Source organism: Schistocerca cancellata, chromosome 2, assembly GCF_023864275.1.
Source record: "Schistocerca cancellata isolate TAMUIC-IGC-003103 chromosome 2, iqSchCanc2.1, whole genome shotgun sequence".
Taxonomy (NCBI): domain Eukaryota; kingdom Metazoa; phylum Arthropoda; class Insecta; order Orthoptera; family Acrididae; genus Schistocerca; species Schistocerca cancellata.
Genome location: NC_064627.1, coordinates 940,944,140 through 941,066,035, shown reverse-complemented (window position 1 = coordinate 941,066,035; position 121,896 = coordinate 940,944,140). Strand labels below are relative to the sequence as shown.

At 43.8% G+C, this 121,896-nt stretch overlaps 1 protein-coding gene across 1 annotated transcript; it reads left to right on the top strand.

Moving 5' to 3' along the window:
- The first annotated feature begins 7,882 nt into the window (after nucleotides 1-7,882).
- Nucleotides 7,883-92,075, top strand: LOC126159996 (transmembrane protease serine 9-like). Its single transcript, XM_049916806.1, has 4 exons — nucleotides 7,883-8,167; nucleotides 27,144-27,367; nucleotides 64,232-64,397; nucleotides 91,893-92,075. The coding sequence occupies exons 1-4, from the start codon at nucleotides 7,883-7,885 to the stop codon at nucleotides 92,073-92,075; spliced, it is 858 nt and encodes a 285-aa protein (XP_049772763.1).
- Nucleotides 92,076-121,896: the final 29,821 nt, after the last annotated feature.

Below are 121,896 nucleotides of genomic sequence, written 5' to 3'. Positions count from 1 at the left end.
TAGATTTTTGAATATATACAATACAGAGTTAAAGAATAATATTTCTATTATTTACCCCATTCCCTTAAATGGCACAAAATGATTATAATATATTTATAGATTTATTTATTCCTTTTCAAGAATTCATCCTTGGTATAGAAGGAGTTGTCAAGGAGATATGATTTCAGTTTATTTTTGAAGCTGTTACTGCTGTCTGTCAGACATTTTATTTCATCTGGTAATTTGTCGAAAATTTGTATAGCAGTATATTTTACCCCTGTGCCAAAGATAGGTTGAGTAAAAGATAGTGTACGTCTTTATTTTTTCTGGTATTATAATCATGAATGTCACTGTTGTTTTTAAACTGGTCCATGTTGTTGAGAACAAATTTCATTAGTGAGTAAATGTACTGTGAGGCTGTTGTAAGAATCCCCAATCATTTAAAAAGATGCCTATAAGATGTGCGACTATGAACCCCAGTCATTATTGTAACCACTTTCATTTGAGCGGTAAATACTTTCTGCCTACATGCTGAGATACCTGAAAATATAATTCCGTATGACATCAGAGAGTGAAAGCATGCAAAGTATGTTAGCTTCCTAATTTCAATATCGTCAAAATTGGCAATTATTCTGATTGCAAAAGTTTCTATACCTAGTTGCTTTAGAAGATCGAAAATATGACTTTTCCAATTAAGATTCTCATCTATGTGTACACCCAAAAACTTAGTATGCTCTACCCTGTCTACTGACTTCTGTTGATGTGTTATATTTATTGAAGGAACTGTACTTTTTGCAGCAGAAAATTGTATGTACTGTGTTTTTTCAAAGATTAGTGCAAGCCCATTTGCAGAAAACAATTAATGACTTTTCCAAAGACCTTATTTGTATCATTTGCAGTTGGAGTTTCTTTTACTGGATTAATAATGATGCTTGTATCATCAGCAAACAGTTGAAACGTCCCCTTTGAACAATTTATACACGACTGTGCTTAAACTGACACACAATATTTTTAGCGCAACGCGATCTGACTTTCAAAAATCCCTACAAAAGAATGGCCCTGACTAACATTAAACTATACCTTTCACAAATAACTTACCTCACAAAAATCTTCATTACTCGAACTACTGCAATACAGCGAGCGTCACTACTGCCAGCTAAATAAAAGATTCAAACTACTGAAGGCACTAACTACTGATAGGGATAGTTAGCAAATGAAAGATATTAATAGAGAACAAACAATGTATTTACCTTAATAGTCATATATAGCAGTTCATAATAAATTACAAAACTCCGCCATCTCTCTCCCCACATCCACCACTGCTGGCGGCTCACCTCCAACTGCGCAACGCTACGCGCTGTTCACATCCAGCTGCCGCTGCCCAACACTACAATGGCAGACAACAATGCAAGCTAGCTACAGACTGCACACAGCACAGTCAGTGATTTTCATACCGAGTGATTTTCATACCGAGCGCTACGTGGCGTTACCAATAATAAAACCTAAACAGCCTACTTACACAGTGTCAGATCAGCTTCCTGTTTCAGATAGAAAGGGAGCTCGTTCACATATTTCAAGGACAGAAGGGGACACATGATTGAACCCTGTGGAACACCTAAAGTAATTTCACCCCAGTTAGATGAAGTGGCAAACTTATTTAAATCACTTGACCCATACAAGGAAACTTTTTGCTTCCTGTTCTGTAGGTACAACTTAAACCAATCATATGCTTTTCCATTTATACCATAGAACTGTAATTTATGTAACATAATGTCATGCTTCAGACAAGTCACAGAAAATTCCAGTTGGTGACATTTTACTATTTAAAGACTCTGTTATGCGGACAGTGAAATTGTATATTGCTGTCTCGGTGGAACAGTGTTTTTGAAATCCGAACTGTGATTTACTAAGTATCCCATTACTGTTGAGATGGCTAACCACTTTTCAGTATATTACTTTCTCGATGATTTTTGAAAGTGCTGTAAGCAAGGATACTGGCCGATAATTGACATCTGTGGTGTCCCCCTTTTTGTAGAGCTGCCTGACAATGGCATATTTTAACCTGTCTGGGAAAACACCTTGAGATCCACTTGCACAACGAGGTGTTTGATGGTTGTTCCGCCGAACACATCGAATGAGAGTGTACACATATTCCAACACTGCACGAGTCACGTGTGTTATTGCCTGGCCGGCATGTGGGAGATTGGACAGATTTGTGCGACCTTATTGCAATGATCACAGATGTTATGTACTACTTTGTATGCAACAGTGAGGAGAGGTGGGCCACGAAGTGGTGCAGTTGCTGTCTCTTAGGGACGCTCGACAGGAGCTTAAATGATTAGTGAACACATAAATACAGCAAGCGGAAGTTTTACTTAATTTATAGCTTTCTCCGAGCATTGCGAAGAAACTTAACAGACCAACAAGCATCAATAAAGTCCAGCTATTACAAGAAGCAAACTAAAGAGTGTCATGCAGGGTGAGGCTCCCAGTACTAATTCTCAAGCGAACTGTCGAGGTCTGACTAAGACTGAATAGTGTCGAACACTGCGAATGAGACCGGACCATGTAGCTGCCGCTAACCATCCTATTTCGCAAAGGCAGGATGTGCTCATAGTCGGAGCCACTGAAGGTATAGTTCAGGGGGCGCGCATTATTGAATTCCTCGCGTGACCGCTATCGGTGTCTGTCGAAAAAAACGTACTTTTCTGTTGCAAAATGTGAGACGCCACTGAAGGTGGTGTTGCGGCCACATGTAGTAAGCGTTGCTTCACACAATGGAGAGTGGCAAAACAGAGGCACACTGGGGACCGAGGCGTTGCGAAGTAGGCAGGCCCAGATAGCCTTGCTGACAGCAGCAGTCTACCAACAGGCTGACGCAAGGACGCAAACAGACCGAGCGCCGAGCGAAGCCTGGAGAGTGCTGAGTAAGGGAAGTGCAGCCAGCACGCTAAGTTACGCTGCAATATACTGCAGGAGTAATAATAAAACGCTACGACTGAGGGTAAAAAACTTCCTCCTGCCGGATATAAATAGTGGAGCGCAGGCAGCAACAAACAGAAGCCATTACGAAGCAGTTCGGATCTGAGGATGGACGTGGTCCGTGTCCGCATGTTCAGTCTTCGTAGGTGACGATTCCAGAAGTCTGTTCCAGCTCGCAGTAGTCATCTGTTCACCGTCACATGTCAACTTCAGCTCTGGAGGTCGGCCCAAGTTCGGTCGGCACCATGGCTGACTAACTACAGCGAGAACTTCCAGCAGGACCGGCCGCAGTGTGGTCTTGGTCACAGGCACCGCCGGGGACTGACGCCCGGATTTCACGGCAACCCAGCCCCACGGCGCATGGTCCTTTCATACGGGCCTCACGGACATCGCGACTGACGGCTTCCCAGCCGCCGGTGCAGCAGGCGTCGGCAGCTGACCTCACAGCGACGAGGCTCCGTGGGCGTACTGAGGGCGCCAAGCGGCGACGAGTTCATCTCAACCACAGGGCATCCTGGCTTCAGCGGAGCACTGGTGGCCTGAGGCTCACGATTGCGATCAGCGGTGCGTGTTGCTCGCATTGTCGGAGAATCTATACAGCAGCAGCCAGGCGGAGGGATCCCCAGGGCTGGGCAGCGTCGACAAGGGAGAAATTGTAACGAAAGTTCAATATATAATTGTAAAACTCCACGCCATCTCAGCCACTGTGTCTGCTGCTAACAAGTGGTGCAGAAGCTGTAACAAATGGTCAGGCGCACCCTCGCAACGACTTTGACTAGCACCATGCGGAGCAACCGAGGAACACCAAATAGGGTGAGTCCAGTAACTCCCTTCTCTCTGTTTTCTGTGTAGGTACACATGTCGAGGGTAACGTTAAGGGATGTGAGAGTGTCATTTGAAAGGCCTAGCAACCCTGTAGACTTACCGCAGTTTTGTGGGAATGATAGTCACGTTAACTTTGTACAATCTAAATGTGTAGTGTATGGATTAACAGGTCACATTGCTCCTTGCGATAAATTTGTACCAAGCACTTGTGATGTGTGTGGCTTCCATGGTCATGTAGCGGGGCAATGTGGTAAGTCTAGATGGCTTGCCATTAGACGTTCTAGGAATTAACTTGCTTCTGGGTAATACAATTTTATTTTTGTGAGGTGAAGTATACCACACGGAAAATGCCAGAGACACATGCAACCAGGACAAGTGACGCCGTAGTCACATTGACACAGCAAGTTAAGAAAGTGATTGAAGAAAATAAGTTGCAAAAGCAGCACATGCAGAGGATGGAGCAACAATTGTTGCAAAATATTCAATCAGGCTCGGGGAGCGATAGTGTAGAATGCAAGGGTACTATCTTTTCCAGTGCTGGCAGATTGTTCAGCGGCTAATTTGATACTTTCCTTCTCAGGTAAAACATCAGAGGATGTGAATGTTTTCATTGGTGACGTACGTAGTACGGCTGGACTGTGTGGCTCGTCAGATGTGCTTGAAATATCCGCAGAAATCAATGTCGAACGTACGACGAACGTATCCGTCAGGGCAGCACTGCTAAATGTGGCGGTAACGGCCCATGGCAGCAGACGACCGACGTCAGTGACTTTGCTAACAGCACGGCATCAGCTGCAGAGCCTTTTCTGCGCTCGTGGCCGTATCTGTTGGATCCTAGACGACAGGTAAACCGTGGTCTGGTTGACGAGACCCCATTTAAGTTGGTAAGAGCTGATGGCAAGGTTCGAGTGTGACCCAGACCCGACGAAGCCATAGACAAAAGATGTCAACAAGACACTGTGATACGTGGTGAAGCCTCCACAATGATGTTGACTGTGTTGATTTGGAATGGTCCGACTCCTCTGGTCCAACTGAAGCGACCATTGGCTGGAAATGATTACTTTCCGCTACTTGGAGATGATTTGCTACCATTCATGGACTTCATGTTGTCAAACAATGCTAGAATTTTTGTCGATAACAGTGTGCTACGTGACCGGGCCACAGATGTTTGCGATTTATTTGAAGAACATTCTGGACAACGCGAGCCACCCAGCTCACGCGATATGAGCCATCAAACATTTGTGGGACGTAATCTGGCGGTCAGTTCGTGCAAAAAATCCTGCACCGACAAAACGTTCACGAACATGGACGGCTGTAGAGACGGTATGGTTCAAAATTTCTGCATGGGACTTCCAACGGTGTTGAGAGCATTCCACGTACAGTTTTGCACTTCGTCGGACAAATGGAAGCCCGACACGGTATTTGGTGATGATTCAAATGGTCCAAATGGTTCAAATGGCTCCAAGCACTATGGGACTTAACATCTGAGGTTATCAGTCCCCTAGAATGAGAACTACGTAAACCTAACTAACCTAAGGATATCACACACCTCCATGGTGGAGACAGGATTCGAACGTGCGACCGTAGCAGCAGCGCGGTTCCGGACTAAAGCGCCTAGAACCGCTCGGCCACAGCGGCCGGCTATTTGGAGATAACGCATGACTTTAGTCATCTCTGTGTATGTACGAATCAGTAGCATATCAAAAAGTTTAATTCACAAGAACTTTATCTACTTGTTGGAAAGAACACGAATCGGGTACTGATAAACAATGGAAGCTGAGAAATAATTGTCATAAAGAGAAGTGGACTGATAAGTCCATAAATTACTGTAGCTCCCTCTGAAAAAGAAGGAACAGTATTTAGTCCGTCATGCACACCAGAGCTTAAAAATGCAAATTCTCTCGAACCCAACGAATGGACAACAGTAACACTATCAAGAAATGTAATTCGACATGCTGAACAAAAAGTGACGTCACAGCAGCAAATTGCATTTACATGGGTGGCCAAAACTGACTGTTTGTAAAACGAATGCCTCCTGAACCGGTTCTAAATAGCAGACTTATACATAATCCAATTGTTGTTGTTGTTGTTGTTGTGCTCTTCAGTCCTGAGACTGGTTTGATGCAGCTCTCCATGCTACTCCATCCTGTGCAAACTTCTTCATCTCCCAGTACTTACTGCAACCTACATCCTTCTGAATCTGCTTAGTGTACTCATCTCTTGGTCTACCTCTACAATTTTTACCATCCACGCTGCCCTCTAATGCTAAATTTGTGATCCTTTGATGCCTCATAACATGCCCTACCAACCGGTCCCTTCTTCTTGTCAAGTTGTGCCACAAACACCTCTTCTCTCCAATTCTATTCAGTACCTCCTCATTAGTTATGTTATCTACCCATCTAATCTTCAGCATTCTTCTGTAGCACAACATATCAAATGCTTCTACTCTCTTCTTGTCCAAACTATTTATCGTCCACGTTTCACTTCCATACATGGCAACGCTCCATACAAATACTATCAGAAAAGACTTCCTGACACTTAAATCTATACTCGATGTTAACAAATTGCTCTTCTTCAGAAACGCTTTCCTTGCCATTGCCAGTCTACATTATATATCCTCTCTACTTCGACCATCATCAGTTCTTTTGCTCCCCAAATAGCATAACTCCTTTACTACTTTAAGTGTCTCATTTCCTAATCTAATTCCCTCAGCATCACCCGACTTAATACGACTACATTCCAGTATGCTCGTTTTGCTTTTGTTGATGTTCATCTTATACCCTCCTTTCAAGACACTGTCCATTCCGTTCAACTGCTCTTGTAAGTCCTTTGCTGTCTCTGACAGAATTACAATGTCATCTTCGAACCTCAAAGTTTTTATTTCTTCTCCATGGGTTTTAATACCTACTCCGAACTTTACTTTTGTTTCCTTTACTGCTTGCTCAATATACAGATTGAATAGCATAGGGGAGAGGCTACAACCCTGTCTCACTCCCTTCCCAACCACTGCTTCCCTTTCATGTCAAATGACTCTTATAACTGCCATCTGATTTCTGTACAAATTTTAAATAGCCTTTCGCACCCTGTATTTTACCCCTGCCACCTTCAGAATTTGAAAGAGAATATTCCAGTCAACATTGTCAAAAGCTTTCTCGAAGTCTACAAATGCTAGAAACATAGGTTTGCCTTTCCTTAATCTTTCTTCTAAGATAAGTCGTAGGGTCAGTATTCCCTCACGTGTTCCAGCATTTCTTCCGAATCCAAACTGATCTTCCCCGAGTTCGAATTCTACCAGTTTTTCTATTTGTCTGTAAAGAATTCGCGTTAGTATATTGCAGCTGTGACTTATTAAACTGATAGTTCGGTAATTTTCACATCTGTCAACACCTGCTTTCTTTGGGATTGGAATTATTATATTCTTCTTGAAGTCTGAGGGTATTTCACCTGTTTCATACATCTTGCTCACCAGATGGTAGAGTTTTGTCAGGACTGGCTCTCCCAAGGCTGTCAGTAGTTCTAAAGGTATGTTGTCTACTCCCGGGGCCTTGTTTCGACTTAGGTCTTTCAGTGCCCTGTCAAACTCTTCACGCAGTATCGTATCTCCCATTTCATCTTCATCTACATCCTCTATCATTTTTATAATATTGTCCTCAAGAACTTCGCCCCTGTATAGACCGATGTTAACAAATTTCTCCTCTTCAGAAATGCTCTCCTTGCCATTGCCAGTCTACATTTTATATCCTCTCTACTTTCGACCATCATCTGACCCGACTTAATTCGACTACATTCCATTATCCTCGTTTTGATTTTGTTGATGTTCATCTTATATCCTCCTTTCAAGACACTGTATAATCCAATTATAAATAAGTAAACCAAACGAAGCTAACTTTACTCGCAATCGTCACCCGGAGCTCAGGGGCGAACCTCTAAGAGAGCCCGCAAAAAATGTTGAACACTGAGATCTATCTTGTCCGCCTGTAAACCGAAAATAAACACTACGTACACGCACGACCTTTGCCCACACGTCTGTTACATTATTGACCGGTCAAACGCGTTACCACGGAAATCGCGGCGCAGCCGTCTTGACGCAGCGACGATGGGATGGCTGCTGGTGCTGCTCTCGCTCGCACTGCCTCTGGTAGAGGGAGAGCCCGGCGAGGTTGGGGGATGCCAGAGGTTCGTCGAGATTGAAGACCAGCCGTACGTGGCGTCGCTGCAGAAGATCGCGGAGGGACACGTGTGCACGGCGACGCTGATCACGACCCGCTGGCTGCTGACGGCCGCTCAGTGCATCGTCGACAGAGAAGGAAAGCCTCTGCCCGCCGCCGACTACTTCGTGCTCATGGGCTCTTCCAACTTCACTAACCAAATCGCTTTAAAGGTTCGTACTCCTCAGACAGTTTACTTTCCCGTCGTTTGCCTCGTAAGCTCGCCGGAAACATTAGGTTCGTGTGTAAGCATGTAGCGTTTGGTAATTTCCAAGAATGATTGCCTATCGAAGTTGGACGGCTCCAATCGATACATATCGAAGATGCTATAGTAAATCGATTATGGAAGTCTCGTGGCGAGCGTTATGATAAATTATTTGTGGTCATCATTTTTATCAGTTCTGCGTTGTTTCTTCAGTTTGTGTACATTACCTTCCCGCCGTAATTGTTTGTGATACCATTGGGAAATCGACACGGTTTCTCTTGATAGCGAGTGTAATGTCTGCTGCTTCTCACGATTCTTCTGCGGAATGCCTGACATGGAAAACTCTAATTCCATGCCTATCCAGCATAGAAAAATGTTTGACTTTTTGCCGGAAATATGGACTTCTGCCGGACGAGGAAAGGAGGGACTGTGTCGACTGTGGTGCTGCGAAGTCTGTGAAACTTCGTAAGAGGAGTGGGGACACTGAAATTCCGTTGCAGTTTCATTGCCGACTTTGCGGAAAGCAAACCAGCATCAGGAGAAACACGTGGTTCCAGTCCTCCAAATTATCGATTCACACAAGCGTAATTCTTTTATCGTGCTGGATTCGACATTACACGTTGCGAGCCACAGCATCAGAAACTGAGTTGTAGGCAAATACCGTGTGTGACTACTTCGGGTCTGCCGAGAAGTGTGCTACGTGATAGTGACAAATGACAGTGTGCCAATTGGTGGACCGAATAAAATAGTAGGAGACGAGTCTCATACTGCTAGACGAAAGAATCAGTTAGGACGACCTTCTAAAAGTGAAGTAGATCACATTTGGGTTTTTGGTGGAATAGAAAGATAGTCACGCAAATGTTTCACTGTGAGGGTATTGTCTCGAGACAAGGTGACTCTAGTGGGTCTCATAAAACATTTCATACTACCTGGAACAAAAGTCATCACAGACGGGTCTCAGTCGTACCAGACTCTCAAGGCTGAAGGGTTCGAGCACGAATTCGTCAGCCACTCTGTACAGTTTGTCTCTTCAGATGAGGCCATTGTCGATACCCAGGATACAGAACGCCTGTGGAAGTCTGTCAAGTCTACTATAAAAAGAGAAGGGAGTCCAGGACAGAGGGAAGGACTGTATTTGTTCCAGTACCTATACTTTCACAACTTGCGTTTGCAGGGGAAAGTCGACGCGTGCGACACACTGCCGATATTCATGCGCGATATTGGCAGAGTTTACCCTGGGTACGGGAAAAAAGGAAATGTCCCTGCAGCTTATACATCACGCGAACTGTCACAAGATGATAACGCCGACCACGACTAAGGTAAGTCGTCTCCTTTCAGTTTGCAAGTGCTTCTCTAACGCTTTTCTTTTGTCGTTCTGTAGTGACACCTTCAAACATACTCGTAACGCGCGCAACGAGACTTCCATAATCGATTTACTATCGCATCGTCGATATGTATCGTTTGGAACCCTCCAACTTCGATAGGCAGTCATTCTTGGAAATTACCGAGACTTTAGTCAATGAAATACAGAGGGATCCAAAAACTGTATCCACTGTTTAAAAGTCCGTAACTTGTAAACTAATTGACGGAGTTGTCTCTTTTTTGGTGAAAGCGTAGCTTTAAGTCCAACTTAAAGATATCACTGTAGGTGTTCGAAATGGTCACCATTAACATCCACACACAAACGATGCCGGAACTGCAGCACGAACTACTGACTGCAACTTGTTCAGTTGGATATTTGCACATCAATGCAATGTGCGTGGCTTTTGTCGATAAATGACGTCCTTTACAGTTCCCAACAGGTAAAAGTGCAGAAGGAGTTAGGTCTGGTGAACGTGGTGAACACTCCACAGCACCTCTACGGCCTATCCGTCTTCCTGGTAGATTTTCGTCGAGATACGCCCTAACACAATTTTGGTAGTGGGATGGGGCACCATATTGTTGAAAGTAAACTCTTCCGCCTCCATACTTGTCTCGGATGGAGGGTAAAATGGATGTCTGAAGCTTCTGAAGGTACACCTCACCGGTAACTGTGCCGTCAAAAACGAATAGCCCAATCAAGCCCCGGTAAGAAAACCTACACCACACATTTACTCCTGGCAAATTCACGGCTTTGTCTACATGGACGTTCGGATTTTCGGCGGCCCAGTAGATGCAATTGTGGCGATTTACTGTACCATTGAGTTTGAACTGTGCCTCATCAGACCACACAGTCATTTCTGCAAACTCTTCATCGTTGCGCACCTTGTTAGTAAACAACTCGCAGTACTCCATTCTACGATCTGGGTCGTCCTCGTTCATTGCGTGTAGCAATCGTGGGATGTAGCACTTCCACTTTGCTGTCTTCAAAATTCGCCGAACACTTGAGTAACTCACTCCAGTTTCACGGGCACACTGTCTCACAGACTTCTGTGGTGAACGAGTGAATTATTGTAACACACGACGGGAGTTAGCTGGACTTGTTACTGTTACAGGTCGTCCAGATCGTTGTTTGTGTACATCTTTAACACAGCCTTCGGCTTCAAATTTGTCTCTAATGCGACGAATCGTTAAACGTGTCGGTGGCTCTTTTTGATACTCATTTCGCCATTGCCGTTGAACCTCATTAATGTTTTCGTACTTAAAATGCCACTTCAAAACTGACTTCCTTTCATCGAATGTAAGCCTCTCGCCAGCCATGTTTACTCGAGTAACTAGGTGCAACTAAGAACAAAACACTGACTATCTGTCGACTGTCATCTGACAAAACGAAACAACGCAATACAACGCTTGTGTGGCGATTGCCGGAACTACAGACTATTACACTACCAAAGATGAGACAACTCCGTCAATTACTTTGCCAGTTATGGACTTTTAAACAGTGGATACATTTTTTGGACCCCTCTGTATTATCCTCCACTATTTACAACCATCTGTCAACGCTGCGGTAAGTTTCCGATTCCTCGACTGTAGAAATCACGTGACTTTGAGGAGATAAACTCATCCAGCCATGTTCGGAGCGCATTTGCTAATAGAAAGAAGGTTCCTTGAGAGTTTCGTGAGAGAGCGGAGAAGGCGAAAATCTGAGGTCGCAAGATCGGGTGAACAAAGTAGGTGTGGAATGACTTCCAAACGCAGCCCTTAAATTGAGTTCGGGGTAAATTCCGATGTCCGATTCCACTCGTAGGCTATGATCAATGACGTCATGCCTAATGCAAAGACGCTACATATAGGCTATCTATGAAAACAACGGATCATACTCGTAAGCAAACGAATGTAGCATACGATAAAATTACAATCGCGATCACGCAGCTATTTTCTTGTATATGAATTATATCGAAATGAACTGAGGATAACGACAATAATTAAGAACAAGAATTAAAACAAATTTTCATGTCTGATAAGAAATATTCTAGTAATTTATGCTAGTGGAAAATCACAGAGAACCTTGACATTGCGTTATAGTAAAGCGCTTGGTGAAATCATACTGTTATAAAATGCTGTTAAATTTACTGTTAATTACCGAATCTAACGGGAGAAGCGCAGGGAAGTGGGAGTTTTGGGAGAGGAGAAACCAAAATGTATCAGGAAAACGAGAAAATTAAATGAATGACAACGAATACGAAACAGTAGCATAAAATGTGGAGAAACCGACACACTAAATTCTAAAAGAAAAGCCACTACATGACAAACAAATATCTATAAAAGATTAAAAATATTGGAATCGATAACTAGAAGTAATCTATGTAGGTAAATACCTGTTACGAATTACAACCGCTCCATGATCCATATGTAAATTACTTTTGCAGTTGTATGTAGTGAAACGTAACAGCATCACAAAATTTGCAATTGCTTTCTAAAACTGCTGCTGTGTATAATGAAAATAGGAATCGCTAACTAGAACTGGCCTTCTATATAGGTCAATTCTAGTTACCAATTCCATATTAGTAACTTTTTTGCAGTAGTTCAGAGACCAATTACAAGCGCAGAAATCATATTAGCCTACATTTTAGTGCACACACATGCTGAAAAAAGAATCTAACTACTGAATCATCGAATGGCTGGAATCGGTAACTAGAACTTACCTGTATAGGAGTAAATCTGTAAACTAGGTTTCCGTAGGATTTTAAATTTCTTATTGATCTCAGAACTACTACGAAAAACTAACAAATATTGTCGGTACAGCTTGCAAATTTTTCTCTTGTTCATAGTAATGAAGAAAGTAACACCATATGTAGAAACCCTGTAACACTTTACAGCACACACTTGTTGTTAAAACGTTCTAAATAACGAACAGTGGAATGGTTGGAAGCGGTAACTAGAATTAACCTACGTTGGTCAGTTCTGGTTACCGACTTCCGTACTTGTTAGACGCTACTTTTTGTCAGTTTTCGTTACTTCTGTACTCATCCCGTTTCATTTAACAATTAGTATTAAAAGTTAACGCTGATTCATAATATTATGACTTCACCATGCGATAAACTGTATTGGATTTAAAGTTCTCTGTGCTTTTCTTACTTGCAATAAACTGCGATAATAATTTATTTCAGACATATTTACTTCTCTTTTTATGTTTTTATTTATTCAATTCTTGTCGGTGTAATTTATGGCTAAGTAATTAATCACGTGAACAATGTGTGTAATTTTATCGTATGCTACATTCGTTTGTTTACGAATATGATCAGTTGCTTTCAAAGATTGCCTCTACGTAGCGTCTCTGCCTGAGGTATGACGCCATTGCTCAAATCTGAGGAGTGGAATCGGACACTACAATTGACCCGAGTTGTTTGGTCAGTGCCAGAGTGTCCGAGCGGTTCTAGGCGCTAAAGTCTGAAACCGTGCGACCGCTACGGTCGCAGGTTCGAATCCTGCCTCGCGCATGGATGTGTGTGATGTCCTTAGGTTATTTAGGTTTAATTAGTTCTAAGTTCTAGGGCACTATTGACCTCAGAAGTTGAGTCCCATAGTGCTCAGAGCCATTTGAACCATTTTTTATTTTTGTTTGCTCAGTCTAGCAGAATGCGGGCTGCGGTATAGTGGAGCAGCATCACTTCACGCACTCTTGAACTGCGTCTCAAAGACGTCTCAGTTGCTGACAATAAAGGTCAACAGTGATGGTTACACCTCGAGGAAGCAATTCGTAGTACACCTCACTGCCTCTATCCCACTAGATACATAACATTATCCTTGTGGACAGGCGTAGATTGTTGTAAGTGAAGTTGTTGCTCTGTTTGGGCTCAATGATTCCTTTCTTTTCCTTATGTTAGCACAAAGATAGAACTTTTCGTCAAAAGAAACGATGCAGGATAGGAATGGTCGATGTTGTTCACCAGCCAATTTATGAGAAGTAAGCAGAGATGCGCATTTGGCCACCCTCTGATTTTTGTAATTTTGGTTTTGAGCATACGGTACCCACAACACTATTTTTGAACCTTTCCCATTCCATGCAGATGTCGCAATTCGGTGGAATGATCACAGCTCATTACATTTGCCTGTTCTCGAGTACATTGACATGAATCTTTCAAGATCAATGCGTTTAAACTATCTTCCTCAAAGCCCGAATATCCATCTGAACGCCGCACGGGTGGCCGTGCGGTCTTTAGCACCTTGCCACGGTTCGCGAGGAGGTTCGAGTCCTCCCTCGGGCATCTGTGTGTGTGTGTGTGTGCGTGTGTGTGTGTGTGTGTGAGTGTGTGTGTGTTTTTTTCTTAGCGTAAGTTAGTTTAAGTTACATTAAGTAGTGTGTAAGCCTAGGGATCGATGACCTTAACAGTTTGGTCCTATAGACACTTACCATAAATTTCCAAATTTCCTCGGGAACATGTAGAGCCACTAATGTCAAAACGACCCTCCTTAAAACGAAAAAAACATATTCTTGGCGTGCTCTATCCAGTGGTATTCTCCCCTCACAGGGCGCAAATGTTACTTTCTGCCATGGCTGTTGTTGTCCCTCTACTCAACTCAAACAGAAGAATATGTCGGAAATGTTTCTATTTCTGAACTTGGCATTCCATTTTCTAACGTCCACAACTCTGCTCACTATTTCCAGATGACAAAACGACAATATGTTAACTGATATAGCAACAGTTAACTACAAATAAAAATAACAATAGATAAATAAATTCATAGAAATCGTAATACCAAAACGGAAACAAAACCGCTACAAACTTACGCACCAAGGTAATATGTAATATTAGTAATCCCCAAAATGATCTTTTTGGGGACACTGCAGGTGGTGAGTTCTGGTGCCGGTATATTACGTGGGTTTCTACCGATGATATTAAGTCGCGGCAGTGTGTGGGTTGTGTACGTGCCATTGTTTTACATGGAAGGAGCAACGCCGTGGAGACGTGACGGAATGTCAGCAGGGAACTACTATGTTTGCTCGAAACCATTGTCAAACCATGATAAAGACGTTCGATTTTTTGGTGTATCAAGGCAGTACGTTAAACAGACGGCAGTTATATAAGAGGCGAAGGTCATGAAAGGGAAGCAGTGATTGATAAGGGAGTGAAACACTGTTATTAAATCTGTTCACTGAGCAATCAGTAAAGGAAGAGCAGTTGAAGAGAATGGACAGTGTCTTGGAGGGAGGATATAAAATGAACATCAAAAAAAGCTAAACAAGAACCAAGGATTGTAGTCGAATTAACTCAGGTGATGCTCAGGGAGTTAGATTAGGAAACGAGACACTTATAGTAGTAGATGACTTTTGATATTTGGGCAGCAGAATAACTGACGATTTCCGAAGTAGAGAGGATATAAAATGTAGATTGCCAATGGCAAGAAAAGCGTTCCTAAAGAAATGACACTTGTTACCACTGAATATAAATTTAAGTACCAGGAAGTCTTTCCTGAAAGTATTTGTCTCGAGTGTAGCCATGTGTGGCAGTGAAACGTATATGACAAACAGTTTAGACAAGAAGAGAATACAATTTTTTTGCAATGTGGTGCTACAGAAGAATGCTGAATGTTGGGTGGGTAGATCGCGTAACTCATGAGAAGGTACTGAATACAACAGGGGAGAAAAGAAATTTTTGGTCCAAGGTGACTAAAAGAAGGGATCGGCTGATACGACGCATTCTAAAAATGGTTCAAATCCTCTGAGCACTATGGGACTTAACATCTGAGGTCATCAGTCCCCTACAACTTAGAACTACTTAAACCTAACTAACCTTAGGACATCACACACATCCATGCCCGAGGCAGGATCCGAACCTGCGACCGTAGCGGTCGCGCGGTTCCAGACTGAAGCGCCTAGAACTGCTCGGCCACAACGGCCGGCTCGACATCAAGGGTTCACCAGTGTACTGCTGGAGGTAAGTTTGGGGGCAAAAATTATAGAGGGAGTCCAAGAGATGAATAAAGTAAGCGGATTCAGGAAGGCGTAAGTTGCAGTAGCTATTCAAAGATTAACAGGTCTGCATAGGATAGAGTAGCACAGAGAGCTGCATCAGACCAATCGTCGGACTGAGTACTATAACAGCAACAACAAGAACAGGGCGAACTATCCAACGTGTCACCTACGTATGGTGTACCACTCGCAGACATCGGTGTAAGCACAATGGTCGTACGCGATGCTAATATACAATATTAACCGAGAGCGGAAGGAGACGAGTTTAAAGCACTATCAGTGAAAATCGATTTCAAACCGAACAGGAATTGCAACTGTCAGTTCAGGACCACGTCAAGCAGTTTGCGAGTGAAAATATCAAAGAGAGTCGCGTATAGTGGAAATTTGGAGTCGGCTTCTTAACAAAAGTCTGTTGCTCACAGCAACATGAAGACTACATGGCTTCAGTGGACCAAACAAAACAGAAAATAGGCGATGCCCGAATGGGTACGTATAGTGTCGTCCGAAGAGTCATTTCTTACGTTAGTTCAAATGATATAAGGCGGTCTAATGAGGCGATCAACGTGCTGTGTTCATTTTGTAGTTCATGGCCACTGATTGTTCCGTGACGTCTTTGCGGTGTTTCTCGAGCGTTGTCTTCGCCCCAGTAATTCACGTCAACATGAAACGGGAAATTTACTTCAACACGCACGGTAATCTAGTGTTCTATACTTCTAGGTATTCCAAGGTGACAACAGGTGTGAGGTCACTTCTGGCATCCGAATCCACCCGACAGCTCTGACCAATGATGTTTACGAAAGAAGGGATGAAAGCGGCCTCTTATTAGACGTTGGAGTCTAGTGCTAGGACCGATTCCACTAGTCTGCTTTGATCCGTGACGCCCTGTTACACACGTGAGTTCATGCTGCGAAGGGTGTAAGCGTCCTGTTATTAAAAGTTATCTGTTTGTGTTATAGTTGCTGGTGTAATCCATTATCTTTGAAAACTATGCCCTAAATTCCAAATACGTAATTATATTCAAGGGTGGGGTTGCGATGGAGCTGGGAGCACAGCTTCAGTTGTCGATTGAGAAACTAATAGCGATTATATTTTCTTCTCACACACATTCGACTCTTTCTTTCTGTGTTTCCGATGGTAAAGTCAGGCAGTGATTTACGGGCACAAGTTTAATTGTTGCGGGAGAGACTATTATCATGTTGCAGCTTACAATTATTGTTTTTGTTAAGTTGCAAGTTTGTTGAGGGTGGGTTTAGCTAGAAACCTAAATGCATAGCTCAAATGGTCGTGAGTGATACGGGTGGTGATGTTCTTAATTTTGTGTTTTACAAATATCGGGCTGTTTTTTGTTAATGTGACGTCTTTGAGGCGCTACGTCTGTAACATCGATTGTTCTTATAAGGGTGGTGTTGCTGTTAGCGGCGGCTCACTCTTGTGGAGGATGATCCCTTTTGTGATTTTGTTTGTAGTAAGTGGGATCGAATCTTTGATATTCCTTCGTTATTGATCTGCTCTCGGTTTTTGATCTATTGATTTTTGTTCTTAGTGCGATTCCAGCTCATTTTGTGCATATTTTCTTTCCGTTTACTTTGGATGAATTTTTGTGTGCTATTTTTAGATTAAGTCGTTGTTTTGTGGGATATGTTTGTTGGTATCGCTGTTTTCGTGTCAGCTACACTAGGTGAATCACCTACAACTTAAACCGCAAATATTCAGGAAATGGAAAGTGCATTGATGTTCAGTTTTCACGCAATGGATACGCAGTCAGCGGCTCGTATCGTTAGCTAATAAACAGCATCTAATAATACTTAGAAAGTGTATTTTTGTGCAAACTTACACTCTTTTAAATGGAACAAGGCCTGACATCAGCTATGTAAAAGTGGGGTAAATTAGAAAGCCAGTGGCGTTTTTTGCAGGAATCTAGAGCGAGTCATGTATTTTAAAAAGTTTCCACACCAACACTTGTTTGTGTCACTCAACCTGCGCAGTTGCTAAGAACGATGTTGTTATGTTTATTTACAGCGTGCCTGTGTTCCTTGAGTGCATTGCGACTAGCTGCTCAGTCAGAGAGTGACAGTCGAAGCAGTAGCTCGTGAGCGGACTATGCGATTTACCAGTGCAGAACAATCCGACATTCTCATGGTGTATGGAGGGTGTAGGAAGAATGCAGTTCGTGCTTGTACGGTGTATGCTGCGAGATGTCCCGATAGAACTCTACCATCTCGGCAATTATTTATCAGCCTCTTCAACCAGTTACGATGAAGTGGTAGTGTAGTACCTAGACAACGTAACGGAAGGAAGAGTGTCGACAGAAGAGGAGGAAATTAATATTCTTGCTGTTGTTGCAGTTGATCCGCACATCAGCTTCCGCGCGTTCATACGAGGAAGTGGCATAAAGTAGGCAAGTATCCCAACCATTCTCCATCGACATAGGTCCCATCCTTGTCACATCTCCATCAAGAGCTGCGTGGAAACTATTATGAGAATCTTGTTAACTTCCGTACATGGTCGTAAGACAGCATACTCCAGATGTATTATGTTTAGTAATGAAGTCAGATTTATCAATCTTGGCCAGGTAAACCGCCGAAACGTGCATTATTGATCTGTTGACAAGCCCCGCTCGCTTCGTCAGGTGCAACGTCAGCGTTCAAGGTTTGTACACGTTTGCTGTGGAATAGTGAACCATGAGCTCATAGGTCAGTGTTGCGTAGACTCTGCTCTGCTATCGCTCTCTTCGTGTGATCTACATAGGTCAAGCAAATTATTCGATTCCAGTTCTGTGTTCTCTGTAGATTTTGGTTCCATTTATTCTATAGGAATCAGTGTGCGTGATTTTTCAATTTTTTGGTTGCTTTGGAATGACCTTACCTTAATTAACCATTTTTAGAATTAACCATTTTTAGCTTGTCCCTGCGCAAAACCCCCTCACTGCCACTGTCGTCCTGTAATTTCATTTAGTTAAAATTTTGTCAGGCGACTATCAACAGCATCGATATGCGTGGAGAAATGGGTGATAACACGCTGTGCTGTCTTACGATACATTTACTCACTACCGTTTCGATCATAGACCATCTTCACAGTGTAAAAATATCTATTGTATATGACATGTGAAGTTGTCACAATAGTTATTTTTCGACTTTGAAGACGGTCTGTGATCGAAACGGGTAGTGAATACATATATTGTCAGACATCACAGTGTGATATCGTACATTTCTCTTAGTTCATTTTATTATCTGACTGAATTATTTAGCACGTTTTTTTGTTTGTTTTGACCGTAATGGTCTACATAGTGGTTTCCATCTTGAATTATGTAATCGGGCTGTTACTAAATGTTATCTGTGGTTGTCTTAGCAACTCGTGTAAACTATCACCTTTAATCGAAATATGACCTCGTCTTGCTATACTCCCACATGCTGCTGTGGTTGTCTTGGAAACTGATTAAATCATGTTGCTTATTGAAAATGTGTCGCGATTTCTGAGGGTGTATTAGACAGGAATCTAAAACAACATAGGGAGAGGCAATAACACGGAAAATTATAAAAGAAGTCATACATACTAGGTACCTCCTGAAAAAATGCAAAAACTGCAAACCTTGGAATTGGCAATTAGAACTGACCTATATAGGTGAATACTAGTTGTCGATTCCAAGATTTGTTTTAGGCAGCAGTACAAAGAGTGATGTTTAAAAATTAAATCCTTAAGGAAACAGCAGTCTACACGTAATAAAAATCACGAGAAATAACGGAACGCGGAATCGACAATTGGAGCGGTACCAGAAATGGAAGTCCTACAAGAAAAGGCTGTACACACCTACTGCAAAAACGCAAGCAGTAAAAAACCTTGGAATTGGCAACTAGAATTAACCTATATAGGTGAATTCTGGTTGTCGATTCCACATTTCGTTACATTTCTTGAATTTTCTTCATGGGTGAAGTGCGATATCAGTTACGATTATTGTGTCCATTTTCCGCTATTTCCTGTTACTGACGTTTCTGCGTTTTGTATATTTTATTACGTGAATTTGCTGTTGCTCCGTTACATCTTGTTTTTCTCCGCCCAAAGTCCTCACTTTCCAGCAGTAGATTTTTTAAATTTAGTATTTATTAATAAGAATTAACGCGATCCTATCATGTCATGAGTTTCCCCCCTGCGGGTTCGGGGGTTAGAATAGGCCCGCGGTATTCCTGCCTGTCGTAAGAGGCGACTAAAAGGAGTCTCACATGTTTTGGCCTTATGTGATGGTCCCCTCTCGGGTTTGACCTCCATCTTTCTAAATTATTCCGAAGAGCGAGCCAATTGGGGAAGGGCGCCTTACGTGGTGCATTGTATCCGTCGTGCAATTAGACCTTTAGCCGGCTTTCACGTCGTTGCCATGGTGTCCCGCTCGTTTTCGATCTTTAGGGCGGGGATACGTCCCTGGGTGCGATTACCACGCTGCCCTCTGCAGTGTTTCTTTTAACTGCGGCGACGACCTTGGACAGTTTTGCACCTAAGATCCAGCACGGTAGCCAGTCCGTTGTGGTGGGGCCGCCATGTACCCTCTTGGTTGTAGCCCCCTGACAACACAGGGATCGCTCTACTGATGCCTGCGCCGTTAACTCCCCACGTATGCCAAGGAGTAGATGCCTATCCTCCTGGGGTATCAGGACTCCCGGCAACGGCCATCCTGCCAGGTGGCCTTTGCTGTGGCTGGGTGGCGCCCGTGGGGAGGGCCCTTGGTCGGAGTAGGTGGCATCAGGGCGGATGACCCGCAATGAAGCGTGGTACATCATCTCTCGCTGGCGGCCAGCCGCCAGCAGTCTCTAAGCGTTCTCGGGTTCAATTTAATGCTCAGAAGTACGATCCGAAAACGTTCCCCTCCCTGGCCACGCCGTGGGAAGAGCGTAAGTCCCAGGATGGAGGTAACAGTTATTCGCCCCGATTCTTAGTTTGCACGAGAGCTGATGGGGAGTCTTTTCTCTCCACAAAGCCTCAGTTCTTCGTCGAGCATTTAGAGGACAAGTTTGGGGAGGTGGAGGGCTTGTCTAAAATGCGCTCTGGCTCAGTACTGATACAAACGGCATCCTCCGCCCAGTCACGCAGGTTACTTGCTTGTGACAAGTTGGGGGATGTTAACGTTACTATTACTCCACATAAGAGTTTAAATATGGTCCAGGGTGTTATTTTCCATAGGGACCTCCTTTTGCAGTCTGATGACGAGCTGCGCGCCAACTTAGAACGTAGAGGTGTTCATTTCGTCCGGCGCGTTCATCGGGGTCCGAGGGACAATCAGGTTGCTACCGGTGCCTTCATCTTGGCCTTCGAGGGTGATACGTTACCGGAAAAGGTCAAGGTGATGGTCTACCGATGTGACGTCAAGCCCTATATCCCTACCCCGATGCGGTGCTTCAAGTGCTGGAAGTTCGGCCATATGTCTTCCCGCTGCACTTCCAGCCTCACATGTCGAGATTGCGGACGCCCATCTCATCCCGATACTCCATGTGCCCCGCCTCCCATCTGCGTCAACTGCGGGGAGCACCATTCACCTTGCTCGCCAGACTGCAGAATATTCCAGAAAGAGCGCAAAATCATGGAATATAAGACCCTGGACCGACTGACTTATACTGAGGCCAAACGGAAATACGACCGATTACATCCAGTGAGAATGACAACTTCCTACGCCGCTGTTACAACACCTGTGCTAGCCCCATCAGTTTCGCGCCTTTCGGCCGGATCGACGAGTGGTACAACTCCTCCTGCCCCCTTGCCAGTGGGGGGCTCTACCCACCCGATTGCTCCTGTGCCACCTACCTCAGGAGCAACACCATCCCCCCCATCGGGGACGTCGGTCCCCGCTTCTAGGCCGGAGAAGTGTCCAACTTCTTCGGCTTCTCACGCTCGCAAGGGGTCCCTTGGGTCCCTCCCTTCCCAGGTTTCCACCGGCGGGAAGGCTGACGATAGACAGTGGCGTAAGTGCCCACAATCTGCAGGTCGAAGGGCTTCCCGATCCTCCTCAGTCCCGGAGACTGAATCGGTGAAGCCCTCCCAACCAGTTAAACCCAAGGAGCAGCGTGAGAAAACAAAGAAGAGCAGCTCTAAGCCCAAGGAACGCGCGGTGGTAGCCACCCCATCGCAACCTTCTAGCTCTGCGTCTGAGGACGCGGTGGAGATTCTGGCGTCCGCTGAGGACCTCGATCTCGCCGGTCCCTCAGACGCCGTGAATAGCAATAGCACTAGCACGGGTGCTCAATCGGAGGCAGCAGGTGACCCAGCGGCGTAATCTGCCGTCCCAGTCCCGGCACGCCTTTCTCAGCCATGGACAAAACCATCCTCCAGTGGAACTGCAGCGGTTTCTTCCACCATCTAGCTGAGCTCCGCCAACTTATCAGCCTTCACCCTTTCCTCTGCATTGCTCTGCAGGAAACTTGGTTTCCAGCAATGCGCACCCCCGCCCTCCGTGGCTATCGGGGTTATTATAAGAACCGAGCAGCTTATGAAAGGGTGTCTGGTGGCGTCTGCATCTATGTCCTTAACTCACTTCACAGCGAGTCTGTCCCTCTCCAAACAGCTTTAGAGGCTGTCGCTGTTCGGGTGTGGACGCCACAGGCTGTTACCGTCTGCAGTCTTTACCTTCCACCGGATGGTGATGTCGCGCAGCATGTCCTGGCTGCGCTGATAGCCCAATTGCCGCCACCTTTTTTATTACTGGGCGACTTTAACGCCCATAACCCTCTGTGGGGTGGGTCAGTGGCAACAGGTCGAGGCGCCACCGTTGAGCATTTATTGTCGCAGCTTGATCTCTCGATTTTGAATGATGGTGCCTCCACACACTTCAGTGTGGCGCATGGCACCTACTCCGCCATTGACCTTTCAATCTGTAGCCCTAGCCTCTTACCATCTGTCCACTGGAGTGTGCATGACGACCTGTGTGGTAGTGACCACTTTCCGATTTTTCTGTCACTACCACAGCGTCACTCTTCTGGGCGCCCTAGCAGATGGGCTATGAATAAGGCTGACTGGGACTTGTTCTCCTCCACTGCCGCTATTGAGCCTCTCTCAACTGATGCCATTGATGTGGTGGTTACATCGGTCACCGCCGGCATCGTCACTGCCGCCGAGTCTGCCATTCCCCGTTCTTCTGGGTCCCCTCGGCGGAGGGCTGTGCCTTGGTGGTCGCCTGAGATCGCTGAAGCGATTAAGGATCGCCGGCGGGCACTCCAGCGTCACAAGCGACATCCCTCCATGGACCACCTTATCGCCTTTAAACGGCTGCGTGCGCGGGCCAGCCTCCTTATCCGCCAAGGCAAGAAGGAGTGCTGGGAGCGGTATGTGTCCACCATTGGACTCCATGTCACTCCATCGCAGGTCTGGGCCAAGATTCGACGGGTCTTCGGCTATCGGACCCCTGCCAGCGTCCCTGCGCTCTCACTGAATGGAGCAGTTTGTACTGACTCCGACGTCATTGCAAACCGCTTAGCAGAGCATTTTGCTATGAGTTCCGCTTCTGCGAATTACCCCCAGGCCTTCCGCTCCATTAAAGAGCGGATGGAACGTCGGAGCCTTTCTTTTCGCACCAACGCTTCTGAACCCTACAACGCTCCATTCAGTGAGTGGGAATTTCAGAGTGCCCTTGCCGCTTGCCCTGATACCGCTCCCGGGCCAGATCGCATCCACTGTCAGATGCTGAAACACCTTTCAGTGGACTGCAAGCGACGCCTCCTCGACCTTTACAACCGTCTCTGGGTCGAGGGTGAGTTTCCATCGCAATGGCGGGAAAGTATTGTCATCCCCATTTTGAAACCTGGAAAGAACCCTCTGGAGGTGGACAGCTACCGCCCCATTAGCCTCACCAACGTTCTTTGTAAGCTTCTCGAACGGATGGTGAGCCGGCGCTTAAATTGGGTACTGGAGTCTCGGGGCCTTCTGGCTCCGTCTCAGGGTGGGTTCCGGAAAGGCCGCTCCGCCGCCGACAATCTGGTGAGCCTGGAGTCGGCCATCCGTACTGCCTTTGCCCGCCGTCAGCACCTGGTCGCTGTCTTTTTCGACATGCGGAAGGCGTACGATACGACATGGCGTCATCACATCCTTTCTACGCTTCATGGATGGGGTCTTCAGGGCCCTCTGCCGATCTTTATCCGCAATTTCCTGTCGTATCGTACCTTCCGCGTGCAAGTCGCAGCCTCCTATAGTTCCACCCACGTCCAGGAGAACGGTGTGCCACAGGGTTCTGTTTTAAGTGTCTGTCTGTTTTTAATAGCCATTAACGGGCTCGCTGCGGCCGTGGGAAATTCTGTCTCTGCTTCCCTGTATGCTGACGACTTCTGCCTTTATTACAGCTCTACTGGCATTGCAGCTGTTGAACGTCAGCTACAGGGCGCTATCCGTACGGCGCAGTCTTGGGCTGTAGCGCATGGGTTTCAGTTTTCGGCAGCCAAGACCCGCGTTATGCATTTCTGCCGGCGCCGAACAGTCCATCCTGAGCCGCGGCTTTATCTTGCTGACGAACTCCTTGCTGTGGTGGAGACCCACAGGTTTTTGGGGGTGGTTTTCGATGCCCGGTTGACTTGGCTGCCTCATATCCGGCAGCTTAAACAGACGTGTTGGCGGCATCTCAACGCTGTGAGATGCTTGAGCCACACCCGCTGGGGCGCCGACCGCTCTACCCTGTTGCGGCTCTACCAGGCGTTAATCCAGTCCCGTCTGGATTATGGGAGCCTGGCTTATGGCTCAGCATCCCCATCTGCGTTACGGGTGCTGGACCCAATTCTCCACAGCGGGATACGCCTTGCCACTGGTGCTTTCCGCACCAGCCCTGTGGACAGTGTGCTAGTGGAGGCAGGTGTACCCCCACTGCGGTTCCGGCGCCAACGTTTGCTGGCCGCTTATGCTGCCCATGTTCTAAGCTTGCCCGGGCATCCAAATTATCGTGTCCTGTTCCCGCAGTCAGTCGTCCATCTGCCAGACCGTCGGCCCCGGTCGGGTTGTCCGATCGCCGTACGCGTCAAGGAGCTTCTCTGTGGGCTTGGGTTTTTCTCTGCTCCACCTCCTTTCCGGGCGCCTCTGCGTACACCCCCGTGGTGTGTTCCTCGCCCTTGCCTTCGGCTCGACTTGGCACAGGGCTCGAAGGACTCGGTCCCTCCAGAGGCCTTCCGCCGCCGCTTTTATTCCATCCTGGCCACGTATCAGGGCTCTGGAATTGTTTACACAGACGGTTCGATGGTTGCTGGTCGTGTCGGGTATGCGCTAACTCTAGGGGACCATTCCGAACAACGGTCCTTGGCGGCTGGCTGCAGCGTTTACACTGCTGAGCTAGTCGCCATCTTTAGAGCCCTAGAGTATATCCGCTCCTGCTCAGGTGAGTCCTTCGTTATCTGTAGCGATTCCCTGAGCGGTTTACGAGCTCTCGACCAGTGTTTTCCTCGTTCTCGTCTGGTGATGGCTATCCATGAGTCCCTGCATACTCTTGCGCGTTGCGGCCGCTCTGTGGTCTTTGTGTGGACCCCCGGTCATGTCGGTATCCCGGGCAATGAACATGTTGACCGCCTGGCGAAAGAGGCCACGAATAAACCATCTCTGGATGTTGGCCTCCCAGAGGCTGATTTGCGGGCAGTCCTCCGCCGAAAAGTTTTTGCGCTTTGGGACGCTGAATGGCGCGATCGGATTACACCCAATAAACTCCGTGCCATTAAGGAGACGACGACTGTGTGGCGGTCCTCCATGCGAGCCAACCGCAGGGACTCAGTCGTCCTTTGTCGGCTCCGCATTGGCCACTCCCGGCTAACACACAGTTATTTACTGCGCCAGGAGGACCCTCCTGTATGTCGCTGCGGGGCGGCTTTGACGGTGGCCCACATTCTGTTGGCCTGCCCCCTTTTAGCTGTGGTCAGGCAGACATTTGCGCTGCCTGATACGCTCCCTGCCGTTTTATCCGATGACCCTGTTATGGCTGCCTTAGTTTTACGTTTTATTCGGGCAGGGAGTTTTTATTCTTTCCTCTGAGTGTTTCTGTTTTATTTTATTTTTTCTTTTGATTCTGGCCTTTGGCCTATGATTTTACACTGATCTTTTAATGTGTTTCTAAGTGGTTGGCTTTTCCTTTTTTATTTCTATGGTCGGCCAACCACTGTCACACTCTGTGTGGTTTTAGTTCGTTTTGTCTTGTCCTTGTCTCCGTTTCTTTTGTTCTGTATCGTCTGTGTCTATTCTGTTCCTCGTTTTTATTCTCTGTGGATGTTCTTTGTCTTTGGAAAAAGGGACCGATGACCGTAGCAGTCTGGTCCCTTTCATCCCCCAAACCAACCAACCAACCATGTCATGAGTTTACGATGCAAATTATTTTAATCGCGGAAATAAGCAGTGACAGCTGTCGTATCATCACAAACTTGAAGACCACGTCCACAATGTTATTTGCTCTACCCATTTTGCCCGCATCTCGTGGTCGTGCGGTAGCGTTCTCGCTTCCCACGCCCGGGTTCCCGGGTTCGATTCCCGGCGGGGTCAGGGATTTTCTCTGCCTCGTGATGGCTGGGTGTTGTGGACTGTCCCTGTGCAAAAGGAAAAGCCGTTTAGAGTATTTGAAAACAAAATTTTGAGGAAAATTGTCGGAGCAGAAAGGGATGACATTAGCGGAGAGTGACGAAAACTGCATAACGAAGAGGTTTAAGAACTCTATTCAAGCCCTGACATAATAAGTATTATTAAATCACGTAGACTGCGATGGGCGGGTCACGTAGCTCGAATGGATGAGGGCAGGGCAGCGCGCAGAGTACTATTAGGGCACCTAGAGGGAAAACGTCCTTTGGGGAGACCGAGGCGTAGATGGGAGGACAATGTGGAGGCTGATTTGAGGAGCCTAGGTATTGAAGATGAATGGACGGAAATAGCCCAAGACAGGGACAGATGGCGAAAATACGTTGCTGTGGTAACGGACTCTCGAGTCCGGTATGACCAGTGTGTGTATGTGTGTGTGTGTGTGTGTGTGTGTGTGTGAGAGAGAGAGAGAGAGAGAGAGAGAGAGAGAGAGAGAGAGAATGATTTACGAAGTGGAATGTCACATGCGTCTGGCTCCAACTGCTATTCCCTATTCAGTGTCTTTTAATTCTCATCGTGAGGCCATGATCACGACGCGGCAGGCCGGAGTGGCCGAGCGGTTCTAGGCGCTACAGTCTGGAACCGCACGACCGCTACGGTCGCAGGTTCGAATCCTGCCTCGGGCATGGATGTGTGTGATGTCCTTAGGTTAGTTAGGTTTAAGTAGTTCTAAGTTCTAGGGGACTTATGACCACAGCAGTTGAGTCCCATAGTGCTCAGAGCCATTTGAACAATTCTGATCACGACGCAAACCTTTCCACATGAGTCACCCGAGTACAAGTGACACCTCCGTCAATGTATTGCCGCTTTATACCTTGTGCACGCGATACTACCATGATCTGTATATGTGAATATCGCTGTCTCATGTCTATCCCTCAGTGTAAAATGAACGAAGCACTTATGACCACTTTTGCATTAAATTCGTTGCAGCCCTTATACCTGTTTCACAATTCCACGTATGTGAAATAGTTTACAAGTTATACACTGTAATGTGGTTCGAGAGAGCAGAAGTAAGACATGCGACTGCCCACCACTTCATGCGCAGGTGGGGCAGCGGGGGTGGCCCGATCTGTTCGTGGTACACCCCATGTTCAAAACCGAGCAGACCCTAGACTACGACGTGGGGCTGATCCGGCTGCAGTCCAAGCTGGTGATGAGCCGTCGGGTCTCCTACGTGCCGCTGCCCGATGACGTCATCCCCGAGGAGATCTTGCACGGCCTCAACTGCACCGTGGCTGGCTGGGGAAAGATAAAGGAAAAATCGCCCAAGTCAGTTCCACTCCTCTGTCAAATCTCATCGAATAACTGTCTTGATGTTTCTTGTTGATCTCTCGGTAGTTTAGCACCGTTCAAATTCCACGTCTCTCTCGTGTCCGTCCCACGCCTTAGGTCCTAGAACACGGCAAGTGCCACAACCCGATTTCTGAGAAACTTCGCTCAGTGGAAGAGGAGCCAGCTTACCCACAGATACTCGACGCTTTCTGGGAAAACGACGGTCAAAGTTTTCGGAATGATTTATATGACTATTAGGTTGCGATAAGCTGAATTGAACTGTTGCCATTGTCGCTAGCGTCGCAGGATTTCACTTCAGTGACCAGTGTTCTAAACCCCAAGATTGTTTTTATTTATTTTCCTCTTTTCGTTTATCTACCCATCTCTGTAGTTAAATCCTGCGACGCTAGCCACTATGGCAACAGTTCAACTGAGCTTATCGTGACCTAATAGTCATATAAATCATTCCGAAAACTTTGAGAGTCGTTTTCTAAGAAAGTGTCGTGTAGTAACCTTCTACAGAGATGGGCAGATAAGCGAAAAGAGTAAAATAAATAAAAACAATCATGGGGTTTCGAATGTTTGTTATCAAGTTAGGGGATGCAAGGGTGTTACATTAATTGTAGTACTACAGCTGGGTTTCACAATAAGTTTAATACATTTATTACACGATAAATATGTGTATGGCATTCTCAGGGGCTACAATCTGTTTAAATTCCCATTCTCTTATATTTAAGTCTTTTATCAGTTCTTAATGAAGTCAGGTGATATCGAGGGAATTTGATTAGGAGAAGAAACACTTAAAGTAGTAGATGAGTTTTTGCTATTTGGGGAGCAAAATAACTGATGATGGTCGAAGTAGAGAGGAAATAAAATGGAGACTGGCTATGGCAAGGAAAGCGTTTCTGAAGAAGAGAAATTTGTTAACATCGAGTATGGATTTAAGTGTCAGGAATTCATTTCTGAAAGTATTTGTGTGGAGCGTACCCATGTATGGAAGTTAAACATGGACGTTGAATAGTTTCGACAAGAAGAGAATAGAAGATTTAGAAATGTGGTGCTACACAAGGATGTTGAAGATTAGATGGGTAGATCACGTAACTAATGAGGAGGTAATGAATGGAACTGGGGAGAAGAGGAAATTGTGGCAAAACCTGACTAAAAGAAGGGGTAGGTTGGTAAGACACGTTCTGAGGCACAAAGGGATCATCAATTTAGTACTGGAGAGAATCGTGGGGAGTAAAAATCGTAGAGGTAGGCACTAAGCAGATTCAGAAGGATGTCTGTTGAAGTAGTTACTCGGAGATGAGGAAGATAGATATATAGAGTAGCACAGAGAGCTGTATCAAACCAGTCTCTGGACTGACGATAACAACAACAATGTGATTAACGGGTAACAAGGATACTGAAGCAAGCATGTAGTGGAAGGCGACCCCAGACTTCCAGGGTTGGCCTTAGTACCTTTTTCAGGGTGGAGACATAAAGCCCTCGTCGATTGATGGAAATGGCTTACACTATGGAGCAGGGATCGGCATTACGTTATAAAACCAAGAAAAAAATGGATATGTTGTTCTTAACATATTATGAAAATGGATGTCTATGGGTATGTATGTGTGTATGTTCCATATCTCCTGCTAAACTACTGGACCGATGTCAATCAAACTTGCAACACATATCCCTTACAGTCAGGCAACAATCAGTGGGGATTGCTGCTAGCTCTATTCGTAACACGTAACGCAGAGGGTATCATCAGATGCCGCTGCATGTACCTATACAAATATATCGTTGTGCGACAAACAGTTCAAGAGATTTGATTTCATAAATACTGAGATGCGTGAAAAATACGCCGCATCATGCACGTAATTTTGATAACCTTTTTCATTACTACTAAGACATTACTACAGCCGAGTCAACTTAAGGAAATCCGTGACACCTGGCAGCACTTTGACAACTTTCAAGTGCTAAGTTCAAACGGTTGTACGCGAAAGGAATAGCCTTCTGTAGAGCTAGAGGCGTTGCCATAGAGAAGTTTACAAAACCGCGTTGTAGACACGTGAAGCAGCTGTGTCCAGCGTACAAAAACTGGAATTGTGACTGGAAATATTGTTTATAATCTAGTTATATGTTAAATAAACATTACAGGCAACTTATATTTTATATACTATGTTTCTTAATTTGGATACTGTATTTAGACATTTGTATAGCATGCTTCATCCTTTGTATGATTGTTTCATAATTTCAGAGGTGTTTTCACGAATACGTGGTAATGAAATTTTTTTCACTATTACTCTGCAAACACAACTCAGTTTTTGTTTTCGTTTTTAATAGAAAATTGGCAAAATGAACACTCTGGCAATGCCGTGTTTGTCAGCTAGTTTTAGATGGAAATGAATTTGTCATATGCATAAATGAAGAAGATTGTCCATTTCTGCATCCCGCCACTAAAAGCTATTCAGAAACCAAGCAGAGAGACATGGGCAGGTAGTATTGAAACGAAGAGCTATAATGTTGACTTGTTGAAACCTGTATGTGCTTCTATAACCTTCAAGTGAAATTCAAAGATTTTTGATAAAAATAGCGTGCACACCCGCACCAACAAGTGAGCGTGCATGTGCGCACACACGCACACACACACGCACACACACACACACACACACACACACACACACACACACACACACATATATATATATATATATATATATATATATATATATATATATATATATATATATAACGCTCAAAAGTAGCTGAATACTCTGAATTTTTTTTCCTCTATTCTCAAAAGTATATATCCAGAAATAACGTAATGTGTGAATTTTTGGTATTTGAAAGTATTTTATGGGCTGATCTAAAGCATCCAAATGGCCTAAGTATTATTTTTGCGCCATATTTATCCAAAAAGTGACGTAAAGTGTGGAAATTGCAATATTTAAAAGTAGATTATATGCATGTGAACTCTTTGGACTTTTTCAGCATATTGAATCAAAATATTCTAGAAAGTATGTATCAAGAATTTGAAATCCAAGTATATAGATTCCAAACCACAACACTGACGATGAACTTACGACTTTGCAATATAATCTCCATTTCCGCAGTTTTGATTCAGCTTATATTCCAGAGTGGTAAAACACAGGGTCCTGCTTCCGAAGCCATTGACACATGCATATTTTCACGGACTCAGCATCTTCGATCTGAAAGCCACGCCCCGCGATGAGCTTCTCTTAGCGGACACAACAGATGGAAGTCTGATGGTGCCTAATTAGGGCTGTATGGGGAATGAGGCAAGTCTTCCCAACCAGTCCGAACAATGTCTTCAGTGGTGTGCCGATTGGTGTCTGATGTTGCTTTGTCATGCTGAAGAAGAACATCCGCGGTAACTTTTGTTGGGAGAACTCGCTGAAGACATGTTTTATGCTGTTTGAGGCTACTGAGGTACTGAACAGAATTTACTGTGCATCTACGCCGCAAAAAAAGATCATAATTACACCCTCTGCATCACACAATACTGTAGCCATAACTCTCCCTGCCGAACGCATAGTTAGGACTTTCTGTGCTACGATGAGTTCCTGTGATGCTATTCCAGTGACTGTGTCTTTGATCATCTTCACCCGCTTCGTTACAGCGACGAACGCACTGTCTGAAATTGCTGATCTCCACTATTGCACTACCACACACATTTTTCAGTCTCTCATTAATGCGAATGGACGTTTCAAATTCTGCATTCAAGAATTCTATCACACAACACTGTCAAATTCGAACATCCATGTAGTCATTTTGCTAGGGACTGCAGTACTGGCATCTTTTGATACAGGACAGGTGCTGAAGCTTTGCGGAATAACACTGAATTTAAATTTTTCGCTTAAAAATACTTTGTTTTGGGATAAACAATAGTAGACATTAAAACGTAAGTGACCCTCGTATTTACAGGATGCTCAAAAGTATCTGAACGCTCTGAACATCATTTTTTGCGTCACGTTTAACCAAAAAATGGCTTAAGGTGTGGAACTTGCACCATTTTAAAGTACTTTACAGGTGCTCAACAGTATATGAAAGCTATGAATTTTTGTGCCGTATTCAAAATCATTATGTAAATTTACATAAAATAGCTCCTGCGTACGTGCGGATGGTTTACTTCTCAAATCTAATTCTTTTATAATGATCGTAAAGCGTCACAATGCAGGCAGGAAGATACGAGCAAGACAGAACTCTCTGGATGAGCGTTTTGCTTTTTCTCTCAAGTCTTGTGTTGTTGATATCCAATTAATTTGTCTCTTGGCTTGGCGTAATATTATATGGATACCGCACTGCATAACACGCATGGGTACTACTGCTGGTCTAATTTACTGCGTGAAGTGTTCTTGCCGACTAGAGTAAACAATGAAATTACAAAGAAATCCAGGCCATTAGCTGCTTACAGGCGTTGATAAATATCAGCGGGGACAGTTGAAAATGTGTGCCCCGACTGGGACTCGAACCCGGGATCTCCTGCCTGCATGGCTGCCCCTTTTTTCTTTGTGTAATCATTTTGTTCGTTTTCGTTCTGTCTATTTGTTTGGGGCAGATATCCCATGACGCTTATTCAAGTAGATCGTTGAGCGATTAACTCAATTCTTTTTTTATTACAGAGGGCATCTAACCTTCTGATCGAACACGCTGAGCTACCGTGCCGACAACCCATCGAGGACACAGAGGATAGTGCGACTGCAGGGTCTTACCTCTGGCACGCTCCCCGTGAGACCTATATTTCCGACTTACTGTCCACACACTACATTTATAGTGCCCCTACCGACTAAACTCATTACTCGCGGCAGTCAATCTAGCGATTCCCGTAAGAGTTTAAGCAATGTGTGTACATTTGCACTGATGAAGATCATTGGTCGGTAAGCCTTATCTGTATGAAGATGGTATCTGTTCTTTCGGACATTCCTGCAAAGGGGTTCCCCACTGCCAGGCCATCTAGTTGTTGTTGTCCTTGCAAAATACAGCGTCTGCTTCAAAACAAGTACAACTGTAGAGTAGCCTTCCCCAATAATAATTCCTTAAAAAATAACATAATACACTACTGTCCATTAAAATTACTACACCGATAAGAAATGCAGATGATAAATGGCTATTCATTGGACAAATATATTATACTAGAACTGACATGTGATTTCATTTTCACGCAATTTGGGTGCATAGATCCTGAGAAATCAGTACCCAGAACAACCACCACTGCCCGTAATAACGGCCTTGAGACGCCTGAGCATTGAGACAAACAGAGCTTGGATGGCGTGTACAGGTACAGCTGCCCATGCAGCTTCAACACGATACCACAGTTCATCAAGAGTAGTGACTGGCGTGTTGTGATGAGCCAGTTGCTCGGTCACCATTCACCAGACGTTTTCAATTGGTGAGAGATCTGGAGAATGTGCTGGCCAGGGCAGCAGTCGAACATTTTCTGTATCCAGAAAGGCCCGTACAGGACCTGTAACATCATGCGGTTCTGCATTATCCTGCTGTAATGTAGGGTTTCGCAGGGATCGAATGAAGGCTAGAGCCACGGGTCGTAACACATCTGAAATGTAACGCCCACTGTTCAAAGTGCCGTCAGTGCGAACAAGAGGTGACCGAGACGTGTAACCAATGGCACCACATACCATCACGCCGGGTGATACGCCAGTAAGGCGATGACGAATACACGCTTCCAATGTGCGTTCACTGCGATGTCGCCAAACACGGATGCGACCATCGTGATGCTGTAAACAGAACCTGGATTCATCCGAAAAAATTACGTTGTGCCATTCGTGCACCCATGTTCGTCGTTGACTACACCATCGCAAGCGCTCCTGTCTGTGATGCAGCGCCAAGGGTAACCGCAGCCATGGTCTCCGAGCTGATGGTCCATGCTGCTGCAAACGTCGTCGAACTGTTCGTACAGATAGTTGTTGTCTTGCTAACGTCCCCATCTGTTCACTCAGGGATCGAGACGTGGCTGCACGATCCGTTACAGCTATGCGAATATGATACCTGTCATCTCGACTGCTTGTGATACGAGGCCGTTGGGATCCAGCACGGCGTTCCCTATTACCCTCCTGAACCCACCGATTCCATATTCTGCTAACAGTCATTGGATCTCGACCAACGCGAGCAGCAGTGTCGCGATACGATAAATCGCAATCGCGATAGGCTACAATCCGACCTGTATCAAAGTTGGAAACGTGATGGTACGCATTTCTCCTCCTCATTTGAGGCATCACAACAACGTTTCACTCGGCAACGCCGGTCGACTGCTGTTTGTTTATGAGAAATCGGTTGGAAACTTTCCTCATGTCAGCACGTTGTAGGTGTCGTCACCGGCTCCAACCTTGTGTGAATGCTCTGAAAAGTTAATCATTTGCATATCACAGCATCTTCTTCTTGTCGGTTAAATGTCGCGTCTGTAGCACGTCATCTTCGTGGTGTAGCAAGTTTAATGGCCAGTAGTGTAGTTTCCAGTTTACTAACTTCAATTCTAGACAAGCGTTTGAATTTTTTTTTAGAGTTTAGTATTGCCAGACGGGTGTTTCTACAGCACCCTACTTTCTCAAAAACATGTCCGACTTTGATTTAATACACCTAATATAAACATGGGAAGTAAAAGAGGCTTTTCTCCAAAACGTTTTGGGTTAAAACCTGAGAACCTTTAATGTGGTCTGTATTTAATGCTGTTACATCAAACATTACTGCACTATCACAGGGCTGAAAACATCATAAAGCGAGAATATTGTATCCACCTATGCCAGTTCTATTCCACAGTATGCTCCACATGCAAACTATGAGCAAATTTATGGGTATGGTATGAGTGCTGAGAGGCGAGTATTTTACAGGAGAATAACACTGTTTACTGTTATCGACAAGCGGACTTCGAGCTGTAAATTAGTCAAGTAATAGTGCCCATACGTGTTTTGCAATGTGTCATGCGTATCGTATTGCGGCGAGAAGAGAGTTTAATGCACTGGATGTCAGAAAGACGAGACTTGTCGAAGTAATCAGAATGCTCATTCAGCAAGTTCAGTCTTGATGACGTCTTCATGCCTTTCATAAGACGTGACATTGATTGTACAATAAATGAGATGTATAAAATAATTAATTTGAGGGTCCATTGTACCTTAAACCACCTACGGTACAGAACTAGAATTTTCAACGCACACGATTGCGGCTTTGTGAAAATTTGGTTAAATTATTTTCAATATGGTGAAGAAAATCAGAGCATTTGAATACTTTCGAGCATACTGTTAATGTTGTGAAACAACGGCAGTTACACTCTTTACTTAATTATTGTACAATACTTTTGAATATGCGGCATAAACGAAATTTGTAGAGTTCAGAAACTTTTTGCTATGTTGTAAAATGTTTTAACAATATGCTAGTTAAACCTCTCAAGTAGTGTTTGGATAAATACTACTGAATATACTGTAAAAAAATCAAACCATTCACATACTTTTAAGCACTCTGTAGAGAATTTTAAACTACTGTAAGTTACGATCTTTACGTAATTATTTGCATGAATAATTTTGAATATGATACAAAGAATTCGTCCCTACCTGAAGAGGGTACAGAATGAGTAACTAAGAGACAAAGGAGGCGGTCAGATCTTATAACAAGGAAAGGAAAAGGTTATGATTAAAATAGTCATACATTAGCACCAGAATCTTCAACATTGCCAAGAACGACCTTCACAAAATCTGATTGCAGCCAAAAAATCACTGTAGACAACTATAAGTAGAACACACGCATTGAAAGAGAAACAAACATTGTTAGTAAATTACTAAGAATGTAGTGTCTTGAGAGAGGTGGTCAAATTTTCGTTTACGTAGAACTTAAATGGTTCAAATGGCTCTGAGCACTATGGGACTTACCTTCTCAGGTCATCAGTCCCCTAGAACTTAGAACTACTTAAACCTAACAAACCTAAGCACATCACACACATCCATGCCTGAGGCAGGATTCGAACCTGCGACCGTATCGGTCACACGGTTCCAGACTGAAGCGCCTAGAACCGCTCGGCCACACCGGCCGGCTGCCTAGAACCCAAAGTTTTGGAGATAATCCAGAGCTATTACAGACGTCATTGCACTCACGAGTGTTCAGTCGAGGCTACAATGGGGCGGATGGATTTTGAAATGTCTTTCTTACGATATAACGATGTCAAAAGTGGCCTGTAGGACCCAGCAGGCAGCTGCAACACTCTGTCCGAAACAGTTACTCGCGCCGTGTTATGTTGGTGGCGCCTTTTCCCGGGCGTCATTTAGCGTCTCTGTCCAAGGCAATGAAAAGCAGAACTCTAATGAGATTCTAGAGGGCAAGTGCCTGTAGCGAAATGCACAACACTTGATGCCTTCCGGGCAAGCCATTTAACTGCAGCCAGTGATGATGTCCGAACGAGAGAGATGGGACGATACGGCAGCGTTCTTCAGTTTTATGTCCTAGGAGACCATTATTTTAAGCAGACTTCCGACAAACAAATAGGTCTCCTGCCAGCTGCTAAAAACAGCAGTGGGCAAGGTCTACCAACTGGGACACAGAAAGCAGGTATTCCTTTCGTTCCTCCGAGATGTCTCATTCTGCCTATGAACAACCCTTGCCAAGGGAGGCGTTTTCTGTGCTAATCCGCCTCTTTAAAGGTCATGGGGTCGTCCAGAGTTTCAGCGGATTCTAACGGTTGGCGCCATTGTGGAACGTTGCTAAGTTTTCACATGGTCGGATCATACACAGATCAGACCCCGGGACCGGGATACTGGCCTTGGTACGAGAAGAATCTGGCTACGATTATGATTTTTCTGACAGGGGTTATCTGTACGTAAGGTTATATAGCTATCGAAATAACGTTCTGAAAAAAATGTTGTGTCCAGGCAGTATATGTGGTTTACGTGTTCTTCTACTGATAACTGTCGTGACCGACCTCACGCGCTTGTAAAATTTCAACAGTCCCTTTCAATGTTCCCTTATTTGATGCACCACGGACATTTATCGCAGATATAGACATTAAACCTACAAGTACAGCAGCTGGTGCCATTACAGCATAGAGTGCTGCAAAACTTGGCCTACTAAACATAAAAGTGGAAGAAAGTCTCAGCCTACAGACAAACAATAGGTAGATTTGCGAAAGGATTTGTAGAGGATTGATTAATGGTGCATGGACTGATTGCTGACCCTAAGCTATATTGCTTGTACGTAGAAGAAGAAAGCCACTACTGTACAACTACACAGCTGACGAGAAATTGCTAGAAATAGTAGCTACACTAAAATGTTTAACGGTAAGCATCCACCGCGACATTAAGTGGAATGACCACATAAACGAAGTAGTAGGAAAAGCAGATGTCAGGCTAAGATTTATAGGAAGGATCTTAAGGAAATGAAATTCATCCAGTAATTGAGTGCCTTACAAGGCGCTTGTTCGATCGATTCTTGAGTATTGTTCATTAATCTGAGACTCATACCTAGTAGCACTAATAGAAGAAGCAGAGAAGATCCAAAGTACGAGCAATGTGTGTCATCACACGCTCGTTTAGCCTGCGCGAGAGCGTTTCAGAGATGTTCAACAAGCTCCAGCGGCACACGCCACAAGAGAGGCGTCGTGCTTCACGGAGTGGCTTACAATTGAAATTCCGAGGGAGTATGTTCAGGGTTCCGCGAAGACTCATACAGCGTATTATTTCCTCCCACACACAGCACGCGAAAGGACTACAACAACAAAATTTGAGAAACTAGACCTAATATAGGACTTTACCGACATTCGTTCTCCACGCCACTCGCGAATGGAACGGGGGAAGGGGGTATCAAATAGTGGAACCAGAAGTACCCTCCACCACACACCGACAGGTGGTTTCCAGAATGCTGACGTAGATGTTGGTGTAGACGTAAATATAGCTCCCAGTTACGGTAAACATAGTAACGCCTCGTAAGTAAACGCTAATCTTCCTATGGGTCAACAGGAGAAAACCTTAAGAAACTGTGTGGATCTAATACTCATGTAAAAGAATCTCTAGCTAAAGATGTTGTAAACAAGTTTTTTTAATTGTGATCTTCAGTCCGCAGGCTAGTGTGACCTACCTCTCCAAGCAAGTCTGTCCTATTCTTCTTTGCATAACTACTGCGACCTACAACCATTTGAACCAGTTTTCTGAAATCCCTGGACAATCCTTTCCTCACAGTCTTCCCTGATTTCCGAAATTCTCCCTGTTTCGATAGAGTACCTCGATCTACCAATCCAATTTTTGACAACGTTCTTCATTTTTAAAATTTCTGTTCTCTTCTTATGTCAGCTGTTTCTGATCAACGTTTCGCTTTCTTACAAGGGTGGAATCGAGAAATATACCTACACGAAAAGACTACTTAACACTTAAATTCATAGTCGATGTTAACAAATTTGCTTTTTTTTCGAAAACGATTTTCTTGCTCACGCTACTGTGAATTTTATATCCGATTTACCTCGGGCATGGTCAGTTATTATGTTTCCCAAATAGCAGATCATTCTCCTTCTCTCAGTGTCCCATTTCCTGACTTCACTCCATTACCTTTCTTCACCTTTTGTCGATGGTCATCTGCTAGATACCATGCTACTCTTTGGCTCACGACCTAACACAACTGTTACGTCTTAATCTCTGACACGCTGGGTCTTGTGATGCAGGGTCTCCCATTAACTTAGCGTTCACAAAACTGCTACATCTAAGTAAACCCTCTTAAGTTGATGATACGTAAACTGATAATGACAGTGGCCGCAACAACTAAGTTAACATGGCTAGTGGAATGGCTACAGTAATATAAGTGACATAAAATCTGTTAAATGAAAAACCGTAAGCCATATATATGTTTATTTGCATATGATAGAATGCACAGGCCTCACATACATTTGAATGGAAACGGATATTAAATGCGCTAATACCAGGAAACATACTCTGAAGAGCCAAAGAACCTCGTATAGGAAAGCGTATTCAATTACAGAGATATATAAACGGGCAGAATACCGCACTGCGGTCGGCAACGCCTATATATGACAAAAAGAGCCTGGCGCAGTTGTCAGATCGGTTACTGCTGCTACAACGTCCGGTTATCAAGACTGAAGTGAGTCTGATCGTGGCGTTATAGTCGACGCACGAGCGATGGGACATAGCAACTCCGAGGGAGCGATGAAGTGGGGATTTTCCAATACGACCATTTCACGTGTGTACCGTGAATACCTGAAATCCAGTAAAACATCAAATCTCCGACATCACTGCGGCCGGAAAAGGATCCTCCAAGAACGGGACCAACGACGACTGAAGAGAACCGTTCATCGTGACAGAAGTTCAACCTTTCCGTAAATTGCTATAGATTTCAGTGCTGGGCCGTCAGAAAGTGTCACCGTGTGAACGATTCAGCGACACATCATCGATATGGGTTCTGGGAGCCGAAGACCCACTCGTGTACCCTTGATGACTGCAAGACAGAAAGCTTTACGCATCGCCTGCACCAGTCAACACTGACATTGGACTCTTGATGGCTGGAAACATATTGCCTAGTCGGAAGAGTCTCGTTTCAAATTGCATCGAGCGGATGGACGTGTACGGGTATGGAGACATCCTCATGAATCCATGGACCCTGCATGTCATCAGGGGACTGCTCAAACTGGTGGAGGCTCTGTAATGGTGTCAAGTGCGTGCAGATGGAATGATGATATGGGACCCCTGATACGTCTAGATACGACTCTTACAGGTGACACGTGCGTAAGCATCTTGTCTGCTCACCTGCATCCGTTCATGTCCATTACGGACGTGGGCAATTCCAGCAGGACAATGCGACACCCCAGAATTGGTACAGAGTGGCTCCGGAACACTCTTCTGAGCTTAAACACTTCCGCTGGTCACCAAACCCTCCAAACATGAACAGTATTGAACATATTAGGAATGACTTGCAATGTGCTGTTACGTACTCTTACGTATTTATGGACAGTCCTGCAGATTTGTGGTATCAATTCCCTACAGAACTACTTCAGACATAAGATGAGTCCAGCCACATCGTGTTGCGCTACTTCTGCGTGCTATCGGGGGCCATACACGACATTAGGTAGGTGCACCAGTTTCTTTGGCTCTTCACTCTACAAACTTAATAACCAAGAGAAACAAACGCAAAATGGTACTGATTCACAACTTTTGTCTGGGAGACTGTGCTTGGGTTAAAGAAGCAACCAAGTGTAGATACTTGTCTTCTGTCACCTCGGCACATGTTCTCACTAATTTAATAATTTAGCAAATGAGTGACAAATTAGCTCTGAAAGGTTTAGAAGAGAAAGATGCAAGGTCAGCAACATTTGCATAAGCTCGGTTCCCCAGTTTATTCACATTTCTGTTAATTTATCCCACCTTTCTCCGATATGAATCCCTTCCTCTTTCTTCGAACCTGAACTCATTTCTTCGAACTACGCTGTTCTTACTGTGGGCCGCTTGTTGGTTACGGTATCAGCAGACGCAGTGCGGCTGCAGTTCTCTTCCTCGCCTTCTGCACCAGCAGCGGGGGCAAATATGATGCTACCGCGGTCTGTCTCCGTCATCCATCGGTCGCCAATCCAAGTCGGCGATATCACCAATGCGAGCGACAAATGTTTAGCTCTAATCTTGACAACGTACTGCTTACTGAAAACTTTCTAAACTCCAACACATGAGCAGCTACTCCTTGAAATTTGAACACCGAACAGCAGTCGAGGCCCGAACACAGAGTTTGTCTTTTGACAAACCCTACCTCCAAACAGGGAGTACTTAAAGACTATGGCTTTCCACCTAACCGCAAAGCAGTGCGTCCTTGTTTCACTCCCCTCCACTCGCTGGGCAGACGCAAGACACATCTCCCATTCAAAATACTTTGCAATAAAGTTCAATCTCCCATCACTATGCCAAACAGAAAGGAGTCAATCAGATACGCTCTGGCACAAGGCAGAAAGCATGCTCCTCCAGTGGCAAGCTGATGCCAAGTTAACTCTACCACAAGAACATAACCAAATACTCATCTGATCTCAGGAGATCTGAGAAGACGCTATCACGTCCGAAAGAACGCTTCACAGCAGTCAAAGATTTCGCGCACACCAGCTTCCTGAGGCGTTCTTGTTCGGCATCGGCGGCTGATTAGTTTTTTGTTTCTTTTTTTGTTTTTGCGACTTTTCGCGAAAGTGAGTGTGAAAATATCCTTCAGAATAGAGGCATAACTCGAGTAGCACTATTCTAGTGCTTAACTAGTCTCACGTGCTTACAGAATACATTCTTCTTCTGTGTTCTCTATTCGTTAATCCATGGGCGGCCTTAGGCACGTGCAAATGGTGCAACTGGACAGGGTCCCGCCATTCCAGGCGCCCTACTGAATTTTGTTATTACAGATAAATTGAAAGAAAAGTAAGAGGTTTCTGAAACTACTTTTAATGTAATATAATGCAACTACTGTATATACGTACTGTGATGCAGCTGTGGCCACTGAAGTGCGCCTCAGATAATTATACCTGCATCGAAGTCGAGGGAACCACGGGTTATGACCCTGACTATTTATCGTCAACACATGACTATTGCTCACGCATAAATTACGAGGTACGCGATTCATTATTTCTGAGCGCGTCTCCGCACCCTTTCTGTTCATTATTGTGGCTAATATCAAGCATTACAGTCTTCCGTCAGCAGGTGTTTCCCGCATATATGATTTGTTCATTGTCGGCAGTTTAAACGTACGATACTTTTCCAGTTCACGCCGTTTCACGTGTTGTGCGTGCAATCTGTGTGCTCAAAAGATCAAGAAAAAGCTAGAGCATGAGCAGTATTTGAACTGACAGAAAGGCACTATCGAAAAATTTCTTCGACCAACAACTTCAGATAGACTAAAAGTGTGTTGTAAGGACGATGACATTAACAGTAGACTCTCATCATGTGGTGCTTTAGATACAAGTGAACGTGAAGCATTGGAGTGCGGAATCCCTGTTATTCCACATTACGTAGGCCTAGTAATAGCAATTCTGAAATAATAACAAATTCATGCACAGGAATTTGGCCGAATACATTAACATCCTCCATGACAAATGAAGTTGTACGGAAAGGCCCCACTAAAACTGAAAATTTTGAGTATCCCTTAAATGTCAAAAGAAGAAAATTTTCAACTTATTTTTACAGAACAACTTCACCAAATGTAAAAAGAAGGTATCGTTAATGGCTTGTGTATTCGAAATATAAAGGCAGTGTTTTCTGTTTTTGTTGTAAAGTTTTTGCATTTCCTTCGAACAAGCTGTCAACTGACAGACGTTGTGATTGGGTTCATTTAGGAAATCGGCTGCAGGAGCATTAACAATCATTTAACCACATAAACTGTGCAAGAAATGGATACTGATTTCACGCACAAACCTCCTTGTTGAATCAGCAGGAACTGTGCAGTCACATTCCAGAAAACGTCAGTTTGCCATCAATCGTGAGAAAACAGATAAACCTAAGCAAACTGGGAGACTTGTTACTTTTCCGAGAGACAAGAAGACACCTGTTGATATTTGCTAAGGTTTATCACGTTCAGGTTCTTCCCCAGCTGCAAACCTCTGGAGCAGGGCCGGCCAGAAATTCTGCACGCGTGCGGTGCCCCTGCACATGTGCGACTTCCGGGTCACAGCGTGCACGCCGCAGCCGTCAGCGTTCATGCAGTGCATGTTTCTACGCACAGATGTCGCTTTATCCACTTGCTGGGATACTCTGTACCGGCGCATTCTAGTGCTCTTTCCATGGCTTGCAAGCCGACCATGGGAAGGTATTTTGCGTATTAAACATTTAAAATACTGTCACAGTCTACTCTTTAAGACGTCTACTTTTATGTTAACAGTTTAAACCAGTAAGACAAGTTAATGCCATTTTAAAACTTGTTCGCAGTAAAGATTTAGTGTGGTTGTTATTCTGGAAAATTGAAAACAGTACATTGTACAGCGTACAGTAAAACAGACATAAATGTAACGCAAGAAACTAAGAGTTCAAGAAGTATCAGTTACTTTGACGTACAGTAAAATCGAGTTAATGAGTCTCATCCATTTTCTTAAGGACATTTAATTTTGCTTGCTGTTCTTCAATGTTGAGTACACAACACTCGCCTTTATGATATGTATTGTAATGTCTTTCAATTGACAACTTACGCTGGCTTCCTAATATTCGGCGGCACAGCAAACACAGTGAGTTTTCACCAACGGCTACAAAAAAGAACTGCAGTTCCCAGTCATTTTTAAACGATTGAGAACACAGATCTCCCGTCCTTTGCTTTTCCACAGTACCTGCCATTTCTCAATACTTATCTGTTAAGGTTACGGTCACCAGCGGTAAACGAGACTGGATATGTTCCGCTCTTGCTTGTACCACATAGGGAAGTCGAGGCGCCGCCGTTCATTTAGGACACATGTCTAATAACAGATGTCGCTGTCGCTCGCGGTCGCACACGTGCGCACATGTGCAACACTTCCGCACGTCTGCACACTGTGCAGCGTTTGGCCGGCCCTGCTCTAGAGAAACATAGGAGACCTTCTGTGTTGTAAAGAAGACATAATCGTAGAGCAAACCACGTCAGCATTTACTTGTATTATTAAGAGGGGAATTCCCATTAACGCTTACTGTACCTCATGTCCCAAAAACCACAGTAGGCCCACCACACATCTACCATCTTGTAGACTATCATCTGGACCGTGTGTGAATTTTTATTTCACCCAGAGCACTTCGACTAGTGCCAATTACGATATTTTTAATTCTTCTGTAGAAGCCCATAACCCACTGCATGCTATTCGATGAAAATCAAATGAGGAGGTATTGAATAAAATTCGGGAGAAGAGAAATTTGTGGCACAACTTGACTAGAAGAAGGGATCGATTGTTAAGACGTATTCTGAGGCATCAAGGTATCATCAATTTAGTATTGGAGGGCAGCGTGGAGGGTAAAAATCGTAGAGGGAGACGAAGAGATGAATACACCACGCATATTCAGAAGGATGTAGGCTGCAGTAGGTACTGGGAGATGAAGAAGCTTGCACAGGATAGAGTAGCATGGAGAGCTGCATCAAACCAGACTCTGGACTGAAGACCACAACAACAACAACAACATGGAGTGTTTCAGAATTAACATTTTTACAGACGTTTCTCGACTGATAGAATGTCTCCAAATTCATTCTGCTATACATGGCAAACTTTTCGTAAAAATCGAAGCTCCTCTCTTTCAGTAACACCGCTTTCGATTGATTTATGTTGCACCAGCTGTCCTACCGAAGAAAAGTGATACTGTAAAAACGTAAGTTCGAGATGTGGCCATCCTTTGTCTTTATGATACCTTGATTTGTGCTGGGAAGACTTTCGATCAAACATTTCAGTATCTGTGTGAAAATGACAATCAGTTCTTATGCAATAGCCAAAACTATGGATGTCGAACGCTCAGGTCCGGCATGAAGTCAGGATTCTAACTCATTCCAGAAGTCTTCCATCGCGTTCAGATCGACACTCGAGGCAGGCCAATCTACTTCAGGAATGTTATTGTCCGCACACCATTGTTTCACAGGTCCTTCTTTGTGATAGGATGCATTATCAAGCTGATAAAAACATTTACTTTCTCCGAACTGCTGTATTACTGTACGTAATACACAATACCACAAAACGTCTTCGTATCCTTCTGCATTTAGTGTCTTGTTGCGTAAAATACCGGGATCAAGCCCTGACCACAAAAAACATTACCATTCCGTAACACCATCATTTCTGTACTTCACTGATGGCAAGTAGCGTACACCACTCTAAAGCACTCATTTCCAGTCGTCGAGTGTTCAGTGCTATCACTCTATATACCGTTTCAGGCATTGCTCAGCAGGTATGTATCGAACATTACACTCCACTTTCATTTACAGTCGTTTCTGCGTTGTGCTATGATCTGAAACATAAAGAAAATAAGAACAATGCCTTGTGACATTAAACTACTATGTGGTGGAAATCGTAGGCCCCATCTACAATGATCAGCCAGAACTTTATGACCACCTACCTAATCACCAATATGTCGACTTTTGCCACGGAAAACAGCGGCGACGCGCTGTGGCACAGAAGCAATGAGGCCTTGGTCGGCCGCTGGAGGGAAATGGTACCACATCTGAACGCACGAGTCACCTAATTCTCGTAAATTCCGGGGAGTGGCGATGAGGTCTGACGCCACGTTCAATCACACCCCAGATGTGTTAGATCGAATTTAGATCTGACGAGTTGGGGGCCTATTACATCGATTGGAAGTCGCCATTGCATTCGTCGGACCACTCCATCACACCTCTGGCTCTGAGACATGGCGCATTATCTTGCTGAAAAATGTCATTGCCGTCGGGAAATATGATCGTCACGATGGGATGTGCGCGGCCTGCAACCAGTGTACGATCCCCCTTGGCCATCTTGGTGCCTTGCGCCAGCTCCACTGAATCCATGGACGCCAGCGTAAATGTTCCCTGGAGCGTAATGGAGCCGCCGCCAGCTTATATTCGCCCTGCATTACAGGTGTCAAGAAGCTCTTCCCCTGGAAGACGACTGATTCGCACCCTTCCATCAGCATGATGAACAAGGTACCTGGATTCATCAGACCATGCAACGCTCGGCCACTGCTCCAACGCTCAGTGGTGGTGGTCATGTGCCCATTTCAGATGTATTTGCTGATGCAGTGTTAACACTGGCACATGAGTGGGTCGTCTGTTGTGGGAATCTGTTTTACCACTCTGCCCAGCCTACGACGTCCGACGTCTGTAATGAGAGTGGACGCCTAGCCCCACGACGTCTGGACGTGGTTTCGCCATGGTTGCGCCACTTCTTGAAGACACTCACCAAAGCAAGTCGTGCAGTTTCCGAAATGCTCATGTCGAGCATCGTGGCCATCACAATCTGCCCTCCGTCAAACTCAGATAGACCGCGCGTCTTCCCCGTTCTATAGAAGGACAGCACGCTCACTGATACTGCATGATTAGCAGTCATTCCTCTGTAGATGACACTGCTATCGCCTGAACGGATTTATATCGATAGTAGGTCGGTGGTCATAATGGTCTGGCTTATCAGTACAGCTGCTGTGTAATCAATATTACGAGAAGTTAAATGCGATCTCTTACTCGTTCAGTGCCGAAAGAAAAACTGACAAAGGTCGCTCGCACTATCTGTCAAATACAGAAGGCCACCGTGCACTCATCATTGTAAATGACAGGGTGGGCAACATCACATTCAGAAACACGCTAGTAGCTTAACGTTTTTCTTTTTATGATACGTGGTACAATATCTTTATGGAGTCACTGTCTCTCTGGATTTCATGTTGTTTGTATAATGAATGTCTATGTTTTTATCCGGTTTCCTGTGTTTATACACACACCAAAAAAAGTTTTGCATCACCCCGGTTCCCAGAAATCCTGAATATAACAGTTGACTGTGGGTATTGTATCACAAACACAGTCCCTTCGGCTGCTCAGAGATGTCACTAAACCCGCCAAAAAATCTAAACAACCTTGCATGAGCAGCGCCTATTAGACGGAGGGGTCCGACAGCCGATCAGTTCCACTCATCCCACCGGGAAGGAGGTACACGACTCCTGTTGTCCCGTAGTTCAGCCATGCCTAGACGGTCAATACTGCGGTTCGACCGCGTCCGCATTGTTACTCTGTGCCAGGAAGGGCTCTCAACAAGGGAAGTGTCCAGGTGTCTCGGACTGAACCAAAGCGATGTTGTTCAGACATGGAGGAGATACAGAGAGACTGCATCTGTAAATGACATGCCTCGCTCAGGCCGCCCAAGCGCTACTACTGCAGTGGATGATCGCTACCTACGGATTATGGCTCGGAGGAACACTGACAGCAACGCCACCATGTTCAATAATGCTTTTCGTGCAGCCGCAGGACATCGTGTTACGACTCAAACTGTGCGCAACAGGCTGCGTGATGTACTGCTTCACTCTGGACGTCCATGGCGAGGTCCATCTTTGCAACCACGACCCCATGCAGCGCGATGCAAATGGACCCAACATCATGCCGAATGGACCTCTCAGGATTGGCATCACGTTTCCTTCACCGATATGTGTCGCACATGCCTTCAACCAGAGAATCGTTGGAGACTTGTTTGGCGGCAACCCAGTCAGGCTGAACGCCTTAGACACACTGTACAGCGAGTGCAGCAAGTTGGAGGTTTCCTGCTGTTTTGGGGTGGCATTATGTGGGGCCGACGTACGCCGCTGGTGGTCATGGAAGGCACCGTAACGGCTGTACGATACGTGAATGCCATCCTCCGACCAACAGTGCAACCAGATCGCCAGCATATTGGCGAGGCATTCGTCTTCATGGAAGACAATTCGCGCCCCCATCGTGAACATCTTGTGAATGACGTCATTTAGGATGACGACATCGCTCGACTAGAATGACCATCATGTTCTCCAGACATGAACAGTATCAAACATGTCTGGGATAGATTGAAAAGGGCTGTTTATGGTCGACGGGACTCACCAACTACTCTGAGGAATCTACGCCGAATCGCCGTTGAGGAGTGGGATAATCTGGACGAACAGTGCCTTGATTAACTTGTTGATAGTATGCCACAACGAATGGAGGCATGCATCAGTGCAAGAGGACGTGCTACTGGGTATTAGAGGTACCAGTGTGTACAGCAGTGAGGACCACCACCTCTGAAGATCTCGCTGTGTGGTGGTACAACATGCAATGTGTGGTTTTTATGAACAATAAAAAGGGCGAAATTATGTTTATGTGGATCTCTATTCCAATTTTTTGTACAGGTTCCGGAGCTCTCGGAACCGTGGTGATGCAAAACCTTTCTTGATTTTGTATATCACACTTTCAATAGTGATATTCACTTTATTTTCCACCACTTCAAGTGATGAACGATGCTTCCCGACACTTCTCTCCAGTAAACACTATTTCGCTATTTTGTGAATTGCTGCCCACCGCTCTCGAAGCCAATAAGAAAACTAATCACTCCACAAATTTATTCGTGACGAAATGTGCTGTCGCTTTTGTTGGAGATCATCTTTCAGTCTAAATGCCGTCTTCCTCCTCCACCTCCTTCTCCTCCTCCTCCTCCTCCTCCTCCTCCTCCTCCTCCTCCACCACCACATCCTCTCCTTCTTTTTCTCCATTCTAATCTCCATCTTCCGAATCATAATGATCCTCTTGTTGTTATTCTACCTCTTCCTCTTCCTCTTCCTCTTCCTCTTCCTCTTCCTCTTCTTCTTCTTCTTCTTCTTCTTCGTCATCTGCTTCTCCACCCTCTCCTTTCCTAAATACAGGATTGTTGTAATTAAACTTTCGTTACTTGAGCTAGTGTAGACGAAAACCTCTTCACCGCAACGATATCCAACTTTCAATGAGATTACGAAACTGTCAGAGTTGCACAGTGGTGTGTTTTTATTTAAATAGCAACCGGTTTCGGATCTTAATCCATTATCAAGTCATCAACTTAAGGGCTATCATAATTTGTGTACGCTGGCCACATTGCTTCTGTGAGTGGCTAAGTGCAACGTACTATTTGTATGTGACAGTCCTGTGCTCCGTATAGCAAAACAAATACGCTGCACATGGCACAGGATTTTTTAAAAATAATCTTCCCATTTTCAAAAGGTATTTTTGTCCATAATGTAAGGTTTCCACCTGTAGTTCGTTATTGTTATATTGGGTAAGTGCTATTACTAGCTCCGTGTCCGCTCATATTGCATTACCAACCAGTCTTGCGAGACTTTTTCTTCTGACCTCATAAAATTCCAATCTGCTTCGTTATGAATTGGCTAATGGATTCCCCTCATTCTATAAGCTCTCTTGCATCGTCATCTCTGAGGATTGTTTAGCGGTTGCTTGTTTGGGTGTCCTGGCCTAAAACTATTGCCAATTCTTTTAGGCTTTTCCCCTGCATATTTGCATACTGTCAGCTGCTGTTGTAGTAAAATAGTTCCTGATTGTTTTCTGTGTGGATATTAGTTTTTAATTATCCTACCATCGTCTTACTGCATATTGGTTTGTGATTACAAGTCAGCTACCATTATATTTTGAACCTGTAAGTTTTCTGTGGTGCGTACAAGATATGTGCTCTTATCAATAACACTCAGGCCCTCTCTCAACAATATCGCACTACTGCCAACAAGATTTTTACGTTATCGTTTATGACCATTTCCTGATCTGCATCATCAACTTCCCTTGGATGATGTGTACGATATCTGCTTGTAGCAATTCTTCGTCCCAGTAATTGGCGTTGTTTGATTCCTTTTTCAAAGTACGGCCTCAAATTACCATTTTGCATACAGTATTATTTGGGATTTAAAATTACTTCCAGTGGCTTGTCCTGGTTTCCTTGTGACCAATATCTCGCCAATAAAGCTTTTCGGAATTCTTCATAGGGGCAGTAATTGTCAGCTGCTTCAGTAGTCCACGGTGCTGCGTCGCCTTGCTTATCTACATCAACACCTACATCGATTCTTTGAAAACTAATGTGAAGGGCATGGAAGAAGTTGCTTTCCATTCTACCATTTATTACGGCTTCTTCCCAATCCATCTGCTTGTGGAGTGCTGAAGGAATGGTTGGTTAAAAGTTTGAATGCGAAGTTCAGTCAGTCTCAATTTTTCATCACAATCTCCACGGGAGCGACATGTAGTGGGCTGTGCTACATTCATAGATTCATTTCACTCTGGTTTAAGGCATTTTGTAAGATCTGTCAAAGTACAGAGACTGGTGGGTAGTGGAGTATTGGAGATGGACTGCTATTGGTCACGAAGGCCTGTACGTTCACCTCCGTAGGTGTGGTTGCAGTGGTTTCGGCGGTGGTTATCAGGTGGCTGTCTGATGTTACGTCCTGAAAGCAGCAGTATTAAATATTCTTTCTATTTCATAACAAGCTACACCAGTTGCGATGGTACCAGAAGCTGGACAATGTCCGCAACTTGCCAAAGCACGGGCCACACTCAGTCGATGACACGTATTTAAGTTGGGAATGGACTACTGTCAAGAACAGCATGTGGCGTTTAACAGAGCGATGTGGTTAGCTCGGTTGCAGTTGACGTGACTTAGGAGTTGCGCAGGCTGACGAGTGGGCCGGCTGTGTAGCGAGCCTTGGTACACATTGCTTTGTGAGAAACGCACCGTGGCATACATAATCAAATTAGGACCCCCAGAGTGGTCAACGATGGTCCAAAGTGGTGACATATGACCGCACAGGCAATGGTGAACAGTATAGTGTTTCTCCAAGCAGGCTTTGACGGACTGGAACAGCATATACCCGCACAGAAGCTGACAGATAGGAATAGTTAGATGGCCCGTCACAAACAGTAGACATCCAGACTCGGCGGGCAACAGCAGATGGAACTTATCCAGCAGGTGGCCCGCCCACTGCTAGGCACCAAGCTGGCAGTAGTTGGACTTAAGGTGGACAATAGGCATACAGTTAATGGAGGTAGAGTCTGGCAGTGGGAGTTTCCAATCAAGGTCTAGTGTAGACCTCCCCTCCTGCTGGTGACGGCATTTTGGTTGTTTTGAATTGTCGATATGTATGCTAGCCCAGCCTGCTATATTTTCTGAAATGGCAGCAGTTTTGCTCTCTAATTCACATAAGGTCGACAAGCAAGTATGACCATTGAGCAACCATGACATCACCTTCCCCGTCGTGTCAGCTACTTCACAGTCTTGGCGATGCTACAATGGTGTAGTAACTTCTTTCAGAAGCCCTGGCTAGTGACTTCTGCAATGTCAGCTTACTGAATACACCTTGTGCAAAAGCACCTTACGATTAACTAACTAACATTATTTCCAATAATACCTGAATATTGCTCGTTAGTCTGGGATCTGTACCAGATAAGATTGATAGAGGAAATAGAGAAGCTCCAAAGAAGAGTTGCACGTTTCGTTATAGGATCATTTAGTAAGTGCGAAAGCGTCATGGAGATGCTCAATTAATTCTAGTGGCACGCACTGCATGAGTGGCGTTCTGCATGAGGGTGGAATATGGTACCGGTACTGTTGCTGCTAAGAATGGACGGTACGCGACATTCACAGGTCGCAGTATGCACAAAGGCGTCAAAAATGTATACTAAACATGGGCTCTAAAATGCATGCCATAGGAGCTATCAGCCCATGTTCAGCTTGCCTGCTGTGAAACACATCTCTCCTAGTGAACAAGTGCTCATACCTCTTAAGGTATGCATTTTAGAGCCTCTGCTTAAAAGACGTTATTTTCTTGTTTTGGTTCATACTACCACTTCTGAAAGTTGCCTACTCTACACTCTTAGTAACTACGGTACCAGTACATGTATTCCACTATCAGAGGTATCAGAACGCTTTTCCCTTATAACTTTCGACCACAGATCTTAAGTCCCATAGTGCTCAGAGCCAGAGCCTTATAACTTTCGACTCTTTCGCTTCAGGTGCAGAACCCTTACCTCAAATTGTCACATTTATCCTTCTACATCATGATGGAACGTTTGTTACATCATCACGGATTGACCCTGCATATACACACATTAACAGGCGCCAGCACCTGTAACTTTGTCGCTCTGTAGCGTCGTTGGATGGTGTCTGCGGACATCGGTTCGTATGCAAAACCTGATCTACCAAGTCCACTCTGCAACCTCTGAAAGTGCGTAACACGAATTGTGAAACACCTTTTACAATAAACGAATTATATAGTAGATACTAGTATGTTACTAGGTTATGTTTTCTCCTGTCATTCTCTTGTTTTAAGGTTAGAAATAAGTTTAGCAGCACAAGTTTGATGAGGTGAAGTCATCGTCTGGTGTTACATTTGATTTCCAATGTTGCTGTTCCATGTCTATTGTCCTGGAGGCGTGTTCATTTGGTCACCGTAATGAAGATGGGCAATTTTCGACATTTTGCTTTACCCACATTTATTACAACACTTCACTTGCACTTTTCACATGTGTTGAACACGTTTGTCTACAGTGTGTAGTGTTACCAACTCTCACTGTGTGTTTATCTTTCGCCTCTTGTTTGTGCTGTGTATATGTGGTTTGATATTTGTTCATATTTTTATGTTTATGTTTTTGTCTTACAAGGAAACCCTTGAGCGTAAGATTGCAAACGGCCAATGACGATTACGGCATTCGATGCCCCACATAACGTCCACTATGAACCCACAGTATTGGCTGCTAATGGCAACAGGGAGCGGAAGTGTAGGCATCCAATGGTGAACTCAGCAAGATGCTATGGAGCGTAGTTGAAGTACTTAGTCGACGAGTAACAAGCAACACTGTTACAGCGGTAGTAGTGTTGATACCAAATTGAGCAATGGCAACTGAAGGTGACATTTCGTCAGAAAGGAACACAAGGAATTTCATAGAGTGAGAAAGAAGTGCCAGATAAAAAAATTACTGTGTAGTGTATAACAAAAACTGCGGATATTCAAGCGAGGACAAAGCGCACTTGTTACAAAAATTGGTGTTTGCGCTTTTCCAGGATGCTCGATGCAATTTACAGGATGTGCAAAGTAGTGACCTACTACTTTATGCACATCAAATTGAGTGCGGCTTACATTACAGTGGTTTCAAGCGAACAGTAAATGGTTGGATAACTTCAAGCAGAGCTATAGAATTTGAAGACGTAACATAACGAAATTTCAAACAAACCTCAACTTGACGACGCGCAGCAAGTTGTGGAATCGCACGAAAATTTGTAGATGAGATAAACAAACTTATCCCATCGTTCAGTAATGAATTTGTTTTCATCTCCGACAAATCGAGATGTGAAGGGGAAATTATCTACACATTCACAATTGGAACAAGATGTATCTGAAAATGTTAAGCATAATAATAGTCAAGAAAAAAAATAAACAGTAAATTTACTACAACAAAATATCAGAGGTTTAAAAAAAATTATTGAATTTCAGATCTGTTTAGATGAGCTACAGTCTACAAATACTGTTGATGTTATTTGTATTACTAAACATCATTTAGATAGTGAAATTGAAATGCTTAATATGGAAGGGTATACCTTAGCTTCAAAGTATTGTAGAAAAGAGATGGATAAAGTTACACTTACATTAGATAGGGTCACAATTATAAAACCACTGACATTCTTAAATACTGTAATGATTAGCCTCTTGAAGCACGTGCCACACAAGTAGGAACGCACAAAAGAAAAATAATTATAGTCACAATATACAGGGCTCCAATTGGTAATTTCCAACTGTTCACTAAACAGCTTGATGCAGTATTAAATTTCTTAACTTCTAACAATAATGAACTCATACTAAGTGGAGATTTTAATTTACATTTTCTGGAGGATAGTTACTCAAGATCCATAGTAAAGTCTCTTACCACTTATTATAATCTCATTCCCTTAGTACAGTTCCCAACCAGGGTTATGGGTACCAGCAGCACTGCTATTGATAACATTTTCATAGATACTACCACATTAGCAAATATTAGTATAAATCCAATATTTAATGGCCTTTCAGATCATGATGCCCAGTTGCTTGCATTTAATATAGTGGGGTCTGATTCAACTAATAACAGGAAGTGGAAAACTATTCGAATAATAAATGAAAGAGGAATTGACGGTATAAAAACTGTTTGAGGAGTGCAGACTGGAAAGATTTATACAATTCAGCTGGCATAAATGAAAAATATAACTGTTTCTCTAATACAGTCATAGGTCACACTGAAAACTGCAGCCCTAAGAAAGTAATCAGAGCAAATAGATTAAATGTTTCAAAACCTAGAATCACAAATGGAATAAAAGGATCTTTCAAAACAAAAAGAACACTGTACTTAATGTCAAGGGAAAATGATGACTACAGAGCTAAATCATATTACAAATTATATTGTAAAATTCTAAACGAAGTAATCACAATCTCAAAATTTATTTATTTTCAAGAAAAAATGAATGCCTCTAATAACAAGATAAAAACTATATGGAACATAGTAAAAAGTGAAACAAGGAAAACTAATCACGAAGATGAGGAAATTATGTTAAATGTAAATAATGAGTTGATTAGAGATACCTCCAAAATTGCAGACGTCTTCAACAACTTTTTTCTTTCAGTAGCAGACAACTTAGGTTTGCATAGTTCCTCAGAAGACAGCTTAACATAATTAAAAAATGCATTTCCGCAGAAGTTTAACAAAATTCAAATATATCCTACCACACCTAAAGTGATTTCTAATATTATTAGCTCTCTCAAAAACAAATGTTCCAGTGGTTATGATGAAATCAGCACTACCACAATTAAATGTTGCTCCTCAGAACTTTCTGACAAACTGAATTACTTATGCAATGAACCTCTCCACAGTGGTACTTTTACAGATAGGCTTAAACATGCAATTGTCAACCCATTACACAAAAAGGAGACAAATCATCAGCAGAAAACTTCCGTTCCATGTCATTATTGGCAATATTTTCAGATGTGTTTGAAAGGGTTATGTACAATAGACTTTATAAACACTTAGTACAGAAAAATATTCTCATTCGCAAACAGTTAAGATTTCGCAAAAAATTGTCAACTGATCAAGTTGTATTCACTTTTACAGATGATGTATTAGAATCAATAAATCAAAAGTTATTTCCACTTGGAATATTCTGTGATCTGGCTAAAGCTTTTGATTGTGTTAAGCATGATATCCTTATATAGAAGTTAAAATATTATGGGATAACAGGAGTAGCAGGCTCATGGTTCTCATCCTATCTTTTTAATAGAAAATAGGGGTGCCTGTATCAGGCTTACCACATAACAATAGTCATTCAAAATACGAAACCATCAGATAAGGGGTGCCCCCAGGGCTCTATTTTAGGTCTCTTCTTGTTCCTATTATATAGTAATGACCTTCCATATGCAGTGTCACAAAATGCAAATTTTGTCTTATTTGCAGATGATAACAAGTATTGCTATAAAAACAGTACCCATGATCTCACTAAGCAATCAGCTAATGAAATATTTGTAAGTGTCAAAGGGTGGTTCACAGTAAATGGATTGCCACTGAATTCTGACAAGACCCAGTATATACAGTTTGGTACCTCACAAAGAATACCTGACCCTATAAGTATAATGCACTCAAACAATGAAATTAAAGCTATAGACAGTGTCAAATTTTTAGGGCTATAAATTGACCACGACCTAAATTGGAAAACTCACACTCTAGACTTAATGAAACGCCTTAGTTCAGCTACATTTGCATCACGTCTGATAGTAGAAATAGGGGATTTAAAAATGAAGAAGTTAGTTTATTCGGCCTACTTCCATTCACTAATGAGTTATGGAATCATCTTGTGGGGAAACTCATCTCACAAAGATAACATTTTCACAATTCAGAAACGAGTCATTAGAATTACATCTGGTGTCATTCCTAGATCATCATGCAGAGACCTCTTTAAGAAACTTGGTATTCTAACTACTACTTCTCAGTACACATACTCATTGATGTCCTTTCTCATTTCCAACATGTCTCTTTTTACACAAAATAGTGCAAAACATGATTATAATACCAGAACCCAAAACAAGCTGTATAAGGACTATAAAAGCTTAACATTAGCACAAAAAGGAGTCAAATACATGGGTACTCATATATTTAATAACATACCAGAGCATATCAAAGGTCTTGTAAGTGATAAAGGTCGGTTTCAGAGTGAATTAAATAACTTCCTGTTGGCTTACTCCTTCTACTCCATCAATGAATATCTTCACAAGGATTATAGCTCATAACTCTGTCTGCCTTAGAATTGTACAATATCCATCTATCTGATTAAAAAAAAAACTTTTGATTCTTTCCACGTCGCAGAGACTCCTCTACAAGGGATCCATTGAAAATGATAAATGTAATGTAATGAACCCTGAACGTCAATTACTTAACGCATTCGTACATAATTAAGCCAATTGTTAATCTGGGTGGTAAATTGGTTAGAAAGTTGTTTATTTTGTGCGACAAGATGGAAGTGGTCTGTCCCCAACGATTCATTCTTGTGTGCGTGATCTTGCAAACAACGTATGAATATTTACGTCAAAGCAAGTAAGAATGGGAAACTAGGCGTAGGAGAACTATTACTACGGAATGAACACTGCTTTTGGCCAATAGCTGGTCAAAATAACGTGCGTTTGCTTCATTAGTGGTCAGCGTGTAAAAATTATACTCTTTTTAGAGCAAACTGTACCTCCTCCTGAAAAGTGTGTGACATTGCAATTCATACCACTTAGAACCTATTATTGCACTATCTGCAGCTACACCTTAAAGAATAGCCAGTTTCACGAGAAGCTCCACGACAAACTGTTTCGCATCCGGTAGCATGCCATCACATTCCATCAGTTCTCATGACGCATTTACACCAATATAATCGTGTATGCGTTCTGTAAGAGTGGATACCTAGCTGAGCGTCCAGCAGGGTTTGTAACTCCCAAGAAGTTCGCCTTCGATCTCGATGGTGTCAAACTCTTTGATCGCTATGGCGCGCCATTTTTATTTCTGTGTTTATAGTGCAGTATAATGGTTTGTTTGAGCGTTTCTTGAATGTCGACGATGTCCATTTTGCGAAGTGAAATACATACATCCCATAGAAGGTTGATTTCTGCACCTCCTGGACACTCATTTTCTGTCCGCCTCTTACAAACATGGTGAGTCATTAGAAACTAATACTTTTCCTGTCACAACTGCTAACACAACACTTTCACATAAGCCTTAATGAAGACTGAACTCAACCTTTATTCAAGGGGTTCTCTGAGAGTGTGCGTATGTGAAGTTATGCGTAAATGTGTTATTATTCCTTGTGTGTGTGTGTATGTGTGTGTGTGTGTGTGTGTGTGTGTGTGTGCGTGCGCGTGTGTGTGTGAGAGAGAGAGAGGGGGGGGAGGGGAGGGGAGAGGAATTGGTTACTTATTTAGTCTGGTAATGTTTTAGATTGCTGTTATTGTTTTAGTGGCTGACGCGATCAATGAGTTACTGCTTACATTAGTTTAGTGATTAATTACTTTCTTTTTCATAGCATGGGCTCTTTGTATGTGAAAGCTCTTCTAAAATATTAAGAGTTTTTTGTTGCAATTGTCCTCTTTAATAATTTTCATGAGGTTTCGTACTTCCAGCTTATTACACACTATGTCATTAAAAGGATCCGGACACCGCCAGAAACATACGTTTTTCATATTAGGTGCATTGTGCTGCCATCTACTGCCAGGTACTTCATAACAGCGACCTCAGTAGTCATTAGACCTCGTGAGAGAGCAGAATGGGGCGCTCCGCGGAACTCACGGACTTCGAACGTGGTCAGGTTACTGAGTGTCACTTGTGTCATACGTACGCGAGATTTCCACACTCCTAAACATCCCTGTTCCACTCTTTCCGATGTCACAGTGAAGTGGAAAAGTGAATGGATACGTACTGCACAAAAACGTACAGGCCGACCTCGTCTGTTGACTGACAGAGACCGCCGACAGCTGAGGAGGGTCGTAATATGTAATAGGCAGACATCTATCCAAACTATAACACAGGAATTCCAAACTGCATCAGGATCCACTGCAAGTACTATGACAGTTAGGCGGGAGGTGAGAAAACTTGGATTTCATGGTCGAGCGGCTGCTCATAAGCCACACTTCACGCAGGCAAATGCCAAACGAAGCCTCGCTTGGTGTAAAGAGCGTAAACAATGGACGATTGAACAGTGGAAAAACTTGTTTGGAGTGACGAATCCCAGTACACATTGTGGCGATCAGATGACAGGGTGTGGGTATGGCAAATGTCCGGTGAACGTCATCTGCCAGCTTGTGTAGTGCTAACAGTAAAATTCGGAGGCGGTGGTGTTATGGTGTGGTCATGTTTTTCATGGAGGGGGCTTGCACCCTTTGTTGTTTTGCGTGGCACTATCACAACACAGGCCTACATTGATGTTTTAAGCGCCTTCTTGCTTTCCACTGTTGAAGAGCAATTCGGGGATGGCGATTGCAGCTTTCAACACAATCGAGCACCTGTTCATAATGCATGGCCTGTGGCGAAGTGTTTACACGACAATAACATCCCTGTAATGGACTGGCCTGCACAGAATCCTGACCTTAATCCTATAGTACACCTTTGGGATGTTTTGGAACGCCGACTTCGTGCCAGGCCTCAGCGACCGAGGTCGATACCTCTCCTCAGTGCAGCACTCCGTGAAGGACAACTGCCATTCCCAAAGAAACCTTCCAGTATCTGATTGAACGTTTGTCAACGAGAGTGAAAGCTGTCATCAAGACTAAGAGTGGGCCAACACCATATTGAATTCCAGTATTACCGATGGAGGGCGCCAGGAACTTGTAAGTCATTTTCCGGATACTTTTGATCACATAGCGTATATTCTTCATATCAACTTTTGAAACTCCTGCTTTCACATTCTCAAATACATTGATCAACATTTTGGACCTTATAACTGATATATACCTTCTCCTTCGTATTTAATTGGATTGTTTGTAAAGGTAACTGAAGTTGTTCTTGTTCTGTAATTAATGTGTAATCCCTGTTTCTTTAGTATATTTTCTATTCTCTCTGCTGATTTGTGTTTGTATGTTAAAGTGAACCATTTCTGCCTGTTAGTCATGTCATGAGCGTTTCTCTGTTTGCTGTGGTATCTATTATTTCTGGGTTCTGTGGTGTTTGTATTCTCTGCTTGTTATCATTTTTCTTTAGTTGTGTTCTGATTTTGTGCTTGTGTCTTTGTACTACATGGGTGTTATAACCATTCTTTATGGCTATGAGTTGTGTTTTTCGTAATTCTTTTTCATAGTTTTCTCTGTGTAGCATGCGTCGCATGGCCGCTAAATATTGACTTCGTGGGTCGTTGACCGTGGGAAGTATAATTGTGTCTGTGGCTGTTGGCTTTCTGAAGGCGTTTATGTGTGCTTATTGCTATCTCCATTTATTGTTATATCCAAGAAATGTAGTTCCTCTTGTGTACAGAAGTCGTCTGCGGGAATATAAGTATGAAAAATTGTTCAGTGTCAGTCAAACAGTCCGGATAAGACTGGCGGCGACTTATACAGTGTGTACAATTAATAACAAAGGCACCAACACACTTCCCTGGTGTAAACCTGACGACTCCTCTACATCTGCTCCATCAAAGATAATGTTCTGTGTCTTTCCTACCGATAAATAAATCCTCAGCCCGGTCACAAATTTAGTTTGATACGCCGTATCTTCGATAGTAAAGTGAGGTATGGTAATGAGTTAAATGATTTTCTTAAGTAAAGGAACTCTGCATCTATCTTACTAACGCTTTGGGACAACTGTTTTAGGTGATAAATCTTTTCAGTTAGTGTTTTCCTTGCTCTGTAAATGCGTCTACTCTTACAGATATAGGATCCGACTTTCTGCCCTCATGTTAGTTAATATTGTGAGAGCAATGTGCTAGTTTTAGCTTTTCCTTTTGTCTAAGGAAATTAAATGGATAGCACCTCCCTTGAATTTCGTACGGAGAGAGAATAGATGCTTAGTCTTGTGATGGTAATATTCATATGTACGTGGCGTCTTATTAGTAGTGTGTGGATAAGTTGAGAATCTGGGTGTGACGGGAGGCGTGCGAGGATTGTCTGTGCAGCTGCGATGACCACCGTGTCTGAATGGCTCAGTGCTCAGAGCAGCTGCCTAGTAATCAGGAGACCTAGATTCGAATTCTGGGCCAGCACAAATTTTCAACTATCCCCAATGATTTAAATCAGTCTCCACTCGCAGCGGATATCTGTAATTCCTTTGTGTCTCAATCTGTTTTACTCACCATTATTGTTCAGTGAAATAATAGTTTCATACCGTAACGCAATTTATTGTGTAGTACATATTTCAATAATGTAAGAACACTTGGTTCAAGAATCATGAAAGAAGGTTGTATACATGGAAGAAGCCTGGAGATACTGGAATGTATCAGATAGATTATGTAATGGTAAAACAGAGATTTAGGAAAGAGGTTTTAAATTATAAGACATTTCCAGGGACAGATGTGGACTCTGTCCACAATCTATTGGTTCTGAACTGTAGATTCAAGCAGAAGAAACTGCAAAAAGCTGGGAATTTAAAGAGATGGGACCTGGATAAATTGAAAGAACCAGAGGTTGTAGAGAGTTTCAGGGAGAGCATTAGGGAACGATTGACAAGAATGGGGGAGAGAAATACAGTAGAAGAAGAATGGGTAGCTTTGAGGGATGAAGTAGTGAAGGCAGCAGAGAATCAAGTAGGTAAAAAGACAAGGGTTAATAGAAATTCTTGGGTAACAGAAGAGATATTGAATTTTATTGATGAAAGGAGAAAGTACAAAAATGCAGTAAATGAAGCAGGAAAAAGGAATAAAAGTGTCTCAGAAATGACATCGACAAGAAGTGCAAAATGGCTAAGCATCGATGGCTAGAGGACAAATGTAAGTATGTATAGGCGTATATCACTAGGGTAAGATAGATACTGCATACAAGAAAATTAAAGAGACCTTTGGAGAAAAGAGAACCACTTGCATGAATATCAAGAGCTGAGATGGAAACCGATTTCTAAGCAAAGAAGGGAAAGCAGAAAGGTGGAAGGAGTATATAGAGGCTCTATACAAGGGCGATGTACTTGAGGATAATATTATGGAAATGGAAGAGGAGGTAGATGAAGATGAAATGGGAGATATGATACTCCGTGAAAAGTTCGACAGAGCACAGAAAGACCTAAGCCGAAACAAGGCCCCGGGAGTAGACAACATTCCATTATAACTACTGATAGCCGTGGGAGAGTCAGCCCTGACGAAACTCTACCATCTGGTGAGCAAGATGTATGAGACAGGCGGAATACCCTCAGACTTGAAGAAGAACATCAGAATTACAATCCCAAAGAAAGCAGGTGTTGACAGATGTGAAAATTACCGAACTATCAGTTTAATAAGCCACGGCTGCAAAATACTAACACGCATTCTTTACAGACGAATGGAAAAACTGTTAGAAGCCGAACTCGGGGAAGATCAGTTATGATTCCGTAGAAATGTTGGAACACGCGAGGCAATACTGACCCTACGACTTCTCTTAGAAAATAGTTTAAGGAAAGGCAAACCTACGTTTCTAGCATTTGTAGACTTAGAGAAACTTTTGACCATGTTGACTGGAATACTCTCTTTCAAATTCTGAAGGTGGCACGGGTAAAATACAGCGAGCAAAAGGCTATTTACAATTTGTACAGAAACCAGATGGCAGTTATAAGAGTGGAGGTTCAAATTGGTTCAAATGGCTCTGAGCACTATGGGACTTAACATCTCACGTCATCAGTCCCCTAGAACTTAGAACTGCTTAAACCTAACTAACCTAAGGACGTCACACACATCCATGCCCGAGGCAGGATTCGAACCTGCGGCCGTAGCGGTCACGCGGTTCCAGACTGAAGCGACTAGAACGGCTCGGCCACACCGGCCGGTTAAGAGTCGAGGGGCACGAAAGGGAAGCAGTGGTTGGGAAGGGAGTGAGACAAGGTTGTAGCCTCTCCCCGATGTTATTCAATCCGTATATTGAGCAAGCAGTAAAGGAAACAAAAGAAAAATTTGCAGTAGAAATTAAAATCCATGGAGAAGAAATAAAAACTTTGAGGTTCGCAGATGACATTGTAATTTTGTCAGAGACAGCAAAGGACCTGGGAGAGCATCTGAACGAAGTTGACAGTGTCTTGAAAGGAGGATATAAGATGAAAATCAACAAAAGCAAAACGAGGATAATGGAATGTAGCCGAATTAAGTCGGGTGATGCTGAGGGAATTAGATTAGGAAATGAGACGCTTAAGTAGTAAATGAGTTTTGCTATTTGGGGAGCAAAATAACTGATGATGGTCGAAGTAGAGAGGATATAAAATGTAGACTGGCAATGGCAAGGAAAGCGTTTCTGAAGAAGAGAAATTTGTTAACACCGAGTATAGATTTAAGTGTCAGGAAGTCGTTCCTGAACGTATTTGTATGGAGTGTAGCCATGTATGGAAGTAAAACGTGGACGATAAATATTTTAGACAAAAAGAGAATAGAAGCCTTCGAAATGAGGTGCTAGAGAAGAATGCTGAAGATTAGATGGGTAGATCACATAACTAATGAGGAGGTATTGAATAGGATTGGGGAGAAGAGGAGTTTGTGGTACAATTTGACTAGAAGAAAGAATCGGTTGGTAGGACATGTTCTGAGGCATCAAGAGATCACTAATTTCGTACTGGAGGGCAGCGTGGAGGGTAAAAATCATAGAAGGAGACCAAGAGATGAATACACGAAGCAGATTCAGAAGGATGTGGGTTGCGGTAGGTCCTGGGAGATGAAGAAGCTTGCACAGGACAGAGTAGCATGGAGAGCTGCATCAAACCAGTCTCTGAACTGAAGACCACAACAACAAACAAGAATTTTCTTAATGAAGATGACTTCGGACAGGGGATACAACGAGTTCTTTCCTGTCTTATGAATTGCATCATAAGAATTTGTGAGCCACCAGTTGTACCTCTGTGGCGTGACTTGGCGTATTTATTTCATTATATGCAAACTGAAAGTGTAGAGGGGGAGAAAGGAAAGGAAAGGGAAGGGATCACTGCTGTCAGCTACGTCGGCGAATTACGCAGAATCAACGGCGAAGGGTGAAAATGTGTACCAGACCGGGATTCGAACCCAGGACCTCCCGCTTACTAGGCTGGTGGGTTAACCACTGCGCGATCCGGGACACAGTGTTGTCGCACCTGCGGGGACTTTCAAGGCACGACTAACGGTTGACCCACATTCCCATCTTTTTTTTTATTGTTCCCATTTTGTTCGATTTTGTTCGTTGCATTTGTTTGGTGCCGATGTCCCATGACAAGTGTTCAAGTTCAGTGCTGAGCCGTTGAGTCAGTTTTTTTTTTATTATTATTATTACAGAGAGCCGCTAACCCTCTCACCCAACAAGCTGAGCTACCGTGCAGGCAGTCGCACCTGCGCGGACTTTCTCGGCATGCCTAAACAGTTGACTCACATTCCCATCGAGCGCCACCTATCTCCAGTCCCTATCCATTTGCTCCATGCTCGCTACACTGAGTTTCCAGCAGGAGGTCAGACGTATCTGTGCATCTGCATAGCTAAGCATTGGATCCACCGTCTTCAGTGCAGCCGCCCAAACACGTCCGACCACCTGTGAGAATCTCAGTCTAGCGAGCATGGAGCAAAAGACAGGGACTGCGGATAGGTGTCGAGGGAGTCTGCAAGTGGTGTATCCGGGATGGCGCAGTGGTTAACTCATGTGCCTAGTAAGCACGAGATCCTGAGTGCGGGACCCGGTCCACTACACACTACCACTAGTCGTCGCTGATTCCGCGTAATGTTCCGATGCAGCTGACAGCATCTATCTCCTCCCTTTCCTTTCTCCGCTTCTCCAGCTTCAGTTTACATAAAACATATCACAGATGCGGATTCTGGGTGGCGTCTGTTCTCTTGAACATGTCCAAAACAAAAGACACCACGCAGGCATATTGTACACTACTGCCCATTAAAATTGCTGCACCACGAAGATGACGTGCTACAGACGCGAAATTTAACCGACAGGAAGAAGATGCTGTGATATACAAATGATTAGCATTTCCGAGTATTCACACAAGGTTGGCGCTGGTGGCGACACCTACAACGGGCTGACATGAGGAAAGTTTCCAATCGATTTCTCATACATACCGGCGTTGCCTGGTGAAACGTTGTTGTGATGCCTCGTGTAAGGAGGAGAAATGCGTACCATCACATTTCCGACTTTGATAAAGGTCAGATTGTAGCCTATCTCGATTGCGGTTTATCGTATCGCGACATTGCTGCTCGCGTTGGTCGACATCCAATGACTGTTAGCTGAATATGAAATCGGTGGGTTCAGGAGGGTAATACGGAACGCCTTGCTGCATCCCAACTGCCTCGTATCACTTGCAGTCGAGATGACAGGCATCTTATCCGCATGGCTGTAACGGATCGTGCAGCCACGTCTCGATCCCTGAGTCAACAGATGGGGACGTTTGCAAGACAACAACCATCTGCACGAACAGTTCGACGATGTTTGCAGCAGCATGGACTATCAGCTCGGAGACCATGGCTGCGGTTACCCTTGACGCTGCATCACAGTGAGGGGCGCCTGCGATGGTGTGCTCAACGACGAACCAGGGTGCACGAATGGCAAAACGTCATTTTTTTCGGATGAATCCAGGTTCTGTTTACAGCATCATGATGGTCGCATCCGTGTTTGGCGACATCGCGGTGAACGCAGATTGGAAGCGTGTATTCGTCATCACCATACTGGCGTATCACCCGGCATGATAGTATGGGGTGCCATTGGTTACACATCTTGGTCACCTCTTGTTCGCATTGATGGCACTTTGAACAGTGGATGTTACATTTCAGATGTGTTACGACCCGTGGCTCTATCCTTCATTTGATCGCTGCGAAACCGTACATTTCAGCAGGACAATGCACGACCGCATGTTCCAGGTCCTGTATGGGCCTTTCTGGATACAGAAAATGTTCGACTGTTGCCCTGGCCAGCACATTCTCCAGATGTCTCACCAATTGAAAACGTCTGGTAAATGGTGGTCGAGCAACTGGCTCGTCACAACACGCCAGTCACTACTCTTGATGAACTGTGGTATCGTGTTGAAGCTGCATGGGCCGCTGTACCTGTACATGCCATCCAAGCACTGTTTGACTCAATAGCCAGGCGTATCAAGGCCGTTATTACGGGCAGTGGTGGTTGTCCTGGGAACTGATTTCTCAGGATCTATGCCCCAAATTAAATGAAAATGTCAGTTCTAGTATAATATATTTGTCCAATGAATAACCGTTTATCATCTGCTTTTTTTCTGGGTGTAGCAAATTTAATGACCAGTAGTGTAGTATTTATTTCACACCGTACGCTGGTGCTGGATTGGCGTGTCGGCTGTTGCCAGGAAGCAGAGGAGGCTGGTGAAGCTGCAGCTGCGCCTCGTGGACACGCCTAATTGCTCACAGTCACTACAACGGCAGCTGCGCGGCCATGTGCATCTCTGCTCGTTCCAAGACAAAATCTTGTGTGGCGGGGACACTGGCTCGGCGCTCATATGCCAAGATGTGCAGGTAAGTCAGAGTCTCCAAAAACCTCTCTCTCATGGCTATTCTTGTGACACACACGACTCCACATCACACAGCACTGTAACTCACTTCTGGCACGGTTATTTCATAACCGGCAACGAGCGACGCGGCCCTATGGGATTCGCGCACAGGATTGCCTCCCTGCGATGGATGTGGCTGGTCTTCATGTTTTCCGTCGGGGTTGGAGCGGACTTCCTCGTTGGCTCCTCCAGACTTATCTCAGATTTGACTAATTTTAGGAAAGATAGTACACCAGATTTTACAATCCAATCTCAGTTTTTTAGTTTTTTAACATTTTAGATGCTCATCACGGTTTTACCGTCGTTTACACTGATGGCTCCAAACAGGAGAATTTCCTTGGCTGCCCTGATCGTGTTACCCGGATTCGCCTCCCTGATGAATATACCGTTTTCGCGGCGGAGCTCCACGCTATCCTGAAGGCACTGGAGCGGATGAATCGTGTTCGGGGCAATCGATTTCTCCTCTGCTCCGATTCTCTTAGTGCCTTACAGTCATTGCAGAATCTGTACCCAACTGAGGAGATGGCCCAGTTGATATATGACCAACTGTACCTGCTGCAATGGCGGGGTAAGGAGGTGTCCTTCTACTGGGTGCCTGGTCATGAACAGGCCGATCGGGCTGCCAAGGAAGCCTCCAGAGAGCAGAATGTTGTCCAGTGTCCTATTGCCTTGCAGTCTGTCATTTCTGCACTCCGCAAGAAGTGCATGGAGTTGTGGGAGGAAGAATGTCTGGCAGCGACGGCCAATAAACTGCGGGTGGAGAAGTCAACAACTCGGCTGTGGAGTTCCTCCTGCTGGTTGCTCAGGCGGGAAGAAGTGATCCTCACAGGTCTTCGGATTGGGCACTGTCTTCTCACACATCGCTTTCTATTACGGCGGTAGGATCCCCCATTTTGTGATGCTTGTGGTGTACACATCTCTGTCCGCCACATTTTAACAGACTGTATTTTATACCGTGATGCAAGGGCAGAAGCACAAGTTGATGGGCATCTGCCCTGTGTTTTAGCTAATGATGAGACGTGTGTGTCTAGGGTTTTAAAGTTTTGTGATGTGTCTGGACTCTGGCCTAAACTCTTAGGCTGGAGGTTTTAGTGTATTACACAGTGGCTGGTTCCTCCATTTTTCCTTGCGGTCAGCCAGCCACTTCCATCTGTTATATTGTTTTAGCTCCCTCTTCCACTTTCTTCCTGTGTTGTCCATGTCTTACTGCTGCCGGCATGCTTCGTCCCACGCTTCGGTGTGGGTAGGCCCATATTTTTCCAACCTTGCTACCTGTGTTTTACGTTCTGTTTTGTCTTACTGTTCTGAGTATTTTCTTGACACCCGTCTCAATCTGTTACTGAGCGGGCGCTGAAGACCTTGCCGTCGTGCGCCCTTACAACTCTCTCCATCCATCCACATAACTCACTTCCCCTCCACCACAAACACACACAAATATGTAAACTAGCAACGCTTTGAGACATTCGTTCATAACTTTGGACAATTCCTATGATCTTAAGCTTCTACTATAGCGTGCAAAGTATTGAATCAATCAAAAACTAAGTTATCGTCACCTGACACGGTGGTTCAGTGCAGCAGGCGATCTATAAATTTGTAATGTTGCTTTTTTTTGTGCAAACCAATTTACTTGCCAAGATCGCTATGTTAACACCATTACTAGATGACTAGTTTCGGCAACATGTATTGCAATCTTCAGATTTATAAAAAGAAAATACGCGGAGATTACAGACTTAGGGTCAAATAAAAACGTTGTAGGACATAAACAAGAACTCAGTGACAAAAACTATATACCCATAAAACTGGGCAGTGGTAGTTGCATCACAAAATACTTAAACCACTCCCTCACATTATGACTATACAATATGCTGTAATACAAAAACTCTCGTGAAATTCTGCTCATTTGGACGGATTCAGTCCAAAGTAAAAATATAACAATGACTACTTTTAATAGGTACAATTTAAATGAAAACATACCATAAGAAAGTCGAAACACTACAATGGCATGCCAGGTGTTCTATCGCGTTGTATGGAAATGGAAATGAGCGTTTGGCGTCATTGGCCGGGAGGCCCCTTGCAGGGCAGGTCTGACCGCACTGGTGCAGGTCTTATTACACTCGACGCGACATTGGGCGACCTGCGCGCCGGATGGGAATGAAATGATGATGAAGACAGCACAACACCCAGTCCATGACCGGAGAAAATCACAGACCCAGCCGGGATTCGAACACGGGCCCATAGTACGTCAAAGCATCACGCTGACCACTCAGCTATCGGGCCGGACATCGCGTTGTATGTACATCTGGGAGTGCGAAAGGCACGAACAAAACAGATACATACCACATCTTGCCTCTTCGTGGTATAACGCCATTTTTGTCTGCCACAGAGTAACTGACGACAGGATTTCGAGTATAATGGAAGCTAGTGCTGAGACTTCCCACAAGATGGCGGTCTGCATTGCATGACGTCAATTACAACTAATGTAACTGGGTCAAACATTTCTTCAACAATGAAATCAACAGAACCAACTGAACATCAAAGTAGTACACACTCTGTAGTCATGACGGCGAAGATTACACAAACTGTGTATAAAGATGACAGAATGTTGTGAAGTGTCATGGATGGCTGCCTACGCCAAAAGACAAAAATTGGAAACCTTTTGTGATGTAACGATTACGGTCTATAATACATGCAATAACAAATTTATGCCCTACAGTAAATTTAATAGAGACAGTTTTAGCGGAAAGTTGCGACAGTCAAACAATTATGGAACAGGATTGTACTTTATTTCTCGGTTTCGCTGCAGACGAAGGATGACAGTTACCATTTACACACTATATGATCAAAACTATCCGGACACCTGGCTGAAAATGACTTACACGTTCGTGCCGCGCACCATCGGTAATGCCGGAATTCAATATGGTCGTGGCCCACCCTTAGCCTTGATGGCAGCTTCCACTCTTGCAGGCATACGTTCAATTAGGTACTGGAAGGATTCTTGGGAAATGACACCCCATTCTTCCCGAAGTGCTGCACTGAGGAGAGGTACTGATGTCGGTCGCTGAAGCCTGCCACGAATTTAGCGTTCCAAAACATCCCAAAGGTGTTCTAGAGGATTCGGGTCAGGACTCTGTGTAGCCCAGTCCGTTACAGAGATGTTATTGTCGTGCAACCACTCCGCCACAGGCCGTGATTAATGAACAGGTGCTCGATCGTGTTGAAAGATGCAAACGCAATCTCCGAATTGCTCATCAACAGTGGGAAGTAAGAAGGTGGTTAAAACATCAATGTAGGCCTGTGCCATGATAGTGCCACGCAAAACAACAAGGGGTGCTAGCCCCCTTCGTGAAAACCGCTACCACATCATAACAGCACCGCATCCGAATTTTGCTGCAGGGACTATACAAGCTGGCAGATGACGTTCATCGGGTATTCACCATACCCACATCCTGCCATCAGATCGCTACATTGTGTACTGTGATTAGTCACTCCACACATCGTTTTTTCACTGTTCAATCGTCCAATGTTTACCCTCGTTACATCAAGGGAGACGTCATTTAGCATTTACCAGCGTGATGTGTGTCTTATAAGCAGCCGCTCGACCACCAAATGCAAGTTTTCTCACCTCGCGCTAATTGTCATAGTAGTTGCAGTGGATCCTGATGCAGTTTGGAATTCCTGAGTGATGGTCGGGATAGATGTCTGCGTATTACACGTTACGACCCTCTTCAATTGTCGACGGTCTCTGCCAGTCAACTGACGAGGTCGGCCTGTACGATTTTGTGCTGTACGTGTCCATTCACGTATCCACTTCACTGTAACATCGGAAACAGTGGACCTAGTGATCTTTAGGAGTGTGGAAATCTCACTTACAGACGTATGACACAATTGACGCCCGATCACCTGTAACGCTGGAAATGCATATCCTCCTATTTCCATCTATTGTACTATAAATTTGTTTTAATTATATTTTTGTTACCTGAATATATAACATTTCTGTGTCTTCGTATATTGTAATTGTTTTACTATTTGTATATATATATTTATGCATTTATGTCGATGTATAATTGGTTTGTTTCGTAAATATTATTTGTATATTTACGCTGGGTCTTGCCTAGGGAAAACTGCTATCGAACGATTACATCGATAGGTCGTGTGAAGAATCAAAGTGTGTAGGATCTTTGGGAGTGTTAACTCTGGCGCGTGGAGCGCGGGCAGAGAGAGTCTGGCTGGAGTAGCGAGTGGAGCAGGTGTGTTGTGTGAAGCTCCCGCGAGTTGCCGCGCTTTCGGGGTTTGGCAGCGTGTAATTGCGCTCGACTTGCGATGATAGTTTATGACATGGTGTCGCGGACGGGAAGCATTAGCTGGCGCACATCAAGAGCCCGTTTAGTCTGGTGACCGTGTCGAGAAGAAGGCGCGCCAACATCCAGCTTCTGCAACAGCGACGGCCGACAATGAGTGACTGTCGCAACCTCCTCGATCGACGGCTTCAAACCTTCAATCAACCAACAAAGAAGACTGGACGCACGTAAAGTTTTAGAACTGTATGGCAGACCTCAGCTTTTAAAACTGTTCAAATCACAAAATTACAGCAACGTAGCATGAACCTTTGTTGCTCATTGTCCCAGTTGCATTACCAAGCAGGGTCCCTTCCTTTTCCGAAATGAACCCGAGTGTCGTTGAAATTCAAACGCCAGCATTAAAGTAATATAGCTAATTCTATTTCACTGCTTTAATTTCAAAGTTCAGTTAAAATATTCATAGCTGGCTACAATATTCAGATTACACAAGCACAAATTAAGAGTGCGAGTTTTGTTACCATATTTTAGCTTACCTGTGACTGCAGCTCAGCTTGGTACGTACTAAATTTTACTATTGTTAATTGTTCAGACTCATTTAATTCAAGTTAAAAGTTAAATCTCTTCTTTCTAAATTGCGTAGATTCAAGTAGCTTTTGAAATGATTGTTGAGGTAGTCCAAGACTAACCGTATTTTACTGAATTTCGATGTGCTTCAGAAAGTAAGCTCACTATTAACTCCAGTCACTAAATTAACTTTAGATTTTCCGGTTTTATTAATTCTTTTGCTAAATTAAGTCAGGGTGTAGCGAAATTTATTACTTCTGACAAACTTTCAGTTTTCACACTACACGTGTCAACCTTCAGTTGCCACGCTTCTAGTGCTAATTATATGTGTAATAACCTTTATTTTTTCAGTTAATATAGTAATTGTCCTTAGGACTGGCGACCGTGATTTCCCCCAAATCTCAAATACCTAATTACCGCTAGTTAATTGTTAACGTAACGGCTGCACATTTACTTTCTTTATTAACTTTACCCCTATTTGAAAATTAATTTCCACCAGTTTCATTTGCATTTTTCCTTTCATTTAGATGTAACCCTTTCCTCCCTCTTTACCGACAGGTTAACTTCGGTGACGATTGCTTTTCCAAAATTCCCATTAGGTACACGCGGTCTAATTTTTCACTGTCATTAAGGTCGATAAGTGAGGGGGAGGTTACCCACCTGACCACGTTCGAAGTCCGTGAGATCGGCGTAGCGCCCCATTCTGCTCTCTCACGATATGTAATGACTACTGAGGCCGCTGATATGGAGTTTCTGGCGGTAGGTGACAGCACAATACACCTAATATGGAAAACATGTTTTGGAGGTGGTCGGATATTTCTGAACGTATAGTGTATAATAAGAAACTGTAAAACAAGCATATCGATCTTGGCAAATAAATTGGTAATTACGTTAGAAAGACTAAGCCGTTCATTTCTACATCTACATCTACATCCATACTCCGCAAGCCACTTGACGGTGTGTGGCGGAGGGTACCTTGAGTACCTCTATCGGTTCTCCCTTCTATTCCAGTCTCGTATTGTTCGTGGAAAGAAGGATTGTCGGTATGCTTCTGTGTGGGCTCTAAACTACCTGATTTTATTCTCATGGTCTCTTCGCGAGATATACGTAGGAGGGAGCAATATACTGCTTGACTCTTCGGTGAAGGTATGTTCTCGAAACGTTGACAAAAGCCCGTACTGAGCTACTGAGCGTCTCTCCTGCAGAGTCTTCCACTGGAGTTTATCTATCATCTCCGTAACGCTTTCGCGATTACTAAATGATCCTGTAACGAAGCGTGCTGCTCTCCGTTGGATCTTCTCTATATCTTCTATCAACCCTATCTGGTACGGATCCCACACTGCTGAGCAGTATTCAAGCAGTGGGCGAACAAGCGTACTGTAACCTACTTCCTTTGTTTTCGGCTTCCGACCATCAGTTCCGTATCTCAAAATACTTATCTCAGAAGCCGCTACCATGTTCATAAATGCGGCTCTTAAAGTGTGGGGTATCCGGCATTTGTAAGATGTGTCACGGAAGAATGAAAGCTGATGCTTACCATCAAGAGCAGCTACACGATAACGCGGGTTTAAAATGTTAGTGCGTTAAGCGTAACCTGTCCAGCGCGGCATAACGCTTAATTACTCACGGGTAAGGTTATGAAGTGATATCACGAAAGTGACGTCAGTGTTATGGAAGGCAAACGAATATTCGAATTTTTCGAGAGGGTTCTGGTGCAGTGCGTTTGTATGGGAACACTTTGTCCCGACGAATTATAAACTAATGATACTGTCTTTGACATCCTCATCAAGTCACACTGTCGGTAACGTCTAAAGAATTTGGTGACGTGGCCCCTTAACCGTAATAGAGCGGTATAATGAAAAGGAACGTATAGTTTTAAAGGCATTCATTATGTAATGCAACACATTTTTCCTCAGCAAATTTCAATTGCAAAATTGCAAAATTTGTTGTGAAACATCGTAGAATATTCCCACTTCAGCCCCTATAGTTTCGTGAATTTCCGATAGCTGGTGGCACTATACGCAACCTACAAAATGGCTTCTGTAACGGAGGTGCGTTCTACGCAGAGATATGTCATTGAGTTTCTTCTGGTGGAAAACCAGAGCACCGCAGATATATATCGGCACTTACAGAAATTCTATGGACACCTGGCAGTGAGCAAAAGCACGGTGAGTCGTTGGGCGAGGCGTCTGCCATCACCTCAAGGTCACGCAGACCTGTCCGACGTCTCGAGCGCTGCAATGTTGGAACGTGCGAAGACTGTCATTCGATTTGATCGACGGGTAACAATCAAACGCCTACACAACTGGACGTCTCTGTTGGTAGTGGTGACACACTCGTCCCCCAGTTCGGGTACTCAAAGGTGTGTGCGCGGTCGGTTCCTCGCCGCCTATGAGGAAGACCATAAACAACAACGAAGGACCATCAGTCCGGAACTGCATGCGCGTTACGAGACTGACCGTGACAATTTTTTGTCGAACATCGTCACAGGCGATGAAACATGGGTTCGTCACTTTGAACGGGAAACGAAACAGCAATCAACGGACAGGCGCCACACCACGTCTCCCCCGAAGAAAAAGTTCAAAGCCGCACACTCACCCGGTGAAGCCATGACGACGGTCTTCTGGGACTCCGAAAGTGTTATTCAGTTTTTTGACCTCCCCCAAAGAGCAACGATCAACTCTGAGGTGTACTGTGCTACCGTCAAGAAAAAGAAGAAACGACTTCAGCGGGTACGTCGCCAGTAATATACAAACGAGTCTCTCCTTCTCAATGACAAGGGAAGACCTGACAAAAGTTTGCACACCCAAGAGAAGCGCACAAAATTTCAATGGACTAGTGTTCCTCATCCACTCTTCGAGGGTAAGCCCAAAAGTAAGGTCTCCTTTTTTTTATAATTACAGAACTCTCTTTGTGTGGCAGTTGGTCACACTGTTATGAAGAGTGATTCTCACGCTGGTGCTTGGCTTGGCAGCCGTTGAGAATGGAGCTCCCGTTGAATGTTACCGCCAAGTGCGAACTGCGCGCAGTTATTCGGTTTTTGAATGCAAAGGGCACTGCGCCGATTGGAATCCATCGCCAGTTAACGGAACTGTATGGTGAGTCGTGCATGGATGTCAAAAATGTTCGTAAGTGGTGTAGAGAGTTTGCAGCTGGTCGGACCGAAATTAACGACGAACAAAGGAGCGGGAGACCGTCGATGTCTGAGGAGACTGTGTTGAAGGTTGAGAAAAGCATGCGTGAAGATCGGAGAATCACCTTGTATGATCTCTGCACGTTCGTTCCTGAGGTTTCCCGAAGCACCGCTCACAGAATTTTAACGGAAACATTGAACTACCGGAAGGTGTGCGCAAGATGGGTGCCACGCATGCTGACTGAGGACCACATGCGGCAACGAGTTGACGCCTCCCGCGCATTTCTTTACCTCCTTGCAACCCAACAGGACAACTTTCTGGACTCAATTGTCACGGGTGACGAATCCTGGGCACACCACTTTATACCTGAGAGCAAGCAACAATCACGCCAGTTCATAACTTTCTGAACAGCTTGGTGGCGAGCTAGTATGACATGGGCATACAAAAACTGCCACAACGTCTACAAACATGCATCGACGGAAATGGTGATTACGCCGAATAATAGCTAAATGTTCAGGCTGTAAACTGACGTAAACCATTGTAGAAATAAACAGGTCTATGTTCTTATAGGAGACCTTACTTTTGGGATTACCCTCGTACGTCTCGGATCTCGCACATTCCGACATCGTCTGTTTAGCCCAATGAAGGATGCCTTCTGCAGGAAACAGTACGTGCGTGGTGATGAGGTTCCTGATGAAGCAACGCGTTGACTCCGACGTCGACCTGCAGAATGGTACGACGCGGGCATGCAGCCCCTCTCAGTAACGTGCCGCAATGCCGTTGCACTGAACGGAGATTGTGCTGAAAAATAGGGTTTTGTAGCCGACAAAGCGGGGAGTAATTTGGTGTACAGGAATCCTGAATCAGACCAGTCTGGTTTCAATAAAAAATGTGTTCTCTCACGTATTAAGCGCCCCTCGCAGGAGCTAAATGTACTTAAATAATCATTTTTGGAAGGAAGTAAACTTCGTCATCGTGAACCCGTCGTTGGACGATTTAGAGAATCGATATTGGAGAATGACTGTACAACAACGTGCTGCGTTCAAAGCGGATTCGTCACGCAAGTCACAAGAATAACACGAGGGAGGTCAGAGCGTTCTCCATAACGGAATCAGATTGGTCACAAAGGGCAATGTGGGACACAAAGTGGCACCGTCAGGCTCTGATCAGTGGCGTGCAGGACGTTGTGTCTGCCTTAAGATTCGTCAGGAGTATTTTCTCTGGTATTTAGAAACATATTTTCCACTTTGTTCTTATGATGTGTTCACGTAGTCAGCTCTAACTAATACTGCTCATCACGTGCTTCACAAGACGCCAAATGTCAATTGAAATCGTCTGTCAGTCATGATTTTGTGGATACTGCAAGTGTGAAACGTCCCCTTAGAAAAATTTATGAATGACTGTGCTGATAAACCCCTACGTTATTTGCTTTTCAAACAGTTGAGCAAAAATGAACGTACTCAGACATTATTCTCTTTACTTATTCTGATCATCACTAAACTGAAACACAATATTTTTAGCGCAATGCAATCTGACTTTCAAAAATCCCTACAAAAGAATGGCCCTGACTAACAATAACCTATACCTTTCATGAATCACTTACCTCACAAAAATCTTGGTTACTCGAACTACTGCAATACAAAGAGCGCCACTACTGCCAGCTAAATAAAAGATGCAAACTACGGAAGGCACTAACTACTGATAGGCATAGTTAGCAAATGAAAGATTTTGATAAAGAACAAACAATGTATTTACCTAAACAGTGTTCAAATGTCATAATATATATCAGTTCATGACATCCAGTCTTACAAATTTACTGTCTCTGATGGACACACGTCCAGATCATCCGCTCTCAAAACTCCGCCATCTCTCTCCCCACCTCCACCACTGCTGGCGGCTCACCTCCAACTGCACAACGCTACTCGCTGTTAACAGCCAACTGCCCAACACTACAATAGCCAACAACAATGCAAACCAGCCACAGACTGCACACAGCACAGCCAGTGATTTTCATACGGAGCGCTACGTGGCGTTACCAATGAAAAACCTATACAGCCTACTTACATAGCAACCATGCTCCCCACAAAAAATTTTACAAATAGTTTTGGGCGATGACCAATACAGATTTGAAAAAAATTTTCATAATTACAATAACAAAGATATAAAATTCACACACTTATTGATACATTGTTGGTAAAACGCTAAAATTTTCTCACAGTCCATAAAGACAGTTCTGATCATTCATCACAGTAAAATTGCAGTGTTTCTTTTCTCTCAAAGTCTGAGCAGTAAAAGAAAATGCACACGGAAGTAGTGGATTTCCATACAGTCTTGAAGAAGTAGTGTTGTCCTTCCAACGGAAAGACAGTGCTGACTCTTGACATGCAGACAGGTAATGGGCCACAACAGAGCAAACCCACCGCAGAGTCAGTTGAAGTTTTGAAGAATATTGGTAGGTAGGTCGTCACAGAGCAGACCCACTGTAGTCCTGGTAGAGATTACGGTAGTGGTGGGCCACCAGAGGTGCAGACCCACTGCAGTCCTTGTAGAAACGGCCAGCAGCCATCTGTTGCGACTGTGCAGGTGCATAATCACCATTGAAGAGTCTTGCGGACAATATAGCAAGTCCATGAACTACCACTGTTGCACTCACAAAAAAAAATTTTTTTGAACGTCCTTAGCACCAGCAATGCTCTTAACCAGTCCCTTGCTGAATTATTAACACACGTGAAAGCACTAACAGTCACAACTTCTCACATACTGTGCATATATTATGACCAACAGAAATGTGTGCAGTGAAATGATATTTAATTTGAAGAAATGGTGTCTATACAATTATAAATTTACAACATAAGAATACAATTACAAAGGTACAAAATACATCATTAAAGAACATAACAGTACAGATCACATTTTTAGTAACACAGGCTTTACAAAAGAACAGAAATAAACATATACATCAGTGTTACAGGAATTATTACATAAGTAAATATATAAAATAATGAGAATAGTTTTCGAAACATTAATTTCACACATGAGCATTGATACAGAACAGAATTAATAAGTCTAAACATCTTCACAAAATAAATAACATATTATTAATGCAAATTATATTTGAGGATAACAGTATTCCTCATCATTGTGAATGTAGCTTAGTGCCAGAAAAATTCTACAACATAAATCTTATTAGCTAAACATATAAAGACAGGAAAAACACAAATACACAAGGGTACACAAACACCTAGCGGGATAATACAAAAGGAAAGGACAGGGTTCGTTTTTACTGTAATATTTGGTACTGCAGTCCAACCCAAAACTTCATTCCATAGATCTTTCCTCTTATTTCAACATTTGCTCCTGCAAAAAAAAAAAAAAAAAAAAAAAAAAAAAAAAAAAAAAAAAAAAAAAAAAACCTATCTAACCCTATTAAATAAATATTTCTCATTGTACAATACTCATTTTTTGCCCAAATCTTTTTCATATAACTTCTCAATGCATTCTTTCCCTAGTCTTCATAGTTAGTTTCTTATATAGTCTACCCCCTCTTAAGCTAACTTAAATCTACTGAGCTCAGAAATATATACTAAGGGACGAGGCAATGCAGCAACACACAACAAATTAACTCAAACAGCAATGAGAAAAAAATACAAATTGGCAAAGCTAGCAGCAGGAAATCTAAATTAGCAAAGCATATGCATCATTACAACTAATATGAGCCAATGTGCAGCAACAAGAAAAATAAATCAGTAGTAAAACTGGATTAACAGATTAATACAAAGTGAAATTTAATAGCACTATGCCTGGCAAGCAGCAGCAGCAGCAAATGCAATACCTTATACCTAAACATGACAAAGCTCAAGCAGAAAAATGTTAAAGAGAGTAAAGTCTGAGTACGTTCATTTTTGCTTGACTGTTTGAAAAGCAAATAACGTAGGGGTTTATCAGCACAGTAATTCATAAATTTTTCTAAGGGGACGTTTCATATGTCAGCCCTTAGCCGAGGATACCTCACTGGAATCTTCTGATTTTTTCTTGTAGTTTGTGTAATTAGTGTAGCTTTTGTTTATTGCTAGCGTGTAATTGTATAGAAAATCTCCTTTGTAGTTGCAGACTTTCATTGTTGTACAGTAAAACAGTTGTGGTATGCATGTACATTTGCACCAAGTATTTCGCAGCTGCGCTCGGGATTAACTAGATATTATTTTCAGTGCTATGTTAAAGTGTTTTCTTATTTTTGCTCTTCAAATTGTGCTTTTCTGTGTTATCGTGTGAAATATTGTGACAATTATGGCGTGTGAAAAACGTAATACTAGGCTCCAAAGTAAACTGAGAAATGACAGTGAAGACGTAAGCAGAGTGTTAGCGCCAACATGCAATGAATTAACTAATGTTCATCATAGTAATTTGGTAATTGTGCATAGAGAAATGGAGCGGGCGGCAAACAATGTATTTACCTTAATAGCGTTCAAAAGTCATAATATACATCAGTTCATGACATCAAGTCTTACAAATTTACTGTCTCTGATGGACACACGTCCAGATCATCTGCTCTCAAAACTCCGCCATCTCTCTCCCCACTTCCACCACTGCTGGCGGCTCACCTCCAACTGCACAACGCTACGCGCTCTTAACAGCCAACTGCCCAACACTACAATAGCCAACAACAATGCAAACCAGTCACAGACTGCACACAACACAGCCAGTGATTTTCATACAGAGCGCTACGTGGCGTTACCAATAAAAAACCTATACAGTCTACTTACAAGTGTCACCCTGTATTGTTTCAAACAAATGTTTAGCTTTCTACCAAACAATTCTTCATTTATGAGCGTTGTGGATCTGCTCCTCATTATTGTTCGTTATGTGGTCTTGTTGCTTCACCATTATGTGCATCTGTAGTCTCAGCATTTGTTAATCTGCAAGCAACATTTGTACACAAATGCCGAATTTTGCTGAAAAGTGACCCTGATAGGTGTAACAAAGGACATCTACATATTTTTAAATTCATTTGTACTCCGTTTCAACCGTCGGAGCAGGAGTACCGCCCCGTCGAATGACATTGCTGCGTGACAGTAGGCACATGAGCAGAAGCAGTATTCAGTCGTTACTGATGTACTCTGTCGACACAAGCTCAGACAAAAAGAAAAAACGGCGCACCACGAAAGAATTATCCGAATGGGACGGAAATCGGGGGATGTGGCGTACATGTACAGACAAAAAAATGCTTACAATTTCAAAAAAAAAAAAATGTGTGATTTATCCAACAGAAAGAGTTCCACAAACTGAGCAAGTCACTAACATGTTGGTCCACCTTTGCAACTAAACTAATCTTGGCACCGAGTAACTGAGTTCGATGTCCTCATGAGGGATATAGTGGCAAATTATGTTCAATTGGAGCGTTACATTTTCTAAATCCCAACGGGGTAGAAGGGCCCTGCCCCTAATGCTCCAAACGTTCTCGATTGGGAAGAGATCCGCCGACCTTGCAGGCCAACAACTCTCACCGTCTGCAGAATGGAATTACCTTGCCGAAATGTAAGCCCGGGATGGCTTTCCATGAAGGACAACAAAAAGGGACGTAGAATACGTAGAATATCGTCGACGTACCAAAATGGCTCTGAGCACTATGGGACTTAACTTGTGAGGTCATCAATCCCCTAGAACTTAGAACTACTTATATCTAACTAACCTAAGGACATCACAAACATCCATGCCCGAGGCAGGAATCGAACCTGCGACCGTAGCGGCCGCGTGGTTCCAGACTGTAGCGCCTAGAACCGCTCGGCCACTTCGGCCGGCTCGTCGACGTACCGCTGCATTGTAAGGGAGAGTTTCAGTGAGTTTGAACGAGGTTGTGTTACAGGGCTATGTGAAGCTCGACGTTTGTTCTGCAACAAGACTGTGCAGGAATGTAGCCACTGAACGTAATTGCTGGCAATGGTGGTCGCGAGATACGTACGGTCGCAAAAGACCGGGCTCCGGATGGCCAAGTGGCGCTACCGAGAGGGAAGATAGGGAAGATCACTGTATTCGGCGTTTCACTCTGGCGCATCGTAATGCATATGCTGCAGCAACCTGAGTAGCAGTTGGCACTTTACAAATCGGTTACTTCAAAGTCAGTTCCGAGCCAGAAGCCGTGTATTGTGTTTTCCACTGACCTCACACCACCGTCACTGGCGACTTCAATGGTGTCAAGCTAGAGTTCATTGGAGGACAACAGGGTCGAGGTCTGTTGTGATTTCTGACGAAAGCGGATTCTGCCTCGGCGACATTGGTGGCCGCCTCTTGGTTAGAAGGAGGCCAGTTAAGGTCCTGAAACCAACCTGTTTGCGTGATAGACACATTTCATCTACACCTGGAGCTATATGGTCTGGGATGTGATTTCGTATGACAACAGAAGCAACCTCTTGTCTATCTCACACACCCTGACTGCTAATTTATACGTCAGTCTGGTGAAGCGACCTGTTCTGCTACCATTATTGAGGAGCATATCAGGGGGGAGGGGGGGGTTCCAACAGGATAAAGCTCTCCCACATATCGCTGTTGTAACCCAACATATTCTACAGAATGTCGACATGTTGCCTCAGGCTTCTCGATCACCAGATCTGTCGCCAATCCAATACGTATGGGGAATCATCGGACGACAAATCCACGGTAATCACAAACAACATTAGCCGTCCTTGTATTGACCGAGAAAGTGTAACAGGCGTGGAACTACACCCCACAAACTGGCATCTGGCACCTGTAGACGACAGTGCGCGCACTTTGCGTGCTTTTACTCAAACATTCTGGTGGTTACATTCGTTATTTATGTGCCAACATTTCACATTTTCAATGTCGTATCTCGTACTCACATTAACACGTGATTTTGGAAATGTTAGCCACTTAAATATGTAATATAGACTAAGGTATTCCCGAAATTTCATTACTCTACTTCCGGCCGATGTGGCCAAGCGGTTCTAGGCGCTTAAGTCTGGAACGCGTGACCGCTACGGTCGCAGGTTCGCATCCTGCCTCGGGAGTGGATGTGTGTGATGTCCTTGGGTTAGTTAGGTTTAAGTACTTCTAAGTTCTAGGGCACTGATGACCTCAGAAGTTAAGTCCCATAGTGCTCAGAGCAATTTGCACCATTACTGTACATTCATTATTTTTTGGTGTCGAAATTTTTTCTCCGTCAGTGTTTATTGCCATTGTGCATAGTTTGTGGACGACTTCTTCTTTTTTTGTATGTCCTCCAACCCTGCAACGATTAATCGGCAATTTCATTTGACGACCAATCGGGTGGAGGAATGATCTAACAACATAGGTTTTAAATGGTCTTTCCAGAAATCTATTTGTGTCGATTTCAATCACCCCTGCTCTCTTTTTAACTGACGGACACTGTTCTCATTTGTAAGGAAAATATGAAATATCTGGAACTCACTTTTGATGAGAAGCTAATGTGCCTGCCACACTTTAAGGAACTAAACCTGAGACGTCTCAAGGTTTTTAACGTCCTTAAACGTGTCAGTTATAGGTCATGGGGAGCCGCAGAGCACGTCTTCTCCAACATTACTAGGCCTTTGTGCGACTCGGGCTTTCATAGAGGTGCCAGGTTTACGGATCAGCGAGGCCTTCGTTCCTCATAATGCTAGATGCGGGTATGAGGCTGTCAACTGGGGATTATCGCACGAGTCCAGTTGCTAGCCTTATCTCTGTATGTCAATGATGTGTCATCGGTTCTGACCTATTGCAAATATCATATGTATGCTGATGACCTTCAGTTGTATCTAAGAGCGAAACCAAGCAATCTTAAGAAAGCTATTGAAAATTTCAATACTGATCTTGATGCACTATCAAAATGGGCACAGGACATAGGAATAAAACTAAACCCATCTAAAACCCAAGCGGTACTTGTTGGTCACTTTAAGCTCATTAGCCCGAAACATCGGGAATCCGTACCATGTCTTATCCCAAATGGAAAAAATATTAACTTCTCTCCCTCAGCAAAGAGTTTGGGAGTAATAATAGATGAAAATTTAATTGGACAGAGCACGTAACTGCAGTACGTAAAAAAGCATCAGCATCCCCTTCGTGTACTACAAAAATATAAAAAACTCTTCCCTTTCGATCTGAAAAAGGAATTAGTACAAACGCTTATACTCCCAATCATTGACTACAGCGATATTATCCTACAAGGCCTCTCTCAGGAAATTTCGCGACGTCTGGAACTGGTCATGAATGCCTGCGTCCGATATATCTGTGGCGTTCGACTTTTTGATCACATTTCACCAGCATATGCAAAATTGTCCTAGCTGCGTGCAGACAAACGCAGAGATTTCCATACACTCTGTCTCATCTACTGCTTTATAAATGTACACTGTCCCTCATATCTCTCCTCGTCCTTAACGCTTATGTCGGAACAACATTACAGAAACACACTTCCCCATCATAATAAAATCCTCTCTGTTCCACTGCATCGCTGTCACCTTCTCCAAGTCCTTTACAGTAGCGAGAACCCGACTCTGGAATAACCTCCCTCGTTATGTTAGAGAACTTAAAAACACGTCCGGCTTCAAAAAACAGTTAATGACGTATCTACTTAAGCAACAGTAGTGCCTTCCTGTGTACATGAATGCACTTCACTTCATTACTTCCATCTTTCCCCCTCCTTAAATCTCCCTTCCCCAAAACTCGCTATACTAGTAAACATCTACTTTACACACCAAGATATTAATGTACATCTGCACAAATATTTGTGCTTATTGCCAATTTTTCTCATGTTTATGATTATTATTTGATTTTTTTACTGTTATTATTGTCGCTTTTATCATAATTTGTATGTATAGCACCTGTCGTAAAAATACTGCCAGCATTTACTTTATTAGGCCTTAGTCATTACTCTTTATTCATATTGTCACTAGAGTAATCTAATTTTCTTATTTAAAATATTCTTATGATGTAACTCTGATGTGTGAAATGCTGCATGTGTGAAACACTGGTCCGATGTAAGAGAGGGCCTGATGGCCCTAATCTGATCAGGTTAAATAAAGAAATAAATATAAAGAGGCTGGTGAGCTCCCCCTGTCTATTCGACGACTTCTCTCCGTGGTAGGCCAAGTATACAGGGCTTTGTCCGCTCAAAAATCACTAGCATCTGTCTCCGCTGCACAGTCGTCACAACGTTAAGACGCATCCTATGACATTTGGAATCTCAGTGTATAATGGGCGTGAAGAGCGTAAGATGTTGAGCGATCACTGTGAACGATACAAGGATACCGGATACTCGTGTGGGACGGCATTATCGCCACTTGAGCGAGTTAAAAAGGGACCTCATTGTGGGTGTTCATTCACCCCACAAGTGACATCGTGGAATATCCACATCTGTGCAGCATTCGGATGTGACAGTGGTCTGGTAATGGAAACGTAAATGTAGGCACACTTGTTGTCAAGGTTCCGGCCGATCACGTCAGATTACCAAAAGGAAGGATAGATATTGCGCACCAACTACACCAAAACCCCTTCATAGTTTTGCCTGCCTAACTGGGAACAAGTAATACTCTCCCTGCAACATTGTGCATCATTCTGCAACATTGGTCGGAGGCCAGCCACAGACAGACTAGTGTAATACAATTCCCTGCAAGAGTCCGCCGTTGACACCTTAACACGGCGGCTACTTTTGGAGTGGTGCCATGATTGAGAGAAGTAAACTGCCGATGTATGGCGCCGCATTGCGTTCAGTGATGAATCGCGGTTCTGCACTACCCCGGAAGACTATTATCAGAGAGTATAGCAGCGACCTGTGGAGAGATACCATTCTCCTATTGTTTTGAAGAGGAGAAGTGGTGTTAGTCCTGATGTCATGGTGTGGGGAGCTATAGGGTAAGACTTCAGGTTATGACTGGTAGTGATTGAGGTAATTGACGGCACACTGGTGTGAGACAGTAATCCTGCATCACCATATATTACCTCTCAGCTGACAGTACCGTGGTGTCATTTTTCAACGGGACAGTGCTCGTCGGTTCGTGGCACGTGTCTCTACGACGAAGTGATGTTAGGTACAGGTACTTCCGTGGACAACAGAATCTCCAGATCTGACAAAGTTGAACAAGTATAGAGCCACCTTGGACGTCAACTCTGTCCAATTATGAATACGAGGGGGTCCTAAAAGAAACCGGATTGTTGTCATAAAAAATTTAATGATGAACCTTTTTACAAAATTACTTCAGTCACCTTCGAAATACTCTCCATTACATGCGATGCACTTGTCAAGTCTCTTTTCCCACTGTTGGAAGCTTGTTTGGAACTCTTCAAGTTTGATATTGTCCAGTGTCCTTTGCGAAGCTGTTTTTACCGACTCCACATCGTCATAACGCTCCCCTTTTAGCATTTTTTTTTCATTCGTGGAAATAGGAAAAAGTCGTACGGAGCTAGGTCCGGTGAATACGGAGCGTGAGGAACGACAGACCACCTCTGAGATGCCAAATAGTGGGTCACTCGTAAGGCCGTGTGTGCTGGAGCGTTGTCGTGATGCAGAAACCAGTCACCTGATCGCCAAAGTTCCGGGCGTTTCCTCCTCACATCCTCTCGCAGACGCCTTAAAACATCCAAGTAAAAGTGCTGGTTAACAGTCTGGCCAGGGGGTACGAATTCCCGATGCACAATTCCACGAACATCAAAAAAGACAATGATCATCGTCTTCACATTTGACCTCATTTGCCTTCCTTTTTTTGGTCTGGGAGAGTTGGGAGTCCTTCACTGGTTTGACGCTTGCTGGGTTTCTGGGTCATACCTGTAACACCAACTCTCATCCCCTGTAATGACTTTGTTCAAGAAGTTTTGATCACGTGCAATCTCTGTTTTCAAGTCATGACACACATTCATGTGGATGGTTTTTTGCTCCTGTATGAGAAGGCGCGGAACAAATTTAGCAGCAACACGTCTCATGTGCAAATCCTCACTCAAAATCCGCTGGCACGAGCTCCAACTGATTCCTGTCTCTGCTGAAATTTGGTCGATCGTTTGGCGACGATGCTCGTTGATCTTTTGGTGGACCTTTTCAATGCCCTCCTCATTTCGCGATGTTGAAGGGCATCCAGAACGAGCTTGGTCTTCAACACTCATCTCACCACGTTTAAAGCGCCCAAACCACTCGAAAACCTGTGTGCGGCTAATAGCGTCCTCCTGGAAAGTTTCCTGAAGCATTTGGTGTGTCTCCATTGCAGTTTTTTAAAGCAGGAAACAAAGTTTCACACACACTCTTTGCTCTTTAAAAGTTGCCATAACCACTTCGCAGAGGTAACCCGCCAATAGTCAGAGAAACACGATACCACACTTGCACGTTCAGCTCTACACTGACGCCGTCTGCACAGCTGTTTCATGAAGATCTCTACTAACACCATCTAGCGTGAAAACCCTGCACTACGTCTACGAGTGGCAGCGCCCTCGGAGTCCGGGTTCTTTTGGGTCCCCCCTCGTATACAGGATATCAAGGACCTGTCAGAACACTTATGGATCGGCTTTCCTCGGGAGAGGATATAATGGCTTTATGACACCATCACAACTGTATGAGTGCATGCATCCAGGCAAGAGAGGGTTCTGTGATTGTACAGCTGCGATACTAATACAAGAGAGTTTAGCACAAAATGGCTAGGTATTCATACTTTTCAGGCGGTGCTTACTTGGGTGCCTTCTGGCAAGTAAGCTAATCATATCCAAGGAAGCCACTGTGGAAAAGCTGCCGCCATCTTCTGTTCAGATACTGCTGTGTCAGCTGTTTCCCCACATCACCAAGTAAGCTCGCCTTGCAACGTTGCAATGGACTTTATTGTATTTTGTAAGACGTAACATTTGCGCTTGCCTCTGGCTGGTGCTGCTACAATCTACTTCTTACTCTGTGTGTTTATGAACAGATGTGGTAGGTGTGCTATATTGCCCTCATCTGTGACAAGACCCGGTACCGTCGGTCACTTTAAACTAGATTACCATAATTGTGAGGAGGAAACGCAATTATAAATTCTCTGGCGACTGCACCTGTTTGCTCTGGTCCACTTTTACCCAAAATTATTTTCATCATTACTTTCTCTTACACAGTACGTCGTCTAAGCCCCGCCACTTTCTTCTAGCTTACCTTGCTGTTGCAGTTTCCTCTACTGCCTCCTAGGCTCTGGGAATCCAGATCACTGAGATTTGAACAATGCTTGGTCCGAACTTTGTCTCGTTGTTTACTGCTTTTTAATGTAAATAAGGGCTAAGTTTTACGTAATAAATGTCACCACAGTACCTGGTGTAATTTTGCTCAATGTGGTTTCTCTTTGGTACTCTCCCTGTGTTTATCCGTATGCTGCATCAATGTCTCTATGGAGAATCGTCCATCCTGCTCGTTAATGAGTTCGTCTACAGACTGAATTAACTAGGTGAGTCTAGCCGGCCTCAGTGGTAGAGCGGTTCTAGGCACTTCAGTCTGGAACCGCACGACCGTTACGGTCGCAGGTTCGAATCCTGCCTTGGGCATGGATGTGTGTGATGTCCTTAGGTTAGTCAGGTTTAAGTAGTTCTCCAAGTTCTAGGGGGCTGATGACCTCTGATGTTAAGTCCCATAGTGCTCAGAGCCATTTGAACCATTTGCTAAAGTCTGATTCAACATAGCTATATTCGCTCCTGGTAATGCCTCCATATGTTCCTCTGGCCAACATAACAGAGGCTATCAAATGTTCAGATAGGTTACTCCGAAAGTTGTTGCAGATGGACGGAAGGTTGGTTCTACTAACAGAAACAACGTCCCGGTTATCAATAATCCACTTCCATCTGGCTCAAACCTTATCACTGTCTTCTCTGTTTTCTGACCCAACAGCTTCACTGCTCAGAAGTTCTGACTTTCTCTCACTGTTTGAATTAGCAGTAACCTCATCTCTGTAACACTTCTGCTGCTCCTTCTGCTTCTTCAATTTCCGCATACCTGCTCTTGTCCTTTGAACCGTTACACATTTACCCTGACGACCCCTCAACATCTCCTACTTAATGGGATATTGTGGGTGCAGCAACATTGGTACCATGACTGTTCTCCTGCTACTGGAAAGAAAAATGAATTATACTCCTATAATCACCTTGTGTTGATGCAGATAATTTTTGGTACAGACTGTTACTAGTTTTAAGAAACTTTAAGTCAGTTTCAATGTTTGTTGGGCTGTCATTGTGTGCTATTACAACCCAAGAAACACTGAAACTGTCTTAAAGATTCTTAAAGTTAGTAACAGTGTATACCAACAGTTATCAATAGAAGAAAACTGTCACATCCTAAAATCAGTGGCCCATAGAAAGAAGGAACTAAACGAATACACTTCACTGTGCAATAAAACCCTCTTTGCCACAACTGATGAACTATATAAATAACACTCAAACCAAAACTTCATACGATCAGCCCTCAGAAATAAATTTCCCTCTTCTCCACACTGCGCAACTCATTCACTCTAGATGCCTTTCCACAGAAACATCTCTCTCTCTCTCTCTCTCTCTCTCTCTTTCTCTCTGTCTCTCTCTGTCTCTCTCTGTCTCCCTCTCTCTCTCTCCTCATCCTTCCCCCCCCCCCCCTACGCACACACGAAACCAAACACGATAAATGCCAACAACGCTTCATATCTGCGCGCTTTACCCGGACAAACATGCCACGAAACAAATGACTACTACACAGCCACAACAACAAGCAGTAGCGACGAAAACACTGTGCAAGTTTGAAAAATGGAAGAAAATGCCTAGGAAATGACAAAAGTGGTAGACATCAGGGTGTTACCACACCACAAACAAAGGAGACAAACGCCACAACATCAAAAGCGTTAAGTAACGTGCAAAATAAGGCGATACATACTCATTTTCGTTCCGACATGTATAATAAATAAAAATAAAAACTGGTGTTAGACAAGGTGATGGTTTATCACCTTTACCGTTTAACTGTGTTCTAGAAAAAATTGTAAGGATCTGGAATTTGGAGCTAAAAATTACAAAATTGAACCAATAACTCTGGGAAGGAAAAGAAATGGAATTAAGGTAACTGCATGGATTTTGCGGATGATTTCGCAATATTTTCAGAAAACCTGACAGAAGCAGTTACTCAAATAAATATTCTGGAAAAATTAGCAAACAGAACTGGTCTGAAAATTTCAGCCGAAAAAACAAAATTCATGAGAGATATAAAAAATGCACCAAAATACATAGAAACACAAATAGGTAAAATAGAGCGAGTAAATAAATTTAAATATCTTGGAAAAACTATGCAACAGAATGGACTAGAAAAATCGGCAATAGATGTAAGAATTAACAAAATGGAAAGGGCATATGGTTTGACCAAAAATACACTCCTGGAAATAAGAACACATTGACACCGGTGTGTCAGACCCACCATACTTGCTCCGGACACTGCGAGAGGGCTGTACAAGCAATGATCACACGCACGGCACAGCGGACACACCAGGAACCGCGGTGTTGGCCGTCGAATGGCGCTAGCTGCGCAGCATTTGTGCACCGCCGCCGTCAGTGTCAGCCAGTTTGCCGTGGCATACGGAGCTCCATCGCAGTCTTTAACACTGGTAGCATGCCGCGACAGCGTGGACATGAACCGTATGTGCAGTTGACGGACTTTGAGCGAGGGCGTATAGTGGGCATGCGGGAGGCCGGGTGGACGTACCGCCGAATTGCTCAACACGTGGGGCGTGAGGTCTCCACAGTACATCGATGTTGTCGCCAGTGGTCGGCGGAAGGTGCACGTGCCCGTCGACCTGGGACCGGACCGTAGCGACGCACGGATGCACGCCAAGACCGTAGGATCCTACGCAGTGCCGTAGGGGACCGCACCGCCACTTCCCAGCAAATTAGGGACACTGTTGCTCCTGGGGTATCGGCGAGGACCATTCGCAACCGTCTCCATGAAGCTGGGCTACGGTCCCGCACACCGTTAGGCCGTCTTCCGCTCACGCCCCAACATCGTGCAGCCCGCCTCCAGTGGTGTCGCGACAGGCGTGAATGGAGGGACGAATGGAGACGTGTCGTCTTCAGCGATGAGAGTCGCTTCTGCCTTGGTGCCAATGATGGTCGTATGCGTGTTTGGCGCCGTGCAGGTGAGCGCCACAATCAGGACTGCATACGACCGAGGCACACAGGGCCAACACCCGGCATCATGGTGTGGGGAGCGATCTCCTACACTGGCCGTACACCACTGGTGATCGTCGAGGGGACACTGAATAGTGCACGGTACATCCAAACCGTCATCGAACCCATCGTTCTACCATTCCTAGACCGGCAAGGGAACTTGCTGTTCCAACAGGACAATGCACGTCCGCATGTATCCCGTGCCAGCCAACGTGCTCTAGAAGGTGTAAGTCAACTACCCTGGCCAGCAAGATCTCCGGATCTGTCCCCCATTGAGCATGTTTGGGACTGGATGAAGCGTCGTCTCACGCGGTCTGCACGTCCAGCACGAACGCTGGTCCAGCTGAGGCGCCAGGTGGAAATGGCATGGCAAGCTGTTCCACAGGACTACATCCAGCATCTCTACGATCGTCTCCATCGGAGAATATCAGCCTGCATTGCTGCGAAAGGTGGATATACACTGTACTAGTGCCGACATTGTGCATGCTCTGTTGCCTGTGTCTATGTGCCTGTGGTTCTGTCAGTGTGATCATGTGATGTATCTGACCCCAGGAATGTGTAAATAAAGTTTCCCCTTCCTGGGACAATGAATTCACGGTGTTCTTATTTCAATTTCCAGGAGTGTATTTACAACAAGAAATGTATATCTAGAAAAACAAAACTAAAACACTACACCACAATGGTACGACCAGAATGTTTATATGGATTTGAATGCCTAACGATGAACTATAAGATGGACAATCTAGACGCACTGGAAAGAAGGATTATTAGCAAAATAATGGGTGCAATGAAAACTGCAGATGGTTGGAAAATAAGAAGTAACGAGGAGATCTACAAAAATATAGAGAAGATATCTAAAGTAATGGCCAAACGAAGATTAACCTTTTTTGGACATCTCTACCGAATGGATGGAAATAGAGTAACAAAACAAATACTCCTATATTTCTGGAAGAAGAAATTGGCAATAACATAGATTACAGAAGTAAGAAAGGATCTTGAAAGAAACAACATCATAGAATGAGAAATAGCAGAAAGAAATCGTTTTAAAAACAAAATACTAAATTTGGAAGGCTTTCAAAGCAGAAGAAATAAAAATTCGGGAACAACATGTACAACATGTACAGAAGAAAGGAAGACTTCATGGGAAGAAAATGAGGGAATACTGGAAAAATAGGAAACAACAACAAAGGAAGAAGAGGAACTGAAGTTGTTAACGTGATCCTAGTTGGTCAATACGATTGTATATATATCGCTATCTGCAGACCCACAGTCATCAACATAAACATTCAGTAGCTTCATGTAAGGTATGTAAATTAAAGCATAGACCCACCACTTTTTCACAGTAAGCTATAAAACAAGAAATTTAGACATACTGATAATAAACAGTATACAGTGCATAAGCCCAGTAATACATAACTCATCAGTGAACTATAAACAAAATATGTATACTATTTGACAGCAATTACTTCATTCACAAAGGTAAATATTCTGTACCAAATGTCTTCTCTAAACGTTAATATATAATAACAGTTTTTCAGAAAGGAAATCTTCCACGGAAGATGGCAAAAAAGAAAAGTGCCAAAACATCTCTGGGTAAAACAAATTTCAAAGCTGTCTCTCATAAGGCGGAATTCCTCATCCAATGAAATATAATCCTTTGCTCGATCGGTCCTTTATTCTACTCCGATGACGATCAGCAGCCCGGCTGCTTCCTGCGTCATTTTGTCTTCTGAGGTGCTTAACCTGAGGGCAGGGAGACCCACTACCCCTTCCTCCACCCCCCCCCCCCAAAGGTCGATGTTGCCCCGCAGCAGTTCATAATGCATACCCTATACCTCATGCTAGCCTTGTACGTAGCAAACACAAAACGTAAAGCTACTCTTATCTCCTACGCTTCAACACGTATGGGCTGATTCTCACTGGTTCGTCCAATAATTACCGATCGCTCTCCTATACTCCATCTTCACTTTTACCTTATATTACAAATCCATAAATCGTTATTGGTTCGTCCAATACTTCTCGCTCGCTCTCCTATATCCCATCTTCACTTTTCCCTTATAATATAAATCCATAAATCGAGCAATTTCTTGCGGACTCTCTCACAATGCTTTCATACGTCCTATACAGGTATGTGCAACTGTCGTCCACATCAGCAGCTAAATCTTGATGTTCAGAGATGACATAGTTTCCACAATTAGATAATGCCCTTGATACTTTGGGGAACTTTTTTTCGTCTTCACCTTTGGCGTATAAGAAGTCGATCACATTACCCATTGACCATCCTTGTACTGCGGCATTCTTGCTGTATGGCTCACTGTTTCTTCTTGCATTTCTAGCACCCTGGTATTAGTGTTGATCACCCTATTCCGTATTTCCCTTATTACTCTCATGAACTGTTTAACGGGTTCTCCTGTTTTACTCTACTTGTTTTTTAGCATGTAGAATGGCGATGGTATCTTATGACCACATAAAACCTCAAAAGGTGACAATACTGCATTCCTGTGCTGCTTTGCGTTGTACACTGAGACGATATACCTTAAATAAACATCGTAATCGGAATGTTGTGAGTCCCCATAGCATCATAGCATCTGCCCACTAGTTCTGTGCACTAGTTTGTTCTTCCATTATCCTGAGGGTGTAAAGGACTTGTCCTCAGTTTTTTCACAGCAAATGCTTACGCAAATGCTTGAACAAATTCGTCATAAAGTTGGTTCCCAGTTCTGTCAATATCGTGTCAGGCGGCATGAACTTCTGTGTCAAACTGTTCGCTAGCACTGGCAGCACTATTAATTGTGAGTACATTTTTATACCCTGCAGTTGTTTTGTTGAAAGGACCTAAAACATTAATGCTGAGCGACTGAAACGGTGGTAATGGTTCAGAGAACTTGCAGTGGTGCTCTTGTCCGGCACATATCCCCTCTTTGTGCCCACTGTTTGTTACTCCATACATATTGGTCCACGTTAGACTTCCTAATCTTCACCATTACCTCTCTGCTATTCTGCTGTTAATGGAACTACATCCCCATCACCTGATAACACATGATCATCCTTTTACTGCAACACTCTGTTTCTCGACTTTGCAAGCACCACCACCTTTGGTACCAACTTAGTTTCTCTCCACAGAAACCCATCCTGTATACAAAACTGTTACTGTTGACTAAACTGCTTACATTCACTATTTGCCTACTGTGCCGTCTGCTATTCGTCACCTTCGATTTGTAACAGTATTATTTTTCTACTTTATGTGTCTGCATTCAACGTTTTTTTACCTGATTTGTGTACGACCTTAGATTCAAACTCGTTCACTTGTACCGCACATCATGTCAACCTACTAGATGGTACCTGCAAACCACAGAAACCACTGCAATCCTGCGTGATCCGTATCACTCGAGACTTTTTTCTATAAAGACAACACTAGAAGTAGGTGATCCCATAGATTAGGCTTAACATTTCTTTTTCTATCGTGGAGTAATTATTCTCTGCTGAGTTAATTTGCCTTGATATATAGGCCACCAGGTGTTCTTTCAAATCTCTTACTTGAGACAACACACAATCATGAAATTACAATGAAATCTATACTATTACCTACTTACAGGCGTTGATAAATGAATCATGCATGATTCCGACCGGTGTTAGGCGAGCAGTGGTAGTTTTATCTGGTGCCTTCAGTTTTATATTTTATGGAAAGAACGACCATGAGAGCAGTTTTTTATTATTTTTATTGGTTGCGACAATGATTTTATCAGATGGTCTGCCTCATATGCCATGATGTCCATATGGTTTTATAAATGTTAATCCACGTTTCAGATCTGATGATGGCACCTTCAGAGTGCTGAAACCGGTCATCTAATAGACGATTGAATCGATCGTGGTTTTTCAATTATTTTAAAGTGCATATTAGTATCTCATTGCTTTTGTCACCTCCGTATAAACAATTTACGAGTAATACTCCAATTTCGGTAACTTCTGGTTGCCGTCTCGTGTGTTGTGAAACGTGGCTTCCAATTCACATCTAGAAGATTCAATGGTGGATGCCCTACAAAGTGAACTGTAAACTGCGCCTCAGCTGCTGCAGTCGTAGTGAGACGTTACGGTCCGCAGCTCGTGGTCGTGCGGTAGCGTTCTCGCTTCCCGCGCCCGGGTTCCCGGGTTCGATTCCCGGCGGGGTCACGGATTTTCGCTGCCTCGTGATGACTGCGTATTGTGTGATGTCCTTAGGTTAGTTAGGTTTAAGTAGTTCTAAGTTCTAGGGGACTGATGACCATAGATGTTAAGTCCCATAGTGCTCAGAGGCATTTGAACCACTTTTTGAGACGTTACGGTTGTGCCCGCCCGCTGCGACAGGTGGGCGTGGTGTCGTGGTGCATGATGTGCGCCGACCGCAGGCCGGGCGTGTACGCGCGCGTCGACACGCAGCTGGCGTGGCTGCTGCAGGTCATCTCCGGGGCGCCTCCGGTGCTGCCGCTGCCGGGGGCCGCGCTCTGCGCCGCCTGGACGCTGGCGGCGGCCGCCCTCTCTTGGCGGTGACGGCGCTTACCGGCACCACGCCGACGACCACCGCCGCGCATCGTCCTTTAGGGTCACGCTGGTGCCCGAACGATCGTGATTTTGGAAACGTGTACAGTCTCTACTTCCACATCTATTAAACTGATTCTGCGCTGCGCGTTTCGACAAAAAATATATATCTGCTGCCTCTTTATTACTCGACAGTAGAGCTGCCCATTGCGAGAAATAACGTGACTAGATACTAACCTGACTAGAGCCCGTCACATTAGATTAGATTAGATCAGTACTTGTTCCGTAGATCATGAATACGACACTTCGTAATGATGTGGAACGTGTCAGGTTAATAAAATGTGCCTATACAAGATATCAGGCAACGGCCTTGCCGCAGTGGATACACCGGTTCCTATGAAATCACCGAAGTTAAGCGCTGTCGGGTGTGGCCGGCACTTGGATGGGTGACCATCCAGCCGCCATGCGCTGTTGCCATTTTTCGGGGTGCACTCAGCCTCGTGATGCCAATTGAGGAGCTACTCGACCGAATAGTAGCGGCTCTGGTCAAAGAAAACCATCAAAACGACCGGGAGAACGGTGTGCTGACCACACGCCCCTCCTATCCGCATCCTCAACTGAGGACGACACGGCGGTCGGATGGTCCCGATGGGCCACTTGTGGCCTGAGGACGGAGTTCAACACAAGATATTACATTATACAAAATATTACATGACATTCAGTTTTTTGTGGGTGTTGGTGAAATTACCCACTTACTATATCAAAAAATTCATCTAATGAGTAGAAGGAGTTGCCATTAAGAAATTCTTTTAATTTCCTTTTAAATGCTATATGGCTATTTGTCAGACTTTTGATGCTATTCGGTAAGTGACCAAAGACTTTTGTGGCAGCATAATTTACCCCCTTCTGAGCCAAAGTTAGATTTAACCTTCAGTAGTGAAGATCATCCTTTCTCGTAGTGTTGTATCCATGTACACTGCTATTACTTCTGAATTCGTTCGGATTGTTGACAACAAATTTAATTTAAAAGTGTTCTTCTTCTGTCCGTTTTTCGCGCCGCTGTTTTCAAAGTCAATAACTCACTGCATCTCTGACGGCGCTTCGACAATAAACAAGTTACGTGACAGGTCGTTCACCTTTTACATTCTCGCAACATTATTTGCTAACTGTAGCTGTTGCCGAGCGACTGCTCGATTAGTGAATGATTTAAAATGATAAGGCAATCACATAATGTTACATGTCCTACCCTATGCGCTGCACTACGAAGCGGTTTAACAGTTATCTTTCCTCAATGCAGTTTCAAAATGGATCATTCAAGGTTAATTAAACTGATTTTTCACAAAACGTTTCTTGAGCTGCACTTTAAATAAAGCCGAAACTCTTTCTTAGTTAACTTTTTCCCCATATTACATCTTCCAAACATAAGTACAGTATTTTTTTTTCAGAGAATAAAGTTCGGTGATCCTTCTAATCTCATATATACTCTGAACAAAGTGAGAACGATACACTATTCTCTCCCTCACTTATAGGTTAAAACAAGCAAACGAATTCCAATGTACTCTTTTACTCTCTTAGGATTGTATTGTATTTTACTTTTATAAGTAATACATCAGAGTTTCAATTAAACTAATTAAAATTTATTTTTTATTAAAACTACTGCTTAAGGTCGTCAAAGCGTGACTACAACATGTAGCTGCCTTCTACGACGAAGGTACTGGAAGGTTCGTACCACGCTTCAAAAATGTCTTAAGTTATTCAACTACCTGATTTAATGTTTCATAGATCATCTGAACTAATGTTTTATCGAAATGATGCGAATCAGTTTATAGGAAACGTACATATGATCGATGTTAACATTAATGAACTCATTATTATTTCAGTCCTACTCCTGTAACCACACTTAAAAACAAGTCCTTCTTACTGGCTACCATTCCTTAAGTAGAAATTCATAAATAGTATAGACGTCGTCCAGGAAAAATGCTTCTAACTCATATTTAAAACTTGCTTTGCTACCCGTCAGACATTTGTTTTTGGGCAAAAGATCAAAAATGTTTCTTACTGCGTACTGAAACTCTTCCTGAACCACAGTCAGTTTTGATAAGGGGTGATAAAGGCAATTTTTTCCTCTCGTGTTGTAGGTATGAACAACTCTGTTCTTCTCAGATTGTGATTACTTATGATGAATTCCATAAGCGTGCATACGTAACATGACAGCGCAGTTAAAATGGTTAGCTCCTTGAAGAGGGACCTACACGGCGTCCCTGGGTGAACACAGAATATTAGTCTCACTGCTCGCTTTTGTGCAATCAGTACTTTCTTTCTAAATGTTGAGTTACCCCAGAAACATATTTTCTTAGACATGGAAATGTGCCAAATATGTCACTCAGAGTGGCATCTATGTAGAGAAGTAGGTGTAACGTGCAGATAAATGTTGCAAATAAACATCATGTTTTAAAGTGAAAATTAAGCGCAAGAATTAATGCGTACTGTTCATTCTTAGACGAAACGTGGATTCATATTGTGCTAAGACTGCAGACAAACAAAAGCACTGCTTTACAGAGCTTTGGCTTACAGATGTGTAGTGTGTTAACAACGTTCCACTTGCAAGGATACTGAATTGCAAACGATTTCCATGCCCCCTTCTCCGTATCTCGAGAGCAGTTGTGACGGGGCTTCCAACGAGCCCATGTCTTCAGTTCGCATTGTCGGGTAATACCTTCACATTTCTCTCAATGTTGCTTCCTGTGTTTATAAGCAACTGTCTATGCAGTAGCAAAAACACTTTTTCCCCGTTAGTTTTTTTATTATGCATTAGTCGTCGAGATATTCCCCATTAAATCGGCCTTCGAGAAGCAAACATACGTACTCAATATACACTCCTGGAAATGGAAAAAAGAACACATTGACACCGGTGTGTCAGACCCACCATACTTGCTCCGGACACTGCGAGAGGGCTGTACAAGCAATGATCACACGCACGGCACAGCGGACACACCAGGAACCGCGGTGTTGGCCGTCGAATGGCGCTAGCTGCGCAGCATTTGTGCACCGCCGCCGTCAGTGTCAGCCAGTTTGCCGTGGCATACGGAGCTCCATCGCAGTCTTTAACACTGGTAGCATGCCGCGACAGCGTGGACGTGAACCGTATGTGCAGTTGACGGACTTTGAGCGAGGGCGTATAGTGGGCATGCGGGAGGCCGGGTGGACGTACCGCCGAATTGCTCAACACGTGGGGCGTGAGGTCTCCACAGTACATCGATGTTGTCGCCAGTGGTCGGCGGAAGGTGCACGTGCCCGTCGACCTGGGACCGGACCGCAGCGACGCACGGATGCACGCCAAGACCGTAGGATCCTACGCAGTGCCGTAGGGGACTGCACCGCCACTTCCCAGCAAATTAGGGACACTGTTGCTCCTGGGGTATCGGCGAGGACCATTCGCAACCGTCTCCATGAAGCTGGGCTACGGTCCCGCACACCGTTAGGCCGTCTTCCGCTCACGCCCCAACATCGTGCAGCCCGCCTCCAGTTGTGTCGCGACAGGCGTGAATGGAGGGACGAATGGAGACGTGTCGTCTTCAGCGATGAGAGTCGCTTCTGCCTCGGTGCCAATGATGGTCGTATGCGTGTTTGGCGCCGTGCAGGTGAGCGCCACAATCAGGACTGCATACGACCGAGGCACACAGGGCCAACACCCGGCATCATGGTGTGGGGAGCGATCTCCTACACTGGCCGTACACCACTGGTGATCGTCGAGGGGACACTGAATAGTGCACGGTACATCCAAACCGTCATCGAACCCATCGTTCTACCATTCCTAGACCGGCAAGGGAACTTGCTGTTCCAACAGGACAATGCACGTCCGCATGTATCCCGTGCCACCCAACGTGCTCTAGAAGGTGTAAGTCAACTACCCTGGCCAGCAAGATCTCCGGATCTGTCCCCCATTGAGCATGTTTGGGACTGGATGAAGCGTCGTCTCACGCGGTCTGCACGTCCAGCACGAACGCTGGTCCAACTGAGGCGCCAGGTGGAAATGGCATGGCAAGCCGTTCCACAGGACTACATCCAGCATCTCTACGATCGTCTCCATGGGAGAATAGCAGCCTGCATTGCTGCGAAAGGTGGATATACACTGTACTAGTGCCGACATTGTGCATGCTCTGTTGCCTGTGTCTATGTGTCTGTGGTTCTGTCAGTGTGATCGTGTGATGTATCTGACCCCAGGAATGTGTCAATAAAGTTTCCCCTTCCTGGGACAATGAATTCACGGTGTTCTTATTTCAATTTCCAGGAGTGTATGTTACGCATCAGGTGCCGCACAGCTCGTAAATGTTGATGTGGAGTCAGTATTATACAAAGAGCCCCTGATAGAACAAACGTTTATTTGGTACCAGATCCAATAGAGTCATGCATCGTCAGGCGACATAAAACTGTTACATCAGTGTAAACAGCATCATTCCTACCGACAAATCTTAATACGATCACCACTCCTATGTTCCGCTCTGTGGAGCGCCATGTGAAAAATTAATTTATGAATTAAATAATAAATAATATTAATTAATGTAATTTATATGGTTATTGTGAAACGAAGCACTCTATTTTTTGGCCGTAGGAAGCGTCGGAAAATGATAGTTAATTCTTTGAGGGACGATCTTCTGTACTTTAACAGGGGAGTTTCGTATCTGCGTGTTTCCTATTGAACACAAAACAATGCTCAACACTCTTTATCTACCTCTGAGTGCCGAAATGTCTTATCACAAAAAAAACGCGCAACTGTAATTTCTAAGTATCTTAGCAAGTCTCGATTTCCTTCAGAATGAGGTAGAGCGGTTACTACAACAAACGTAAATATTAGTTCGCTTTACTGTCACTTGCACTGCGCCACCTTTTAGATACCACCTACGCCAACTTTGTACTATGTTTCAATCGTAGGAGGTATACTGTATGAACAGGCTCCAATAGCACTGCAATACGTTGGTGAAAAGCAACGTCGACGAGTGTAGCTCACTCTCATAATACTACAGTTATTAGTCCTGACTAGATCTTGTCTAGTCATCTGAATTTCAGGTTTCGCTAGGTTCGAAAGATAAACTACCACCAAAGCTAGTATCAGTCACCAGAAAAATATTTCATGTGAGAGTCTAGGGGGGGGGGGGGGGGGGGGGGGGGTAGGAATGAAGTATTTACTTTACTAGCAACAGCAACCCATATTGAAGAATACGTTAATAAGGCAAAGATATAATTTTATACTGTTTGTCTCTTTGTCAATCAACGATAACCGTTATAAGTAGCACCTTGCTACAACAACATCCTTGACTTGTGAAATTTGTATCATAAGAAACTATATCGTTAATCTCAGTCTTGCAGAATTAAGTGGACTAACTTTTCATTTATTATTATTCACTTTTTCATAACATGCAAACTTGCTTTCCCTGTCTAAAGATTAATTATCTTTCTTTTCATTACAAGTCGTTCACTGAAAAATACAATTCTTTTTCTTCAATTCTGTGAACTTTGCTTTTTACCAATTTTCCAATCTCTTACTTTACAAAAAATCTGAATGTCACCGTCACTTTTCAGCTATATGAACTCAAATAATCAGACAAACGTTAACCACTTCAGGCGTTGACTTCCGCGGCCCACTAATATTTAAACTTCAAAACAAAGCACTCGATTATCTTTTTCAGAGAGAATGAGCGTGTTCTCTTTGAAATGGTTCGCGATCTTTCGTTTAGGGACAAGGGGAAAAGCCATCACATTCTCAATAAACTTCTGATTGTTTGTCAATAAATAACTATTTCGAAGGACGACCGTTCCCTTTAATATACACTACATTGCAGGCTAGTTGATATATCGCACGTGTGAGCCGATCTCATCACACTCGAAATAATCTCTCTCGAGGCTCACTACGCCTGAAATTCTAAAAGGACAAGCCAAGAACCATTCTCTACGGACAAACATATCACGCTAATTCTCTCTTTAACAATAAGTGTTTATTCTCTGCAGTCGCCGGCAAACGTTCGTAGTGGCCAGCTGCATCGTAGTTTTTATTTCTGCCGCACGTCGCGATTCAGCAGTTGGCTGGGCGTCGCAGACTCGCTGGCTTGACAGAACACAGCTTTTCTCGGCCCTCAAGTGACAGATATCTAAATCATTTTAACACAAATATTTAAGAAAACTATATACAGGACTTAATCTCTCCACTCTTTTAGCTCATAAAAATCGATAATAAGTGGAGTTGATGCGCTTTTTTCGGGCTGAATATGGTTAGGCGCATTACAAACTTTTTAATGTAGTACACTTAAACGCATTCCATTTGTATAACAATATATACAGGGTTATTACAAATGATTGAAGCGATTTCACAGCTCTACAATTACTTTATTATTTGAGATATTTTCACAATGCTTTGCACACACATACAAAATCTCAAAAAGTTTTTTTAGGCATTCACAAATGTTCGATATGTGCCCCTTTAGTGATTCGGCAGACATCAAGCCGATAATCAAGTTCCTCCCATACTCGGCGCAGCATGTCCCCATCAATGAGTTCGAAAGCATCGTTGATGCGAACTCGCAGTTCTAGCACGTTTCTTGGTAGAGGTGGTTTAAACACTGAATCTTTCACATAACCCCACAGAAAGAAATCGCATGGGGTTAAGTCAGGAGAGCGTGGAGGCCATGACATGAATTGCTGATCATGATCTCCACCATGACCGATCCATCGGTTTTCCAATCTCCAGTTTAAGAAATGCCGAACATCATGATGGAAGTGCGGTGGAGCACCATCTTGTTGAAAGATGAAGTCGGCGCTGTCGGTCTCCAGTTGTGGCATGAGCCAATTTTCCGGCATGTCCAGATACACGTGCCCTGTAACGTTTCTTTCGCAGAAGAAAAAGGGGCCGTAAACTTTAAAACCGTGAGATTGCACAAAACACATTAACTTTTGGTGAATTGCCAATTTGCTGCACGAATGCGTGAGGATTCTCTACAGCCCAGATTCGCACATTGTGTCTGTTCACTTCACCATTAAGAAAAAATGTTGCTTCATCACTGAAAACAAGTTTCGCACTGAACGCATCCTCTTCCATGAGCTGTTGCAACCGCGCCAAAAATTCAAAGCGTTTGCCTTTGTCATCGGGTGTCAGGGCTTGTAGCAATTGTAAACGGTAAGGCTTCTGCTTTAGCCTTTTCCGTAAGGTTTTCCAAACCGTCGGCTGTGGTACGTTTAGCTCCCTGCTTGCTTTATTCGTCACCTTTTGCGGGCTACGCGTGAAACTTGCCCGCACGCGTTCAACTGTTTCTTCGCTCACTGCAGGCCGACCCGTTGATTTCCCCTTACATAGGCATCCAGAAGCTTTAAACTGCGCATACCATCACCGTATGGAGTTAGCAGTTGGTTGATCTTTGTTGAACTTCGTTCTGAAGTGTCGTTGCACTGTTATGACTGACTGATGTGAGTGCATTTCAAGCACGACATACGCTTTCTCGGCTCCTGTCGCCATTTTGTCTCACTGCGCTCTCGAGCGCTCTGGCGGCAGAAACCTGAAGTGCGGCTACAGCCGAACAAAACTTTATGAGTTTTTCTACGTATCTGTAGTGTGTCGTGACCATATGTCAATGAATGGAGCTACAGTGCATTTATGAAATCGCTTCAATCATTTGTAATAGCCCTGTATTTATTACTGTAGCCGAATACAAGAATACCATTTATAACTTGAAATAATTGGAAGTATAGTAACGTCGCAAGGTATCTTTCACTTTAAAATTTAGAACACAATTCTGGCTAACAATACTAGCTCTGCCGAAAGTGCTATGTTGATGCCGCTCGCTTAACCGATGACCACAAACTGGGGCGAGCGGCGCTGCGCTCTGACGTATGTAGTCTTCCAGCAGCGGCGGCGTATGGGTCCTCTTGACAGAGCATCGTCGCCGACGACACTCATACGTGGCTAGTGGCTGCGTCAGGGAGCCACCTTCTTTAGCTTGTCGCGCTGTTGTGGAGTACCAGCTGTAATCTGGGACCTCACTCTTCGTACCACACCACAAAGATCTGGCTACGGGACTTCAGATCAACTGATCAGAGACTGACCTTCACTAAATGCTTCCTAGTGACTTTCTCTTACGGGGCACATGAGACAGATGATTACAAGAGGAGGGAAGACGTACTGGTATCCATGGTCGACAACTGTTTAACTAATTGAACTGATAAAGGACATTTATTCACAAAATTTGCTGTACTCTTTAATTTCATTAAGCATGTAAAATGTATAAAATCTTGTCGGTTTCTTTACATTGTAAAATTTTCAAAATTATACTTTTTGCTTATAATGAATTCTTCTACGAAATTCTGTAAATATATTGAATTTTTCAGTCAAACTTAATCAAAAAATTTTAGCTTTAGTAACAGATGTCACGTTCATCAGTGAATGTCATACTCTTTATTTTCAGTTTCAGGACGTTGCTTGTATATTAGTATCTCTCTAAATAGTATTTGGTGAGTAAAAGTCAACACCAGTTAATTAAATTTGCTTAAGTATTTTCTGGTTCTCGACCCTATTCAAACATCAGCACCTCTGCAAAAAAGTTTTTGTGTATGTAAGTCAAAAAGAGTTAACAGATTTGTTACTTTTCTTAATGTGGTGATGAAGTGCGCCAACCCCCCCCCCCTCATTTCCTCATGGTGACGTGCGATTGTGGAAAATGCTTTGGTATTCCTATGTTAATCACTGTGGTTCAGCGACGATTAGGCTGCTCAGTGGCACAAACGGAAGCACTTAAGCTGACACGCAGTCTCAGAGATTCACAGAATTACCGAAGAAAATTAACAATCACTATTTTGTAGACAAAATTGAGTTGCCATAACTGGTTTGTGTCCCGTAGCTGAAAGAAAACCTGAGATGTAATCAGATTCTCAATGCGTTAAGTGAATCGTTATTGGGTAAAGGACACTTTCTGTCCCTTCTAAATTTAGTTAACCGATAACAAAACTGATGAGAAACCGCTAAAGCTTCTGACAAATTATTTTACACTTACAGAAAATTCCCAACTCGAAAAATCCTAACTTAATCCCCATCCAAAATCATTGTGCAATAAAATGAACTGCTGCGTCGTAAAAAATATTAATTAATTAATTAACTAACTTGACCTTTGTCTTTGACAAAAATAAGATAGGTACTGCATTTAGACTCTTTTTGATTTTTTTTGCCTAGATGCATTTATTTTAAAAATTTTTACTTGTCTGAGATAAAAATCTGTGAAAAAAAAATTTACTATAGATGATTATGTTTTCCTCATGGCTGTTGTATGGAGAGAACGGGTTAGGTACAGGATGAATTGACGGTCGGAGGTTTCCGTTTCTCCGGATCTCAGAGAACGCCAGGCAAAGTCGGAGAAAGTGCTACAACTCGCGATGAAGACTCCGTCTCTCGTAGCAGCTAAAGCACTCTCAGTCGCCGTAAGATTTTCTGGTAAGACTTTCAGAATGAGAAGGTTGAACAACAGTGGCAGCATCATATCTTCTGACTGACAAACTGGTCGCTTAGGGAACGTCTCTGGCACACAAGCTGACGGAGAAATATTGCGCATGGTTCGGACCGTGATAGCAGCAGATTCACCCAGTATTGTTAATTTGCGAAGAAATCACTATGCACTCTATTGCTAAATACACTAATAGTTTTATGAAGGTCAAGGGATCCAACATCGAATAAAAGTTCGTAGATGATATTTATCTTCTTTTTCACAAGAGAAATTTTTTATTCTTGATAATTACGATTGCAAGTTGTGTCTCCTCTGCACATCAAATTACGTCTGTATGCAAAATTATCTGACCTTAAAGAAAATCCAACAGCCGTTTCTTATTTCCAACTGTAATATCTCTTTATATTCTATTAATTATCCCTGCACGATTCTATGAGTGAATTACGTTTCCTACTTGACCATCTATATACTCGCATAATCGATGCGCAAAGTACACTCCTGGAAATAGAAAAAAGAACACATTGACACCGGTGTGTCAGACCCACCATACTTGCTCCGGACACTGCGAGATGGCTGTACAAGCAATGATCACACGCACGGCACAGCGGACACACCAGGAACCGCGGTGTTGGCCGTCGAATGACGCTAGCTGCGCAGCATTTGTGCACCGCCGCCGTCAGTGTCAGCCAGTTTGCCGTGGCATACGGAGCTCCATCGCAGTCTTTTAACACTGGTAGCATGCCGCGACAGCGTGGACGTGAACCGTATGTGCAGTTGACGGACTTTGAGCGAGGGCGTATAGTGGGCATGCGGGAGGCCGGGTGGACGTACCGCCGAATTGCTCAACACGTGGGGCGTGAGGTCTCCACAGTACATCGATGTTGTCGCCAGTGGTCGGCGGAAGGTGCACGTGCCCGTCGACCTGGGACCGGACCGCAGCGACGCACGGATGCACGCCAAGACCGTAGGATCCTACGCAGTGCCGTAGGGGACCGCACCGCCACTTCCCAGCAAATTAGGGACACTGTTGCTCCTGGGGTATCGGCGAGGACCATTCGCAATCGTCTCCATGAAGCTGGGCTACGGTCCCGCACACCGTTAGGCCGTCTTCCGCTCACGCCCCAACATCGTGCAGCCCGCCTCCAGTGGTGTCGCGTCAGGCGTGAATGGAGGGACGAATGGAGACGTGTCGTCTTCAGCGATGAGAGTCGCTTCTGCCTTGGTGCCAATGATGGTCGTATGCGTGTTTGGCACCGTGCAGGTGAGCGCCACAATCAGGACTGCATACGACCGAGGCACACAGGGCCAACACCCGGCATCATGGTGTGGGGAGCGATCTCCTACACTGGCCGTACACCACTGGCGATCGTCGAGGGGACACTGAATAGTGCACGGTACATCCAAACCGTCATCGAACCCATCGTTCTACCATTCCTAGACCGGCAAGGGAACTTGCTGTTCCAACAGGACAATGCACGTCCGCATGTATCCCGTGCCACCCAACGTGCTCTAGAAGGTGTAAGTCAACTACCCTGGCCAGCAAGATCTCCGGATCTGTCCCCCATTGAGCATGTTTGGGACTGGATGAAGCGTCGTCTCACGCGGTCTGCACGTCCAGCACGAACGCTGGTCCAACTGAGGCGCCAGGTGGAAATGGCATGGCAAGCCGTTCCACAGGACTACATCCAGCATCTCTACTATCGTCTCCATGGGAGAATAGCAGCCTGCATTGCTGCGAAAGGTGGATATACACTGTACTAGTGCCGACATTGTGCATGCTCTGTTGCCTGTGTCTATGTGCCTGTGGTTCTGTCAGTTTGATCATGTGATGTATCTGACCCCAGGAATGTGTCAATAAAGTTTCCCCTTCCTGGGACAATGAATTCACGGTGTTCTTATTTCAGTTTCCAGGAGTGTAGTACAATATTATTGCTATTCCATGAGCTTAATTACTCTTTGTAATATTCTCTCTGGTGTGTGTTGAGAGGACTTCTAGGATTTTCTCCGTGCCGAAAAGCCGCATTGAATCATTGTAATTTTGCTATCGAGATTAATGGAAGAAAGAGATTGGAAATATATTGTATGCTAATCAAGAGAATATATATTGAGCATTTACATCAAAGTTCTGTAAGGAATTTAATTATATATGTATTCTCTATTTGGAAATTTGCGCGGAGGTGTCGTTTCGTTGGTAATCAGAAGGGAACTTCCGATGAATTGGAAACGAACCTGCAATTATTAGATCCAAGAGCTCCATTATTTCATCGGATAATTAAACTCTATCAAAGCAAACTTTCCGCTTCATCTGAGGTTTCCCGACTGACTACGCAACGCAAGAAAACCAAGACATTTTATTTACACATGACTGATGATCGCTTCGAACCATCGAGACTGCGGACAAGGAGAGTCATCGTCCGATTCTGATTAAACAAGTAAAGCTTAATTATAACTTTCTTGAGCGACTGTGATGACTGTGATATGGCTACTTATGAATGAGATAATTAATAAAATACTAATAACTAAATTTCCTCCTCACCAGCAACAAGTCTAAACAAAATTAATTAAAGTTATACAACAATTGAAAAAGGCTAGATGCTTTTTTTTTCACAGCAAATAACTTTGTCGTCTCGGTTACGGTAGCGCATCATCGCTGGTACTCGCAGCAGGAATTGTACAATAATATTACATTACTTAGGAACACTACACTACGTGCGCACGGAAAGGGTAAATCATCGACATCATAGACATTGGCATAGTGATTCATCCACTATTCAACTCCTCGAGTCCGTCTTGTGACCTAATCAACGACGCCCCTTAATACAGAATCCGAAGGAAATTGGAGGGAGTAAACATCTGTCATAGACATCTGCACAGTGACAACAGGCCGTTGTGGCTGAGCGGCTCTAGGCTCTTCAGTCTGGAACCGCAAGACCGCCACGGTCGCAGGCTCGAATCCTGCCTCGGGCATTGATGTGTGTGATATCCTTACGTTAGTTAGGCTTAAGTAGTTCTAGAGGACTGATGACCTCAGATGCTAGGTCCCATAGTGTTCAGAGCCATTTAAACCATTTGAGAGCACAGTGACTCAACTGCTTTTCCAGTCTATCCTGTGACCTAATCTGCGAAATCTTTGACACAGAAACCGAAGGAAATTGGAGGGCGTAAATATCTGACTAACCATCAGTACGAATTCTTTGGTATCAGTCATCTCCTCCAGTGAGAAGACTCGGGAGACGATGACTGTCTTCTCATTTTCAATTATTTTCCATTTGTTCAACGTCTAGGATTTGAACTAAAGCGTAATCGTTTGTGGTTCTGAAAAAGGCAATCGCAATGCCTGTCCTTACAAAAAAAACATATAATAATATTCCGGTTAACTGCCTAAGCGGCGCCCCAAGCCGTACACAGGCACCCTGCCGCATAGATAAACCAAGAAAAATCCACCTGAATTCATCCAGTTGCATGTGTTTGCAATTACATCCACATTCACTCAATCCAGGATTATCCGTTTTTAGGAAAGGCGGCTATAGCTGCATAGTGTGCTGAATAGTAATGTAACAAAAATGAAAATAAAACACTTCAACATCGATTCCCTGTGTGATCTCTCTAGCGTCCGTCGGCCGTCGTAATTTAATTTATTATTTATTGGTAATGTTTATTGTTGCCGACTTATGTGGTGGGCCTTAATCAAAATGATACTTCATTTTAACTTTGATTTACAATTAAATGCTTTCGTGAAGTTCTCTTTTTTTAACAATATTGATCTTCAGTGGAATTAGACTCGCTGAATCTTAAAACGTGAGTATATAAGTTGAACAATGGAATAAACTTTTCATATTAATTTCCTCGGCAAGTCAGTTCACTTTAAAGCAACAAATCTTTAATTATTAACTACAATTGCGGCCCACACACGCGCGAGAGTATTTCTTCTTACCTCCGTTAACCATTGCATTGTAGTCGAAGTCCTGGCTCTGGCTCTCGGCTGTGGTACGGAAAATAAGAATCTTAAAGCTACGTTTTTTCTGCTGCGTCGGGCGGCTGTGGAGAAAAATTAATATTATGTTAATAGCGGGCGAGTTTTTCCACTTCCTCTAATTTTTTATAAGTTAAGGTCGCCACGTAATGGCGTCGTTAGCTGTATCGACCGCTGCGATTGTTGAACTGTAAATTACTCGAATGCAGGTTAATTCAAAGGAAGGCGGACATGAAATCGGGATCACCTCTTACAATTTAAAAGTGCACAATAATATTAAATCAATATATTATCTGCTTAATTAGTACAAATATGCTTACATTTGCCAGCACTCGTAAGATATCCGTCTACATGCAACCAAGACAAGAGAAGAAGTGAAGTCGACTAAAAAACTAACAAAAGAGCGTATCTTGTCGTCTCTTTAGATCATTTTGTTATATTTCTTTGCCCTCGAAACTTACACAGAGAAATTATTATTTTAAGGGTACATGAGAAAAATGTATGTTATTCAATTTTTAAATGTCTCTTCTTTATAAATACTGTTTTTTAAGTCTTTTCATATTATTTCACTGGGGACGCTATATCTCCCTAAGTCACACGTGAAAATATGAAAAAATGCAAGCAGACGAAAGACGCTCTACGGAACTTGATAAAACCACAGAAATGTAAAACTGCAAAATTACATAAAGTATGAATTAATTGCCACCTTGCAATTGGTAATAAACGTTATATAGAAGCTGGTATCTCTCTTTCACCAGAGAAAACAAATGCTAGTCAATGAGATAGCATCAGTGATAAAATTTTTACAATATTGACTTTGAACTGTCTGCTTCTAATTAATGAGCAAATCCTACGTAGGGTCACTTCACAAAAAAATTTTGGTATTGTACACTAGGCTGTCCCTAATAATTATATGAGTCATACATATTGTTATCGAAGGAGTCATTAAATAGTTCATTTCATATTTTTAACACAGAAACAAGTCTACAGTTTCTAGATATTCGTAGCAACATTGAGAAGAATCGTAAACAAACTTTTTGAGTTATTCACTGTTTGGAACTAACATAGTATTTGAGAAAGAGCGTAAGAAGAATTATTACCTAAAGTCTAATCAAATTTATACTTGATATTTGTGTTGATTTATATCATTTGTCCTATACTCAAATCTATCGCTTTACACAGTAAACTAATAATGATGTAGCAAGTGTGTGCATTATACTATAGATAGTGGAATATATAAATGAGACGATATTCACTGACATTCATCCTATCACAACATAATTGTAGATGAATTCGCAATTGCGAATAATGACTACCATCAGCTGTAGAATGGAATGTCGACAATGAAAATTTGTGCCGCACCGGTTGACAACGTATGGAAGTTTTTGGTCTGGCTGTTGGTTGTGCACGGATAGCCAACTGGTAAGGCGACCGCTCGCGATGAGAGGGAAATCCGGATTCGGTTCCCGGTACGTCACAGAACAACACAGGCACTGCGATATCGTACTTGTAGCATAGGCTACGCATACCGGTACGTATAACAGGATTATTCGATTACGGTCGTGCTTTGATACAACAATCCTACTCACTTTTGCTCTGTGTACTAAGATACCATCGCATCATTCAGAGAAAAAGAATATAATATTGCTTTTACTTTTTTTTAACTTTTTCTCACGTGACTTGGTGATTACATTCTGATATTCTCAGGCCACGCATAGCGGATGGGTGCCCTAAGCTGATGTTGGTGCTGGATTCGTTCGCGTCCTGAAATTTGTCCATGGTCCACAAAAAACCAGCAAAACTGTGGACTGGACGTCGGATTTGGTCTCTAGATACTTTTCTCTTATTCCTGCATATGTTTGCAGAGGTAGGGAGCTGACCAGGCAATCGAGCAACAACAAACTCATATTCGTCAGCTGAGAGGTGGGTAGTGAAATAGTGGCCCAAAATCTGGCCAGTCGCTCACAAATATCCCATGCATGAGAAACACAAGATCGTGCAACCAGGGTTGGACTTATACTGGTTTTTTAGGAGGTTTACCGTTAGTACATATTTTCGTAAGAGACAAAGTGTGAAAAACAAAAGAATAATAATATTATAATTCATATATACATTCTAATCAGTGCTGTTAAATTTTCCCCATATTGAGAGGAGAGGAGAGAACTTCGCTGAAAGCCTTTCTGTTTACTTCGTCTTTAGTGCACTACTGTCACTCAAGACGTGGCCCTGATTCACGTCAAAATGCCAATTTGTCACCGCTGTCTCTGTTCTTTTCACTTCAGAATATGGTGTGCCACAGTTCTTGCAGCAACGCCATCTATTATTAACATTCAATTCTATCGTGCCTGCACCAGCACGTCCACACGGCGCTGGCAGTGCATGTAAGGCCGGTATTACACTATCAAATTTCTTTGCCCAATATCTTTGTCAAATATCTTTGTCAAAGAAATCTGATGGTGTAATAAGGAACTTTGTCAAATGTCGTCAAATATTTGATCAAATATAGGGCTTCGCTGTAAATTTGATCAAATAAGTCGCTCGTCTTCTGTTCACTGCAATGTGACATGTTACCACGTGGAGCGCTAGCATTGCTGCAGCGTTCTGTCATTTGTAATGTTTTTATAAACATTGCTGGTAAATACAATTGGTGTGTACCGACAACTACAAAATTAAAAGAGATGTATGGAGCTGATGAGGAGCTTTACAATATGAGGCACCCTGAATACAAAAATACATTAAGATTGGAGACTTAATCTAACCTAACCTAACTCTCTCCTGTAGCAAGGAATCGGAGTGTTACAGTGAACCTGTCTTCTGCAGTTATAGTAGTTCTTAAGTGAGTATTGTGCTCTGTGATATGAGAATACACTTCACTGAGCACATACAGAAATGTATGCTCATTCACTCTTAAGTAATTGATGTACGACTTGACGTCCTCCACTATAACCTCACTTAACAAGTTTTGTTGAATGCTTTTATCGTGTTGTCGTAAAACCCACGGCTTCTCCCAGGTACGTTTCCTTTTTTTCCCCCCAGCTTCTCTTCCGCATGTGCACATAGTGCAATTGTGGTACATGCAACTACTGCGGTCAATAACAAGTTGTTGTTGTCAGCCATCTTGAACTTTGGCGAAAAATATGATGACAGTGTAATACCCCTCTTTACCGCCACGTCAAAGATCTTCGTCAAATAAATTTGACGAATATTTGATCACATCTCTGATAGTGTAATACCGACCTAATTCATATCTCGACAATGTGAGGCAGAGCGCCATTAGATTGTTACGCTTTCTGCCTGGCGCACATATTTTTTGCTGTTTCTTTGACAATCGTGTGACAGCTCATGACATGAGACCGTTCCTCTTGGATAACCATACCGACATGGATTTCACTCATCCATCTTCGCAACATGGAACATGGTAGCTCGGTGAGTACTGTCAAATGTATTTCGCTTTATGAACTAGGTCTTGCTCGTCTTGTATTGGTGAAGCAGTCTAGGCACTGAAGTGCGAAATTCACACTACACTGTGGAAACGAGTTGATAGACACTTTATAAAGAGCTTAATGTCTTTAACTTCGTACCATACTCTGTTTACAAATGATTCTTCACGTAATATAGCGAGTTAAGAAATTACACCACCAACTCGTGACTAAGGTCATTTGAAACTCTGTGAATAGATAAGAAACTATTCTGAAGACAAGAAAATTGCTTGTAATAATATACAGTGCATCTCAAACCTTTTGGTACAAATTGAAGGAAGTGATAGTAGGTCCACAACCGATTATATTGAGATAGAGAACCAGAGGTGGAATATTCATATTTATTGTGTTATCGACGTACACAGCACACGCCGCATAACAACGTAGTTGCCGGCCGCGGTGGTCTAGCGGTTCTGGGTGCTCAGTCCGGAGCCGCGCGACTGCTACGGTCGCAGGTTCGAATCCTGCCTCGGGCATGGATGTGTGTGATGTCCTTAGGTTAGTTAGGTTTACGTAGTTCTAAGTTCTAGGGGACTGATGACCATAGATGTTAAGTCCCATAGTGCTCAGAGCCAATAACAACGTAGTTCATAATGACTGTTCAAAGCGACGACCGCCGTCTGAATGCATACAGTTCTCCAGCATTCTCGCCAAGATCCAGTGTGCCTCTTGGACACTGGAATAGGTAACGGGTAGGAAACAGCGTAAACCACTGACCACCAAACAGACGTACTGTACACAAGGCAGCTGATAGCACGCGCGCATTAACCTGTGCCTGGTGTCAGTTGTCCATTGCATCAGACAGTTTTGTACAGTGCATAGTCAAATATGGAACGGTACTCGTCACGAGAGTTGGCAGACAAGCATTTAAATATGCGGTGTGACAGGATGTAATGCTTGTAAAACAGGCCGAATGTACAGCGAACGCCTTCCCAACACTCATTATTCCAGCTGTAAGATGTTTTTTCTCCATGGATTCTAACTTACTAGAAACGGAGCCTTTCATGCTTGAGAGCACCGGCCAAGGATCCCGTCAAAGAAGTGTCCGAGCATTAGACTTTGAGGAAATGGTGTTGAAACTATCGTGAGGCCGACTATCCAGCAATAAGCATAACTCAGCTTGCCCTGAAACGCACAGTTCGAAGGGTAGAGCGTACAGTTTACTGCTGGAACAGGAATTAACCCCTATCATAAAGAACGTGTGTGCAACCACTGGGACCAACGGATTCAGAGCACCGCGTTCATTTCTGTCAATCGGTTATCCACAACAGTGCTGAAGTGTCGAACTTTGTACAGTTTGTACTGTTCACGGAAGAGGCCTATTTACCCCTGATGTTGATTTGAACAACCAAAACAGCCATTTCTGGAGCGAGGGCAACACCCAAGCCACCCAAATCCGTTGCCACCAGCAACGATTGCGAGCTAACATCCCAGAGATGTTCGGGCTCACATGCGGTTCCTCTTCGTTGAAATGCCTTGGCTCAAACTCGTATAGGGGTTGAACCACACATGTCGCATTACACGCCCTAAATTAGACACTTGTGACTCTTTGGTTGAATTGTCTGGCTGATGGCAAGTTTGCGAAATACAAAGTTAATATAACATATAACAACAGGTAATGATAATATCGGGAACTAAATTAACGACCCATAAATGATGTAAGCCACACAGTTGCGATTTTGTTAGAACGATGTTTATTCAGAAAGCAAACTAATAGCGAAAGTGGTCGTATTTAGAGTTACTGTTACGCTCGAGCGCATATCCATTTGACACCGTTCGATCAATCACAATGTCATCGCGAAATACGAGTCCAATACTCAACCTCGTTATCTTCCCGAAACGTTAAGAGTTCACATCACGCGCGTGGATGCTCGTCGCTCAGAGACTAAGTTCTGCGATACGACACAACGTGAAATTTTCTAAGTTGTTTCACCTCCCAGCTACCTAAAGACAGACTGTCCGCCTTCGCGTCTCCACCAGCACTGTCCCTCTGCCCGTCTCCGGCCGCGCCCCCGCGTGCCGAACACCGTGGCTCAACTGACTAGTTCAGTTCCCTTCCCTGAAGCCGTCCGTCTGATTGGCTACAGCTAATTCTACATTATTTTACATTTTGACATATTTAAATAATCAAAGCTTGACCACTTTCACGTTCTAAATAAAGTAACAGTAATATACACTCCTGGAAATTGAAATAAGAACACCGTGAATTCATTGTCCCAGGAAGGGGAAACTTTATTGACACATTCCTGGGGTCAGATACATCACATGATCACACTGACAGAACCACAGGCACATAGACACAGGCAACAGAGCATGCACAATGTCGGCACTAGTACAGTGTATATCCACCTTTCGCAGCAATGCAGGCTGCTATTCTCCCATGGAGACGATCGTAGAGATGCTGGATGTAGTCCTGTGGAACGGCTTGCCATGCCATTTCCACCTGGCGCCTCAGTTGGACCAGCGTTCGTGCTGGACGTGCAGACCGCGTGAGACGACGCTTCATCCAGTCCCAAACATGCTCAATGGGGGACAGATCCGGAGATCTTGCTGGCCAGGGTAGTTGACCTACACCTTCTAGAGCACGTTGGGTGGCACGGGATACATGCGGACGTGCATTGTCCTGTTGGAACAGCAAGTTCCCTTGCCGGTCTAGGAATGGTAGAACGATGGGTTCGATGACGGTTTGGATGTACCGTGCACTATTCAGTGTCCCCTCGACGATCACCAGTGGTGTACGGCCAGTGTAGGAGATCGCTCCCCACACCATGATGCCGGGTGTTGGCCCTGTGTGCCTCGGTCGTATGCAGTCCTGATTGTGGCGCTCACCTGCACGGCGCCAAACACGCATACGACCATCATTGGCACCAAGGCAGAAGCGACTCTCATCGCTGAAGACGACACGTCTCCATTCGTCCCTCCATTCACGCCTGTCGCGACACCACTGGAGGCGGGCTGCACGATGTTGGGGCGTGAGCGGAAGACGGCCTAACGGTGTGCGGGACCGTAGCCCAGCTTCATGGAGACGGTTGCGAATGGTCCTCGCCGATACCCCAGGAGCAACAGTGTCCCTAATTTGCTGGGAAGTGGCGGTGCGGTCCCCTACGGCACTGCGTAGGATCCTACGGTCTTGGCGTGCATCCGTGCGTCGCTGCGGTCCGGACCCAGGTCGACGGGCACGTGCACCTTCCGCCGACCACTGGCGACAACATCGATGTACTGTGGAGACCTCACGCCCCACGTGTTGAGAAATTCGGCGGTACGTCCACCCGGCCTCCCGCATGCCCACTATACGCCCTCGCTCAAAGTCCGTCAACTGCACATACGGTTCACGTCCACGCTGTCGCGGCATGCTACCAGTGTTAAAGACTGCGATGGAGCCCCGTATGCCACGGCAAACTGGCTGACACTGACGGCGGCGGTGCACAAATGCTGCGCAGCTAGCGCCATTCGACGGCCAACACCGCGGTTCCTGGTGTGTCCGCTGTGCCGTGCGTGTGATCATTGCTTGTACAGCCCTCTCGCAGTGTCCAGAGCAAGTATGGTGGGTCTGACACACCGGTGTCAATGTGTTCTTTTTTCCATTTCCAGGAGTGTACATTACGTAATAAACGTTAAATTCTTTTACATAAAACCAGTAAAACTTCCTTCTTAGATTTGAATGCCATGGCCAGTAGCCTTGCACCAATGCGCTTTCTCATAGATAAATACAGAACAAAAGTAACTATTATGCACTAAACTTTACAACAAATATTCTGTTACCTAATGATTCAATAATGTGTCATGTTGTCATCGTTCAATGTGTTTTGTGTGGAGAAATTGATGTTCTGATGCTTAACTGAAAATACTGATAATTTAAATTTACTATATATTTTAAACAAATGAAGTTACAGAGTTGATATTTACATATGTCATTCTAATGATGCGCTTCTACATGAAATGTCGATCGTTAAGATCGACCAAAGCGTTCAGATTTTGTCATTCAGGTCTTTGTTACAAAACTTGTTAATTTCACTTAAGCAGTATATCCTAAACTATTATAGATATGATCAATATTCAAATTTTATTGGGATCACCATGAAAATTTATGAAGGGTGGTAGATTAAAGTTATTGTGGCTTCATTCCCTGAATTACTACAGAATTAAATAGTTTTCGTAAATGTTTCCCTGTATGGCCAATCATATTTAACATTGCTACGTCTTCCTGGCCACAAACTGCTACTACGGGGTTTCCCTATGATGTAAGTTCTCGTTAGTCTCACTCGCACACTACAGCGCTTAGACCTCATTCAGCCTAGCGGCATTCAGCACAATAGACGCCTGTGAATTTCCCCATCTTCTGGCCAATCTGCACTCTTTGTGGCACATGGTTCTGGGCGACAGGGTTCGTTTCACAATTCCTGAAGGCTGTCTCTTTCGGCCATATACTTAAATGAGAGCGAAATGCTCGCTAACTCACACGTTCTCTATACGTGCATGGGCGCACAGTGTCCAAGATCACCTAACAGAATCTTATTTGCTGCCTCCCCATTCAATTGGTCCCTGTCACCTGATCTTCCTGTGAGATGTGCTGCCATATTTATTGGAGACTGTAACCCTTGTAGTCCTCGAAAGGACGTAGTTTCAGCACTATCTTGCACCAAACCACTTCCATGTTAATGTCCACGAGCATCTGAACAAAATGTACATCTTCGTTGGATTGGAAGGGGAGGTCCTGTCCCACAGGCAGAGTAACTGAACTATATCCTCTGGGATTACGACAAGACTTTGGTGTATGAAACTCTCGTAGAAACGGATGAACATGTGTTTGCTAGGGTCCAAGCTGCCGGTCCTTGGTATAACAGATGCCAGGGAACTTTCAGAGTATGGCAGAAATTCATACGCCGTCGCCATGCATGCATTGAGACTAGCGGAAGTCACTTTGAATAATTACTCTGATCCACATCATTGTTATGCATTGTACGATGTCTGTGTCCACAACACAATAAATCTGCATTTTCGGCCACTCACTCCCTGACTCAATATAATCGGTTGTGGGTCCACTATCACATGTTTCATTTTGTGACACAAAGAGCCAAAGAAACTTGGTACACCTGCCTAATACGGTGTAGGGCCCCTGTGAGCACGCAGAAGTGCCCCAACACGATGTGGCATGGAGTGAACTAATGTCTGAAATAGTGATGGAGGGAACTGACACGATGAATCCTGCAAGGCTGTCCACAAATCCGTAAGAGTACAAGGGGCTGGAAATCTCTTCTGAACAGCACGTTGCAAGGTATTCCACGTATGCTCAATAATCTTCGTGTCTGGGGAGTCTGGTGGCCAGCGGAAGTGTCTAAGCTGAGAAGAGTGTTCCTGGAGCCACTCTGTAGCAATTCTGGAAATATGGGGTGTCGCGATGTCCTTCTGGAATTGGCCAAGTCCGTCGGAATGCCCAGTGAACTTGAATGGATACAGGTGATCAGATAGGATGGTTACGTACATGTCAGCTGTCAAGAGTCGTATCTAGCCTATCAGGGTCTCTTATCACTCCAACTGCACACGCCCCACAGCACTACAGAGCCTCCACCACCTTGAACAGTCCCCTGCTGACATGTAGGGTCCATGGATTTATGAGGCTGTCTCCATAGCCTTACACGTCCATCCGCTCGATACAATTTGAAATTGGACTCATCCGACCAGGCAACATGTTTCGAGTCATCAACAGTCCCAGGTTGGTGTTGATGCGCACAGGCGAGGAGTAAAACTTCGTGTCGTGCAGTCATCAATGGTATACGAGAGGGTTGTTGTTGGTTGTTTTGGGTGGAGGAGACCAGACAGCGAGGACGTCGTTCTCATTGGATTACGGAAGGATGGGGAAGGAGGTCGGCAGCGCCCTTTCAAAGGAACCATCCCAGCGTTTTCCTGGAGCCATTTAGGGAAATCACGGAGAACCTAAATCAGGAAGGCCGGACGCGGGATTGAACCGTCGTCCTCCTGAATGCGAGTTCAGGGTGCTAACCACTGGCCACTTCGTTCGGTATATACGAGTGGGCCTTCGGCACCAAAAGCCCAGATGGATGATGTGTCGTTGAATCATTCGCACACTGTCACTTGTTGATTGCCCAGCCCTGAAGTCTGCAGCAATTTGCGGAAGGGTTGCACTTCTGTCACGTTGAACCATTCTCATCAGTCATCGTTGGTCCCTTTCTTGCACGAACTTTTTCCGGCCGCAGCTATGTCGGAGATTTGATGTTTGCTGGCTTTCAAATATAATGATGTGGTGTGGTGACCCTCAACTACGTATTCTCTGACTCAAAGATGAAATATTAAAAGTCTTGGCTGGTTTCGTGGTCTAGGGGCTGGGATACGTCGTTGCCGCATTATAAGCCAAATACCGCTGAGACTAGTATACAATATGAATACACACATGACTCGAATGGTTGAAGGTTCCTGTCACTCAGCAATTGCGAATTATGAACGTAACATATAAATTTATAAATGAAAGATTGCAATTAAATAAAATCTGCAGGTACTATTTTAACGACTTTAAATGACAAGTACGATAGCAGAAGTACCTTGTAGAATGCCATTTATCATTGCAAAACCCTTACACACAGTCTCCACAAGCCCATGGCTTACTCTTACTTATTAAGAAAAATTTGGATAAACCTGAGGCTTCCATGCCATCTCTTGCCGTTGACTAACGACGTCATAACAAGATCCAAATAATAAGACAAACAAGATTTCGAAATGGCGAGCCATATCTTCAGTCGCTCCCATGGCGCCTCCGTATAAATATCCATACGGAATCGTACAAATTCTTATTACTAAATATTGAAGTTAACGGAACAGATGTGGGAATTTGGGTTTTGGGCTGCGCCAAACTAAAATAACAATCGCAAAATCACAATAAGAGCAAAGATCAGCGTGAGCCAACTTGAATAGGTATCGGAAACCTCACTTGACCAATACTTCTCACCTTAAAATGCCAATATAAACAAAAATCCAAAAGGTGATAGCAATATACGTAGTCAAAAATCGCAGCACTCAACGAAGCATGGTACCGAAGTAAAGCAAAAGATTTATAATTGGTATATTCGTGTACCTGAATCACTCAAAGCAAGTAGCACGCCAGGCGACTATTTTATTCTACGAAGAAACATCTATTCATAAATAATTGCAAGTTTATGTAAATTATAATTACTTGTTACTAGCACTACCAACTATAATATTCAATCACTGACTGAAAGCATCACAACGGTACTACGTCACGGTTCAAAGCCGAATGGCGGTATCGCCGGCTCAAGTTGACCCAATAAATTGGCAAAAAGTTTCAGCTGTAACATATTAGCAAAGCACTTATTAAGACTACAACCGTATTGGAGTGAAGTGTTGAAATATTCGCGCTCCTACGGTAGCCTGATTGCATTTTGCACCACTTCGATTTTTTTGTTTAAAGAATTACCGTAATTCCAAAACTGTGCAAATGATGCCAAAATTAACTGCATGAGTGAAATCGACACTTGAAATCGAGTATATTAATTGCCCACATTGTTTTTTATCATAATCGAACCCCTTTCTATGTTATGATGATTTCCTGTAGTTTAGTACATTTACTATTCAGGGTATTACACAGCAGCGACAATCGTAAAATTACGAGCTACATACCTTTTCGGTGAGAAATCGCTTATTTCGTTAACTTAGTTAAAAAAGTCTTGGATTAAAATATTTCTCATATGTATAGTCGACCAGAATACTAAGAGTGGGCCAAAGGTATTTTTCGTAGCAGACCTCATTGGCTCGACGCAATTTGCATGAAACAATGTGTTTACAAGGGTTCGTGGTGTCGTAAGAGTGCAGATTTTATATGGAAGTAAGGCTGTAGTATGAGATAAAGCATATTACCATCAGTTAAGGAATGTGATGCACGAGTTTAACACACGCTAATAGTTTCAGAAATCTGTGTTTGGGCAGGAAGAGGTTGGACATTACTCGTATATTCTGAGTGGAATTTGCAAACTGCCTGTTGTGTATTATTATCGCTGAACAGGGCAACAACAAGTGTAATGTGTGATCCATTGGATCTGCATCCACATTAGATTTCCAAAATGTGCCATAGCAACGGCATTGTTTGGCGAAATTATTTGCCCTATTTTTGGACAAAGCAGGTACAGACACCTTGCTTTACACTGCCCTGACCTATCTGTGGACCACACTGTGCTGAAACCTTTATTGCCGCCTACAAAGCACTGTACGTGTACAATTTTTTTTGCCTACACTAGTAACGCATTAAGACTAAACAATATCATCGAATGTACTTGTTTTGCTAAGCAATCGCACGTCTTTCTGGAATTACTGTGGGTAGTGCTTTCAGCGTAACATCTGATCCCACACATGCTACGATCTTCCTACCGTTCTTTTTGTCTGTCACATTGTCTGAGACAAATATTCCAAACGGTCGCTGTGTCAGCGGATTACTGTTCCAATGAGTGAGATGTGCTACCGTACAGTGAAACATCCTAGTTGTGTGTCGTGTGTAGTGTATTCCTTGTGTTTTCTGATGAGGCGTATTTAGCATAAATTGTTTTGTTTGGCTCCTACGACGAATACAATGAAAGACAGCGTCAAATTTTAATCACAATTTTAATTTCACCAACTGTATTACAGTACTGAGACTTACACTGCACAGTTGACCTATGGAAGTCCCACGCAATCTACCACGCATGGCAGATGCTTGTGAGAGCCATGGCAAAGTGCGCCAGAGTGATGACCGTGGTGTCACTTTGTAGACGTGATGCTTCGTTTGTCATCCGTGAAGTAGTTGTGTCCAAGATCCATTTCAAATGGTGGTCAATGCGCGTGTACACGGTTGGGTTTGTCAGATTCGCGCAACCCAGTCCCCACGACACTAATCCCACCTGCACAACAGAAGGACATGCCGGTATTTTCACATTGCTTTTGGCATGCAGAGCACACACAATAGGCATTAGCATCAGAATATTAGCAAATAACAGAATATTTATGTGAAAAATCAAGCTGACATAAGCTTGCAAAAACAATCGCTTGCTACTACTGTTTCTGCTGGGATTCTTCTCAAATATCGTTAATAATAAAGAACACTCGAAAATCGTATAGTGCGTTAAACGTACAAAGTGTGTGATTTTTATTTGATTGTCTTGATCGCCAAATGTTTTGAATGAAATTTACGATTTCGGCTAAGCAATGGCCATCTTCAGAATCTACAATAAAAGTCAAAGAAGAAAATTACGAGGTACTACGTTAAGACATTAAATACAAATGATAGTTATTATAACAAAGCATTGACGAAGCCGGTAATTTCATTCTAAATTTTTTTTGCGATCGAGGCAATCAAATAATCATCATGGTCGCTCTTCAGATTGTCATTTCGTACCAAATTCTGTCCTACGAAGTCTGTCTATCACACTTTCAATAAAACAACATATGATAACTTACGTTTTTCGTTCCAGTATATTTATAGTGAGTAGATCCTTCAGGGTGTAGAACAAAGCAGAAGACAAACATACACAATAAATATTAACAAAGAATAATAAATATGTATGTACTTTCCACAGAACCCAAGTGAAATGGTTCTCACGGTTAGGGAATAAGTCAAAATTCCTAAACATATTTCCACTGAAATGGTTATAAATAACGTTTAACAAAATTTGTAAATTTTCAGTGTGTTCATGCGCATACGATACGATGTAGTCATGCATTATGAAACAGTAAAATAATTTTACAGCACTCGTTGACAGTGAACACATTACTACACATAAGTTGTACAGAAGTCGGACTGTACATAGTGCTCGCATAGTTTGCTATTATTAGTAAAGTACACACACCAGTCGGGCCTACTATGAAATTCGTAAGTGGAGTAAAAGGAGTTGGCCTCCTACAAATCCTTTGGTCTTCTGTTACCCAAATTTTAATGGTATCATACTTAAACGTTTATGACTGCAGGCAAGTTATCGAAAATTGTGTGTTCCTGAATAATGGACACCTTTCTCGACTAAGATAAATGACTTTAAATGTTTGTGAACTTTATTCTTATTTCTAGTATTCACCCAATGAAGAGAGGTGTAGCTTACAAAGACATATATATTTTATTGAAAAATTTCTTTCAGGAATAAATATACTGGGCAGTAGTAGCTAGTATCTTTATTTCTTTAACAGGTCTCTGCATGACCTTCTTGAGTTCACAAAACAATTAATTCTCATTACACGTTTTTGGACTCGGGAATCATTAGCTTGGCTTGACGAGTTACCGCAAAAAATAATTCCTTACGACTCTGAGGGCGCGTCATCTGTTTTGTGATGAGCTCATTCCAATTGAATTTGTTATCCAGGTGTAATTCCTAGAATTTACCGCTGCCAACTTGTTATGCCTCTTTGACGTCGCATTGAAGGCATACACTGGCTGGAACCTCTTGATGTTCTAAACTGCATGTAGTGTGTTCTTTCAGTTTAGTGACCAAAAAAGTCGGGTAGCAACCATTTATAAAAATTCACGAAAATTTCACTAACCAATATTCCTGAGGCTATATTTCTTTATTATTTGTTGCAGTGTTAGTATCATCTGTATACAAAACAAACTTAGAATGTTGCTTGTGAAAGGTCGTTGAAGTGTACAAGAAAACATAAGGGCTCCTAGATGATTCCACGTGCGACACCACGTGTAATTGGCTCCCAGTTGGACGATCTATGATCACCGAAGAAAAAAAAATCACATCACCAAAAAATAAATAATGTAGGGTCACCTAAAAATAACTAGTGTAAAGTAATGAAATCCCGAGAGTAAATTTGTCTACGCAAAATATTTAACGATTAAACTTCCAAGATCCCAGGTTAATGTAAGCGCGAGATAAACCACTGCAAATGCGAAATTCTGTTACATTAATAACTAGTGTAACCGCCAGTATGTTGAATGCAAGCACGCAAACGTCCATGCATTGTGTTGTACAAGTGCGAGATGTCAGTTTATGGCATGGATTTCCATGCCTACTGCACTTGTTCGGCCAATAGAGGGAGGGTTACTGCTGTTTGTGGATGATAGTGGAGTTGTCGTCCGATGATGTCCCATGTGTGCTCGACTGTAGACGGACCTAGTGATTGAGCAGGCCAAGGCAACATGTCGACTTTCTGTAGAGCATGTTGAGCTACAACAGAGGTATGTGGGCGAGCGTTATGCTCTTGGAAAACAACCCCTTGAATTCTGTCCAAGAATGGTAGCACAACGGGTCGAATCACCAGAGTGACGGGGAAATTGGCATCATGGTACGTGGTGTAACCACGAGAGTGCTTCTGCTGTCATACGAAAACGCACCCCAGACCATAACTCCAGATGTAGGTCACGTGTGATTAGCGCGCCGGCAGATTGGGTGGAGGTGCTTAACTGATGTCCTTCTAACGAACGAACGGCCATCATTGGCACCGAGGCAGAACCTGCTTTCATCAGAAAACACAATAGGCTTCCACCCTGCCCTCCAATGAGCAATCGCTTGACACGACTGAGGTCGCAAACGGCTGTGGTTTGGTGTCAGCGTAATGCACATTGTAGGGCGTCTGGCTCGGAGCTATCCTTGAAGTAACCCATTTGTAAAAGGTAGTCACTACGGTGCCAACTGCTGCTCATATTGTGGCTGCAGATGCAGTGCGATGAGCTAGAACCATATCCCGAATACGATGGTCTTCCTCATCGGTAGTGCCACATGGCTGTCCGGAGCCCGGTCTTCCTGAGAACGTACCTTCCCATTACCACCGCTTCCACCAGTCAAATACAATGGTATTCCTCCTATGTCTTTGTGTAATAACGCAGAAGTAGCATCCAGCTTCTCGTAGCCCTGTTACACGGTCTCGTTCAAACTGAGTTAGATGTTGATAATGCCGTCCTTGTATCCTTAAGGGCATTCTTGACTAACATCAACTCACCACGCCCAGTCTGAAAGGTAACTAAAGCCCCTGACTGTTACAGAGTGTATTTAACGGAAACCTGATTTGCATTCTCACAGTGGCGCTACTAGCGCGACCCTTACGCTGCTGTCGCGAAATTTGAACGGATGTCACCTTCAGATGTAGAAACACGCCTACCTACTTTCATTTAAGTTCCACAACTCCTTTCTGGTGTTGCGACCTTTTTGCCTCAGTTAACAGCAGTTTTAACAGTGTTCATATCAACCTGAAGGAGCATATATCTCCGCAACTGACCATTGGTGGCATACGGACATTCATTTTGTACAGTGGGCTGACCCCCACCTCCTATTTTTGTGGGTCGACAAAGCTCTAGGTGGCAAATTATAGCAAGCGCCCGCCAGCGATGCGAGTCAGCCACTGCCCCCTTCAGACAAACAGCTACTTAGCTGGGCTCTAGCGCAGTGTTTTGGTTGACCCTCACTGCTGTCGCTCAGCAGCCCGAGCCGGCAGCTGCACTTCCTCTTACCTACGGCCATGACCGTGAATCAGACGAGGATATGGTGACGAAGGAGCCGACCTCACGAGACACGAAAGGACTGGGTAACAGCCCAGACCTACCAAAGTCATCCTCGAAGCCGGAAAGATTACGTCTGCCACCAGCTCGCGTGTCGAACTGCCACATGCAGCGAAACAAGCTGTGTAACTGCCACTGTAAATAATGACAGTGACGTTTTTACCGTCGCAGGCTCCATGGTTTCAGTCAATCCTTCCGATGACAAAACGAAACCTAAAGAGCGACGTAACAATAACACGAAAGGTAAAGGGAGGGGAGACACGCTACATCTTCACCCGTAATTGGTGCTGATCGTGGAAACCCGAGAAAAAGACAAATGTAACTAGCGCTCCTCCAACTTGAGACCGATGTCGAAGTGTTAAACTGTCACTAGTGCCTCACAAAGCAACGTAGCTCCCGCTGAAAGTGAACCTAG

Coding starts and splice junctions, on each gene's coding strand:
- LOC126159996 (XM_049916806.1), top strand. CDS start 7,883: ATGGGATGGCTGCTGGTGCTGCTCTCGCTCGCACTGCCTCTGGTAGAG. Junction 8,168..27,143: donor CTAACCAAATCGCTTTAAAG/GTTCGTACTCCT, acceptor CTTCATGCGCAG/GTGGGGCAGCGGGGGTGGCC. Junction 27,368..64,231: donor ATAAAGGAAAAATCGCCCAA/GTCAGTTCCACT, acceptor GGCTGTTGCCAG/GAAGCAGAGGAGGCTGGTGA.